This window comes from Mustela nivalis, assembly GCF_964662115.1.
Source record: "Mustela nivalis genome assembly, chromosome: 16".
NCBI classification, from domain to species: Eukaryota; Metazoa; Chordata; class Mammalia; order Carnivora; family Mustelidae; genus Mustela; species Mustela nivalis.
The window spans coordinates 62012210-62156388 of NC_139035.1; the positions used below are offsets into that span (position 1 = coordinate 62012210).

Below are 144179 nucleotides of genomic sequence, written 5' to 3' on the forward strand. Positions count from 1 at the left end.
TGAATGATTATGTTGAAAAGGAAATTTGAGCACAGGAAAAGGGGAAAGGTGGCTGGAGATGGGACCTTCCAAAGCCTTTCAAACGGAGATTGTTAAACCTTTATTCATCCAATTAACGAAGTACTTTTCTCAGTATCGACATCGTTTTGTGACTATGCTCTTCCCCAACAACCCTTGTTTCCATAGATTTCTACTTACCTGTTTCTTGCACTTACATGTCTGCATTTCTCTCCCCCAGCACCAGGATATCCATACTCTTTGGCTGACTATTACTTTCATCCTTTTCTTCCCACTGGATGTATACAGTTTTCTTTGTCCCTTTGTCCTGGGATGACAGGCTGGGAGAAAAATCACAAGATTTTTTCTTTATTTATCTGACAGAGATCACAAGTAGGCAGAGAGGCAGGCAGAGAGAGAGGAGGAAGCAGGCTCCCTGCTGAGCAGAGAGCCCGATGTGGGGCTCGATCCCAGGACCCTGGGATCATGACCTGAGCCGAAGGCAGCGGCTTAACCCACTGAGCCACCCAGGTGCCCCAAGACTCCCACACATTTTGTTGTCTGGTTACTTTCTCCCCCCCCCCCGCACCCCTCCCCGCCCCATCCCCATAGAAGGCAGAACCCTGAGAGAACTGGGTGCAGCAGACAGGCACACTTGGATATTAGAAAGAGAAGTAGGGGAAAGGCTGGAACGGCAAGCATGTCCATGTCTGGGTTCTGCAGAATACCCCTAATCTGGAAGATGTGAATGATGGGCAGAAAAGGCAATGTTGGTCAATTGAGAAACACTGGAATAAACACAATAAAGTGGGACTTTTTGCTTTTGCTCTGCAAAAGACTGTCTGATGGGATTTTGCATGATTCTCCCCCTTTTCATATTTTCCTCCTTTTTTAAAGATTTTATTTATTGATCTGACAAAGAGAGAGAGAGAGTGAGAGTGCAAAAGCAGGAGAAGCAGCAGAGGGAGAGGGAGAAGCAGGCTCTCTGCTGAGCAGGAGAGCCTGATCATGACCTGGGCCGAAGGCAGCTGCTTAACCAACTGAGCCACACCAGCGCCTACAAATTTGACTTTTTCAGTATGTTTGTAAACTCCATGAAAACAGAACAAATCTTCTGTTGCTTACTCTGGGATCTTATTCCGTGCTTCAACCTCACTGAGCAAATAACAACCTTCACAAGGAAAGAACTTGCTAATTCAAGGAATCCATTAGCTGGTATATTTAATAGTCCAGACAGAGGCTTGAGTTCATTGGATATGCATCTTGCTGTCTTAGGTAAATGTCATGAGGGAAAAAGAAACAAAGAAAAAAAATATAAATTGTATCACCAGACCATTTTCAGGGTCACATTTTGCTTCCTCTAGAACCTAAGGTGAGAGATGGCCTCTAACTAGTTCTGGGCATAGAGCTGTCCACACGGGGAGCTGCTGGAGTATTTGAAACATTTCAGGTCTGTTAAAACCAGAAACACCCCGAACCTTATGTTTATGCAAAACTCCTGTGCTAATAATGACTAAGCCCGAGGCAGAACTTGTCTATAATTTTTACAGCCAAATTCTTCTCCCTTTTATGGAGGGAGCTTTATAGATCACAAATTCAAATGCTCCGAGAACCTAAGAAACTGTCTATTCTTAGTCTCTCTACTGATTCTCTTGTGTTGCATTACTGACTCAACAGACCTTAGCTGACATTGGCACTCTTCTAACACTAATAATATTTCCTATTTTCTCAGGGCTTCACTGCCAAGAGTCAATGTAGTGAGGTGACCAGAAAAAGAGACCAAATCTTGAAAGCTCACCTTTTATCGACCACAGGAAGGCTTCCTGCAATCCCACCACAGCCGATATTAAGCTGGGTTGTTTTGGGTTTTTTTTTTAAGCAAAGAGGTGGTGAACCTGGATTCTCTTGGTAGCTAAGCAACTAACCAGATGTGAGACCTTGGATAAGTCTTTTAATCTTGAAGCTACCGTGATTCTGTTATAATGCTGTATCTCTACCTCAACCTCACCACCTTACGTTTGTTGTGAGAAACACATTGTGAGGCCATATTCATGAGGGGTTCAAGACCCACAGTAGAAGCTTAAAGGCCACAGCCCCAGTGTAGATGTCCTTCGCATATTTGTCTGGGTTTCTGTTTCCTTTGCAGTCATTTATGATAATTTCATGGCTGTTGTGGTTGCTTCCTCAAGATTAAATCTGTGGCTTATATCTCTAGTGTTGTCTAGTATATCTAGATCAGCCATGAGTTCTGCAACATAATAGACTAAGCCAGGTTTGCCTACACACTTTGGACTCAACTGGGAAAACCAATGGTCGTCCTTGGGGTCTGTGTCCCAGGCTAGCACAAATCTATTGGGTGGTTTTAAAGAAAATGCATGAGCTCCGTACTTCCAGCCTCAAGTCTGATCACTCTAGGAACTGCAGCCGTATTGTACCTACCAATGGGGATACTGCATATGGAGCCAGTGGTAGCTGAAAGAAGGCAGAGCAGGATAATTATAATTATAATTATAATTATATTTATGGTTATTTATATTATTTTTATATATTTAATATAATTATAATTATAATGAGGAAAATAATAGCTAACACTTATTAGTGTTAAGTGATACGAACTCATTTAACCTTCACAAAAAACTAGCACAGCCATTACCATCATACCCCATCTTATAGGAGAGGAAACTGAGACCCAGGAAGAGTGGGTGAATTTCTTAAGGAAAAACTGAAGGTTTGGTAGACAGTTGGTGGCATAGTTAATTTGATCTTCTAAAAGGAAGATTGTCCATGTGATGAAAAAAGTGAATGAAAAGAATGATGACAAACACATGGCGAGAGGCTTATTGCCGTAATGCAGGTGAGAAATGAAGACCTGCCCTAGAAGCTTCCAGAAGGAGGCACTGATCTTCCTTCCTTGCATTTCCATAGAAGAGACATTTTTCTCTATTCCACATAAAGCAGAGTATTGGAGTGGACGCTTCCCGTGTCGTTCCCATTCAGGGAACAAGGGTGGAGCACTTGGAATTTTGGAACCTCCTTCCCTATGTAGTGACTTCATTTTGAGGGATGAGTTTATTAAATTGAATACGAATATAAACCCATTTCTCATTCACCTTTGCTCTTGTATTCTCTGCCCTTGTTTTATAAAGGGCTTTCTCACTTCCTCCTGCAACCACGAGGAAGCTGACAAACAGGGACAGATGTTCTCCTAGGTGGCGAAGGTGAACTATTTCCCAGCTTCTTCCTTGCCCCTTCAGTGGGTAAATTAGACCCTAGTCTTCCCTGATGCCAATGTCCACATTTAGGGGAAAGTGTTGAGGTGGTCCCAGGTTGGCATAAAATTTTAGCCACAATCTCAAACACAGCTTTACCAAGAAACCCTGAGTTTTGTGTTTTACTGAACAGCCAACAATAAAGTTGGGTTCTCCCCCTCACCTCTTTATACTTGTTAGGATCCTAAGGGGGAGGAAAGGTTATTAACACCTAAGATTCTGGGAGAGTACCTGTGGGGATGGAATTAAAAGATTCATGTTCAACAAGCAGTGTTTTTCCAAAGAAATCTGCATTCTTATTATTTAAGGGAAACTCTGCTTCCCTGCTTGACCAGTGCCCATGACAAAGAACTCAGTTTGTTTCTCTGAGTCTCGAGTTCCTTGTCTGTGCAATAAGGATTAGGGGTAGGTTGTTCACTTTGAACAGAGGCAATGCTATTCATCATCACTCCCTTTGGATTAATCCTAGGACATCATAGAGCCATCAGCTCATCCTTTATGGCAATCAAAACTCCATCTGGGTCTCCAGGACCCTGTTGGAGTGTCAGAAGTCATTAAAGTAAAAGAGTAAAGATAAACCACAGGAGCCTTTGATTCCCTGGGTCTGGTAAGAAGTCCATTAAGCAAAAGAAAAAAAAAAAAAGAGGATGAGGTCCAGTAACTCTCTTTAACCATATTAAAGCCAATGCAGATCTGACTCTCTACACGTTTCAGGGACCTGCTACACTCACCCAGATCTAATAACGAAGATGGTTTTATCTCTGCTCCTACTAACACTGTCACTGTCTGTACTGAGGAAAATAATATGGGCAAGAAAAAAGTGAGTTCTGGAAAGCTGAGCACCAGGACTGTCCTGCCTCCTGGTCTGTGAGTTCCCCAATGTTAGATCCATTGTCTAATGTCTCTTTTCATTCTGCTTCTTCATCTTCATAAAATTATAGGATTTTAGAGAAGAAAAAGAGGCACAGCCCAAAGAGACTGTTGATATGCTCAAAGCCAGTTAAGTAATTTCAAGTAGGGACAGAATGTATTAATTGACTGAAGGAGCAGACATTCATTCATCTACCATGGGCCAGCGTTGTGTTAGGCTAGGCTCTGAGAGTGGGATTAAAGGATGAATAAATATTCATTGTTGCCTGCCTCCCAGGGGCAAGAGATATTGGTGGTGGTAGGAGAGAATATATAGTGACACCACTCGGGAAAGAGCGGCCATTTCTTCAAAAAGGAGATTCATAGAGTAAATGACATACCCTCTTTATTATATACAATGATCGACCTCTATCCAATCCAGTAGCAATATGCCACATAATTTCTGTAACAGCAGAGGTATATAGACGATTTCAAGATGTTCTGATAGAGTTAAATGCAATTTACTTGTATTTGTTTGCCTGACAGTCCATCTTAATAGTTACTGATTACATACAATGTCGATGTGTTATCAAAGTTTACCTGTTTCACACACAACATCATTAGGAAGACGTGGCTGAAGAACCACACCGTATCACAGGGCCGGGAACAGCCCTGAAGTTTCACCAATTTACTTGACTAAAACAAAGCTCAAGTTTTCTCATTTAAAATTTTCTTTAGGGCACCTGGGTGGCTCAGTGGGTTAAAGCCTCTACCTTCAGCTCAGGTCATGATCCCAGGGTCCTGGGATCGAGCCTTGCATCAGGCTCTCTGCTCAGCGGGGAGCCTGCTTCTTCCTCCTCTACTCTCTGCCTGCCTCTCTGCCTACTTGTGATCTCTCTCTGTCAAATAAACAAATTAATTAAAAAAAAGAATTATTCCTGTAAGATAACATGAGGGAAAAGAGAATTCTGGGCAAAAGTGCTTAGAAGTCAATGGGTAGATGGGTGAATAGAGAGCTTGGTACCTGAGGGATATGGGGTATGAAAAGAGGAAGACAGTTGGGGGGCAGGAAGCCAGACATCTATTAGGATCTAGACCCTTCCCAGCTTCACTGGAGGCTGGGATAATTCTTCCTTCAACATCCATGTCTTTGTCCTTGTTGAAGATGATCTCCTATAATGAAAGCCTTCTGATTGATTAAACATTCTGGATGATTCTGTGTTATGCTGAGTTCCATGATTCTTCATTCTTCGGTTTTGCTCTCATGGATTATTGTTTTTGGTGAATAGGTTTGGTTGTTTCCTTTCTGTTTGACACCAAGCATACAACGAGTCAACAATCAGAGTTGAAAACAAATTACCCTCAACATCTTTTCTGCATTCTTTAATTTTCTTTATTTTTCATGTGTTGTAAATGTTATTGTAACCACTACAGTTGGTTTTTTTTAAATTTATTTTTTATTTATTTTCAGCATAATAGTATTCATTATTTTTGCACCACACCCAGTGCTCCATGCAATTTGTGCCCTCTGTAATACCCACCACCTGGTACCCCAACCTCCCACACACCCGCCACTTCAAACCCCTCAGGTTGTTTTTCAGAGTCCATAGTCTCTCATGGTTCACCTCCCCTTCCAATTTACCCCAACTCCCTTCTCCTCTCTAACTCCCCATGTCCATGCTATTTGTTACGCTCCACAAATAAGTGAAATCATATGATAATTGACTCTCTCTGCTTGACTTATTTCACTCAGGTTTTTTTTTTTTTAATTCTGCTTAAAAATTTTTAAACATCACTTGTAAGTGCTATAGCTTACTTTTTTTCCCATGAGTCAGAGAAGCTGTTTTAAGATAAATTTCAAGCAGTCAGAAGCAATATGTTTGATAAACTCTGGTGTGTTGAATGCTTTGAAGATCATCCCTGAACAAGAGCAGCAGAATGAATTAGTAAGTTCGTAGTGAGGCTGCAGGAAGGTAGCAAGAGTTTACTCATGGGAGTAATTTCTGGGAATGAAACTCAGAACAGACAGGAGGATTCTGTGTTCAGTGTGTGGGTCTTGTTTTGTTAAAACTGTAAAACTATCATCATGGAGACCATGAACCTTATCTTCCTGATTCTGTAGACCATAGGCTGCTTCAGATAAGTGCTTTTGTCAAAATACACATTGACCTAGATGGTCTCACATTGGCAATAACTCTGAAAATGGAACAGAAGTATTGATAGCTCTCAGATTCCATGTAGTTAACAGTAGACCAGAACCTACATTAAATCCTTAAATTAGGTGATATATTCACTGTTCAACAAACTAAAGTAAATGTCTTTAACTCCTTTTTATATATTAGAGTTTAAGTATCTTCAGCAAAGTTATGCTGCTATTGAAAGAGCAAGGCTTTTGTCTGATTTAAAGCCCAGGTCCTTGACCATTGTAATACTCTACCTCTCACATTTGCTGATTGTCTGCCAAACCAATGTGGGTTGTGCGTGTGTGTGTGTGTGTGTGTGTGTAAATGTCTCCTCCTATGTATAAAGACACCCAAACAGATGTATCTCTGTTCTTTTGAGTATAGAACATTTGGTAACACACAGTAGAAATATTCCCATTCACAGTGACCGCAGCTAACTGTAGAGTCCTTTTCTCTCTCCTTCCCACAGGCCTTTACAGAGGCAAGTGTTTATTGCACAGCTTTGATGATGTCACTACTGCCCTCAGAAAGCTCCCTACAGGAAATGTGATCAAGACTGAACTCCTTGCCCTCTATCAGCTTTCCCTCTACTTAATTCTCCAGGCTTATGTCTCATTACATTTTGCCTCCAATCTGAAATTCTTCTCACAGTAGGGCTACCAGTATCCTACTAGTCTACATCCAATTTTCTGCCTGTTCACCTTTTGTCATGATGATGTCCCTTCCACCTGAAATGGCCTCACCTCTCTTAAGTCTTAAATATCTTTCAAGACTCAGATGAAACATTGAAGGTAGAACCTGCTTTTGCATTTTCTGATCATTGGGTATATGTGGTATGGGTACATTTCAAAGTTTGACTTCAAGTACAATACTCCTTTGTGTGTGTGTCTGTCTTATCTCACGTCTCCCTTTCACCTGTATTCCTTTCAAGCTTGGGAACAACATCTGGTTCATTTTGTAACCACCTTATGTCTTGCCTAATGCTCAACACATGCTCAGAAAATGGTCACGTCAAATCAAACATTCACTGATGTTATCCATTACTATAACTACCTCATTTTAACAGAGCACAGAATGTATTTATGCCATAATGTATCCAAAATGCAAATATTTTTTTCTGTTGTATTCAACCAATATGCTCTGTTGGCTCCGTTACCTGTCTGTCTTCATGGAGCTAACTCAGACGTTTAGTTCAAAACTTTTTTGAACTCATCTATAAATTCTAAGGACAGATTATTTTTCAAGAAGGATCTTTCTATGCAATGAAGAGACTCAATTTAATGTTCCATTTCCTTGATCCCAGAGTGGTTTGAGGTGTTTGGAATTAATAGCAATTCATTTAGTTTAATCTTGAGTATACAATACTTAATACAAGTACTGTATTATGTAGCTATTCATTTTGCTAATAATGATTAATCATTCCCCTGGGTGGTAAACCAAAATTCTCCATCAATTATAGCCACTGGCCAATCCCCTATCTCTGTGAAAATAACAGGTCCTTTACTATTTAAATATTTATAACTTATTTTTATACATGTGTGCCTGTTTGTGTCAATTTTTCTATTTAAATTGAACATGTAAAGAGTTGAATGGCCATGATAGAGCCCGGCCAGCCTGATCATTTCAGTCATTTTATTGTATTTTTTAAAAAAGATTTTATGCTGAATGAAAAAAAGTCAAGCAGAGAGAGTCAATTATCATATGGTTTCGCTTATTTGTGGAGCATAAGGAATAATATAGAGGACATGGCATGGGGACATGGAGAGGAGAAGGGAGTTGGGGGAAATTGGAGGGGGAGATGAACCAAGAGAGACTGTGGACTCTGAAAAGCAATCTGAGGGTTTTGGAGGAGCGGGGGTTGGGAGGTTGGGTGAGGCTGGTAGTGGGTATTATGGAGGGCACAAATTGCAAAGAGCACTGGGTGTGGTACATAAACAATGAATTCTGGAACACTGAAAAGAAATTTAAAAATAAATTTTAAAATATTTTATTTATTTATTTGAGAGAAAGAGTGAGAGAGAGAGAGGACGGTCAGGGGAGAGGGCAGAGGGAGAGGGAGAAGCAGACTCCCCTGCTGAGCATGGAGCCCAACACAGGATTTGATCCCAGGACCCTGAGATCATGACCTGAGCTGAAGGCAGAGACTTAACCAACTGAGCCACCAGGTGCCCCTTTCAGTCATTTTCATTTAGCAAATGAATTGGATCAACAACTTAATGATCTGATTCAAGCTTATGCTTGAATTATCCCTGAGTTGTAGATATGTGATCCTTATGTACCTGCAAGGCACAGTAAACCAGCAAAATTGTAGTCTGAAATGTGCGTTAAAGGAACAACTTTATTACAAAAAAACACCATTTAATCCTAAATGCTATAGGCAGGGGACACATTTGCAGAGAGAAAAGATGTAGTCCAGAAAAAAAAAAAGATCCTAAGCAATGGAAGAGAGTCTCCTGGGAATGTTTAGACCAGAAGATGATATATTTCCAAGTCAAGCCATGGAGGCATTCATTCTGCATTCATTCCACAAGTATTTACTGAAGGCCTGTTCTGTGCCAGACATTGTTTTAAGTACCAGGGATCCACTGATGAACAACAACAAAATTCCTGCCATTTTTACCCTTGAATTTGAGTCTGAGAAGAAAACAAACAAATTACACAATACAGTATCTGACATTATAAAAGAAAAGCAAAGTCAAGTCATATAGCATCTGCTATAAGGGGAGGAACAGATATTTTGAAGAGATTGGTCAGGGATCTTTTGAAAAGCAAGGAAGCAAGCCCTGAAGATATTTGGGAAGACAACAGCAAGTGCAAAGAATATGTGGGTATACTTGGTGAGCTTCAGGACCAAGAAGGGCATGGTGCCTATGGCCCAGGGAGCTAGAAGCCAAGTGGTAGGATATGCGACCAGACAGGTAGCCAAGAGAAAATCACGTTGAATCCTGGCACAGATGCCTTTTCTTTTCTTTCTTTCTTTCTTTCTTTTTTTTTTTTTTTTTTTAAATTGACGGTCAAACTTAGATACAGTGATATGTACAGATCTTAGGTAGAGAATTTGATAAATTTTGATAAATATATTCACCCATGTAACCACCATCTCAGATAAGATATAGAATATTTCCATTGCCAGGGTGCCTGGGTGGCTCAGTCAGCTGAGAGTCCAGCTCTTTATCTAGACTCAGATCATGATCTCAAGATCCTGGAATTGAGCTCCATATTGGGCTCTGAAATGGGAAAGAGCCTGTCTGAGGTTCTCTCTCTCCCTCTCTCTATCTGCCCTTCCCCCACTCTCTTTCTCTGTCAAAAAATAAAATAAATTATTTTTTTTTAAAAGGAATGTTTCCATTATCCTTAAAAGCTCCTTCCTACCCACTTCCAGTTAATCTCCACCCTGCCTCCCAAGGTACACAGTCTAAATTTTCACTACCATGGATTATTTTCACCCATTCTAGAACTTCATATGAGTGGAATCATGAGAGCACGTATTCTTTTGGTAAGGCTTTTCTTGCTCAAAATGTTTTTGAAATTCACCCATGTTATTGCATGTGTATTAGTCTGTTCTTTTTTTTTTTTTTTTTTACTTCTGATTAATTAGTATCCCAATGCATGAACATAACAACAATTATTTATCTTTTTTCATTGATATTCATTTGAATTATTTCCAGTTTCTGGCTATAACTGCGTAAAAGTCATTGTATTAACATATATTTTCATTTCTCATGGGTAAATTCTTAAAAGTAGAATTGGTAGGTCACAGGGTAAGTGTATTTTTTACTTTAAATGAAACGAAGCTGTTAAGCAGTTTTCTAAAGTAGTTGTACCATGCTTCATTCCCTTCTGCAACATATTCTACATGCTTGCCGACATCTGGTGCCGTCAGTTTGCTTTCTGAATTTCCGCCATTACAGTGAGTGCCTTGAATGATCTCATTGGGATTTAATGTGCATTTTCTGACATCTAATGATGTTAAATATTTTTCATATATTTATTGGCCTTTTTTTTTTTTTTTTAAAGAGAGATACTGAGCATGAGCAGAAGGCAGGAGCAGAGGAAGAGGGAGAGAGAATACTAAGCAGGCTCCACACCCAGCATGGAGGCTGATGTGGGGCTTGATCTCACCACCCTGTGATCATGACCTGAGCCAAAATCAAGTCTGATGCTTAACTGGCTGAGCCACCCAGGCATCCCATATTGGTCATTTTTATATCTTTCTTCATAGACAATCTTCCTAAGTGCTTTGCCAATTATATTTTGAGTAGGAGTGACATTTATTCTGCTTACGAGAAGGTATGGACTTTTAATCTTAATTTTATTGTTTTCTGACTGTGAAGTGAAGCCATCAGAAGATTTGAGCATGAACAACTCAGAACCCCACATGTGGTTATGCATAACCGTAGGGGCAGCTAGTCACACTTGTAGCCATCGTCAATTGTGTGTTTGTTATAATTCCCCATCAGATGTCACCAGGAAGAGATAGCGTTTTATTTTTGTTGTTTGTTTGTTTGTTTGTTTGTTTGTTTGTTTTTTTAAACTCACTCGTACCAGTTTGGAGAAGACAATACCAGAAATAGTTCAGACATATATTATTTTCTGCAGAAGACACAGGATGCTCACACTAAGTATTCTTAGTGAATGAAGGGACAGCAAGGCTGTGTGTCTGCTCGGAAGAGACAGGCGCCTCCAAGAACTGTACCTACTTTACATTTTGGACGAACTGACCAGACAGCAGCCTGTAGATTTTCCACAAAACAGTGGTGCATCTTAAACCAGTCCACTGTCTTCTCACCCCCCATTTTATAGCAAAACAAAGCAAAAAAAACCCAATGAAGCCTAGGAGGACAACTTAGTCATTCTAGGATGCACAGTTAGCAGGAAGGGTGGGTCTAGAATTCGGTCCCATAATCTTATTTTTAAAATTTTTTCTCTGCATTTCAACCTCTGAATTCCCCTTAAATTTGAACCCCACACCCGCTGGGCAGTAGCAACTACCTCAGTGGTGGAGGTATGTGGTTTCCTTTCCGGGCAGCAGCCAGGGCAGGTGCAAGTCCTGGCTCCTCCCCAAGTGCGTGTCAAGCACCAATTTTAACACGAAGAGAAAAATGTCCCATTTAGCCTTTGTTTGATTCTACCATTTGTTTCTGGCCAGGGCACAAGATAACAGCCCTAATAAGCATGAAGGCTCTGAGGGACTCCAGCGTGAGGGCGTGGATAAAAGAAATCAGCACCAAATAAGTTCAGTTTATTCTTCATCATACAAAACACATTCCTTCAGACTTAACTGTAGCCTTGCACATACCGCTGGACTAAAAATAGACCCAACCTTTATTCCCGGAACATTGTTTGCCTTACTATTGTTACATTCGCCAGGCAGAGTGGTTTTTCCCTAGAGATTATATTCAGGGATCAGGAGAACTGAGGTTCTCCCGGGGCTCCTCCTCCAAAGCACCCCTCCTCCCAGTCTCTCATAACTTGAACACAGGCTCTGTCTTTTCTCAGGACACAGACTTCATCAAGCCAACCATCACCCCCACATCTGTCTTCTGTCTTTTTTGTCTGTCCCGTGGGGGAAAATAACCACTCTATTTATTGCAATGATTTTGTGCAGCTCTAATGATGTAAATATGTGGAAAGACATTTTATGAATTTTCAAACACTGCAAATGCACAGGACGATTATGGTGGTCAGGGCCCCCAAGAGGTAAATTTCTTCAAAACTACTTGCGATGGTGTAATATGAGAGAGAGAGAGGTGTTGGGAAGCTTTCTCTAGATGATATCTTTATACTGTTTTCCTGTCCATCTGGTCAGTGGCAGCTCCCAGCATGCCTGGCATGTCTCTCACCCTCTTCGCCCTGCTCTTCTCGCCAGAAACTATTTTCTGACTGGATAGGCCAGTAAAACAGACACCAGTAAGTAACTTGTATGAAGTCCACGTAAAATGCAGAGTTGCCATCTTATCGATAATGGGAAAATTATTATAGATGGGGTTGAATTTCCTGTGATGTGTGAGTCTCCACGGATTTTCTTCCGGAGGACTCCTGAGGAACCGATCCTGCTCTGACTGTTCCACAGAGAAAACGCTGCAGAAATAACCAAATGATCAATCTCTCTTCCAACTGGTTCAAGTACTGTGCACTTCTTTTTATTTGACCCAGTGTAGCAGGAGCTCCTAAAGGTCAATGATAGGTCTTTTAAGTCTTTTATCTGTTACAGAGATAATTGATGGCAAGAGAAATTTAGTGACTGAGCAGTGTTACTGAACCAGCTGTCATCAGAGCCTGAAGCTTTGATTGCTGTTAAGGTAGTATAAGAAAGATGCAGATTGACATTCACTGACAGTCCGGATAAGCAGGATGTGGATCAAATCCATAGTGCCAAAACTTAGTGAGGCTAAATAATCCATGTGGAACTAACCGCACTGAAGCGCTGGCGTTCTAGAACTGAATTAACCCCTCAGAGACAATACAATAATAGCTCCTATCGACATTATTGACATTTATAACTTTTCTTCTGTTTTTGGCCTGAATAATAGGAGAATCAAGAAAAAGGAAACCCAGGTTTATTGCTTACCTATTCCCTTTCATGCTTCCCCAGGTTCCCAACAATCTTACGAGGCAGAAAGGGAAGTTTGATTATATTAACATGTAGTGGAAAGTGGTGCCCGTGATGACTTATTTCTGCCTTAGACCCTGGTCTTCTGACCCCTGGACAAAAGCTGTTTTCAGTTTTACCTCTAAAAACAAACATCTCATGTTTCAGTGCTTTTTATTCAGAAATTTGAAGGTCTTTATAAACAGGAATTCACTACCAGTGGTAAAAGGGCAAAGAGTTAGATGGGAATATCATGACCTTTATTTTATGGAGGAATGAGTTCAAGTACAAAGACATGTAAAGACTTGTTTCCAACCAGATGATGATTGGATGGGAAGCCCCGGTTTAGTGCACATCACTCATTCATCTATTTATTTGATAAATATGTGCTAATGGCCTGTGAGCCCCACATGGAGAAGAGGCTGGGGCTTTCGCAGTGAACAGAGAGATGGAAGCCCCTGCCCCCTTGGAGCCCAGATCTTTGTGGGAGGCTCAGAGGAGAAAGCAGAAAAGGACAGAAGTTCTGTGCCTGTGTTGAAATTTTAATTAGAATGACAGAGAAAGTCTCACTAAGGAAAGATCATATTTCAGTAACACTCGGAAGGAGGTTGTGGAGAAAAGCCACACAGATGGGGAGCGCATGCTAGGGAGAGGGAGCTGCCAGGCCAAACGCTGGCAGGTGCAAGAGGTTCTGTGGCGGAGACAGAGGGAGAGAGGACAGAAGAGCTGAAAGTGAGCTCACAAAGGTAACAATCACTGGTCCTGTGGATGACAGGAAGACAGGAAGTCCTGCGAGGGCTTAAAGGCTACTACCCCAGCGGTGCCTTCCTTGCAGAAGGACCGGAAGTCATCAGGATGTTTTGAGCAGAGAAGTGACCGTACCCTGACCTAGCTTTTAACACAGCATGATAACTCGGGTGGCTGCATTAACAACAGATAAAAAAGGGACACTGAAAGTGTGTAGAAATGGAGACTATTTAGCCTAAATCATTAACTCAAGTGAGAGAGGCTGGTGGTGCGGACCAGGCTACCAGCAGTAGATGCAGTGAGAGTGGTTTATTCCGGTTACGGCGTAGGACGGTGGCCCCTGCTCCCTTGTCACTCACATCACTGACATACATGCCCAATGTTTATAATGATGATTAAAAAAAAAAAATCTGTAGTGGACAAAGAAAGCAAAACAATTTTTGGCCTGGAAGGGCAGTCACGGGTAAGCAAGCAGTTCATTTAGTTTTCTCTCCCAGGAGAGTTAAGCACAGATAACAACAAAACCCTAATTGCTTGAAACCCTATTTTCAGCTGGATGTGTCAGCAATCATCTTGAAAAAGTCACATATCACGTAGAATGCAGAGCCATCCGCAATCATTTTTCTATTGTTGATTAGAAGACAGTAATTGTGCAGTTTAGCTGTTCTTTGTACACATGATTGGTATTTGCTTCTCAGGAAACTCACAAGTCACAGAACATTCTGTGGCCAACACATTGAGCATATTTACTAGGGTGCATGTGCAGTTCATAAACCACAAAAGATTTGCGAGACAGGCTTGCCCCTTAGAGGTCTTGGTCCAAGCCGCAAGTGTCCCTTCATGCAGCCCAGAGACACCTGTGTGCGCTTAGCTCTGTCTCTCCTCAAAGGTGAGGGCTGCAGCCCAGGGCGCTGTTCACCCAGGCTTTAGGTTTAATCATGCCGACCATATTCCTTGGTGATCCCACTCCTGGAGGAAATAGCTGCTTCCTGTGGTTTCTACCTCAGTGCTAATTTTTTAAATAAAATTCCCTTTATTTTGCCTTTAAATATACCCAGTAAACAATTTTGATACTTAATTAAGAGTTCTTCATATTATAGTCAGACTTTTAAAGTTACTTGTAATTTTTACCCTCTGGGACCTTGATTGAATCAGAAGGCGAAACCAAGATTATCCCTGGAAATGGTCTTTCAAAGATGGAATTTTGAAATTGATTTGGTTATATCCTTGGGCTTGAACTCAGGGCTGAGCTTCTGGCCATGGTAAGTGGGATGCTAGTAATTTGAGGAATGAATAAGTGGTATCCCACTTAATCAAATTACCTGTGATCGATTGCATTGTTGTGCCTACTGAAGTAAGTGTGTCAGGGTACCAAATGTCTCTACACTTCTGCAAATTCTTATATAAAGTTCCGTGTTCACAGTCCCCAATCTGGGGTTTGGGATAGGGACATCTTTGGGGGCATGTTCTTCAGACGGCCACAAGAACACAGCATCGAGTCCATGATTTTCCATGAAACTGGTCTTGTGAAAACTTCTGATAGACTAGGTTTGAAAGTCACTGGGTAGAATGAAAGAGCCGAACTCTTTAAGACTGCCAGAGATAGGAGGAGAGGAGGAAAGGCGCTCTTGCCGATCAAAGGAGCTTGATGAAACATGGTAACTAAATATAACACACACTCACAGAGCATTCTGGAACACATCAAGGATTCTGTTTGGGTCGGCAGTAAAATCCGGATGGAGTCTGTGCATTGGATAACAGTGTTGTATTTGCATTGATTTCTTGATCAGGCAGCTGGTATGGTGGTAAAGTAGAAAGTGTTTTCTTTTGAGTGGTCTCATGTTGAACTATTTTTACTGATGGGGGCATCATTTCGGGGAAAAGTTGTGTGTGCATGTGGGTATAGAGGAGGAGGATGCAGGGAAGGAAAATGTGGAAAAATAACAAAGAAACTGAGCGAAGAACATAGAATTCTTTCATTATTATGTAACATTTTGAAAGCTTGAAAACATTTCAAACTAAAAATACGTTAAGGTAGGGGTGCCTGGGTGTCTCAGTGATTACGTGCCGCCTGTGGTTCAGGTCATGATCCCAGGGACCTGGGACCAAGCCCGGCATCAGGCTCCCTGCTCAGTGGGAAGCCTGCTTCTCCCTCTCCCACTCACCCTGCTTGTGTACCCTCTCTTGCTGTCTCTCTCTCTCTCTGTCAAATAAATAAATAAAATCTTTAAACTGTGTGTATGTGTGTCTGTATAAAGGTAAAAAGTACAAATTATCAGTATCAGTAATAAAAAACAATATCACTACAGATCCCATAAACATCAAAAAGATAAAAAGGAGAATATCATGAGGATTTTACACAAATACGTTTGATAATGTTGATAAAATAATTTCCTCAAAGAGCCAATTTATTAAAACAGACAGATGAAGAAACAGATTTGAACAACCTCCTATCTACTTAAACATTGAATCTGTTATTTAAAATCTGCCTATAAGGAAAACTACAGAAAGGGGGAAAATATTTGCAAATCATCCATCTTTTAAGGGATTAATATCTGAAATATATAAAGAACTCATACAACTGAAGACCAAAAAATCTGATTTAAAAATGGGCAGAGGGGTGCCTAGATAGTTCAGTTGGTTAAGAGTCTGCCTTTGGCTCAGGTCATGATCCCAGGGTCCTGAGATCACTCCCCACTCAGCGGGGAGTCTGCTTCCCCTTCTCCCTCTGCACCCTCTCCTGCTCTCCCTCCCCTTCTCTCTCCCTCCCTTTCTCTCTCTCTCTCATGTGCACATGCTCATTCACAATCTCTCAAATAAATAAAATCTTTAAAAAAAAAATGGGCAGAGGCTCTGAATAGACATTTTTCCAAAGAAGACATCCAAATAGCCAACAGGTACATGGAAAGGTGCTTAACATCACTAATCAACAGGGAAATGCAAATCAAAACTACAATGAAATATCACCTCATGCTTGTCATAATGGCTGTTATAAAAAGGTCAAGAAACAATGAGTGTTGACAAGAATGTGAGCAAAAGCCTCGTACACTATTGGTGGGAATATAAATTGGTACAGTCATTACAGAAAACAGATTGGAGGTTCCTCAAAAAAATAAAAATAGTACTATACTATGACCCAGCAATTCTACTTCTAGGTATGTATCCAAAGGAAATGAAACCAATATCTTCCAGAGATATATTGCAGCATTATTCACAATAGGGAAAACATGGAAACAACCTAAGTATCCATTCAATGGATGAATGGGGAAAGAAGTTGTGATATATATATGAATATTATTCATCCTTGAGAAAAGGAAATCCTACGATTTTTAAAAAAGATTTTATTTATTTATTTGTCAGAGAGAAAGAAAGAGCACAAGTAGAGGAATGGCGGGTGGAGGAAGAAGCAGGAACTTAATCCCAGGACCCTGAGGTCATGACCTGAGCCCAAGGCAGACACTTAACAGACTAAGCCACGCAGGCACCCTGAATCCTACCATTTGTGACCAAATGGCTGTACCTTGAAGTTGATGGCATTATAGTAAGTGAAATGAGTCAGGTAGAGAAAGACAAATACTGTATGATCTCACTTATATGTGGAATCTAAGAAAAACAAACCCATAAGAAAGACTGATGGTTGCCAGAGGTGCAGCTGGGGGTAGGGAAATGGGTGTAGGTGATCAAAAGGTACAAACTTCCACTTAAAAGATAAGTAAGTTCTAGGAATATTATGTAAACATGATGACTATAGTTAACAGTACTGTACTGTATATTCGTAACTTGCTAAGAGGGTAGATCTTGAAAGTTTTCACTTCAGGAAAAGAAATTTGTAACTATGTGAGGTGACGGATCTTAATTAAACTTATTGCAGAAATCATTTTACAACATATACATATGTCAAATTATATTGTACATCTTAAACGAAAGCAATATTACATGTCGATTGTATCTCAATGTAACTGGAAAAAAAAAAGAAAACCTTAAACTGAATGATTTAATGAGTGAATTCTTCCTGATGTTTAAGGAAGAAATAACACAAATGTTGTACAACATTTTCCTGAGAATGGGAAAAAGGGAACATTTTACAATTCATTTTAAGAAGCCAGCATAACCTTGATTGCAAAGAACATCACACAAAAAAGGGAAATTATAGACTACTTTCTCTCTTTTCTCATGAACATAGATGCAAAAGTCTTTTGAAGAATTAGCAAATCAAATCCAGCAATATATAAAAATGGGTATTTATCATGAGCAGATTGAATTAATACAGATTTTCAAGGGTGGTTTAAGTCTTTAAAAATCAACCAATGTAACGCACATTGGCCAAAAAGAGAGAGAGGGAAATTTATCATTTCACTAGATGCAGAAAAAAACATTTCAGGAAAACGTGCCTACAAATCAATGAAAGATTGACAACCCAGTAGAACACTATATAGCATAAGTGAACAATTTACAAAACAGTATTTAAATAGTCAATATACATATATAAAAGCATTCAATTTCATTTGTCAGCCAAGAAATGCGAATTAAACCTTGACATAATACCACTACATGGGGGCACCTGGGTGGCTCAGTGGGTTAAGCCTCTGCCTTCGGCTCAGGTCACAATCCCAGAGTCCTGGGATCGAGCCCCACATCAGGCTCTCTGCTCAGCAGGGAGCCTGCTTCCTCCTCTCTCTCTGCCTGCCTCTCTGCCTACTTGTGATCTCTGTCTCTCAAACAAATAAATAAAATCTTTAAAAAAATTTTTAAAAAATACCACTACATGATCAACAGAAGAGCTGGAGTGATAAACACTTCCCGTTGGTGAGAACATAGACCAGCTGAGCTTAGCAAGTGCTGGTGGGCTGTAAACTGGTGCAGACATTCTGGAAAACTATCTTGGGTGTCTACTAGATACCAAGTATATACTCTATGTTCCAGCAGCTCCACTGGCAAGTATATGTAGCCAACAGAAATGGGTTCCTATGTTCATCAAAAGACTTGTTCACGGAAGTAGTATTCATAATTGCCCAGAATGGGGAAAGACACAAATGCTCATGCATCAGTGATGGAACAGAAGAGGAAATCATCATGTGGTTCCACAATCACAATCGTGGTTCTCAAGTTTTTTGTCTCAGGACCTCTTGCATTCTAAAAAAATGATTGTAGAACCCAAGGAAGCTTTATGTGGGTTATATTTATTAATACTTACCATAGTAGAAATTAAAACTGGGGAATTCTTTAAAATGGGAATGCACAAATACCATCATGTACCATGTAGCTTCTAGAAAACGCCACTGTACACTCATTAGAGAATGGGGGGGGGGGAACCAGATGAAATGCTTTTGACCTCGGGGACATCCTGAAAGTTCCCAGGACCCAAGAGTCCCTAGATCACAGTTTGAGAACCTCTACTTACACAACAATGGAATCAAACTACAGCATAAAAAAATACGGATTAGTTCCCCAAATTTACTGAAGAAGCCTATCGCAAGGGCACATACTGTTACGATCCCACTTATATAAAAAGTACTGCAGGAGGCAAAACCGAACTCCCCTATTAGGAGTCAAACTAGCGGCGTGTGACCGGAAAGGAGCCTGAGGGGTTCTAGGTGCTCTTAATGGTCCATTCCTTACTTGGGTTGCTGATTATACGTGTGTGCTCAGTTTGTGGAAACTTACAGATCTGTGCCTTTGTAATACACTTCTGTGTACATATTATACTTCAATAAAAGTAAAACAAAAGAACAAAAGTATTATAAAAACTTGATAGGCAGTTAATCTATTTACTTCCACTCCAAGCCATAAATTCTGTCCCCACAGAGTTTTTGAGCCTGAGAATTCCAGGCCCCCAGCAACAAGCTTGTGACTTCACCCCTCCCATCTGGCCTTCACACTAACATCTCAGTTTGAGGCAATTATAAACAATAGTTTGGGGTATGGAAGCTCCACCATAATCCACTTCTTGGTCCCCAGCTGTTTCCCAGATGCATCTTCACAATAAATTTCTTGTCCCTTTTGTAGGACAGAGAATTTAGGGAGTAGCCCAAGGCAAAGTTTGTCTCTTACTGCCACAGTCCCGTTCCTAAACCTCCCATCTCCCCATCTCCACTTCACTAATTTTACTGTGGCTGAATAAATGTTCTTAACCTTCTTTATGCCACAAACCCATTTGGAATTTTGGTGAGGCTTATAGACGCAGAATAATGTTTTTAAGTAAATAAAATAAAATGCACAGATTATAGGAAAACGTAGACTGAAACACAGTTGTGGAAGTCACTAAAAACACATTTCTGATATCATAGTTGTTTATTAATTTTTGAAAACTAATGTTGAAGGCAACCAACAGAATGAGAGAAGATATTTGCAAATGACGTATCAGATAAAGGGCTAGTATCCAAAATCTACAAAGAATTTATCAAACTCAACACCCAAAGAACAAATAATCCAATCAAGAAATGGACAGAAGACATGAACAGACATTCTGCAAACACATCCAAATGGCCAAGAGACACATGGAAAAGTGCTCAGCATCTCTCGGCATCAGGGAAATACAAATCAAAACCACAAAGAGATACCAACTCACACCAGTCAGAATGGCTAAAATTAATAAGTCAAGAAACGGCAGATGCTGGCGAGGATGTGGAGAAAGGGAAACCATCCTACACTGTTGGTGGGAATGCAAGCGGGTGCACCCACTCTGGAAAACAGCATGGAGTTTCCTCAAAAAGTTGAAAATAGAGCTACCCTATGACCCAGCAATCACACTACTAGGTATCTACCCCAAAGATACAAATGTAGTGATCTGAAGGGGCTCATGCACCCCAATATTTATAGCAGCAATGTCCACAATAGCCAAATTATGGAAAAAACCTAGATGTCCATCAACAGGTGAATGGATAAAGAAGATGTGGTGTATATATACGATGGAATACTATATAGCCATCAAAAAATGAAATCTTGCCATTTGCAATGACATGGATGGAACTAGAAGCTATTACGCTAAGCAAAATAAGTCCATCAAAGAAAGACAATTATCATATGATCTCACTGATATGAGGAATTTTGGAAAGAAGACAGAAGACCATAGAGGAAGGGAAGGGAAAATGAAACAAGATGAAGCCAGAGGGAGACAAACCATAAGAGACTCTGAATCTCAGGAAACAAACTGAGGGTTGCTGGAGTGGAGGGGGGTGGGAGGGAGAGGGTGGCTGGATAATGGACATTGGGGAAGATATGTCCTATGGTGAGCACTGTGAATTGTGGAAGACTGATGAAACACTGACCTGTACCCCCAAACAAATAATACATTATGTGTTAATTTAAAAATTGAAAAAAAGAAAACTAATGTTGAAAATATTCAAAATTAATTCAATATCTAGCTTTGGGGTCTTCTGAAATTTCAAAGCAGTTATGAATTTTAAATGATACATTGAGACATCTGAAATAACTATAACACGATATGAAAATACCCGTGTACTCTATTGTTGACAAATAGACTCCCACAGATCTGGCTGTGTGTTGGTTGGTTTGTTTAGTCTACATTTAAGATGAAAGGAAATGCTGAATTTCACTTATGGGCTAGTGAAAATAAAGAGATAATTTTGTTTTCCTATCCAAGTACACCCATACTCTGAATTTTGTTAGTAGGGCCATAAGGTGCCCAAGATAAATGGAGACCAGATTAGGAACTCATGGCTCAGATTCAGCTTTTCTGACCTTGCATGGCTCAAAATGATCAGAATCTTTGTCCACCGGGTCTGCAAACTATAGCTAAGCCTGGCTTCCCACGTTTTTTTTTAGAATGGCCACTTTTAGAGTATGCTTGTCTCTATCCTGTATAAGGCCACAACGAATGATCAACAAAAATTAACATTAGAAAGGGTGGGCTCCTCACTGACCCACATCCAACCTCCTACACCTAATTCTGCATTTGATTCTGTATGTTACCCATAGTAGCTTTCTGGGTACCAGTTTCCATATCTGTTTGTTTGCATTACAAATAACATAAGCCCTGATTCTAATTCTTCAAAATAATAAGATTTAAATAATCACATATTAGAAGTCTTAATGGTAGGATTCAGGTTCAGGGGTTTTTTGTTTTGTTTTGTCTTGTTTTTTGAGCATAGTTGACACACAGTATAACATTAGTTTCAGAGATACAACTTACTGATTTGACAAGTTTATACATTATGCTGTTTTACCACAAGTATAGCTCCCATCTGTCCCATTACATAACGATTATAATATCATTGACTATATTCCTTATGCTCTGCTTCTTATTCCCACGACTCACTCATTCCATAACTGGAGCCCTATATCTCCCTCTCCCCCCTTTTCCCTTTTGCCCAACAGCCCACAACCTCTCTGGTTTTGTTTGTTCTCTGTATTTATAGTCCTGATACTGCTTTTTATTTATTTACTTTTTAGATTCCACTTATGATTGGAGTCATATGAAATTTGTCTTTCTTATTCTGGCTTATTTCACTCAGCACAATACTCTCTAGGTCCATCCATGTTGTTGCAAATGGCACAACCTCAACTTTTTTATGACTGTGTAATATTCCATTGTGTATATATACCACATCTTCTTTATCTATTGATCTGTGGATGGACACTTAGTTTGCTTCCATGTCTTGGCTACTGTAAACAACGCTTCAATAAACATAGGGGTGCAAATATCTTTTTGAGTTAGCATATTCTCCAGGTAAATAATCAATAATGGAATTATTGTATTGTATAGTATTTTTATTTCTAATTTTTTGAGGAACCCCAACATTGTTTTCCAAAGTGGCTGTTCCAGTTTCCATTCCTACCAACAATACATGAGGGTTCTTTTTTCTCCATGTCCTCGCCAACACTTGCTGTTTCTTGTCTTCTTGATCTTAGCTATTTTAATGGAGTGAGGTGATACCTCATTGAGGATTGGATTTGCCTTTCCCTAACGATTAGTGATGTTGAACATCTTTTCATGTATCTGTTGGCCATCTGTATGTCTTCTCTGGAAAAAAAAAAAAAATGTCTGTTCAGGTCCTCTGCCCATTTTTAAATCAAATTTGTTGTCTTTTTCAGTTGAATGAGTTCTTTATATATTTTAGATATTAACCCTTTATCAGATATATCATTTGCAAATATTTTCTCCCATGCAATAGGTTGTCTTTTTGTTTTGTTGATGATTTCCTTTGTTATGTAAAGGCTTTTTATTTTTATTTCATGTAGTCCCAACAGGAGGTTGTTGTTGTTTGTTTGTGTGCTTGCATGTTTTCCCCTTGCCTTAGGAGACATCTAAAAAAATGTTGATATGGCTGATGTCAGAGAAATTATTGCCTGTGTTCTCTTCTAGGATTTTTATGGTTTCAGGTCTCATGTTTGAGTCCTTAATCCAATTTGAGTTGATTCATGTTCGAAATAGTCCAGTGTCATTCTTTTACATGATGTAGCTGTCCAGTTTTCCTAACACCACTTATTGAGAAGACTGTCTTTTCCCTCATTGTATATTCTTGCCTCCTTTTTCATAATAATTGTCCATATAAATGTGTGTTTATTTCTGGAGTCTCTATCCTGTTCTATTGATCTGTGTCTATCTTTGTGCCAGCGTCATACTCTTTTGATTATTATAGCTTTGGGGCATGCCTGGAAATCTGGAATTGTAATACTGCTAATTTTGTTTTTCTTTCTTAGAACCGCTTTGACTATTTGGGGTCTTCTGTGGTTCCACATGAATTTAGTATTATGTTTTCTAGTTTTGTGAAAAATGCTGTTGCTATTTTGATAGGGATTGTATTGAATCTACAGGTTGCTTTAGATAATATGAACATTTTGACAATATTAATTCTTCCAATCCAAAAGCATGAAATATCCTCCCATTTTTTTGTGCCGTCTTCAGTTTCTTTCATCAGTGTTCAATAGTTTTCAGAGTACTGGTATTTTACCTCCCTGGTTAAATTTATTCCTGGGTATTTTATTATTTTTGGTGCAATTGTAATGGTGTTGTTATTTTAATTTCTCTTTCTGTGACCTTACTGTTAGTGTATAGAAATGTTACTGATTTCCGGGTTTTTATTTTGTGTCTTGCTACTTTACTGAATTCATTTATCATTTCTTATAAATTTTTGGTGGAATCCTTACAATTTTCTATGTATAGAATGTCATCTGCAAATAGAGATAATTTAATTTCTTTACCAATATGAGTGCTGATTATTTCTTTTTCTTATCTGATTGCTATGGTTAGTACTTCCAGTACTATGTTGGATAAGAGTGGTGAGAGTGAACATGCTTTTCTCATTCCTGACCTTACAGGGATAGTTCTCAGTTGTTCACCACTGAGGATAATGTTATCTTGGGGTTTTTCATATATGAAAAAGTATGTAGAGGTATGTGCCCTCCAACCCCCATTTTGTTGAGAATTTTTATCATGAATAGATGTTGAATCTTGTGAAATGCTTTTTTCTGCTTCTGTTGAGATGATCATGATTTTTTACCCTTCATTGTGTAGATGTGTTTTGTCACATTGATTGATTTGCACATATTGAACCATCTTTGCCTCCCAGGAATAAATCCTACCTGATTGTGATGAACATCTTTTTAAGGTATTGTCATATGCAGTTTGCTAATATTTTGTTAAGGATTTTTGCCTCTATGTTCATCAAGGATATTGACCTGTAGTTTTCTTTTTTTGTGATGTCTTTGACTTTGGTTTCAAGGTAATGTTGGTCTCATAGAATGAATTTGGACGTTTCCCTCCTCTTCTATGTTTTGAATAGTTTGAGGAAAATAGGTATTAACTCTTCTTTAAATGTCTGTTAGAAATCTCTTGCAAATCCATCTGGTCCCAGACTTTCATTTTGTGGTAGGTTTTTTTGTTTTTGTTTTTGTTTTTTTAATTACAAATTCAATTTCATTACTTTGAATCGGTCTAGTCAGATTTTTCTATTTCTTTCTGGTTCCATTAAGATTGTATGTTTCTAGGGATTTATCCATTTCTTCTAGGTTTTTCAGTTTGTTAGCATATAATTTTTTCACAGTATTCTCTTACAATTCTTTGTATTATATTATATTTAACATGCATTATTGCATTTAAGCCACACAAGAGCCCTGTGAATTGGGAACTATTATTATCCTAACTCTATAGTTTTGGAGCTGGCAGGAGAGTCTGCATTCCTTAACTACTATTATATCTGGACTGCTATGACAGGAAAGAAGAGAAGAGAAGCAGCCAGCAGCAAGTCCTGAGGAATCCCTCTATCATGAGGTCAGATAGGGAAGGAAAGAGGAAGAGGAGGATATGAGGGAATACTATGGGGAGAAAAAAAATTTTTCCTTCACCTTCTTAGGACCCTGGCTGGGTCTGAGAATTTAACTGACAAAAACAAATTAAAAGGAGAAAAGCATGCATGTTTATTTCATAAACATTCTATGTGACACAGGGGCCTTCCCAAGGAAATGAAGGCCAAAAGAAACAGTATGACCTGAGTGTTTTGATACCAGGTTTGCTGAAGAGTGGGAAGCTAACCTGGCAAAACCCATTCCTTCTAATTCTTTTTGGGTTCCTCAGTCTTGGAGAGAAAGATGCTCCTTTCCTCCAGGTTCAAGGATGGCACCTCTCATGTGATGGTCTTATAAACTGCTTTAGGGGAACAGGCAGGGGGGATGTCAGAGAGACCTTCCTGCCTCTGATATTTTCTCCAATCTTTCACCATAAGATATTCAGTTAGTGTGTCCTGAATCCCACCAGGAAGGGAGGATATGAGTGGGAACAAGAAGAGAGGAGAGAGGAAGACCAGAAAGAAGACAAGGAAGAGAAGAGAAGAGAAGAGAAGAGAAGAGAAGAGAAGAGAAGAGAAGAGAAGAGAAGAGAAAGAAGAGAAGAGAAGAGCCTCAGTCTTATGAGGGGTGCTGATTCCATACACCTTGCACACAGGCCTGAGGTCAAGGAGAGAAGAGAGATGAAGATAAGCACACACTAAAAAAACATGTCTTGCTTGAGTCAGCTTACCATAGAAAGGCAGACCACACATAAGGTCCCCTGACCACTGGCCCTCATACTGATCCACACCTCAGAGCCTAGCCAGTCAAATTAAAATGTTCTCCTCTACTGAGAGATAACCTACAGGAAGGAAAAGGGAAAAGTTGGGCCTAAGTACAGAGAGAAGGAACCTTACTTTATGCTTTTTTTTTTAATTTTTTCACCATTTCCTCATATCAGGGAGATCATATGATAGTTGTCTTTCTCTGCTTGACTTATTTCGCTAAGCATGATACGCTCTAGTTCCATCCATGTTGTCGCAAATGGCAAGATTTCATTTCTTTTGATGGCTGCATAGTATTCCATTGTGTATATATACCAAATCTTCTTGATCCATTCATCTGTTGATGGACATCTAGTTTCTTTCCATAGTTTGGCTATTGTGGACATTGCTGCTATAAACATTCGGGTGCACGTGCCCCTTTGGATCACTACGTTTGTATCTTTAAGGTAAATACCCAATAGTGCAATTGCTGGGTCATAGGGCAGTTCTATTTTCAACATTTTGAGGAACCTCCATGCTGTTTTCCAGAGTGGCTGCACCAGCTTGCATTCCCACCAACAGTGTAGGAGGGTTCCCCTTTCTCCGCATCCTTGCCAGCATCTGTCATTTCCTGACTTGTTTATTTTAGCCATTCTGACTGGTGTGAGGTGATATCTCATTGTGGTTTTGATTTGTATTTCCCTGATGCCGAGTGATATGGAGCACTTTTTCATATGTCTGTTGGCCATCTGGATGTCTTCTTTGCAGAAATGTCTGTTCATGTCCTCTGCCCATTTCTTGATTGGATTATTTGTTCTTTGGGTGTTGAGTTTGCTAAGTTCTTTATAGATTCTGGACTTTATGCATTTTTAAAGGTTATTTACACTTCTTTTGGTCAGATGATGCAAACAGTATAATCCATCAATTGTTTAATTTTGAAAATTAGTCTAGGAAGAGTTTACAGTTCAAACGAATATAGGAGGTGAGATGGCACCTCTCTCTTTCTCTCGCTTTCTTTCTTTCTTTTTTTCAGATTTTATTTATTTATTTGACAAATAGAGATCACAAGCAGGCAGAGAGGCCAACAGAGTGGGGGAAGCAGGCTCCCTGCAGCGCAGAAAGACTGGTTCAGGGCTCGATCCCAGGACCCTGGGATCATGACCTGAGCCGAAGGCAGAGGCTTTAACCCACTGAGTCACCCAGGTGCCCCTCTTTTTTTCTTTTGAGATAGGGCATGTATGTGGGGGTGTGGAAGGGTGGAGGGAAAGGAAGAGAGAGAATCTTAACTAAGCTCCATGCCCAGCACAGAGCCTAAAACAGGGTTCCATCTCACGACCCTGAGATTAAGACCTGAACTAAAATCCAGAGTCAGCCACTTAACCGACTGAGCTATCCAGGTGATACCCATCCCCTTATGATTTTCTTAATAACATTTTCTTTTCTCTAGTTTACTTTTTTTGTAAGAGTACAGTGTATAATACATATAACACACCAAATATGTGTTAACTGATGATTTATGTTATCAGTAAGGCCTCCAGTCTACAGCAGGCTATTAGTACTTAGGTTTGGAGGGAATCAAAAGTTATACATGAATTTTTGACTGCATGGGGTGTCAATGTCCTAATCGCCACATAGTTCAAGGATCAACTGCATTTTCAATGATTTGTTTCCTAATGACACATCTATTTTTGTTCTGGCCCAGGAGTAGTAAAAGCCTCCTCTATCTCCTTCTGCATGGGTAACTGTCCTATTCCTCATTGTTTACCTGTACTTTGCCTACTCTTTTGTAGCTGGTCCTTTTATAAGTAAACCCTCTTCTAATTATCCTAATTTGAATGTGCCATCTGCTTTCCTACTGAGACACTAGTATTGTATGCTTACTATAGGCCAGGAAGCTCTTAGATGCTTTACAGAGGCAAACTTGTTTAATCCCCACTTAATCCAACAACTAGCTACATTTATTAACTACATGTCATAGATGAAGTAACTGACATCAGAGAGTTCAAATAACTTGCCTAAAGTCACACAACCAGTAAGTGACAGGTGCTTGGATTAAACCCAAGCAGCCTAGCTTCAGAGCCCCCGCCTTTAATCACCATACAATGTTTGAATGCTTCTTGAAACTGGACTTGGTTTTTTCCATATGAATAAATTGGAGGGAGCAGGTGTCAAGAGGTGGACAGTGTTTGCCCAAGAGGGGTCATACTTCAGTTTCATGAAGTCTCACCTGGGAGGAGAGGAAAGTAGAGGAGGAATTTCAAGGTTAGTGATGAAGCAGAGTGTCCATTAGACAGTAATCAGAAGAGGTCAAAAGACTGTTTTAATGGAGTTGCCCCATTAATTAATCTTGTAGAACAGGAGGGAGTGTCAGAAGAGGGAAGGACTGGATTTGAGATTTTGGAAGTACAGTTTCTAATTATGACAAAATCCTAAGTGAGTCCTTGGTGGAGTGAGACAAAGCTAATTAGAAATGATTTTTTAAAAAATCTTTATGTGTCAATGTTGATTGGCCCGCACCTGGATACTGAGATCACAGTGAAGGATGACAAGAATCAAGGTACAAAGGGCTAGAAGAAGATTGTGTCCCCACAGTCACAGTCTTTGGAGAATAAGGAGGAGAAATCAGGAGAGAGGAGTTAATTGTCTTATTTAGCTTCAAGCATGGGCTAAATAAATGAATTATATTTTTTTCGCATAACAAGAAGTTGGGATGTAGGCTCTCTAGGCTAATACCGAGAGGCTTCTTCTTTCTTTCCTCTAAACCATATTTAGTTCATGGCTCCTGCCCGCAGGCTTGCTGCCTTAGGATCGCTAAGATGTCATACCAACTTAGTGCTACATACGGCAGCAAGTCGTCATTAGAGTCAGGAAGAAGAAAGCCAGCTAGCTCAGTGGGCATCCTTTTCCTGTGAGTTCCTGCAAATTCCATCCACCCCCATTAGATAAAACCCTGTGACTTGGCTAATCTTAACTGCAAGGGGACTTTAATTTTAATTTTTTAAAAATCTGTGCATATTGCTGTTCCAAATAAATGCATGGGTCTTCTCATGGGTCTCCTGTATGTGCTATTTAAGGATCACCAATCTTAGAGGATAAGCACATCTTGTGAGGACCAGGAGGTCTGTGAAGTGATGATGTATAGCAAGGGAAAAACTAAATTACCTCCTAATCCTGAAATCCACAGGATGTGAAGGAACAAACAAACAAACAAAAAAACCTCTAATCTGAGGAGCAGTTCAATTTCGGTTAAGTACAGGAAGTGGTGAGAATGATAAGAGGGGAAGCTAAAGATAAAGAAAGTAAGTTAATTTAAGAAGTGTGACAGAAGGGCCAGCAATATGAATGTGAGCAAGGAAGGATGCAAGGAATAGGAGGTTAATAGTTGGTGAACAGGGGAGGCTTTACTTCTGGAGGTGCCTGAGGTCAATAAGGATGTGAACCATCACAATGTTGATCCCTAATAGGATCTAAAATGAGGAGATGTGGATTTTGTGGCTGTGTTCTGGGTGCTTATTTTGGTAGAGTACTGGTTCCCAGGACAGCTGTCCCCTCAGGTTACATGCAGACCTTTGGATGAGCTATGAGGACTTGCTGCTCAGGCTTCACAGGAGGTCAAGTGATGTACAGTAGCAGAAGGGTCACCTAGTACAGCTGTTTGTGTTGCACACTGCACAAGAGCACACAACCAAGAAAGGAGGCTGAGGGTGAAACTCAGTGAGGGCCACACTAATGAAGCCATGCAGTTAGGTATTTCTGCAACCTGGAATGGTCTCTCTTTTCTAATCCTCATGAAGGTGCTAGCCCTAGGCAATGCTGTAATATTTGGAGATATTGCCATTTTTTTAAATAACTCATTTTATATTTTCAGTTACAGGTACTTACTGATACAAGCAATCTAGCCCTTTGTACCTTGATCCTTCATGCTTTGGGGAAGCCAAAGACATACATGTTCCCCATTTAGCCTCAAGGCACTGACCCCCTGCTGCGGATTTAAGGCACAAATGGCTATAAATTCCCAGATTCCGAGTCCCAGCATGTTAGGAACAGAAGACAACTTGGAGGTCATCTATAGAAATCCCTTTTTCAGATGTGGGAGCCAAAACTAAAACAAAACAAAACAAAACAAAACAAAAATAAAAATTGAAAAACCACTTGGCGGAAGATGGAGATGAAAGATGGGAAGACTTATCCTTCATCCAAAAGATCCTGCTTATTTCATGGAAAGGGAACGTAGACCAAGACATTTTGACTCAGGAAGTTCAAGAAAGCCCTTTGTTTTTAAAATGTCCTCCAGTGCTAAGCTGGATAATATTTGCAGTGAGAACATGGACTTACAGAATGTTCTTCCAACAGAAATTATTTGTCTGGGGAGGATGCTGTTCTCCAGGGAAAGGACAGCCGTTTTAACAGCCACTACTGACCTTGAAGATAAATACTACATTAGAGTAATTATACCAGAAAAGGAGCTCTCACAGAATTATGTTGGTTGTCTGTGCGCTTTAGAGACAGAGTAGGACTCCTTGTTTTCAACATCTTCTAGAGGCAAAAAAAGAAAAGCATGGAGTCTGGACCCAACTTCATTTTCCTTCTGATTTAACATATGTAGTAAGAGACTCCTGGAATTTCCATGGGAATCATCTTGTTCTGTGGCTGAGTGGTGTTCAGATACAGTGAGGCCATCCCTAAGAGATAATTCCATCCATCAAAATATTTAATAATTTAACAAAACATGGGGTTTCCAGTTGCAATTCTTCCATGAACCAAATGGAAAGCATGAATGAGAACCTTTCCAAAGTACTATACCCTCACCTCCTCCGTCATTGAGAAGATTGGGGCTACCAAAGATTTAGTCATCTTCTGTTCCTTTCACCATATGCTTTCCTAGATTAATCATACTTTCATTTTCCTTCCACTCCAACTCAGATAGATCTACCTCCTTTCCAAACGTCAGCTGTCCACCCTATTCACCCCCATAGACATGCTCATATTGCATTCATCCTTTTGAAGATGATTCTTATCCTTAGTGCTGCTCAAGTTACATATCATTTCTCTACTTCCAATCACTCCCAAACCTCTTGAAAGAATAGGCTTTACTCCTTGCTTCAGCTTCATTGACTCCCATTCATGAGCAAATTTCTTAAAGCGGAGCTCTGCCCACACAACATCTCCAGAAACTGACTTCAGAATAGTCTCTCAATCAACTAGCAGGGATAAAGCCTGAAACAAAGGATACCCTACTTACTCCTGCCTCCTCCCAGCTCAGGCCAGAAATCCTAGTGTGTACCTTCCATAGGCATGATCCATATTTAAACTATGCATCCCCATCCCCTTCTCCATGTTCCATCAACACAAGACCTAGTTTAAAACCAGTGCATCCAGTATAGCCAGGCAGATGATGCAGAAACTGTCCATCCTAGAGCCTCTAAAACGCAGGATCTTCGGTTAAAAACTCCCGCAGGAAATAATTCCACAAAAGGACTAAATTCTACAACAAGACACTTAAAAAAAAAAAAAAAGGAATACAAAAATTTGTAAAGTGTGCTCCCACAGATCTTTGCTGAAAGAACTACTACAACAAGAAGGAAAATAAACTGACCGACTGGGAGACAAAAAGCCCAAAAGCAACACAAGAACAAAAACATGAGGATAAACCTCCAGTAACTATAAGGAATTAGAAGGAAAAAAACCACAAAAAGCAAAAAAGAAAAACAGTAACTTGGTATTTCTTTTTTTTTTTCTTTATCTAGAAAATAATATAATAACAGGAGAGAAGGAAGCATTATACTCAAGCTAAGTTTTTTTTTTTGGAGGGAGGAGAGAGATACTAAGTAATGTTTAGACGGTTAAAATGAATTTACATTTATATTAAAAATCTATGGGTGGAAATTAAAAGAACATACAACTATTAAATGTGCAAAGCATAATAGAAAGGAATAAATAAACTGTCTCAAACAGAAGGTTAGAAAAAAGGAAAGTGTTTACACAGGATTAAAGTTAGATTGCAAAAACCCATCCAAATATATTACTAATCACAGGAAATGGGGAAAAAAACACTATACTTACAAATAATTAAGGGACATAGATTATCAGATTTAAAACACATAGAAATATGCTATTTAATTTTTAAAGGTAGTAAAGACCCAGAAATGGTGAACATAGTTAAGTACTAACCTAAACAAACGTGATGTAGAAATGTTAATACCAAATAATATAGATTATAGAGCAAAAGAATGAAAGAGACAATGATAGATAGATATTATAAACAGATTTTTTAATAAAAAAGTAGAGTAATCATGGCCTTGTAGGCATTTAACAATATTGTTTCAAAATATACAAAGAAAATAATGTCTCAATTACTAGAAGAAATTGAAAAATCCATGTTAAATTGGGAAGTACTAAAAGATCTTCCAGCAACTGAGAAACAGACATAATGAGTAAGCATGGAGAAGGTGTGAATAAAATGCTTAATTATGATAGATAAAGATGTGTAGAAATTTGCATACACCCAACAAAAAGAACATACATTTTTCCAAGTGTATGAGGAGCATTTACCAAAAATTAACTAATATACAACAAATTTCAACAGAATTTAAAACCAAAGACCACGTTTTCTCAACTGCAATGCAGTTAAAATCCATAATAAAAAAATTTACTTTAGAAATTATACTTTTAGAAAGTAAAATATAAAAGCTAAGAGCCCATACTGTTGTTAGTAATCATAGGTTAAAAGGACATTATAATAAAAATTATGAAATACTTGGACTAAAAAATATGTCAACACATACAGTGCAGATGAAATAGCATTAAAAATAAGACTGTTTATGCCTTAAAGTAGAAGAAAAACTGAATATGCATTGGCCAAGTGTTTAAATTATAAACCAATATTAAAAAATTCACATGATAGAATAAACACTACAGTCTGTAGCAGCAATGTCCACAAGAGCCAAACTATGGAAACAGCACAGATGTCCATTAATAAAGAAGATGTGGGGTGTGTGTGTGTGTGTGTGTGTGTGTGTGTGTGTGTATGTATGTGTGTGTATGTATGAATGATGGAATATTAGTCACCCATCAAAAAGAATGAAGTCTTGCCTTTTGCAAAAACGTGGATGGAACTAGAGGGTGTTATGCTAAGCAAAATAAGTCAGTCACAGAAAGACAAATACCATATGATTCCACTCATATGTGGAATTTCGGAAACAAAACAGATGAATATAGGGGAAGGGAAGAAAAAGTAAGCTGAAAACACAGAGGGAGACAAACCATAAGAGACCCTGAACTCCAGGAAACAAACTAAGGGTGGCTGGAGGGGAGCGAGTGAGGGGATGGGGTAACTGGGTGATGGAGATTAAGGAGGGCATGTGATGTAATGTGCACTGGGTATTACATGCAACTGACAAAACACTGAATTCTACCATTGAAATTAATAATATACTATATGTTAACGGAATTGAATTTAAATTTAGAAAAAAGGAATAAACATTAAAATAATAGAAGATAGGAAATAATAAAGATACAAACACAAAGCAATAACGTAAGAAACAGAACAAAAGATAAGCTTACCACTAACAAAAATTAGTTGTTGGAAAAGGCTAACAGATAGAATAAACTTCTGAAAAGACTGATCAAGAGGAACAAAGCTTTATTTCATTTTATTTTATTTTTAAGATTTATTTATTTATTTTATAGAGAGGAGAGAAAGAGAGCATGTGAGCTGGGGGAGGGGCAGAAGGAAAGGGATGGAGAGTCTCAAGCAGAAGGCCCACTGAGTGCAGAGCCTAACCTGAGGTTCGAGCTCATAAACCTCAGATCATGACCTGAGCCAAAACCAAGAAGCAGGCACATAACCAACGGAGCCATCCAGGTGCCCTTGAGATGAACACATTTTTTTAGAAAGATTTTATTTGTTTATTGTCAGAGAGCAAGAGAGCACAAGTCGGGGGAAAGGGAGAAGAAGACACCTCACTGAGCAGGGAGTACGATGTGGGATTCAATCCCAGGGATGTGCGACTCCATCCCAGGATCCTGGCATCATGACCTGAACCAAACGCAGATACTTAACTGACTGAGCCACTCAGGTGGCTCAACTTCATCTTCATTTAAAAGATCAGAGTGTTCCCTCATTTAAAAAATGACATTAGGGATGCCTGGGTGGCTTGGTTGGCTAAGTGTCCAACTCTTGTTTCAACTCAGGTCATGATCCCAGAGTCATGAGATTGAGCCCCACTTTGGGCTCCTGGCAGAGTCTGCTGGAGATTCTTTCTCTCCCTCTCCTTCTGCCCCAACCGCCTCTCAGTCTCTATGAATGAATGAGTGAATGAATGAATGAATGAATGAAATATTTTTTTAAAAAATGATATTAAAGCACTTATTTCATGGTTTTATTGTGACAAATAAATATGGAAATGAATGAAAAGTGTTTTTAAAATCCCTGGAACATAGATGTTCTATAAGCGTCAAGGTAATCCAAAAGCAAAAAATTCTATTTTTAATTCTTTGAGAAATCTCCACATTGTTTTCCAAAGTGGCTGCACCAACTTGCATTCCTCCCTTTCTCCACATCCTCTCCAACATTTTGTCAATTCTTGCCTTGTTAATTTTGGCCATTCTAACTGGTGTAAGGTGGTATCTCAATGTGGTTTTGATTTGAATTTCCCTGATGGTTAATGATGATGAACATTTTTTCATGTGTCTGCTAGCCATTTGTGTGTCTTCCTTGGAGAAGTGTCTTCATTTCTTTAGCCCATTTTTTGGTGTGATTATCTGCTTTTTGGGTGTTGAGTTTGAGAAATCCTTTATAGATCTTAGATATCAGTCCTTTGTCTGTAGTGTCATTTGCAAATATCTTCTCCCATTCTGTGGGCTGCCTCTGTTTTGTTGACTGTTTCCTGTGCAATGAATCTTGGAACACTACATCAAAAACTAAGGATATATTGTATGGTGACTAACATACCACAATAAAAAAAAATAAAAATAAATAAAAGCAAAAAAATTCATGATTCCGAACAAAGAAGTAGGATGGAGATTATATTGCTATATACATAAGTAAAACATATATACATGATTACCATATAGTATTTGCAAACCCAGTGTAGGTGAAGGATTTTTTAAAAGTCTCGATGAAATCCACATACCAAAATCTGAATAAGGATTGTGTGTGTTGAAGATGGGAGAAGGATGGAACTAGGAACGGGCATTTAAAGGGATTTTAGTTCTATGTATTGCCTCTTTATTTTAAAAAAATGTAGAAGCAGATATAACAACTTGTTGACAGTATATACTTCTGCGTGACAGAAGTATAAATGGAACTAGCACATAATTTTAAAAAATTATCAGAAAGAAAGAAATCTAGTGCCATGTAAGGTGAAGACTCCACCTTACTTATTGCCTGTGCTCTCGGTGGGCCTTAAGGTAGACTCAGAAGCGTTAGGAGAGATTCAAAAGTGGGTGGATACCTGTTCACCGTCGACCACAGATGGTCCCAGATGTCCCCGGATGGGAGGTTCTCCCCACAATGCGCCATCATTGGCTATAAAAGGCATCTCAATACATGTGTTGTTAACCATGGTGAAGTAGACTGATGCATGATTTAATTAAGAAAATGTATTAGAAAGAAATCACAGCAGTCCTGTGAGGTAGGCAGGAAACCATTCCATTGGACAAAAACCTCAATAATCCCCACTACTGCCAGCTCCGTAGCTAATTCTTGCTTCTGTGCTATCGAACATCTTGGAGTCTACCCCCCGAGCTTCCTGCAAACACGTGGGCACCTGTCTGGGTTCTTCTCTGAGGTCTATCCGCAGCTTCTGGAGTGACCACTCCCAACCACGCCTTCCCACCTTCTATAAAGAGATGGAAACTACTCCAAACGTGATGGCCTGTGTTTCCTTTCTCTGTGCTATTATAGCTTTCTACACTTTTCATACATTTACCGTTATTTTGAGAGATGTTTGGGAGGGCAAGGAGAAAAAAAAATATTTCCATTTATTTTAGAAAGAACGTCAAGTTTATTTTACTTGAGCATGATGGTTAATTCCGTGCCCAGGTATTTGGTGAACCAGGATTCTGGGTGCATCTGTGAGGGTGGGTTTGGATGAGATTAACCTTTGAACCCACAGAGGCGTCAACCCCTTCCTCCCCAGGGTGTGTGTGGCTCATCCAATCCAGTAAAGGCTGGACAAGGACAAAAAGGCTGAGGAAGGGAGGACTCACTCTCTCTTCCTGCCCGAGTGTCTTCCCTGGGCCCCAGGTCCTCTCTTGCCCTCACACTTGGACTCAGAGTGGAACCAGCACCACAGTTCTGCTTCCCGGTAGCACCGCGTGCCATTGGCTCTCCTGGGCCCGCAACTTGCGGACCACAGATCTTGGGACTGCTAAGCTTCCACGACTGCATGAGCTGATTCTTTATAATAAATTTCTCTTTACATATGTGCAAGATACGAGCTATGTTTCTCTGCAGAACCCTGCCTCAGACAATGAGCAGACTCTTACATGCTCTTAGGCTATTCCATCCTTATGAAGGTTTTAAAAACAAAACAGATGCCGGATTCATATTTATTTCTATTGCATTTCGCATCTTTCACATGTTGGCTTGTAGCCACTTTTTAGTATGGCTGAGATAGTTTCGATTCTTTAATAGTCCATTCACGCATCATACAAACTTCTAGATTGGTCAGAAACCAGCTTTGATGCTTCGACCTTCAGCCCTGGCCAAGACATCACCCTCCATTGCCTTACATTAATTTTTTTTTTCACTTTATTCTCTCCTCAAGGATCCTTAAATATCAAACTGTAATTTAGGTTCTGGCCCAAGGAGTCTCCTCAGCTAGTTTTACTTTCCTAACTTGAGATCCAGTGGTCAACACCAGTGTTCATATTCTATGAACACTGAGTGTCCGTCACTCAGATGAGCTGGTTTGCTGGTGTTTACGCAGCTGGCGAACGGCAGAACTTGGACAATTGCACTTAGCTCAAGCACTGTTTGTGTCGACATGCTGCTTTTGTGCTCGGTGCTAGGATTGCAAAGGTGACTATGACAGGGTTCCTCGTAAATAAAATATATGGTAGAGAACTGTGGTCTTCAAACTGCTTTGATTATAAATCATAGTAAGAAATACAGTTAATCTAATGACCTTGTACACACACCAATATTGATAATGAAAGCACCTGCATATATGTCTATTATAATCTATTTAATTTAAAACATCAGATCATAATACACTGTATTGACTTTACAAGCCAGGGACGGGCCGCAATCAACAATTTAAAACAAATAATTTCAGACAATGGGGAACATTATGAGAATCATCTTTAGTTCTAAATTTAGAGCTTTCCTTACAGATGATGAGGTTGCTATTTATTTTTAGCTTGGACTCATGCCTACCCCTTAGGCATTCGCATTTACATATTAATTTATTAACCCGTTGGGTCCTGATAGGATGAACTGCAAATGAGGTCATTTTTGGTAGAAATAATCCTGGAGTGATATAAGACAGGGAAAGGTGGAAGAAGCAGGCAAGATAAACCTGGCCAAGGATGGGTGACGGGGGCAGGGTCCCAGGAATTATCTGACGTCATTATCAAAGTAGAGAATAATCCTAAAACCAATTGCTGAATTAAGGGAACTTGGGGGCATCTCGTGGATAGAATGCCGCGGGGTGTTTTGTCTCCTACATCTCTCATCTCGGGGTTTATTTCCTCCCCCAAATCTTCTCTGGTGACCCTTGAAAGCGCTCACATGTCTTGAGCCTGCCTCCATCACTCACTTGCACAGTATTAATAGGATGTTTGGGGGTCTTGGGAGCAGGCAGTACCTTTCCTTGAATTCCCAGCATCCTGCTGAGAGCCTGGTGGCGGGACTCAGCACACATCCCCCGGCCTTTTCTGAATCTCACCTCCAGCACTGTGACACCCAGTTGGGCTAACTGATCTGCGGGGCTTTGCCGTCCAAGCAGGTTATGGTTTTGACAGATCTGGGGCAGCCCAAGGCATGCTGCTCTGTAGCTGGCTTACGTTTACACGTTAAAACATGAATGACCCATGCAAGAGGGACCTGCCCTGCCGGGGCAGAATGAGCATCCTCCTGGAGCAGACGGAAACCTAAGGCTGCAGAGACAGGAGTCTGCCCTGCAGCTCCCACAGCTGGGGCTGCTGCTGCGTCCCAGCCTGCGATTTCCTCTAAGGTCTGGATTGGTCCAGGGAGCAGAGAGGGCTGGCAAAAAGCCTCTATATATTCCTCAGAGGGAGAAGCTGTTCCAGACACTTGGGAAGTTTTCAGAGTCTTGCTCTGCTGTTTAGAATTTGTGCTCAAAACTGAGGAGCTAAGCCACTTGCCAAAATGTGCAAAGGACTTGCAGCTTTGCCCCACTCATGCCTGGAAAGGTGAGAACCAAGTTATTTTGGCTTAAGAGATAGAGATGACCAGAATCTTTGCTGAGGGGCAGGGTGGGTGGATATCCAGAGGTGATGGAGAGCTGTGCTGTTTTTTCTGAAACAGGTGTGTGATTGTAGATGGGGCTTGTCTTCTCTCTGCCCACAGCACTGACACTTGTAGGACCTGAGCTGTGGGAGGCAGATCCAACAGGGGCTGTCTCGTGCACCATTTCGTATGCAGATCTCATTTCCTCCAGGGAGATACCGAAGCCATGGGTGCCTGGTCAGGGTCAACAAGTGCATGATTAAGAGAACGGATTCCAACATCATACTGCCTGCCTTTGAATCCTGACTCTACTACTTACTGTGTTGTGGGGTTAGGTGATGTATTTACTCTCTCTGCCTTTCAGTTTCCTTCTCTGTGAAACAGAGATGCCGGGAGCATCTACCTCAGGGGCTGGTTATTAGGACTGAATGAATTACTGGATCTTAAACTCCCAACACACAGTCTGGCACAGCCTAGAACTGTGTAAACGTAGGCCTGTATTACTTGATGCACGTGGATTGAGAGAGGGAGGCCGGTTTGCAGTGAGGAGGGGGGTTTCTCATTGTTCTTTGTGTCTTGATCCCATTAAATGGTAGTAGCTGGATTCCTGGAGAGAAGAAAGCCCTCTGGGACACAGAGGTTATTTACGGGCTAGTACTCTCCCTTTAAATACATGGGAAAACACCTTTGAGATTCTCTGGTTATCCGTTAAGCTGGACGATATTCTGGAAGGAATCCTAAGTATCCAGGCTAACAACCCAACAACCCTACCTGATGCAGGGAAGTGGGGATCTTATTTCCTAAGAATGGAGTTGATTGCACGTGGTTTGAGTTTTCACCATTTAAAGGAAATAAAGTGACCCTTGTGCAACCCAGCTCCATCCCTAAAGCCATTGGCAGTGTTTGCCTAAGAAGGTTGTGTTCAGTGGGCTGTTTGTGATCTCTCCTGCCTCCCAGAAGCTCAGATCTGACTCCTCTTACTGTTCTATACCTGATTCACGATCCGCCATAACACTGAATTGCTTTTTGTTAGCTTTCAGCGCACAGTGAAATCTTAACGCGCCACGATAAAACTAGTGTTCATGTGAAATTCTTTAGGGTGGCCAAGGAGCAAGCATTTTTTGCCTCGATTGCCTGAAGATTTTAGTTTACTGGCTTGTGGTAGAATCTTGCAATTTTGGTTTCTTATTAATTTTTTTCGTGTTCTATTTCCACTGCAAATAGAATCTTCATTCCAATTAAAATGCTGCCTGTTTTGGAGAAATGGGACTGTGGAACTGTGGAACTATCAGCGCACATTCATGGAAAAATCTGAGACTATCTATCCTGATTTTTCTAGAGAAAAATCTAGACTATCTTTTTATCCTATTCATTCAAGCATGGTGCTTGAACGAATGCATCCAAACTTACCAACCCTGGTCTCCTCTCTGTCTGTCATTTCCCAGCTTGCCAGTGGCCCTCTCTCCACGTATCTCTACACTACAGGAGGAACAGAGGTGGACCTCAGTGCTTACTTAGATAAAGATGTTTGAAGAGCCGTATAGCATAAATTAGGATAACGTATATGCTTACAAAATGAATCTGTCTATAATGGAAAGCTCTACCAAAGAGTTGCCTTGGACATAAAATTCAGTTTACAAAAGCCAGATTAACATGTTGTGATCGATTGTAGTGGAGAGAGGACTGGCAAAGGAGTAAGAAGCAGATTCAGTTTTGTCATTATCTAAATTTGGACCCATGAGCAGGCTCTTTCACTTCCCCAGGATTCTCTGTTCTCATTTAATCAATGAGAGTTGGACTGACTGTCTCTCACCTTCTTTCCCACACTGCCGTAGCTTAAATATGTTTAAGACACAGTTTAAATCAGGAGCTAGCAAGAGATGCAATTAAAGGGAAATTTATCCGAATGAATTTCTCCCTAAAAGTTTAGGAGCAGAAAAGAGTCAGTTAATGAAAACTCGTCCAGAACCCAGCCCTGTGCTGAAATCATGGCAGTGGCAGAAGCAACCTACTCTAGGATTCTAATGATGATTTACAAGAAAACAAAATTTACTCCATGTGCCAGGAGAGTCAGTCCTAGAAAACAGTCCTTGTTCGATGTGTAGAGAAGCATTAAGCCAGAGTCAACTTTGACATAATCATAGGAACTGTTCTTTCTTTCTTTAGATCTTAAGACTATTGCTTATGAAAACCCAAAGGGGTCCTCACACATTTTTATATATTCAGAGAGACCAGTAATCCAAACATACAAGCAACAAATGGCCACCACCCCAGACTTCTGCCTCGTGGCATATTGAAACCAGGGCTGTGTTGGTGGCAATGTGACAGTCCTTGGAAAAATTAAAAAGCTGAGTCCATTCAAGTTCATATTTTTCACCCACAGTCTTCAACTTTGAATGTTAGGCTTCTTCTGAAGATGCATTTTATTTCTGGGTTCTCTGAAATAAACTTCTCTGAACAAGTTTAAGTTTAAAGTAAACATGGCTCTACCAAAAAAGACAAAAAATTCCAAAATAAAAAGTGTTATTGTGACGATTTCTAAAAAAAGTCGTTAGTATATTATAAGGCAGTCAGGGTGATTAATATAATTGTTCTCTTTCAGTGCTGACAAGTCCTGTCACCAAGTTCACAGTCTCTGTTAACCTAAAAAGGAGAATAAGAGAGGAATGAAAACTTAGATACTGACAGAGAGTTCCCCCTGGGATAGTAATGAAGTGTCACAAGCCCTGTACCTCTGTCGGTGTCTGCTGTAGCTCTGATTTCTGTTGAAGGTTATAAAGCTGCTGGTGGTGAAATGTTTTCAGTTCACATGAGAGCATCTGGTCATCTCAAGTTCGTGGCAATGCTGGGAATTTCAGGAACTGTGGAAAGTTAATGAGGAAGGTGACATTCTGTTTTTTTTTTTTAATTTATTATTATTTTCACTAGACATTCCATTTTTTCCTCCTCTTCCAATTTATATATAGGTATACGTGGGGGTAATTTAGAGTAGAAAACCACTTAATAAGCAGGGCCACTGACCAACTAATTGTTTAAGGTCGTTAAGCCACATGGAAGCACCTTGCTGAGTGGGCCAGGTTCCTGGGTCTGCAGGGTTAAGTAAATACTGATTTTCCAAAGGTATGAACACATCCTTGGGCCAACTTCGGAGAAAAAAGGTGGCAATGAACTTGAACAAGTCACAGCTCAGTGAAAATAGGTGAAAGATGACCAAAGAAGCCTACAGAGAGAGTGGCAGTGACTCTAGCTAACTTTAGGATCGTGCTTTCTGGGAATAAGTATGAATTTAAAGCTTGCTGTAGTTCATAGAGAGTCTTCTGATATAATCACCTATATTCCAATGAAACTTTATTATGTTAACAAAGTAAAGGAACTATTTAGTAAAATTGAGGCGTGGTGAGTCACTCAGAAAGACTTGGATTCTTATTGATGAGACAATATTGATCATTTTTCTGGATTGCCTTTCAAAGGTCCATACTTGCCTTAGGCATAGAGACGAAAGACCCTGACCCTGCTCTCAAGGAACTTGCCGGAAGCCCTGTTGGGGAGACTGCTAGCAAGAAATGAGTCCATGATGTTGAGATCCACTGCGAAGGAGTGAAAGCATGGACTGTAGAAAAGCAGAAGAGTGGGGTGGGGGCCCAGAGAACTTTTGGTGGTCAGGAAAACTTTGCAAGAAATTACAATAAACGGTACTTAACCCAGGCTCATGAATGAAGCCTCAGGAAGGAGAGTTTACCCGGTCTATGGGAGAAGAGCCGGGAGGAAGAAGGCATTCCAAGGGGCCAACTCCCCCAGGAGCCTGTGCAGAGTCAAGGAAGGGAAAGGGCCGAGCCAGCGTGGCTGCTGTTAGCACCTCTTCATCCGCTCGGCATTATCTGTCTGAGGCAAGCAAGGAGGGAACTTTGAATTTCTCATCAGTTCACCTCCGTGCAGCACATCCTGTATCTTGTTTCCTTGGGACTTGTCAATTCCCTCCACTCCTGTCTGTGAAGATGGAAGGGATTTGCTCAGCGGAGAGATATTCTCCCCACCCCCCACCCCTTCACCTAAAGAATTTATTTACTAAATAGACAGTCCGTACTTGGCACCTAGTAGGCACTTAATAAATATTTTGTCAGAAGAATGCATAAATAAGCTTATAACGAGCGAAGAAGACAGGGCTGCTCCCAGTTTGGCTTCGTGTTTCTTCTGCTTGGAGAGGGTCAGGGAAGGACATCAGCAGGGCTATTAGAGGCTGTAATGGGGAGAGAGAGTCTGTTCCAAAACAGACTCCCCAGGGAGCAGAGTCCGGTTGGGAGGGGGAGGAAGGTGGAGAGGAGGCCTTAGGAAAATCTTGTTAAACAGGTGAGTCCTTTTGTTTCTGGTGGAAATGGGCCTGGAGCTCTTGGTGAAGCTCCTGGAACCATCACTTGGGCTCCGTCTCCTGCAGTTACTGTCCCAGCTTCTCCCGCTGATTTTATCCCCTGTTCTAAAGAGGGTCTCTTGCTCGTCTTCCGTTCAGTCTGGGCCATGTTGGAACACCAGATCTCAATTCACAATACTTGCGGATCCCAGAATCTTAAGCTTGGGAAGATCCTTGAAAGGTTATCTAATTTTTTCCTTCTTTAGCAAAGACAAGCCACTAATTGGAAACAGCTGATAACTAGGGACGGGGCTAATGTTTCTGCAGCTCATGGTTATGGCTTTTGTCTGTCCTGTTGGCCAGAAAGCAAAGGAACTAAACTTTAATTAGTTCAGTCCGGATCAATCCTTAGTAACAGGAACCAGACTATGGCTGGAAGCCAGAAGATAGCAGGTTCCTATCTCCTTCTTCCTTGAAAGCCCCCATTCAGGTCCCAGATAACATTGAGCCTGCACTCTATTTTCAAGGCTGAGTCACCCAGAGGAAAAAGACAATGAAAGCCTGTTTTCTACCACCTGAGGAAGTAACTCTTAAGATTACACGTTTTAGGAATACTTCAGAAAACCCAGGCAAGGTCACCGTCTATCCCCAGCCTTAACATCAGCAGGGAGGTGGAGCAGCAAGAACAGGGCGCTCATAACTCTTCCTCTATTGCTCCCTAGCTGTGTGAACTGGAGAAAATCACTAAACCTCTCTGAGCTTCATTTCCTCATTTGTAAATGAGGATATTTTTCTCGTTCCGGAGAGATGCTATACCCCCTATTAAAGAATTAATTTCCTTCCATTCTTCTTTCCCTCTTCATAGGTAGTCAGGAAATCATTTAAATCTCAAGTAGGTGCCAAGGTCTTTGATAAAACTTATTTATTTTCATCGTTCCTCATCATAACCTTGTCTTTTTAAATAATAAAGATGGATGTGTCAGATAGTACAGTATTTTTACGGTTTCAGCCATCATTCTTTCAGTAGGTATCTCTTCTAAAAATATACCAACTTTTTCCAAAACATTAATAGATGTTAATTTTTACTAAACATTAAGAGACATTAAAACCAAAATCATACTTAAAAATGAATAATTCTTTAGTATTAGTAAACATCTGGTGAGCATCCCAATATCCTCAATGGCCTTTTTGCAGTTGGATTGTTTGAACAGGATCAAACCAAGGTCATGCTTATTGTTATTACTGAATTTTATTATTATTAAATAGAAAAGCACTACCCATTGATCTAGCGCTTTTTTGTTATGTAAAAGCACTTCTTATAGATGTCCCTAAGGACACGTGGAGACTGCTTTTATCTGGTAGGGAGTCAGGAGCATCTTCATCTTACTGTGAAGTGATTTGACAGCAGGTGCGGCGAGGCAGGGTGCACTGTTCACACTCGGTGACCTGAGGGGCTTGTCTCCAGTTCCCTTTGTCCCACACTCTTCATATCCCTTCACTGCCAGGGGGCTTGTCTCCAGTTCCCTTTGTCCCACACTCTTCATATCCCTTCACTGCCAGGAACAGCCTCTCAAAGAGCCTGCCGGTCTTCTCTACTCTACTGAAGGTTGTGCACCATGCCAGGGGCTGGAAACCTGCTGGGGTGCAGATCCTTACTGTGCTACTTTACTTCTGGTGGTGGAGGGGAGCCCCTGCTGAGCTAGCTCACGGCCAGTCACCCTGCCCACCACATCCCGCCTCTCCCCCCTACCCCAGGACTGAAGCACAGCCCCAAATCTCCACTCCAGTACAGAGAACACATAAAACCCAAGCTCACACTTTGGGATTAGTTGAGAGACCCTTAAATCTCTCCTTAGTCAATAGGACTCCTGTCTTGTATTTCTCTTTTCCTTGCCATTATTTGCAGAACACAGAATTTTTACTTTTTTGTTTTTTTAAGAGAAGGAGAAAGCACACATGTGCATGGGGTCGGGGAGAAGCAAAGGGAGAGAGAGAGAATCTTAGGAACCCAACACAAGACTTGATCTCAGGATCCTGAGATCATGACCTGAGCCGAAATCAAGAGTCAGGTGCTTAACCGACTGAGCCACCCAGGTGCCCTGTAGAACACAGAATTTTTAGATGCAAGTGTAAAAGGCTATAACACATGGGAAGGGTCCTGGGTGGGGAGTGCAGGTGTCCTGAGCTATAACGTTGGCCTCTGCTAAGTAGCAGAGGGTGAGTCCTCCATCAGGTGCCTCTCCTGGCCTCATCAACCATACTTGTAATGGTGACGAGTCAGTTCTATGATCCTCTCCCCTGCTTCCAGCCTCACTACTTAATTGCCCTTAATTTGGATGTCATGCGTTTTGAGGAAAGATTGTACTTCTATTTGAATTTTGCATCTCATCCCAATCCCAGAGGAAGGCCAGGGAACTAACTTCTGGATGTAGCTTGAAAGCAGCAATCACTTAAAAATGGGCAATTTTCTTCCAGCCACTTTGGATCTCAAAGGACTAAATTAAGAACCCCATATTTCTTAAAAAAAAAAAAAAAACAAAAAATAGTTGTGATACATTCAGAATAAACTTTCAGTTTGTCAAAAATACATATGTATGGGCAGTGGAATGTGACTCCAATTTTGGTGAATTCCATGAAAGGAAAAGATGGTTTCAGTTTCTTATAAATTCGAGGGTAATTTAGGTTCAAAGATCATGGGTTCTAACAGCCTGTGATTTTTGTACTTTGTTTACAGTTAATCTCAAGAGCGTAAGCTCCTGGAGGGCAGGCAGGGCAATGGGAGGTAAGGACACAGACATGCCTGGCCTTGAGGATGGGGTTCCATTGACTGCTTTCACACTAGGTCACTTTTTTCTCCAGTGGGAAGAGTGGCCCACTCATGCCCTTCCCAGGGCTGCCCAGAATGAAACTCCCCCATTCGCCGTAGCAGTTTAAGAGTTTCCATCCTTGAGGCTGGAATGAGAAGGGTGAATCAGGATTTCTAGTCCTTTCTGTATTTAAACAGTCTTCATCTACCACCTGAATAGATCCTGGAGTTCCAGCAATTCTCCAAGCAGTGTGGGGACCGCACGGATCCATGCCTGGCCCTAGCACACCGTGATTATAGCTTCCATCTACATGAGGACGTGGAGCTTGCCTCTGCTGCAGGCCTTAGAAACTGTGTCTTTCCTTCTGAAGGTGTAGCTAACCTACTCACAGGATGCATGTGTCATCAACCCACTCATGTGCATGTTACCGGGTTGATTCACTCTGACCAGAGCGCTCCTGGAAAGTCCAGACAGGGCATTTCTTCGCAATGCCTTCTATTCCGTTGCCATGTGCAGATAACAATAACTTGGCCTGTCCCAGTTTCTCCTTCAAAGAGGAAATGTTCCAGGGCTGAAAGTGTTCACCCAGGCAATCTTTGAATACTTTGGGCAGTAGGTGTTCGGTCATCACAGTGGCTCCATGAAGAGCAAACGGGCTAAGGTCACGTGTCTATAGTTTACACATTCTGCCTTCTCCTACCTGACTGCTTCCCCGGACACTTCTCAAGCAACACCTAGCCCATCTGGAAAAATCTCACTCAGCTCCCCACAACTCTACATTCTAGAATAATGTTGGAACTACCCTCTTAACGTCAGAGGAGAATCAGCATGCAGTAAAGTAGTTGAAAAACGTAAAGTGCTCTGCTCTGTAAGTGCTTATTATCAGTAGTGAAGTGTGTGGAGCTGATTTGGTCAAGCTACTACTTTTTGACATTTTGTTGTGCAGAACATCTGTTTCTGGATGAGGCACTTGTCTGAGGGGATTCGGGAAATTTAGAAAGAATCAAGATGTTCCGCGGACAAGGTAGTTTCTTGTGTTTGGCAGCGTATTTGAAGTCCTAGTTTACAAGAGATACCTGAGTTCAAGGCCGCAGGACGGGATGACCTTCGGGACAAGGTCAACAGCGTGCGTTATTCTCAAGACTTTCTCGGAAGCCCCCATTGTCTAAGGTCTGGGGCTGGTGCTTTCAAAATGACAAGCTACCAGAATCTGTTCCTGAATCCCCAAATCTAAAAACACGTATGTCTCTTAAACCTGCGTGCACGTCCGTACTCACACACACACACACACACCCCGGATATTTTTATACCATGGAAAGAAAAGATCTGTTGAAATCAGAGATCCCTGTAAATAAACTGAAAGTGAAGCTGTTCACAGAGATGGATGCAGATCGACGGGGATTTTTTCCTTCTCTGACAAATCCGTCTCCTACCCTCGTGGTTAACATTCACCCTTTCTCCGTTAGCCGGCAACACCAAGGGAAAAACCATCTGTGAGTTGGGATGTTCTCAAAATTCTCAGCCGAAGTTTCAGAAGCCTTTTAGATTTTTTTTTTTTTTTTAATTGCCCTCTAGCTTTTATATTCCAGATTCCGTAAGAATAGCTTCACCTTTGTCTGCCTTCCTGGTCCACACAGCACCCGGAGGTTTGTAATCAGGCCCATGTGAGTGGCAGAGGCCGGCCTGCGGTGAGGGAAGGAACACGGAACTTTCATCGGCCTCTCATGGAGCACATTTTACTAAATGGATCCTGGCTTACAAGCAAGAAAAGGGCAAGAAGAACTAAGACAGCAAATGATTATGACAGTCTAGAAATGAGTGTCGCGCACAGGTTTGACCGCCCAGATGCATGCAGTAAAATCAAATGCCTAGAATGGATGAATTCTGCTCCTTGAGGGGAGATGTGATTTTTTTTTTTTCTTTTTCTCTCCTCTCTCACACCACCAACTCAGAATCACAGACTGAGAATAAGATCAGGGCCCCAGACAGATTCTTTCTTTCACAGGTGAGAAAACAGGTCCAGACCTGTTTGGGTGACTTGTCTAAGATCACCTCGCTGGTTAGAGTTGGAACTAATTCAAGGTCTACAGATTGACTTTCCACCTTTATTTTATTTTATCTGATGGACTTTAATTTATGAATTTGGGGTGTCTTCACTTTTAAAATACTTATTCTTCCATAGACACCATCTTTCAAAAGGTTTTGGTTACCAAACAAATTGTAGTCTTTAGGGAAAGAAAAATTACTATGTATAGAGCTGCCAATTAGAATAACTGAACAGCGTAAGACAGACTCATTACATAGCAGTTAAGAGCCCAGGGGCTGAAATGAGATTAAGTTTGACTCCTGCCATTGTAATTTATCAGATTATTTTGGGCAAATCCCCAAACTTCTCTGTAACTCGTTTTTCTCATTTGCAAGGTAGGGGTAATATTTATGCTTTCTTCATGGGATTGTTATGTGCACTAAATAAGGTTATGCACTAGATGTAGTGAGTAAACCAGTAACCTGATTTCTCTTAGTGCATGGTTTTTCTTAACCATCTTCAACTGGGGAAAACTTTGCAGCCAAATCTCAGAATGGGGCTAGAACAGGGAACTGTAAAGCCCCTGAAACCACATGAGACAAGCCCCCTCCCAGCTCCTTTTCCTCATCCGTGCCCGTTTCAATGCCTTGTCGATTGTTTCTCTGACATCCTGAGTAAATACTTCTCAGGGGCAGGCCGTGTCTCAAGGCTTTAACTAGATCGTTTATGCCGTTTAGAAGACATTGTTCTTCCCATCTATGTTCTGTGGCATGTTCCTAGCACCTCCCTGGTCCTCAGGTTTTTTTTTTTTCCCTTGTTGTGTGTTATATCTGATGGTCTCCTAAGAGCTGTGACTTGGATTTTCAAGACATACAGTTACACATGCATTTGTCTCCAATCCCTCCTGCTTTTAGGCTACAGGAGGGTGCTCAGCCCAGCGACTCCCACTTTTGCATCTTTCTGGTGGCACCTTGGGTGACCATCTGCTTGGTTTCTGGTCTTTGTTTCTATCCTGAGCCCAGATCTCTAACTTAGCAGCTCCCATCCTATCCCAGCAGCCACACAATTTAGGGTGCCCCCACTCTTTAGTTCTTGCTGTGTGAGGACCTCAGGGTGGATGGCATCACTCCCTGGGAGGAAAGTGAGGGAACGCTGTAGCATACTAGAGAGAAGTGTCCAGGATTATGACCCTGCATCACACTCACAGACTTTGAAAGCTTCTTTAGAATTTTTAGAAAATTGTCTTAGGAAAATGTGGACTTCTGTATTAAACGTTGGGAAGGATCTTTGGGGAGCTGGAAGAGATGCAGGAAGAAAACACCTATGTCAGGGTGCAGACTAATTCCCTGCCCTCTGTGGTCACACAATTTTCCAGCCAAAGCACCCATCCTCAAACATCTACATTTGATAAACACATCAAACACATCCTGAACACATCAAACATTTGGGCAGAGTTTCTCTGCTTTTCCCTTGAGGAGAAGCTAGCCCTCCATTCTCTGAGCTCTCACTCACAGAACTTTTTTCATCTTCCTTCTAATTCATACCACTTTTTCTCCTACTTTCCTCAGATTCAACTTGGGTTGGGTATTTGACAGTACCTGATTTAATTCTTATTTTAATCCTGCAAGGTAGATGTTATTAACATCCCTGTTTCACCAACGAAAAAGCATGGATAATTTTTTAAATATTTTATTTATTTATGTGTGCAAGCAGGGGATGGGGCAGAGGGAGAAGGAGAGACAGAGAATCCTAAGCTGACTCCTCACTGAGCACAGCCTGATGGGGGCTCGATCCGAGGACCCTGAGATCATGACCCAAGCCGAAATGAAGAGTTGGATGCTTAACCATTTGAGCCACCCAGGTGCCCCAGAAACACAGATAATTTAAATGTCTGGTCAGGAGGTTCACTTGGTGTACATGAGTTCCAGTGTGCTAGTTTCAAATCTAGGGGGTAGTCCACTGTACCATAGCTGTATCCCAATAAAACTATGCGGACGTACCTTCTTTGTAAAATGAAAGCTACTTGAGGTGGGAACAGTTTCTTCTTAATTTTGTAAAACACTTTCCTACATTCTGGTACAGTGTCTGAAAGATGGGGGGTCCTCTATTCAAGTCTGATAAGAGAATGAACCTGGAAATGAGCATATGAATCAGTAACTGGATAGTTCTTGAAAATAGAAATCTTGAGGATGATAAGGGGTTGTTACAATATTTTGGCGGAGGGAGAGAAGAAATGGTATGAAATCAAATCCGTTGCTTCAGACAAGAAATGGTCCTCTTTTTCCTCACACTGAGGTCATTATTTTGCTCAACAAACCCTTTTAATCATTTGGCAAAGAGAAACATTAATCCAGTATTTCTGATTATTTGAGATAATGAGTTTGGATCTGTTACATAAAGTCACAGTGAGAGGACAAATTGCATTCTGGGAGCCATAGTTTTTACTAAGTGATGGGGCACATGTTACTGTTGAGAAGGTCCTCGCACATTTTATTTTGCCTTTCTTTCCTTTCTTCCTTCTTCAATACTCTTTATTGCCTACTTTATGTCCTTCTTTTATAATATATAAAATAAGTTTAAATAAGGTAGGGGCCGTGTACTACTAGAAACTTTTAGTCTATGAATTCTTCTTTATAATTTCGAACAGAATGACATGGAGATGTTCAAAGGCTATGAGTCACACCAGTGTAAGAGAAGCCATCGTGGGAATGCCGCTGACCCCTCCACTTCGGGAACTCAAAATAAACCATAAATTTCTGTCTTCCTCAACTGGAGGATGATGTTCCCACTGTTCATTATCTGGCTTCCAAACTGAATTACCAAAAGTCCAGAAATCTTGCCAACAATATTTTGAATAAAACAGGGAATTGAAGGTCAAAGGGAAGAAATCTGCTTCTATCCTGTCTGCTTTGTCCCTCCATGGCCTCTTTCATCACCCCCAATAACCTACTCTTGAGTGATGAATGTGTCAGAGACAGGCCTTGAAAGCATGGGAAATATTTCCATTTCCACAGGAACCCATGGGTAGGGAGTAGCCAATGCCTGGGAAAAACAATACTCTTTTTTTTTTTTTTCATTTTTAAATAGCAGCACAAAAGTGGTGATACTAGAATGTAGCTCTGAGCCACGCCAGGAAGCAACAGGCATCTCCAGATTGGCTTTCTTTGTCTCTCCATAGGAATTTTTTCCAGCAATGTACCTTCTCTGTGCCCTCAGAATTAGTTGTGATATTCTGTGGTGGAGGCCTTCTGAAAGGAGCTGATCTTGCATGTTAATCAAACAGATCTCTGTTGAACATACTCTGTTCTGTTCCATTTCATTCCATTCCATTCCATTCCATTCACCCAATGAACATTTAATAACCAACATCCGTGGGCAAGATGCTGTGCCAGAAATAGTAGAGCAAATGTAATTAAAGGATAAGAAGAGCAGGTAACTCTTGCACAACTGGGTATTTACCCCAAAGATACAGATGTAGTGAAAAGAAGGGCCATATGCACCCCAGTGTTCATAGCAGCAATGTCCACAGTAGCCAAACTATGGAAGGACCCAAGATGCCCTTTAACGGACAAATGGGTAAAGAAGATGTGGTCCATATATACGATGAAAGGATGAATACCCAACATTTGCATCAACATGGATGGAACTGGAAGAGATTAGGCTGAATGAAATAAGTCAAACAGATAAAAATAATTATCCTATGGTTTCACTTATTTATGGGACATAAGGAATAACATGGAGGACATTGGGAGAAGGAAGGGAAAAAGGAAGGGGGGGAGGATCAGAGAGGGAGATGAACCAGGAGAGACTATGGACTCCAGGAATCAAACAGGATTTTAGGGTTGCCTGGGTGGCTCAGTTGGTTAAGTGTCTGCCTTCGGCTCAGGTCATGATCCCAAGGTTCTGGGATCAAGTCCCGCATCAGGCTTCTTGCTCTGTCCTGCTTCTCCCTCTGCCTGCCGCTCCCCCTGCTTGTGCGCTCTCTTTGACAGATAAATAAATTAAATATGAAAAAAAAAAGGGTTTTAGAGGGGAGGAGGGTGGGAGGATGGGTGAGCCCAGCAATGGGTATCAAGGAGGGCACGTACTGCACGGATCACTGGGTATTATACGCAAACACTGAATCATGGAAAACTGCATCAAAAATTAATGATGTGCTGTATGGTGACTAACATAACAAAATAAAAATTATTTTAAAAAATAAGAAGAGGGAGACAAACCATAAGTGACTCTTAATCTCACAAAACAAACTGAGGGTTGCTGGGGGGAGGGGAGTTGGGAAAGGGGGGGTGAGTTTATGGACATTGGGGAGGGTATGTGCTATGTTGAGTGCTGTGAAGTGTGTAAACCTGGCGATTCACAGACCTGTACCCCTGGGGATAAAAATATATTATATGTTTATAAAAAAATTTTTAAATAAAAGAAAAAAAATAAGAAGAGGTAACGCTTACAGAATATTTACTCTGCTTCAAGTGCTATTCTGAACATTTCGATGCATTAATTTATTTAGCCTCAGAACATATATATGAGGCAGAAGCTGTATTATCACCATTTTACATAGAAAAATGGAGGCTCAGAATTTAAGTAACTTGCCCAAAGTTACCCAGCTGGTAAGTAAGAGTTGGAATATAAGCTCAAGGAGTGCAGACCTGTGCCCTTAGGAGTTATAGCAACTTTAGCATACTGAGTTAATTTCAAGATGCTCTGGGAGACCAAGAAAATAAGATACGGTACTCACCTCCAAGAAGATTGCTATCTCACTGGGAAGTACAGACATCTGGAGCTCTTAGATCTACACTCACGGGGGCTGAGAGCCATTGTGTGAAAATGTGCTGTCCATGACTATGCAGGAAAAATGTGTTCTATCCCTTGCTCTGTAACTTCTTAGAAATCTTGGGATAAGATCTTGTGAGATCTTGTAAAAACCTTTTAATTTCTATGAACCTCAGTTTTTACTCTTTTAAAGTAAGAGAAGGGCAAATTAAAAGCCCTCTAAGATCCCCTGAGCATGACTCTATTTTGTGATTTTATACTAGAGAAGACAGAAAGCAGTCTAGGCTGGAGTAGTTACCAGGTTTTAGGAAAAGAGAGAAATTTGTTTGGGGCCCAGAGTATTAGAACAGCTTTAAATTGCCATACAGATGGTGGGAGAGGAAGATAATATGCTTGGGAGATAATGGAGAGACCAGCAGGAATAAGATAGACGCTTTCCTTCATCGGCACAGGATTTTTAGTAAATCATCATCATCATCCCTGCTATGGGGACATGGTAAATATGCCAGGCATTATTGTAGGTGCTTCATATATAGTAACTCTTCTTACCATCATGAGAACCTTGTGAAGTAGGTACCATTATTGTCTCCATCTTACTGATTAGAAAACTGAGGAGAAGTTTAAGCTTTTAAACCTTACCAAAACCTTTTAACATAAGGTCTAAAAACTTGCCAAAAGTCAAATATGTAGTAAGATAAATTTGGATGGTTTGGCTCTGTGCCCTTAACCACTATGCTAGTCTATCTCTTGCCTTTTAGATTTGGTATCAATTTGGTTATGGGTAAGAGCCCAATACTTGACTTTGTTGTCCCTCTAGTTGCTTTATGAACTTTCGCAGTTATGCAACCTGGGAGAGGATTTTGCCGCAGTTGGGAGGTGGACGTTTTCTTTGCCAAGTACGGGGAAGAGATTGAACACAACTCAAGTGTTATTTGTCCCTGTAATAATGGAACTGAGATCTGGAAAGTGTCGTATGAGATCATCCTGTCAGATCCAGGTGGTTCCCTACGACTTAAATTTTCCAAAACAGCTAGTTGCTTGTCTTTTCTTGATGACTTTTTTTTCAGCAATGGAAATTTTGCCACATATAGTTCACTATCCCCATGGTTTCATCACCACATGGTGACTGAGTTCTCCTGAACACTTACTGTTTTAATTTAAGCAATCTTGTGTTTGTGTGGGGGCTGCTTTTTCACACATACAGGTGACTAGTTTTGGATAGTTTAAAATGGATACATCATTATTTATGTTCTTTGCTTGAAACTTCACCATGCCTTGAAGCCACTCTTCAGCCCCTTGCTTGGGTCTGGAGATCGTTTTGGATGAAATCAGGAGCTCTGGTGCTGAGGGTCAGTTCTTTTAGACACTCCTCTCTCTCTCTCTCTCTCTCCCTCTGGGGTCCTATCACCTCCCTGGAGTCCTGCAAAGGTGTATGGTGGGTAAAGGTGGAGATTTGATGAGTTGTAGAACACTGAACTGTAGTCCTCTGACCTGTCTCAGGAAGGCTCTCTTGCCCCTCTCTCTCTTTTCCTGCTTCTTCCTTTACCACTCATTAAAAGTGGTCCTCTTTTTTGGGAACAAGCCAGCATATCTCCCCAGTGAGTTTAGGGTCTTGGAAAACAAAAGCCAGACATGGAACACTACCTTCCATTAACACCGGCTTTCGCCCTCCCTCAGAGGGCTCTCTCAGAGGTAAGAAAGCACAAAGCCCTAGTTACCTCAGGCATTGTTTCAGAATTGCAATTCAGGGAAAATAGATTTTTTTTTTTTTTGAAAGTAAGAGGAAAGCTCTATGAAGAAGAAAATGTGAATTAATGCTTCAGTAAATTAATATGGTATGCAGAGTATTGTTTCCATAAACATATTGTTACCTTTAAGAATTGCTGCAGATCACCTCCTTTCTGCCTATTTGCTGTGAGGAGTGACTGATGTAGGAAAGACATTAGGGTTCAAAGATGATTGCTGAGAAAGAATTCTTGAGATGTCCTTGGTGCAAAAAGGTGATATTATTGGAGCACAGAGACAAGACCTCTGGGCAGAAAGAACTGCACTGGGGTCATGAGGAGTGGACCATTACATACTTCCAAGTTAAGACGGTGTTAGGGGTAGTGAAGGCCTCCCAGGTATTTTGGAAGCAAGGTTTCCAAGATCCCGAGGAGGCTAGCTATTGTTAGGAAAAGGCCATTTGTTACTATTTAGTAAAAACTCAGTCATGAGACTCTCAGATGTGTGTCAGTGGGCCATTTTTTAGGTAATGATTGCCGACAGGTATCTTAGGAGGTAGAGATCTAGTTTCCAAAGGAATTTTCTTATGTTAAAGTAGATCCACGGGATCCTCGGATGAGGCCTACAATTGCCCTTTGCCCTTAGCATCAAGGCAGCTGTATTCCTAGAGAAATGTCACTCTGCCTGTTTCAAGGACTTGTCAAAGAGCTGTCGGTAGTAAGGAAATTTCATAATTTTTCTTCTGCCTTTGTTTCCTACATCATAATCTCTTGACCAGGCAGAGAGCATGCACCTGGATGTGGGGATTATGTCATTGAAATGAAAGGCCAGTGACCACATCACCTTCCACACTTGGATATGTCAGGGATCTGGGGAGACTAAGTGTTTCTCCCCCAGATGACTGAGGAAGAGGATGTGTCATCAAATAGGACTGGGCTCTCTCAACCTGCTTTTGACCAACAGGGAGCAAACAGGGTGCCACAAAGATAAGCCTTTCCACGCCACCTATAAGCAAGCCAAGCCCTCACTTCTGTTTTTGGTTACTGCTAAGACCCTCCTGGCTTTTTACACCTAGCTTTCCTCCCGTCTTCCCCAGAGTAGGTCCACCAGAAATTATTTCTGATTTTTCCTCATTCTCTCCCTTTGTTATCTTGGCCATTTCACCCACAAAGTCATGTTGAAGGCCTTGTCAACCGAGAAAAGAGGCAGAGCTACACTAAAACAAAAGCTTTTATTTGGGGTCTCAGAATTGCCACTCAGAAAATACAAGTTCGGGTAGGAAAGCAAACTGCATTGTTTCCATCCTATTCCCTCTCAACCAGGGAACAAAAGTCAGGGATTTTTAAAGACAAAAGGGAATGCTTGTACATGGTGTTTACAAAGAATTTCTATTGGTGTTGGTGGCAGGAAACAAATCTTGCTGAACATAATTGGTTGCTAAGGATAGCACTAGGCAAAAGCTCTTACTCTAGCAAGTCACAGGTGTTCAAGCTGAGTCCTTGGAATATGTGCAGTTTGGCCCAGTTGAAGGTTCATGATTGCATCCTATGAGAACATGTATAAGGCCCAATTCTTTAATGGACTCCTGGCTCCATTTTTAAATCTGTGGACATAAGTAACTCCTTTTCATTTCACCTTTCACAGCGAGAAGTTCTTTGATCCAAGAGAAAATGAGCTTAAAGTGATCAAATACTAATAACCCCAAGGTTAAAGGAAACTGCTACAAACTGTAATGCTAGGTGGTATAATATGAAGTTTCATAAGTAGGTAATGAAGACCATGGTGATGATGGTGATGATGATGGTGATGATGATGATTTTGGTAATGGTGGTGTTGATGATAGTAATGGTGTTGATGATGATAGTGGTGGTGATGGTGATGATGGTGATGATGGTGATGATGGTGATGGTGATGATGGTGATGGTGATGACGGTGATGATAGTGATGGTGATGGTGATGATGGTGGTGGTGATGATGGTGATGGTGATGATGGTGATGATGATGGTGATGATGGTGATGGTGATGGTAGTGATGGTGATGATGGTGATGATGATGGTGATGATGGTGATGATGGTGATGGTAGTGATGGTAATAACGATGGTGATGATGTTGACCACCACCACCATATACTGCAGGCCATTTATGTTCCAGGCACTGTGCTAATTTTTATGTACATTATCTCATGCACCCCTCATAGAAACTTTTTTGCCAAAGGCACTAATGTTATCCTTTTTTAACAGCTGATGGAACCAAGAGATATTATATAACTTGTATAAGGTCACACAGATAGTAAGTGGCTGTTGAAAACGAACCTGAATCAATTTATTCATATCCAGCTATCCAGTTCTTCTTGGTAGATAAATGTAGCTATTGATGGCTAGATATAGATGACGGTTGCTTCTTTCTCCACAATTATGCTACTGGCTTATGAAAGCAAGATCACTATACATATAGGGAAACCCAGTTGGGCCAAACTTATTTAGGCAAATAAGTGTCAAGAAGCTGGTGCACAATGTTTATACAACTTGTCCTCTAATCTCAGTAAAGTCAGTAAGGTCCTCATTCTTTGTGCTCTAGCCACAACTTGTAGGAAAGATTCAGTCAGACAATAATACCCTGAGGTAGGATTCTAATACCCTTGTAGGTAGTATCAGGCAACAAGGAATCTCAGAATCAAGGCTTGAATGTAGGACTCTTTTAGGAATCAAGCTACAGGTGCCATCTTGAAGGATGAAGAGATAATTCCATTTGTATAACCTTTCTGTAAAATAGCTGGGGGTTTCCACAACAGGCCACAAGTCCACATGACTAGAATGCCATTATTGTGACTGGAGAGAGCCCATTGTGTAAAGAACAAACCTCCATGTCAAAACTCATTTCTGGCATATTCTGCTAATTGGCAAAGCATCTGCCATTGATCCCAATCAGTAAGGATAGCCAAGACACCTATAGCAATCACCCTGGAACATTATCTCTCTAGAAAGCTTGCTGACCCCCAGTACAATGTGAATTCTTTATTAGGGCATGTGACTGAAGCTAATTCCTACATACATAAGGTCACGCTGTAGTGATTACAACGAGCTGACATTTTTTCATTTCATTGTTTTGGTTCCTTGTTTTGTGTTCAACTTATTCAACTACAATATAAACTCCATGAGAGGATCTCATTTTTTTTTTTTTTTGTTCCACTGGGGATTTCAAAACTTATAATAGAGTATGGTACATGACAAGTGTTTAATAATTTGTTGAATAAATAAGTGAGCAAAAGGAGAAGTCTGCTGAGGCCAGTTTTTTCTGTTTCTGCTATGATCCTATGAAATAAAGTCAGTTTATATAAATAAGTACCCTGGTTGACTCCCTAGTCTTCACTGAGGTTTGCCTTGAGGGACCTGCAGATACCAAGTTAATCAGGGGCCATCAAGGTAGGAGCTAGAATGTAAGCAAGGAGTGACTTTTTCTATAGTTCGTATTGAAGTAGGTTAATTCAGGAAAAGTGGATGCGAAACTGATACATTCTCGCTCTACCGTAATGACCCAGCACAGCTTTCTCCCTGCACTTGAAAACTGGTCTTGGCTTTAAAAGACCATGTTCGGAGAATCCTGGGGAGTTGAGAGTTTTCGTACTCTCCAGCCATGGGGACTGGTTGCCAACAAGTGTTTTAGAAAATGTTGTTTATCTTTTCTTGGTATTCATTACACTTCAGGAGCCAGGAAAGGGCATGTCCTTTTTAGTCTTGTGGTGTTTCTTCAGAAGGCAGCAGCCTGGGGCACAGAGGTCTGCTCTCAAGGTGAATTCTCCGCCGACGCGCACACCCATCCATGACCAGCAGGGGGCATCGGCGACACAGATTTAAGCAGAATTGACTTTAAACTGGATTGTCCTTGAGACCGGACTGGTTGGGACACCTCTTTGGGAAACGTAAAACCCCTGGTCTGTACTTCCCAGAGGTCCTCCGTCTTGTGTTTCCTCCTGACTTTTCCCGAGATACATCTGCAGTCTAGCCCGAAACTGCCTGTGATGACTGACAGTCTTCCAAGCCACAGGACTAGTCCAGCTTCTTGGCTCTTTCTGTTTCTTTTAAGTCCTGATCCATTATGGTCTCACAGTAGATTCTGATCAGACTGTCAGTGGTTGTCATTGCCTCCTCGCCCCTCTCATGGGAGTGTTGCCAGGTCTGGCGTGAGGGACGGAATGTGCATGCTCAGTTTGAGCCTTACCTGCCCCTCGACCTCTTGAACAGAGAACGATTGAATTCAGTTGACTCTGAGGTTGAATTTAGTTACTTGAGAGTCCCTGTCCCTCTCCCACCCAGCGATTCAAATTAAAAACAGCCCAGTTCTCAGGGACCTCTTCTGCGCCACACCCCAGTACATCACTTAACCCGCAAGGCAGTTTTAATCTTACGTAGAAATTCAACTCACTCGTTCGTTTTTTGATTCGTCGATGTACAGAGCAGGTCTTTTTTGAGCACCTGGTAAGTGTCAGGCCCTGAGAAATGTGCTGAGACTGGAATTGATATTGATGGAGACCTGTCACTCTAATGGGAGAGAGAGACAAGACCCAAATAGACAGAGATATGTGTGCAAATTGATAAGGGCCATGAAGGAAAAATACAGTCGGCTCTGTGAACATCGTAGGGACAACTGTGGGACCTATGCTACCATTGCACTGCCTGCACGTTTTCACAGCGACACACACTTGAGCTCATTGAACTTGGGGCCTTCAGTTGTTCTATTCCATCCAGTGTGGTCAGTGCCCAGAAAAATATCTAGCATATAGTTGGCATGTACATGAGGAGACTGAGGAGACATGGAATCATGATTCACCGTAACCCTTGAAACACCTAGCATAGGACTTTACATACACAGCTGGCTCTCCTATATTCTACTTGAACAGAACTGTTTTTAAAAATTAAGTTATATTTATTTCCATTTCGGTTGATTGCTTGTACTGTTTTTCATGCCTGTGCACCTTAAGGTAATAACTTGGACTCAATTCACCCATTAGAAGGAAAGACCTAGGTGGCCCAGAGCCTTTTGAAATTTGATTTTCTGGCCACTATACCCACAGAAGGCACAGATTTAAAACTGCAAACTGCAATTGCTCCAAGCCTTTCCAGTTTGAAACCACGAATGTGAGTCATCTACAAAGAGAATTATCTTCCTTCCAGCCTCTAATTAAACTTTCACCCAGGTATTTCAATTGATTTTATTTCAAAACAATGTTTTCTTTGTAAAACCAAAGGATGCCGAGATGGGGAGTAGATGAGAGGAGATGCGAATTGTTTCTTGTTCACCGGCGTTACTGTAACTCAGCCAGGAAACAGGCCGGGTTTATGGTCAAACAGAACCCAAGACCGAGTTGAAATCATCAACGTGTCAGAAAGTTTTCTCCTCCAGATGGGGTTGTTTTTGACATTAAATTCATGTCAGATACACGCAAGTTGATTTTTAAGGGAGGAAGATAAAATGATAGGTTTGAGTTTTCGTTTTGTTTGATTTTCCACTCGGTTTATTTTGTTCCCATATGTGTGCGGTGGGAGGGGCTGGGAGGAAGAGGCAGGAGGGATGTTTCCCCGCTTGTTCCAGGAACTCCTGAGGAGAAAAACAAATGTAGTAACACTGTTTATCCTTGCAAACAGAATAAAAGGTTTCAAGTGGTTTCAACTCTAGCATCTGACAACTCCTCATCCTGTAAACTTTTAGTGTTTTAGAAGAAGAGATGCCATCATATTATTTATTCTCTGTATTCCTGCAAACTCCTAATTAAACCAAATGGACTGCCTGCCTGCCTTACAGACTCTTTAATGTCTGATGTTTGAACATACAGGAAGTCAGGAGTTTGAAGCCATCCCAAGAAGTTTAAGCAAAGCCCGGAGCATCCTTTCTCCTTTATATACCCAGGGCAAGTATGAGGAAAAGAGTAAGCTGATGTACTGGTATGTTTGTCTACCCTAGGAAATGGAATATAATTTTCTATAGACAGTTTAAAAATGGCCATTGATTTCTAGATCATCCCAAGAAAAACTGATTTAATCAGTGATACCAACGAAACCGTACTAGGGTTTGGATTCCTTCTGGTTTTAAAAGGCTTTTTTGTGGGATGTCTTAGCAATTTAACCACCATTGATCGTGTTTTTATGGGAAAATACATCTTGAACGAGTTAACAAAAGAAAAACTTGACACAGATTGAGTTTGTAAGAGAGGATGACACCCGTTTACTCACAGACCATCTTTGAAGCCACCTTTCAGTCATTTTACCCCCTTCTTCTTGTTTTCCTACCACAATTGCCCTAGGCTGAGTGCTGTACAGAGGTTCTTCTGTCGCCCCTCTGTTCATCAGGGAGGGCAGGCAGAGCGAGCCCACGTCTTCTAACAAGACTTTCTGTTCTCTCTAATCACACATTACACTGAAGAAATATAGAAGAACCAGTCCTGTGTATCTTCAAACATTAGGCACATTCCTCTCTTTCTGCCTGGAAGGTCTGTCCTTTTCTTGTCCACCCAACCAACTGCTGCTCCCATTCTGCCTCCTCTGAGAAGCTCTCTGACCTGCCCTTGGGCACCAGAGCTCTGCTGCTCTCTGGACACCCTCTCCTTGAATCAGTGCTTGGGCTCTCTCACAAATTTGAGGCCACAAACAGCTATCAGGACCTTGAAGGCAAGGACCAAACATTGTGTTTGTGTGTTTACTGCCTACTGCTGACATAGTAAGCATGCTCCAGCAGTAATGGATAAATGAAATTTAATAAAAATACTCCACTCCTTCCTTCTAATTACCCCTTCATGTCCATCCTAGTCTTTGACCAGGGAATCATATACAAATATCTCTCTGCCTTTTACAAAAGCAAATAGTTCAAATGGAGCAAAAGGCATAAGGAGGGAAGGAAAAAAAAATTAAACAGAAGTTGAAAGGAAAAAAAAAGCCAAAACACCAAAACTTTAATAATCAACCAAACAAAAAACCAAGCATCTGGGACACATTCAAGACATAATCCTTATCTAAGCATCAGTGAGTGAACTACGGAGTCAAGGTCGAGGCTCAACACGGTCCCCGCATGCAGCCCTCCCCTTAAGGGCAGGAACTGAGGGCAGCTGGGACCAGAAGAAGAGTGTAATGGATGGTCTTCGAGAGCTGGGTGGGATAGTACGACTGGACGGCAAAGATGGACCCGGTGTTTCTGGCAGTCCTACTGGACGCCAGCCAGCAGAGGGCAGCCACAAATATTGCATGCCTTCCCCCCACCCCCTGTCCCTGCCCTAGGAATGTTTTCTTTCTATTCCAGATAAATATGAAATTGGTGGTTCTTGTTTCCAGAGCTAGAATATGGCAGGCGGTGGGAGTAGTAATTCTTAGTAACTTGTGGGAATCTTTTTGGATGTTTTAATCTGGTACTTGAAGCTAGGGAACGCGGGCTGAGCTCAGTTGGAAAAAGGATTATGCAGTTAGAACTAACTTTGAAGAAGCAGTATTATATGCCAAATGCTCTGCTAAGTGATTCACATGATTAGCATATTTAATCATCACGAAAAAGAGGATGTACTATTTTATCAGTCCCGTTTTCTAGGCAAAAAAAAAAAAAAAATCCAAAACATTAGTTAATTTAAGCAACCTGCTGAGCTTGGATGCAAAATGACACTTATTCTTATTCTCCTGTGTTATGTAAGCTCCCCCGCGGAACCTGCCCGGTTTCAAGCAAAGTGCCGGGCTTGGGTGAGCTTGATCTGCTGGGGTGTGGAATGGACGCAGAAGGAAATGGAAAGAGAAAGACGTTTAGACGTGATCAAATCAAGATCTTACTTTGGAATTTGTATTTATGATACCACAGAAAACTATGATACTGATTCAGTATTTATAGGTTTTTTGGTAAGGCATACAGTCCATTTACTTAACTTTTCCTCTCTTGGTATCCATGATTGTTAATCCCACACGTTGTATGTACTTAAATGGTCTCATCCCTGTCTCCATGGGAATGGATGGGGAAAGTCTATTTATAGCAGCAAAGTCCTATCGGGCCACAGGATGAATCCCATCATAACTCTTGAAGATTTGGGTTCAGATGAGCGTGGGCTTGGAGACACATGTGAGCAGACTTATGAAGAACAAATTCATGGTATTTTTAGTTAACTTTGGTGAATGCTTTTGAGTGTTGACGGTGTCACCATGCATTGTGATGCCCCAGAAGGTGAAGGTATTTAGGAATCGATGCCCACCTTCATGGGGCTCTCACACCCAGCTTGGAAAACACGCATGAATCAGCTATCATGGTGCAACGTGATAAATCCTGTCTTAAGACCTTGTTGTATAAAGTGCTAAAGAAACGATGAAAAAGCAGCTTTGGGGGTCTCTCCATCTACAACAGCTTGCCTTACAGGTTAATGTTCACAACTTGCTTGGTGCTCTTTTGAGTTCAGACTCACCATGAAATGATGGAAGACTTAGAAGGTTAGTTTTGAAACGAGGCATGAAAATGATTGTGTCCTTTGGTAGAGGAAGGCACAGAATTCTGACTCCATCTACTTACCAAAATGTTGAGGGTAGAAAGCAGTGATAAAATGCTTCTATCATCGGTCCTTTGGCAATGAATGCTCATCTCCCAAAGGCTTCCTGCAAAAAACATAGGCCAGTAGCCATTATGGAACAAGGGGCAAGCAGTTGGGGGAAAAAAAAAAATCAAATCCATCTAAATAAAGAACACTTTTAGGGAAGACATCTTCAGGCAGAATAATTTAATTTTATGGCTGGAGACAGCTGAAGAAAACATCTCAATTAGCTCTGTCACTTTATAGATGAGGGAACTGAGGCCTAGTGCTAATATATATATATATATATATATATATATATATATATATATATGATTTTTTTCAAATAGTCTACATCTAATTAATGGCAGATGTGGGACCAGAGCCCTCAGAAGACAGGTACGCAGGGGAGTGAGTAGCTCACCTGTGAACTCTGGAGTCAGATGGTGTGGGCTCCAGTCCCATCTCCACCACAGACTCGCTGGGTTATCTTAGGTAAGTTATTTAAACACTCTGACTTTCAATGTCTTCATCTGTAAAATGGGAATAATACTGTAGTATTCCTCATATATAAAGTGAAAGAATATATGCAAAACAGTAATTAAGATGAACTAATGCATATTAATATTAATACATAATAATTAATAATGCATATTAATCAGGGTCTTAAAAGGAGCTTGATAATTGTTAATTATTAGGATTCATGTGTCCCATTTCTACATTAGTATTCTTCCTGCCACAACAGTAAAAATGGGGCCTTGTTCATTTTTGTTCCTTTGACACAGAAAGAAATCTGAGTTTCAGATCTGTATGCTTGGACAGTGTTCCTATTCCTCCTTATATCTTTTTTTTCAGGGCCAAGGAGATTAAGATCAAGTTGGGAATTCTCCTCCAGAAGCCAGACTCAGCTGTTGACCTTGTCATTCCATACAATGAGAAGCCAGAAAAACCAGCCAAGACCCAGAAGTGAGTCATGAGCATGGATTCCGCTCCTTTTCCCCCAGACGATGGCTGTTTCTCAGATGTATAGCACCATCCCTCACCTGGAGAGCTCTCCACCCTCCGTTACTCATTGACGATCATAAGATCTCTCAGATACCTGGTCTGTAAATAAGCATTATTCTACTCTCCTGTGTCAGGACCATAACAAGCAATACCATCAGGTCACTTAACAATAAAGAGAAGGCCCTGCCTCGGGACCCTGTTTGAGAGAAAGCATACCTTATAAAATGGCAACAGCATTTAAATAACTCCCCAGCCACTCACCACACAGAGGCATGACAGAAAAAATACCTGATCACCCGCTGCCTGGGGTTCAGGTAACCGCTCCTGACCCGGTTCCTTAAGATCCCTGGATGCTTGAGGCGCCTGGGTGGCTCAGTTGTTAAGCATCTGCCTTTGGCTCAGGCTTAGGTCATGATCCCAGGGTCCTGGGATTGAGCCCCACATCAAGCTCCCTTCTAGACAGGAAGCCTGCTTCTCCCTCTCACACTACCCCTGCTTGTGTTCCTGCTCTGGCTATCTCTCTCTGACAAAATAAATAAATAAATAAATAAATAAATATCTTAAAAAAAAAAAAAAAAAAAAGATCACTGGAAGCTCATCTGCTGAGGAAGGACCCAAGGCTGCCTCCTGGGTGGGAAGCTAGAAATGGAAACATTTCCCTCAGGAAGATGCTAAGACTGAGGCAGGCAATTTAAGCCGAATAGCTTCTTCTCCAAATATGATTCCTTCAGAGGAACAGAAGACTGTTCCTTGACAGAGGAATTAATTCTTGCCTGGCCAATTCTATGTAATGCATATGAATCATTGTTAACCCCAATCCATAAATTAGTATTCCTGACTGGACTTCCATAGTCCTCTCTCCCTTCTCCCTCACCTTCCCACACGTACTTCCACCAATTTAGGCAAGGGGTGAGAGTAGGTAGAGTTAAGCTGTATGGCATGGGGTGCAGCTCCCCAATGGCATGGACTCCGCCATGACGTGGTAACTCTACCCTGAGCACGCACTTGGCTTCCCATCTTCCCCCCAGCCACGCAGCCAGTCCTCCCCACCCCATACCCTCCATTTTCCCCTTCAAACAGCTTCATGGGCCTGAAAATCAAGAAAGGAGAGCAGGAAGGAGGAAAGCCAAATGTGCTCGCATTCCTCCGTTCTGCTATCGGAAAGCTTCGAGGAGATGGCGGAAGGGTGGTAAAAGCACAGGAATCCCTTTTAATCTCCGTTTCTTTTTAAATTTGGCATCTGTATAAACTGGTCAATCTTCTCTTGGTCCAGATGACCTTCAACTTAATATAGCTGGATTGGTTGGGAGATAAAAAGACAGGTTCCTCTTTTTAAATCTTTTTCCATCAACCTAAGTGGATGGTTCCATTCCCCTCATCTTACTTCAAAGTGATCCCCAACCGGAAGTGAGGCATAATTGAGTTTGGTGCATTTAGAAAGGGGAAGCTAATTCAGTGGGGAGTGGCAGGCACCAGGCACTGGAGGGGCATAAGAACCACATTTTGCAACAGCAACAGATCAAAAAAATCTATTTTGAAGTAAACAATGGGGTGGTTATGGATCTGTAGGAATTCACTTTAAAAAGGATGGCTCTACCTTTCCTGCTTTGATTCTCTGCTTTAAGGTTCCACACAGACACTTGAACTATTTGGCTTAAAAGGGATTCAGTCAGAAGCAGTTTGGAAGGAAAGCTGGGGTTGATATTTATTGGATATTTTTTTTCTCTTATCTTCTATTTCTTTTTTCTTCCAGGAGTTTGAATTATTGGGGGTGGGGGGCCTGCCTGTCTCTACTGCACTTGTCAGTGACTACTACAAGGCTTTCCCACCTTCTTCTAAGCCCCTAAACCCGTTCCACCTCCTGGGTTTGGCAAGTATCCGAGCCTTTTAACTAACAGAAAAGACTGTTTTCTGCATGAGCTCAATCAATCTCTCTTCTCCCCCGCTTAAAACTTCTCTGTATTTTTGTACCCGTGTTCTTCTCTCAGAGAAGAAAATAAACCTTCTCCAGACTGAAGGTATTTTTAACCCTCTCATCTTTAAAAAAAAAAAAAAAGCATTCTCTGGGATGCCTGGGTGGCTCATTCAGTGAAATGTCCAACTCTTATTTTTGGCTCAGGTCATGATTTCAGGGTGGTGAGATCAAGCCCTGTGTCAGGCTCTGTGTCAGGCTCTATGCAAGGCCTGGAGCTTGCCTGAGATTCTCTCCCTCCCTCCCCCTCGACCCCTCTAGCCCCCCTCTCAAAAAAGGCATTTTCTGTTTTTTTTTAATGTTTTTATTTTTCTCATTAGAAAAAGAGAAATCTAAAAAAAAAAAAAAAAAAAAAAAACAGGAAAGAGTTGCCTAAATTCCTACCACCCGTAGCCAGTGTCTGTGTTCTTAATTGCTCTTCTCCCTCTGGGACCATGTTCCGTTCCGACAAAGAACTCTCTCAGCCCCCTCCTTCCTACTCCTTCTCCTTTCTCTTGTGTTCATCAGGTAGTTCTAGAAGCAGGATGTGTCCATCCAGAAGAAGCTGTAGGACAACCAAAGCATCTATTTGGGGTCTTAGAGATGGCAATCTAGGAGACACAAAGTCGACTGCAATCGAAGATGTGTTCCCAAGAGCCAGTGTGAAGTGCAGACTTATAAAGGCAAACCACAAGGTTATGTAACTTGCTTTGGAGGACTTGTGGCTGACCCTGGCTGACTTCTAACTATCTAATGCAAGACGGTCTGCTCAGCCAGCAGGTGTTACATGATCTCTGTCTCAGTCTGGAGCAGTAGGACGTGCTCCAGGAAGTGGTCCAGGTGCGACCAACAAGACGAGTTTGGAGAAGAGCCCTGCTTCCTCAACGTCCGCTTGACTCTATTCTTGACTCTGCTCTCAGCCACTCTTGCTTGGTTTTGAATCTCCTTTCACAAAAGCCACTGCTTCCAGGATCTTCTATTCACTCTTGCTTATCTGGTTTAAAACTTATCACCCAAAGGAACCCTCTCTACAGGTGTGCCTTTTCCCCTTTGCCAGATTTTGCTCAACAGTTGGCCTCCTGAAAACTCTCTTCCTTCACGTCTAACCCTGCCTTCTTTCTCTCTAAGGACTCCCACTTTTGCCCACCCTCTCTGTATGTAAGCATTCCCTAAGGCTATGCTCTAGGTCCTCATCATGAGTAATAAACAAATCAGTACACCACATAAACTTAGTTTGCAATAACTGTTATCATGGCTGGTCATAGAACCAATTGGGAAATGCCCAGGAGCTGATACAGATATTCCTATGGTTTATTTTATATTCTAGATGTTCCTTTTCCATCTGGCCTATGGCACTATTTTTTTTTCTTTTTAAAGATTTTACTTATTTGAGAGAGAGATAGAGAGAGAGAGAGAAAAGCAGGAGGAGGAGGGGGAGCAGGAGAGGGAGAAGCAGGCTTCCCACTGAGCAGGGAGCCTGACGGGGGCTCAATCCCAGGACCCTGGAATTATGATCTGAGCCAAAGGCAGGTATCTAACCAACTGAGCCACCCAGGCGCCCCTGCCCCTATTTTTTAAAAATTTAATTTATTTATTTGACAGAGACACAGAGAGAGAGAGAACACAAGCAGGGGGAGTTGGAGGGGGAGAAGCAGACTTCCCGCCAAGCAGGGAGCCAGACGCAGGGCTCGATCCCAGGACCCTGGGATCATGACCTGAGCCAAAGGCAGATGCTTAACTGATTGAGCCACCCAGGCGCCCCGCCACTAATTTTTAACCACATTCTGTTGGTGGCGTTTTACCACTTTATAACTCTAGGGTGACCTCCACATATTAGCAGGACCCCACCTTGTAGAGGAGAAGAGTTCCCAATTGTTCCCGCACCCTTGCTCTCACTGGGTGGACTGCTGTCTGAGCATCACTGCCAGGAATACATCTGGATGTACAATGTCTGGCCACAGAGACCACAAAAAGAAGCAGGTGTTTTTCATCTGCATCCCCATCCTCAGCGCCAGGTCACTGTTGGCCGTGGGGCACGGGCTTAACAAATCTCCATGAATGGACTTGAGCAGAGTCATGACCGTATTGCCCTGTGGGGAAGGAAGGGAGAGCAGAGCAGGCATTAAGGGCCGATAAATAACTAGGATTTCATTTCCCTTGTCAAGAAGAAGAGCACGTGAGAACATTACCAGAAGTGTTTAAATGGGTGCCAGGGGCCGTGTAGATTTAAAATAGAACAAGGAAAGGAAACCACTGGTGTTGCAAGAGGTTAAAAACTTCCCCATGGTTACAGCTTAGGAAGCGTCAGGAGTTGCCCGCAGTTGGAGTTAATGGGTTGCGGGGCTGCCATTTTCGAAATGAAACTTTCGGGTCATTTATGGCTTTCATCAACCAGACTAACTATGGGCCCAGGGAACCGTCGTGAATGTTTGCATTCCACGCATGCTTAGTGCATGATTAGTGCTGCAGGTGAGCCGTGGGCCAGGTGGAACAGGCGACATTCTCCATGACCGACAAGCTCTACCTTGAGGCAGTGAGTACGTTGTGGCCACGTAAGAGATTCAAAAGTGCACAGGTAAGAGTATAGTAAAGAGAGAGAAAACTTCCATCGAGATGGCCACTTCCTGGACCAGTTGGCATTTACACTGGGCATTATAAAACACACAGTTAATCATCTCTATAAATGTTTATTTTGCCTTTCATGCGAACTGGCTTCCTCCGCCTCCCCCCCCACACACAGACTCTGTGCCCACTCTCTGTGGTCACCAATGACATTGCAAACCAGGGCACTTATTGGCCATTTAGATCTGCATCTATCTTGTTTCCAAAGAAGTCAGACTTAATGAGGGCTGGCAAATTCTGAGAATCAGGACAGGATGAACCTCTGCTCCCTCCTAGGCTGGTGATCAGAACACTGGGCTTTATGCAGTGGGGCACGCGTCCTGCTCCACTGTGTCCTTGAATCAATTTGGACTAATTTAACCCCCAGGCGGGCTCAGCACATGTCCTTTTCAGGAATTTAATCTCGGCTGTGATGTACTGCTGCTGTTGATCATTAGTCTGGTTCTAACAAGACTGTTTGGGACAAATTGGGTCTGGTAGCACGCTTTAGTGGGGTGCACCTGCTTATGTCATTTCTTCTTCCTGTGCTCCTCTGTATTAACCAGAGGAAAAGAGGGGGAAGGAAGGTGATCTCATTTTATGAGAATATTTATAAAATCAGAAAACGATTCAGAGAATGAGCCTGGCCTTCCCCCTTTCTCTGCTTCTTTTGTCCAACTATTTACTGTCCTGCTATTTCTGTCAACAATCAATAAAACCGTGGCACATGTCTAGCAGAGCGTTGAACCCCCTGTAGTGAAGAAATTAAGATGTGTGAGTTCTAATGCTAAGAATGTAGGTATGAAATAATATACACATAGGAAGAGTTATAAAGACGAACCAAAAGGAGGTATGACCTCTAGAAAACAAGTCCTTTTCTGGTTAGAAATAAAATGAGACAGAAGAATTCTTGCAATCCTTTCCTCATGTCATTTCTCTTTCCTGTGCTCCTTTGTACTAACCAGAAGAAAATGGGGTGGGGAGGGAGGGTCGTTCACTTATTAAAAATAAATCTCTGAGGAATTGGTGTGGTGCTCTTAATCGATGACACCTGTGTTTGTAGCCAGGAAAACGGAAACCATGTGAGGTTTTGTTTTTTTTTCACCGTGTTTAATCTTCAAATAGTAAAAACGTAAAGCTTTATGGAAAGTCAAATAATTAAGACTCCAAATCTGTACATATTCTGCAATGAAGAACACAGAAGTGAAGGCTATATTCACAGCACTTTAGCCAAAAAAAGCTACTGCCATCTTGGACTCCTTACATAAATAAAGTGATGCAATATTTAAGCCAGGACAGCACAATAAAAAGTAGAACTAGCAATTGTCTCGTCAACCTCAGCTGCTAATCTGAATGCTTAAAACCCCAAGATTTTTTTTTTTTTTAAGACAAGCAGGAATGTTCCTGTACTGTCTGAAGAGTAGATTAAAACAAAAACAAAAACAAAAAACGAAGTGCTAAGGAAGTTCCAACTTAGGAAGAATACCTTCATTGGCCTTAATATTCCATTTTTTAAAAATTTATTATTTGACAGAGAGAGACACAGCAAGAGGAAACACAAGCAGGGGAAGTGGGAGAGGGAGAAGCAGACTCCCTGTTGAGCAGAGAGCCCAATGCAGGGCTTGATCCCAGGACCCTGGGATCATGACCTGAGCCAAAGTCAGATGCTTAATGATTGAGCTACTCACTCACCCGGCCCTAATATTCTAATGCCTGCCTTGTTAGTCTCTTTTGATTTGACAAGGAAGAACTCACATGACAATGCAGGAATTGGAGGAGGGGAGCCCCAGGAGGGCAGAGTCAGCCATTTTTCCCAGACAACAGCAGTCTGCCTTGACACAATCCTGCTGTGAGAGAAGAGCTGGAGGTTTTAACGAGATAACTGTGGGGTTTCTGCATAGATAAATGTTAAAATAAAAACAGCCTAAGGGGAATTATGTGTTGGCTATTACCTTCTCCTTTTGAGTCAGCATCTAAAGCATTTATGTACAACATTCTCATTCATGATGTATAACCAATTTTCTTCTCAGAGAAAATATTTTAAGAATTATTATCCTATCCTAACTGGGCAGGAAAAATGCATCCTGATTTTTAAAAATGTAGACATACGGTGATCACATTTCCACCATGAGGCAGCATCCCCACATTCCATCTTCCACCAGCTTTAACAATGGCAATTGGATACAGATGTGGAATCAAATGCCCTTTGCTGATTAAATCGGGCAGCTAAAGGGGAGCACTGGTGAGGCACAGAATGTGAGTTCAATCCCTATAATGGAGCCACTGGATTTAATTCAGTTACATTTGGGAAAAAGGGTCACAATTGGAGATACTGTCATGGAATATACAAGAATGCCAAGACACAGCTTCATGACAAATAGACTTTGCTTCTAAAAAGAGAGAGACCTAAACAGATTGCGCAAAAGGAGATGAAAATACACCTCTTAGGTTGCCGGGGTGGTTAAGTGTCTGCCTTTGGCTCAGGTCACAATCCCAGGAACCTTGGGATAGGGGTTCCTGCTCAGTTGGAAGCCTGCTTCTCTCACTCCCTTTGCCTTTCCCCTCCACTCATGCTCTTGCTCTCTTGCTCTCTCTCCCAAACAAATAAAAGTCTCAAACAAGGAAGGAAGGAAGGAAGGAAGGAAGGAAGGAAAAAAATACACAATATCCATGTGTGAAAGCAAACCCAGCCCACCAAACTTGATTTATTAGAAAGAAAATAACAAACTCCCTTGTCCTGAGGATGGGTCATTGGGTGTATCATTTCTGAGAAAAACAGGTCCAAGACATTGTCAGTGAATGGTTAATTCCCTTCTTCTCATGGCTGTTGCCTTTTTCTTTCCCGTAATTCTTGATTTAGACCTACCTTGGATGAGGCCCTGCAGTGGCGTGACTGCCTGGACAAGCTCCTGCAGAACAACTGTGAGTTGGAATTGTCTTTTATAAAAGCTCAGGGCAGGGACAGAGGCAAAATGTTGCCTTTGTACGGTCTGTGTCCTTCTTCTCCAATTCTGACATTTCTTCCATTTTTAAAGTGGTCTCACAAGGTAAGGATACCAAGGGAGTGTGGTTATCTAGCTCATAAGAAGAAGAAGGTATACTGCATTGGAAGAGAATGTGAAAATAAAATGTCCTGAGGACTCGGGATTGCATGTTGTTTTCCCATCATCCTGCTTACCCACGTGGCTTGGCACATGTGCTTCTTAATGTTTTCATCAGGAAAAGAGAGATACTGCCTTTTCCAGCTTAGTGTCATAATGACTTGACAAGGATTGGCTAGAGTAGTATGCAGACCACTGGATTAGGAAGCACGGGTTGGATAGTATGTCTCAATGAAACCTGCTATTAACTGTTTTTCTGGCCCAACGTGGGTTATTCTCTCCCCAGACCTTGTTTCCTCTTCTGGTGCTTGCTGGTTGGATGTTTATTCAAGACATGACCAAAGTGCTATTAAGAACCCATTTCCAAGCTAATACCAATACACCTGAGCACTACTTGTCTTTCCCCTAATGCAAATTCTTACCCATTCCCAAGGCCAACAGATTCATTTTCAAGTTTCCAATGTTTAAGCTGCTCCATAATACTTAGATGGCTGGTCTGCAGTCACACTGAAGTGTTCTCCCTCGGGAATTTCTGCATGCAGTCCCTTTGGTTGGAATACTTTGTATTCATATCTCTAGCTGTAGAAATTCTTCCTCTCCTATAAAAGCAAATCCAAACACAAAATGCCTAGTCTTATCCAGACTGATCTCCCTCTGAGCTTCCAGAGCTTCTGCCTGCACAACTTTTCTCCTGCTTAATACATGCTATGGTGTGCTTTTTCATAGGCATCTTCCTCCTATGATAAATTATAAACTCAGTGACAGCCAGGACTCAATCTTCTTTTTTTTTAAGGCTTTATTTATTTATTTAAGAGAGAGAGAGAGAGAGAAAGAGAGAGAGAGGGAGAGGGAGCACAAGCAGAAATGGAGGAGGGACAGAAGGAGAGGGAGAGGGAGACTTGGGCTCTCCGCTGAGCAAGGAGTCTTACACGGGACTTGATCCCAGGACCTTTAGATCCTGACCTGAGCCAATTACAGATGCCTAACCCCCTGAGCCACCCAGGCACCCCCAGGACTCAATCTTTTGATCTGAATAATCTCCCAATAAGAAGTACACAATATGGGGAGAGTAATTTGTTGAATAGTTAATTTTAAGAACCCATATTTCTACATCTTTACCCCAAGAATGGCATATGAAACTTTGTTATATGCTTTGCAAAAATATAGATTTTAAAAATATTTTTCATAGGAGCATCATGATCAATAGGCCCAGAGCAGAATTATATATGATTTTTTTTTAAATGTCTTGGTTTTGGTAGGGAAGCTTCTGTTTACCTGAGACAGAATCATTATCTTTGGAGGCAGAACAGCCAAACCTCAACTTCGTAACTTTCTTAATTTTATCCACTTATGATTCTCTTTTTATTGCTTGTGTTAAACGGAATACCCTGCCCCAACATATGTAAAGTGTTCAGTAAATGTTTATTGGCTTAATGTGTGGATGAATGAATTCAATTTGCTTCCCAGATCCAGAAATCCCATGTGATCCACCAAGAGAAAAATATATATGTCTATCAGTTGACTTATTTCTTGTCTTACTTAATGGTTTTGGGGCCAATTGCAATCTCACAGATGATACATTGATACATTATGAATCCCAAGTATCCTGGGTGCAGCTATTTCTTGCTGTAGTCAAGAAACCCTGAGAAGTAAGAGAACTATTCTCATGTTTGCAAAACCACTAAGGAGAAGGATATATATTTGTGTGCATATATACAATCCTTTTCAGGTCACTCTAATCCTTCAGGCCACACATTTATCTATTTCAGGCTTGTAGGAAACAGGGAGCTATTGATAGAAGAAAGACGGGGGTTGAAGTTAAGCCAGAGACAGTTAGTGTTAACACCTTAGCATTTGTTGAGGGACTGAAGTCTTTCAGGTTGCACATAGACAATGACCATGGTGTGACCTTGAGCCCTGAGATTCTCACAGTAATGTGTTCTACTTCTCAGTGTGGAAAATATGTATTCACATGTGTGTGCTTGTGTAACTATCTACATATAATATTCACATTTCACTTAATCATATATATTTAAAAGTTACATATGCATATATATGTGTGTTATACAGTATGGATCTCTGTATGTGTGTGTCTATATAATGTCCATATAATCTTTAATACAATGTCCATATAATCTTTTCTTTAATGTCGATATAATATAATGTCCATATAATCTTTTCTTTAAAGATTTATTTGTTTGTTTCAGAGATGGAGAGAGAGAGAAAGTCCATATAATCCCATATAATTTTAAGTTCCACATAATTATCCTCCTAAGTAATTAACATTTTTAAGACTTGGGCAATTGATTTCCCCAAGTGATAAGTGGAAAAGCATTTGATAGTCATTCAGGTCAAAAATCCTTCCTTTGAAAGGATATCTGTATATTCAAACTAGCTCAAGTGAAAAAGAGAGTTTCTGATATGAATAGAGAGATCTCATGGAAACACAAGAGAGGCACGTCCTCGGAAAGGGGACATCATTAGTAAAAAGACAACCTCTCCCTCTCCAAGTATAGTCCTCTGCTCTTACTATCTCTCTGTCTCTCTCTTCCTTCTTATTTTTCCATTTCCCCTTCTGCCCCTGATTCTCTCTCTGACTCCCCTTCTTGCTCTGTGTCTCCCTATTGACACATTGTCTTTGATCCCTGCTTCTCACTGTCTACCTGTCCCTACAGAAGGACTAATGGAATGATTGTCACACTCAAATAATTCCACCCTGGCACCATCAACCTTCAGAAGCAACATTTGACCTATTCTTCCAAAAACCAGCTATCATGCCTTGTGAATATTATTTAAGCCACATTTAAGCAACTCGGTTCTCATGAGATGTTTTTGTTTGACTCTACTAAAACTAATAGTCTATAGGGAGAAATCTCTAACATTAGCTGTGATTGATGCAAAATACGTAGCAAAGAAATACACATTTGAGAAATCCATGCATTTGAAATGTCAGTCTCTTCTCACATGTTTGATTGGATAAATGAAACCATTTAAACATGGCACCTCCATTGTTTATAAAGAACATTTGGCATTCTGTTCCACTAATATAGGATATTCACTCACAATTGATATAGTTCCCAAGTATTCCTTAAATCCACATTTTTCTGGAGTGGAAATGAAATCAATTGGTACCTAACCTCTTAAAAATAAGACAGTTAAGGTGCTACTCAATCTTTTCTTCTCCAACTAACAAGATTTCTCTTACTTTTCCTCATTTAAAAAATCATTTTTAATCCTCCAGTGTATTTGACTCTGTTTTGAAAGTATGTCAGTTTCTTACATGTTTTGTATTCAGTTCTGTAGTTGACGCTATCTGTTTTCATTAGGTCCATGGGACAAATAACCAGTGTGTTGTTCATTAAACACAAAAACAGATTGCACATGGGAGCTTAAATAAGACGGTGACATTAAATTTCTCCATGTGACTATCTTTAAGAGCAGAGGAGGAATGAAACACAATCTAATAGAAGAAAGATTTTATGTGAATTCTTTTTTTCCCAGGAGCTCCAAAAGGTCAGCATATTTCCTGAGATACCCTTGAGATCTGAGCTCCTCCATGGGGAATGGAATTGCCTGAATCTAGCCTTCTTTCCACACCCTTCCCCCTTCTCCCATCTTCACATTCACCTCTTGCTTCTCTCCCTTTGGTTTCCAATATTCTCCCTTCCCGTTTTCTGGCTCATCTATGCCCTTGGCTTACTGTCAGTGGCAAATTTCTTTAAAGCAATAATAATAATAATAATAATAATAATAATAATAATAATATAAGCAAGAGCTTCCTTGTATTATTCACCGTGTACCAGGCACTGTCCAAAGCACTTGCATATATTATTTATTCATTTTTTAAAATATTTTACATATTTATTTGACAGACATAGATCACAAATATGCAGAGAGGCAGGTAGAGAGAGAGGGGGAAGTATGCTTTCTGCCGAGCAGAGAGCCCAATGTGGGGCTCAATCCCAGGATCCTGAGATCATGACCTGAGCTGAAGGCAGAGGCTTAACCCACCCAGGTGCCCCTATATTGGTTTATTTAATGAGTATAAATAATTTTACTTAGGTACAATAACAATTTCTATTTTTCAGAAAAGCAAACGGAGGTTAGGTAACTTGCTTAGGAAACAAAACATTAGAGTGTTAGCAGAAAAATTACTTTTCTTCTAAGTTTGTGTTCTTCAGTTCTGTGATTTAGAAACAAATGCTTCCCTTAATGGTCTTTATTCAGTTCAGCACAAATCTATTCAATATTAAGCACAAGGGTGCCAGGTGGTTTGGTTGGTTAAGCATCCAACTTTTGATTTCAGTTCAGGTCATGATCTCAGGGTCATGAACCCCATGTTGGGCTCCATGCTGAGTGTGGAGCCTATTGGAGATTCTGTCTCTCTTGCTCCCTCTCCCCTTCTCGTGGCCCTCCTCAACCCATTCACACACACTCTCTCTCTCTCTCAAAAAAAAAAAAAAAATTAGGACAGGTTTAGACTAGGAAGTGGAATATGAAAGAGAAGCAAAAGTAAATGAAACTCAAACCTTGAACTTAAAGAATTGACAGCCTCTTGGAGAAGACTAGCATGTAAGCAACAGTCCCAACAAAAGAACAAAGTGAGCTTTTCCCTCATCATAATAAAAAATCTTCAAGAGCAAGTAGGAGGGTAGTATCCTCCCATATGAGGTAACATTTGAGTTGGGTTTTAGATGGTGATAAAGATGAATTTTAAATTGGGCATGAATAACAATGATGAAATCCAGTCCTTACTGAGCCAGCTATCATGCTACATGTTCAACACCATTTAAGAGCTTTACATGAACTACCAAATCCTTACAACCTTCTCAGGTGGGTTCCATGATTATACCTGTTCAACAGAAGAGGCAGCGGAGGCTCAGAAAGGGCAGGACACTTGCCCAAATTACCGTGGTTATGTGATGTGCCAAGATCCACCCCACGCAGCCTTGACTCCAGACCCCATGCTCTGAACCAATAAGCTATGCAATGGAACCTATCAGCTAGCCACACATTAAATTTCACCATCTTTCCTCTAGGAGAAGAGATTTATTCTAATCTCGTTTTCAGTATTTTTATTATACCAAACCGACATGGCTTTGTCTAACACTCCTTTTATTTTATTTTCATAGGAAAATATAGCTGGCTTCATGCTGTTCTTGCACAGGGCTGCTGCACTATTTTGCTTGGATGTCCAAAGGGACACCATTCATGAGGGCCGGCTCTGGGACTATAATGTGGGTCACAACCCAGATTACTCCCACAAGACCCGAGGTCAGGTGGGCTTCCTCTGCTGCCTCAGCAATAGATACCTGGAGAGGTGTGTTGACAAGTATCCCGAGGCTGTGTGCAGGCTCGCCAAGGAGCAGCGTGGGGTTTTGCAGGAATGCATGCTGGGGGATTGACTGGGGTGTGAGGTGTACTGGCAGTGGTGTGGCCCAGAGAAGATGTGTATTTACTTTGCAGAATAGAGACATTCCTCCTAGGGTCAGTTTGGCTCTGACCCAAGAGCACTTCCTCAGAGGTTATGGGAATTGAACAGAGAGTATTGGGGAATGGGCCAATAGAAACTCAGAGGCTAAGGAGGAGAAGCTATCTGGCGAGTGACTTGTGGGTCCTATTAAGGGGCCATTCAGAGAACTCTCAAAAGCCAGTTGAGAGAAAGAATAGCTTTAAGGATCTCCTAAACCAATAGAGCAGAAAGCCATTTTATGAATCTCCGTTCAGAGTGAGTGCATTGATAAAAAGCCTTGAAATAATACTGCAGAATTCAATGAGTGATAGAGCCAGTACCTAGGAAATGGACTTACTTCACTGGAAAGTTATTTTCCAAGCTGCCCCCCCCCCCCAGATGCCTGGTAAATGTTAACATTGTTCTGGAGTCCTGGCATGTGTTCTCAGGTCATAAATAACAATGCTTGGGATTTTATCTATACCTTTAGCTGTGGAATGGGTGATTCAGAATGCCTGATGGGTTGTGGGGCCATGGGCCGGATGAGAATAAATTGGCCACAGACTTATTCTGCGAAGTTATAGTTTCCTCAGTGGTCTTGCGTGGGTGCTCATAAGACTTCATTCCTGCTGTCATTTCCAGGCAGCAAAAAGTTCCTGGGAATCTTTCCATTTCAACAGAGACTATCCACCACCTTTTGTTTAAGAAACAATGAAAACTTTAACCATGACAGAGATCTAGGCCTTCTTTCAGCATATATATGTATATACAAATTTAACTAAGGATTTTACTGTATTTTTAGCAGCGTTTGTTGTAATTTAGTTATATATATAGTTATATATATAATTTAGTTATATATATAATTTATATATATAATTTGTTATATATATATATGCAGGGAGAGAGGGAAAACACACCTGATTTTATCCAGGCACACGTAATCGAACAGTTTTGTAGTAATTCTGCTAGGTAGGTTTCTAAGAGAAAATTGTTTATCATATATATCATTGCCCCCAGATGTATTTTTAGATGTTGATCAATTGAAAAAAACAAAAAAGTTGGATTTTTTTGTTGTTGTTGTTTTGTGTGTGTTTTTTTTTTTTTTTTTTAGGTAAAGTACAAAAAGAGGGCATTAAAATGCAAGTATTTTGTTTGGAGCCAAAAATTGCTGGCAACTCTAATCCAAGTTAATTAGCACCTACCATCCTGTTTCTTTAGAATTTAATGTGGTTGCAGGGGACTATGAGGGGCATGCAGATAAACCTATACTGAGGTAAATTAGAAAAAAAAAAAAAGAAGAAGAAGAGAAGACAGCCAGAAATGCTGGTTTAATCATTACACACGCTGTATGCAGGCCAGATGGAATCCATGCATCCAGTGAAGATGAATGAGTGGAAGCTGAGAGTCTGTAAGAAGCAGTACGGAGAGGTGGTCAAGGGAGAGGTCGGTTGACCGAAATGAGATCAAAGGAAATGAATTCAGTTCATGCACGTGTTCCCCAAAGAGAATGAATGGCGAGTAAGTCTCTCCTGATGGGGAGTGAGTTAGAGCGACACTGGACCCTGATATGTCCTTACGGAGGACGGTCGTCCTGCTTCTGCCCCGGGAGACAAAGTGATCAGGAGAGCTGGCCAGTGGTTGTGACATTCTTTGCAAAACTAGAGTTCTTCTCCTCTCCCTTCAGAAATCTAGTTTTCCTAGATACGGACATGGGTTGTCTCTACAGCTAGGCATTTGTTGGACTTTGGGTTTAAAAAATAGATATACGTAGGAGCTCCTGGGTGGCTCAGTCATTAAGTGTCTATCTTCTGTTCAGGTCATGATCCTGGGGTCCTGGAATCGAGTCCAGCATGGGGCTCCCTGTTCAGCAGGAAGCCTGTTTCTCCCTTTCCCTCTCACCCTGCTTGTGCTCCCTCTCTGTCAAATAAATAAATAAAACCATATATATATATATATATATACCTAGATTTAAAAACAAGGAAAATATTGAACCTACAGAGTGATCTTTCCTTCATTCCTCTCCAGTGCCTTCCTAGACCTTTACCTTGCCTTCTACTCATCTCTCACTGTGGAGGTTAAGAAAGAAAAAGTCATGCAAAGATCGGACCCAAGAACCCCTAATATACATACTTGTTTATGTATGTATGTATCACATGTATGTAAACATTTTAAAGTAAGCTGAAGTCTGCATGAACCACCGCACACTGAAAACACAATCACAGTAATTGTAATTATATTAAACTTAGTATGTTTTAAATACTGACCTATGACCGGTGGGCAGAGTGAACTGTTTGTCTCATGGCAACTTCACTGGGTCCTTTCCCACACATCCTCACATCTCAAGCTATTAAGGCCCCTTTCATGGGGCCTTCCCTAAAATCAAAACGATCTTAAGAGCCTTCTGTCACTCTGTGACTCTCTTTAATATGGCTTTTACTTAGTCGTGTCAATGTTTTATGTGTTTCTTCATTTTCTTTCTATTTTCCCAACATCCATAAGCTTCATTAGGTGGAGAACCATGATGACTTGACTTACCATGCTGACTTATCATAGTGCCCGGAACATATCTGCTCAAAATCATCTGTAGAAAAAAAAAAAAAAAAGATTATAAGTCATTTACGTGTGATAATCAACATCGGTGTTATGCTGCCAGACCAAGTTTCAAATGCATTTTTTTTCTTTGTGCTAATTGATAAGTATCTGGGTGGTATTGACGTTCATAGTATGCCTTGATGCTGTGCACGGGTAAGCCTTCATCACCAGATACAGACTGCCTGGATTTGAATCCCGGCACTGCCACTTACCAGCTGGTTAACTACGAGCAAGTCACTTGATTTCTCTTATCTCATTTGTGAAATAGGACATTAATAGCACCTGTCTTTTACATTTATGGGACTAAATGAGCTAACACTTGTTCTTATGTAAGTGATGGAAATACGTGATAAATGAGCCAAGTCTCTACAGCAGCATACAGTGTTCATAAACAAGCAGCAAATGTGTAATAAGTGTATAATATGTTTTTGGTAAATTTATAATACATGTATTATATATGTAGTATGTATGCATTTATCCATCCAACCAACCTTTCCCCTTGCTAGATGGACTTGCCAGCTTCAAAAGTTTCCTGAAGTCTGAATTCAGTGAGGAGAACCTTGAGTTCTGGCTTGCCTGTGAGGACTACAAGAAGATCAAGTCCCCTGCCAAGCTGGCTGAGAAGGCAAAGAAAATTTATGAAGAATTCATCCAAACTGAGGCTCCTAAAGAGGTAGGTCTTGATGGGTAGGTGGGTGAGTGCGGCCACTGTCCTCTGAGCTGGGCAGCAGAGAGGATGGAAACCATGCTCCTGGCACGTCATGAGCAGTCAGCAAATAGCTGTGAGGTGAATGGACGTGGACACCCCGATCCCAGGCCTCCCTCCATGTGTGACTTCAGACGGGTCCCTAATTAAAGTCCTCCCATCCTCAGTCTCCTTTGCTGGAAACATCTCACATACATGCATGTTTGTGTACCTAGAGCATGTTTAAAACGGAGCTGTCATGACTTTAAAAATTCTCCAAGTCTTGTATTTTGACTGAAAAATTTACCAGTTCATGTTGATGAGTCACAGATGGACCCATGTAACACACTCGCACAGGCAAGTAGCAACCTCGATTTCCTGTCTCTGAATATTCACCTCAGGCTTTTCACAGCAGGAACTGGTGGAGAAACACAGTGACAAGAACCAGAACTAAGATTTTGAAGAGAAACGGCCACACATAGTTCAATATGCAGATGATTTGTACATTGCAAATTGTCATTTGATCATATCTAAAAGTAAGGCAAGAATACGTTCCTGGCTCAGTGAACAGAGGCATGTTTATTGGAATGATTCATTAGAGGAAGCCTCTGAGTAGAAAAGTAACAGAAAAATAGCAGTTAATAACAGCCAGATACAATGTGTTGGGAGTTTTAAACACATCCCTTCTTTTTTTTTTTTTTAAGACTTATTTATTTATTTGAGAGACATACAGAGAGAGAGAGAGAGAGAGGCAGAGGGAGAGGGAGAGAGGACCTTAAGCAGACTCCCTACTGAGTGTGGAGCCTGACCTTGGGCTCCATCTCATGACCCTGACATCACGACCTGAGCCAAAACCAAGAGTTGGTTGATGAACGAACTGAGCCACCCAAGTCCCCCTTCTTTTAAACATTAAGATTGGGAAAGAGCTTTAAACTTCTCTGATGCTCAATCATTCTGAGTAGTATTGCCTACCTAGCTTAGTCTATACTCAGTGTAAGAGAAGGAAGAAGCATTGCTTTAGTGTGGCAGGAAGAATTACGGAGTGGGAACAGAGTGGTGCACATCACAGCCTGTCCTTCTGGAGTATTAGTGGGCATGCAACTTGACCCCATGGGGCTTGGGGTCTTCACGTGCAGAGGCAGGCCCCAGATGTCAGCTCTGAGGCTGCTCTGTATCATCTTGCCCCGTCCCTGCAGAAAGCATTCCAGCCCCTCTCACCATGGAAAATCTCACCACGCTCTCAACTCCTCCATCCTAGACCTTGGAGCACAGTTCATGCCCCATTCTGGCCTGGAACTCCCCAATCAGGCTTCTGTCTCTGACTCTGCCTCACCAACATCCTCTGAGTCCAGATGGTTTTTCTCAGCATCAAGGACCTCTAGCAGCCCAGGAGAGACTCAGAATGTTCACCAGTGTTCCAATTCAGAACCACAGGCTGGCTTGGATTCTGTGTCTTTCTCTTCTATAGCCAGATAGCTTAAGGGTTCTTAAAGTACATGAAATGATAAACTGATTTCTCTCAAATCATACAGGCACACACATGCAGGCTGTACACTGCACAAATCCAGGGGACCATTCGCAGGGACCTTAATATGAATGGTGTCCCCGGGACTTGTGTGATATGTTGACACCGCACTCAGGACATAGAAGCCACAATGCCTTCCAACCCTGCAGTCTACTGGTTAAAAGCCACATTGCTAAGCTTTTGAGTCCTCTCTCTACCACTGCCGACCTTGAGAAAATAGCTTAACATTCTGCTCCTCACTTGTAAGATGGAAATGTCAGTATCCGCCTCCGAGCTGTGAGGTTAAATGGGTTCACGGGCACAGAGCCTGTTAAAATAACGTTCCCAGCAAGGAGCCTGCACAGACGAAGCACTCAATAAACATTAGCTGCTATTCTTGCTGCTATTCTGTCAAAAGCATCGTTGCCTAGTTTGTTTCAGGAGAGACCAATCCTTGCTCCTCCAGAGCCATGCACAAGGTCCTGGGTCCTGGCCAGCATTCCTTTCTCCTCTTCGCTCTCTCCACCAGGCGTGAAACCTGGTGGAAAGCAAGGAAGGTTGAGGGATGAGGCATTAGGACACCTGGATTTGAATTCTGAGTCTTGGATGCAATTTACACGTCTTAGCTCGGTGACCTTGAGAAAGTCACTGAAGCCGTGTGTGTGTGTGTGTGTGCATATATATGTATGTGTCTGTGTGTGTGTGTATATGTATGTATGTATATATATATATATATATATATATATATATCCATTTGTAGGGTTCTCATGAGGATTCGATGCGGTGTGCACATACTAGCTGCCGGTGGAGGGTCTGACCCCCGGTGGTGCTAACACTGCTTGTGTCTCCATCTGATTCCTGCATGTAGGGGAGCGTCACTTGCCTTACCCCACTGCCTCTAAAACAGAAATGACGTTGCTCACTTTTTAGGACTCTCTGCCCCTCCTGTGTTTTACTGGTGACAAATTCCACTTCCCTCCCCACCTGTCATCAAATCCTGCAACCTGAGCGGACTCGTGACCCTGTTTCCTGGCCCACAGGTGAATATTGACCACTTCACAAAGGACATCACCATGAAGAACCTGGTGGAACCTTCCCTGAACAGCTTTGATGTGGCCCAGAAGAGAATCTATGCCCTGATGGAAAAGGATTCACTGCCTCGCTTTGTGCGCTCTGAGTTTTACCAGGAACTGATCAAGTAGTAATTCAGTCGGGCTGTGAGAATCACCCTGTGAGTTACTTCCCCCTTAATGCCCTGCGCTTCCCAGCAGCCTGCGCATCTTCCCACAGCAGCTTCATTCAAAGATACCCAAACAGGGAAAACCCCAGGGAACGCCGCTGACTCTTTCTGTGCACTTTGATGTTTATCTGTCCTTGGAATGCCTTCCTGTCTTGGGGACTTTTTCCTGTCTCCTTCTTAACTAAGTTCTACTCAGTGTGTTCTTGTCAAAGCTCATCAGAATTGCAGAAACATTCTGCTAAAGGCATGCAAATATAAGACAAGAATATGATATCATTGAATATAGATCCATTTGTTTTGGGTAACGAATTCTCCATCTAAACCGGTCTGAAAAGAATGTGGATGTAGAAAGACCAATTTCAATTGATCTCATTTGTTGTTTTAATGCTGACCCGGGGCAACCACTCCTGTATTTCTGATTTCCGTTAGTAAAAGGTGAAACGAATTTTATGAAGCAGCCATTATTTGATTTTTTTAAGCAAATACATTATGTAAAATATCAATTTTCCCTTTAGAGGGTCTTTGTGTTGGCTGGAGGTCACTAACAAGAGATATAACCATGAATGTTTCAAAAATCAATCTGAACACAATCCATATTGATTCTTTCCTTATATCTCTCTCATACTCCCCACCGCCCGGTTACCATATTCTTTATTAAATCAATGACCTGACAACAGAGTATTTAATAAATGTATATATATGCCTTCAGTATTTAGGAGCAATGTTTCGATTTTCAAATTATTTTAAATCCATGTGAGTATAAAATTCCAAAATTTTCAACTCCAATCATGTCAAATAAAACTGATGCTGTCCAGCACGATGTCCCTTACCTCAATATCAGGAGAGCTATCTATACACTAAGACGGAAAAATTCTGTCAAGCCTAAAATGGTTAATTACCCTATGATGCCATCTGTTTATTTAGAAAATGATGATTTTCCTCAAAATACCAAATTATCTTTATAATTTGACTACATATGAAGGCTTTCTAAGTAAGACAGAGTTTCAAAGAACCCTGCATTTTGTGAAATGATGTAACTTTTTTTTAGCATCCTATCTTGCCTCCCTACTCTGTTCCCTCCATTAGCAGATCGTATTTATCCTGAAAGTGCACAGTTATGCCCCAATGTACCTTGCACGCAGCTGACTGATAAGCCATGGTATTTTTTAGTAGTTTTTACCTTTTAATTATGTCTTTCATTATTGTTAAGGCTTGCTAGATCTTTTTCATTATCTTTAGTAGATTTGATTAAGCAGTGATTTACGTAATTTAGTAATAAAGAGAATCAAGCTAACCATGTACGAGGCTAACCAAGATGAGGATGTTGAGTTACTTTTGAAAGAAAGTAGCCGTGAAAGGTTGAATAAAGTTCTAAAATTTTGAAGGAGAAGATCACATTGTTCAGTCTTGTATTTCCTCCTTTCACGTTCTTTTCTTCTCCACACACTCATGATTTTCCATGTTTATGGCCCATTTATTCAATTGTTTCCTAAGAATACTGAAAGCGAAGCAACCATGTTACTGTAGTCTCCAGGTGAACTCTGGTTGTGTTGGCTGCCTCTTCTCTGTGTTTGATCTTTGGGAGGATAGCGTGCCCTTCTGAACACTTGCCATTTCACATTCTGAGAGTGGGTTGGAGTGAGTGGGTCCACTGCCAACAGTTGCCAGTGTGGTGAGAGTCCATTCATAGTTGGAAACATTGTTTACTTCAGAGATACTCATCACCAAGCGGTCAACAGCTAGTCCGGATCAACACTATGAGCATCAAGAAGTCCTCCCTGCATACATTTGTGTAGAAGTGACACACAACTCAGAGCAGAACTTCCTGGCACCACCTTGCTCTGCATCTATCTACACTGCCCAAATTGGCATCAAATCTCCAGCCCTTTATTTTCTTATGCAGCTAGAAACATTAAGAACCCAAGAATCTAGGTGAATTATTGTTCTTGGATGCCAAAGCATTTTTAAGCAGAATGTTCATTGAATTGAAAATTCAAAAACTTTTTATTCTCATGATTTCAAAGAGCCAAATGTTTGAAAATACCTAGAAAATGTACTAGATATTACAGAGCTCACCCAGCTGGTTGACCTTACACAGACCCAGATCAACTGTATTCACCAACTGACTACACACCCTATGTCAGTGGGTAGGACTTGTGAGTGTAGAGTAAGAAGGGCCTTCCCCTTTTCATAGGCTGAACTCAGGAGGCAAAGGACAGGAAAAGCACCACCACGAGGACAGACAGTGAAGGGAAAAAAAGCATGAATGCTTTCCAGTCAAATGATGGCATGTAATATATATATTGGTATATATGATTTTAAATTTATAGTTTACACACACATTAGAAACTATTCTAACACATGAAGTGATAAAATTGAAAGGAATACAAGTATGACAACCTAAAACAAGAAAGCAATCATATCAAAATTGCCCCCCCAAAATTCTTTCTAATCTTTTTAAGGTGCTGCTAAACTTAGGGAAAAGATTGGGGAGGGGTGGGGAGGAAAGAGTGTTACTGGAAGTTTCCGTGGTAACACAAAGAAAATAACATTCTTTTAGTTCTGGGAAATTAGAGAAACTGGGATGGTCTTTCCAGGAAGAAAAAGAAATGTGTAACATCTCTTTATCACTCCCTCTCCCTCCCCACTTCCCTCCCCACTTGAGTAAATTTCTGGGAAAGTCAGAAACCGTATGCAAAAGTCCTGCTGTGCTTGGTGCTCTCATTTTCCTCCCTCGTGGAAATGGAACTACAGTCGTAAGTGATCTGGGATGTAGAGAGGTAGCGGAGCCAAACTGTGGTCAATGGGAAGAGGAGTACACGCTTCTCACTCTTGAAGGAAACCCAAGAGGAGGCTGGGGAGTGGCCCACAAACCAAAGATTTTCTGCCTGGGTTTGATACAGTTTGGGGTTGACGTCAGTTTAGGGTCCAAAATGGACCGGAGTAAAGAGGTAGACTATTGATTCTAACAAAAATTAAGAGGCTGTGTTTATCTACTAAAACAGGGCTTGCTCACGTGAACAACACACACACACACTCACACACACACACACACCCCTTCTCCCAGACAGACCTTCTGAGATGGAGAACTGAGGCCTTTCAGTACCTTTGCTTTCACATCAGTAACATCAAATATATGGAAATGTTTTGCTCCCCATGCCCTGCAAACTCTCATTCTCTATTGTGTAAATTATACTATCAGTAGAGTTCAGTGTTTAGTGCATAATGAGAAAAACTTGGTGAAAGAAATTGTTTTTATTTATAAATCTGTGGATTTTCTTGATTGATGGGTTCTCTCTCTAGACTCCGTTTCAGCAGGATGGGGTTATTAGTTGTCTCCCAAAGAATAGTAACTGATCGGAAGTTTCAGTAAAAACTCGACCATCACCAAATCAATGGATGCCCTCAGAAGCATCCCCTGCCAGGGCTTTGTCAAATTATCTGTCCCATCACAGGTTTGATCATGAAAATTATTTAAAAGACCATCTGTATTTAGCAGTGCACTCTCCCTGTTTGCTGGGACTTAGCAACTTTGGGAGATAAAGGCTCAGGGGAAGAAAGGGAAGAGAGGACAGAAGGATAGTGGTGAAGAAGAGAGTGCCCACACCTAAGAAGTTAATCGATTTATTAGGAAACATGTAAGAACAGCTCCCTTTGACTGAATATCAAACCACATTTTGCTGTCATCACTGGGATTTGCAAACAAGGCATTCTTTGAGTCACAGTGCAGCTAGATGAGGAAATTCATTTTCAAATCCTAAAGAGTCTTGATTAGAAGGAAAAATAGACGTAGAGGATCGGCTTTCCCCCACTTGGGTCACCTGAGCGGGGGAACAGAGAGTGGAGAACTGAGTTTCCAACCGTCTAAACCCAAGAGCCAGGGAACTCTGTGTAGGTTCTGGACGTGAGGTCCTCATGCATCTCAGTATATCCTGACTGACTTGTCATTAGACCTCTCTGGTTTCCGGTCTCCATTCTATTGGATAAACATGTACCTGACACTTGGGAGGAGGCTCTTCAGGTAACAAATTTACAGCTGTTGCTTGGGTTCAAGACACTTTTCCCCAAATAGGGCACGTGGCAGTCCAGAGCAATTGATAGCCAAGGACAGTCCTCCCTCAGTATCAGTGAACCATTGTACAACTGAAAAGATCAGCTCTTCCAACTGAGGAGAAATTTGCAGCTTTGGAAACTCAGAGCAGAGAGTGAAGGGAAAAAAATGTCTTGGGAATATTATCCGCACCTCACAGTTTAATAATAGTTCTCTTATCTTATTTTTCTAGTAGAGAAACTACACATCAAGCTTATTCAAATCCAGTTTAAGAAGCCTCTTGCAAGTTACTTGTTTTCTCACTTGAGGTATTTTCCCTCCCCACCCTACTCCTATACCCCCCTTTCTCTCTTCCTCCTGCAAGAGGAAACCTTTAAAATAGCAGAGTCTAATCACAGTCACGTCATAATGGAGATATTAAAAGCATTTAACTTCCTGTCTAGGAAAATGTATAAGCGAAGGCATAGACAAAACAGCGGGAAATGCTGAGAAATTTTCCAATGGAAAGAAGTAATCTGGATCATTTTTTGCTAAAAGTTCTTTTTATGTTATATAGTATCAGGATTTGGGAAAACTAAATTTTTTTCCAAATATTGGAACCCACATCTTCAGGAGACACATACCAGAGACAGGAGTAGAAATGAAAGGTTGAAAATCCATCTGTCAGCATTTATCCTGTAAAGTTTTCATTTAGAAACAATTGTATTTATCTTCTGATTTTGTAGTCAATATGTTGTGTACTGTGTGACTCATACTTCTTGGTAAATAAAGCACCAAACATGTATCTGTAACCATGATCACGTATATTGTATTAAATATATATCTGTCTAACAACCTCTGAGTCCTTCTTCATTCCTGAACGTGCTTGTTATGAAACTATGCCCTAAGATAGGCTTCTTTGCTCACTGTGCTCCTTACACCACGTGAGCCCTCGATCATTTGGGATAATCTGTATCCCAATAAGCATCAATTATAATATCCCCCTACAGAAAAACTCAGGAAGGGAGATACAAAGTGCCCCAGACTCTCACACTCTGTTGACTACTTTCTCTTGGATTCAAATGGCAAATTACTGACCTCACTGTTGGCTGTTAGAACTAAGAACATTGTATCATTTGGATCCTGCAATAGTCAGTGGTATAGTCATTCCTTTCTCCCCTTGCACTGGTGAAAGAGCTGAAATCCTGGTGCTTTTTCAAGCAGCTCACGTCTATGACCTTAGATTTGATGCTCAGAAAGTTTAGGTGATGGGCTGAAATTATCCAATGAGGGCTGGGACTGGGGTTAGGGAAACTTTGTGCACAGAAAGGAGCCTAAGTGGGAGCAGATTTGCAGGGACAAACAATAATGAGAAACATGTGGGAGAGAGAGAAATTGAAAATAATGTCTATTCTGGTCTCTGACAGTTTATTAGATCCCATTCCAAGTCCCTATGAAACCTAACCATATTTCATGTAGATGCAGTGGTCCTAAATCATTTCATTGCCCCCTATTCACCTCTATTCTCCTCCATAGCTTGGATGAGGGGTGCCTAGTGGCTCAGTTGGTTGAGCATCCAACTCTTGATCTCAGCTCAGGTCTTGATATCAAGGTTGAGAGTTCAAGGTCCACGATGGGCTCCATGCCTACTAAAAAAAAAAACAAACAAACAAACAAACAAACAAAAAAACAAAAAACCAAAACCCAAAAAAAACCCTGTATATCTCTATCTTGGAAGAGTTTCTGAGAGTTTCCATTCAAGAAGTGCATGGAACGCGCTGGATCCTGGCCAAAGAAGTGGCGCTTGGAGACCTTGGAGGATTGGAGATTTATTTCACACTGACAGGCTCAGAGGAGAGTGATCTCTCAAGGTCTGAGCTCTGAGCATAAACAAAGGGGGTAGTTTATACACTTTTATTTCTGATCTGTGTCACTCTTGAAGCTGTGGCAGGTGGGGCTAGGAGAAAACCTGGAATGGCCCTAGGACCAGGACTGGGATTCCCCCACCAGATTGGCTGGCCACCTCAGAACATAGATTTTCCTTATCAGAAGTATTACTAGATAGAAGATCATTGGTACTTTTGTCTTCCCCATGGAGAATTGATGTTCCAAGATCACTACAAATTGGTGGCAGAACAGACTGCCCTCTCAGACTCCTGTTTGTTCCACTAGACCAAAGAAGCCACACGTGATTCCTCAAAGCATTAAGATTACTCCTTCTAACTTGAGTAAAACAGGCTACACCAACACCGCCCAATCGGGGGTCCAGGCTATCATCTGCCGATGATGTAAGCCAAGTTCTCCAAGCCATATGATCTCCAAGGCACAATTTGCTAATTTTGCATTTTCTAAATCAGCAGTATCTGGAAAAATTAATTTGCTCATAATACACTTTGAACATATCTTAACTTTTCAGATGGTTTCCCAGTGCCTCGGTGCATTTTTCATTTGAATTAGTCTCATCTGGAAAATTCCTGGTCCATTTTCCATGCTTTTCTACTTTTAGGTCAAATTCTACCCTCTCAGTGTTTTCACTTGTTAACGTGAACGAAAATTTTATTAGAAAGCAAAGCCTATGAGGAAGCAATCATTGTTCAGTCTTTGGCAGCAAAGGGTTCACAGCCAGACAGCCAGATTTCTTTCTATTTCCAAATGACTTTCAGTTGGAAGAAGACTGAGCTTGAGGCAAGCAGACCAGGATGGGCATGCCTTCCTACAGGGGAATTTGGAAGCCTTAGCTATGTCTTGAAGATCTGGTGCCTTGTAACCCCCACTGGAAGAAACTGTCTGGGACTGTGGCATGGAGATCCCTGCCTTGCACTGTCCTGCCAAATGCCCAAGACCTCTGTGCTTCCAAGCAGAGTTCTTGGGAAACAGAAGACTTAAGGAAGAATTGGAGCCCAGAGGCTTTAGTGAATAAGGGTAAATGGACCTTGGTGTTCCTTTATTTCTTTTAACTGAAAATTTATTTTGGCTGCTTTTTATTATTATTTTTTTTATATTTTGACTGTTTTTCATTTAGTAATTAAAGCCATAACTTTCATTTTTCTAAATATTTTATTTATCTGTGAGAGAGAGAGAGAGAGAGAGAGCGCACAAGCAGTGGGGGAGGGGTTAAGGGAGAGGGAGAAGCAGACTCCCCACTGAGCAGGGAGCTCAATGACAGGGTACTCAATCCCAGGACTCTGGGATCCTGACCTGAGCCAAAGGTAAAAGCTTAACCAACTGACCCACCCAGGTGCCCCTAAAGACATAACTTTTATGTCTTCTTGAGTTTCTCCAACAATTGTACTGACAATGAGCTGAGAAGTGATACAGGAAGAATCCAGATTCAGAATATGTCAGCTCTGGAACAGACATGACAAATGTCCTGCACGCAGGGTGAGAGTGCGGTCTTCCTCTGTCCATGAAAATTTTCTTCAGCAGAGATGCCAACAATTGGGGTCAACCCTTGAAAGCAGAGGGAGCACTCTCTTGTCCACCCAGCCGGGGGTGGGGAGTGAACCAGATTGCCCTGGGGCATCAGTCCAGCTGTCACACACAAAAAACCACCCTGCCATCCTAAGAAATTATTCTTCCCAATCTTCATTTTAAAGATGGGAAAACTGCGACCCATAGATGTGACATGGTTTGTCCAAAGCTACAACTCTGGATAAATAGCATGATTCACTGATGAACTGATTTCCAATCTGGGGTATTTTTCCTATGGAACAAAGGTCATGGTATGCCTCTCTTACAGTGTTCTCAAAGTTGATATCAAAGAATTGTAAGATGCCAGAGAAATAGTGGGGCTTTTCTGGCCCAGAAAAGCTGGGCTTCCCAAAAATATATGTCTCTCCTCTAACTCTATAAGAATTTCCTCAATCAAATGTCCTTTTGGGTTAACAAAGCACTCCTTTAAAAGTAAAATATCCTGTTAGAAAGTTACCAGTTACTCTTCGCTAATGTGAGTAAATCCAATAGGATGATACACATCCCCTATTTCTCAAAACCTTCCTGAAGACAGCCGGAGGGAAAGGATATTTTCATTAAGGGGAAGACAGTTTTGGTTGAGGAAGAGAGGTCTGTCTTTTATAATCTTATTTTCTGAAATCTGGTCATTCCTCTATGGTCTACATGGCCCAATTCCCTGAGGCACCAGGTAGTAAGATTTATGGACACAGAACGGTCTTAGACTATGATATTCTGGCAACTGTTATGCATTGTTTTACTCTTTACTGGGATTCGAAGAACTAGCAATGTTATCATGCTAAATTCTCAACTACTATTTGCTATTTACCCCATTTTGTTAAGCATTGTCTGCATTTAAGTATTCTCCCTCAAATGCAAATTCTCCTAAGAGGAATAACACAGAAAATCTTTAACAGCGTTAATGACCTGGAGAACACAGCTTATCTGATCATGTGATTCCTGCTCAAAATCTTCCAGTGGCTTTTCGTGCTCTTCAGCCTCCCAGAGGCTCCAGAAGGAAGAAAGTTGTAAAGACTAAATTGTCCCTTCACTATCCATTGATTAACACCTCAAATTTCTGTGTATTAATTCCAGTGGTCAAGTCTGAAAAGCAAAATACAATTTTTACTTTAAAAGGTTTCTTACTTTCTATTAGTTTCTCATTTCAAATATTTTAAAGTAACAGATAATAACATGACCACTACTCTTCCATGGATGCTCTCAAATATTACTCCTAATCTTAGAAGTTTGTTTTAATGCTAAGATTTTGACTGCCGTTATCCTAGAGAATAGCCTCCTAGATCTTTGGCCTAATACAGAAAAGTCTTAAACCAGCCAACTTTCAGTGATGTCTCGTGGAACTCCAAACGCACCGTCCTATCTCGTGCTCTGGGCCTCAGTGAGGCAGTTCCTTTTACTATTTTCCCTGTATCTCACTGAGCTAACACCCATGCATTCTTAAAGAATTAGAACATAGATACCATCTCCCCTGGGGAGACTTTCTTCATACCCATCAGATCCCACTTAACAAAAGTGGGAGACATTCCTCTATCATTCCTCTATGCTTTCTCTAAAGACGTGTCCCTACCAGTTGACTAAGGTAATTGTGTGGAACTCTTAGGGAGTACTCTTCTTTGAAGAGTGTTGGAAAAGCAAAAAGGTCTGGCATTTTAACTTTTGGAAAAGTCTGGACCTGAGAACTTCCAGACACCTCTTTCCTCCCAAGTTCCTAGGATAGGCCCAGGTTTAAGGAGGTTTAAATTCTTGTGGCTTGTAACGATGTCCTTAGGAGACAATATCCATGGAACTTCTTGGCTCTGTGGCTTTGCTCCTTTTCTGTACAGATAAGTCAGAAACTCCTATGAGGTCTTTATTCTTACACATCCCCAGCTTGCTAACCATCCAAAAATAGTGAAAAGAAATGAATTCTTCTTGATTATTTTACAGCAGGTAGCTCTTGCGACTTTTCATCCTAATACCATTTAATGTTAATATCATTTTTGCTTCATTTTAGCAGCTGGGAAGGTATTGGGATCTAATCTTATCCCTTTGAAACTGCACTTTACTCCTGTAAAATGGTTTAATGCATTTGGGTGTTGTACGTCTCTCATCTTGACAAAGTCTTCCCAGCCAAGTCCTTCCAGAATTACTAAGAATAGATAAAAGAAGAAGAAGAGGGTATATTTATAGCTGTGTGAGGCACCTTCTATTTTATTTATCAGCTGTCTATAAAGTGTCTGCAACATGAAGATAAAGGCGTTTGAAATCCCAATGAAAGCATTTATTCAGATCTTAGCTCCTCAATAGGCAACAGGGCTATAAGAGATTTCAAAGATACAGATGGCATATTTTGGTAAAAACTAAATCAATATCCTTTTGAACTGTAAGTACAGACTTCAGAAAATCATGTGTAGATAATATTAGGCTTTAGAGTTAGGGGGAAATGGCTTTTCTAGTTATAATCATCATTTCTCTCTAGTTGGCTCAGTATATGTGGCTTAGAGTCATAAAATTTGAGCTGTAGGCTAGGTTCTTCCTCTATTCCATCTTAAGCAGTAGAAGTAATTCCCCGAGACTCTGTTTGCTCATCTGCAAAAATGGGGCTACCTTGATTTTCTATCACAGAAATGTGATGCAGAATGAATGAAATCGTATGTAGGAAATGATTTTGCAAAATAAAATCTGTAAAATAAAATCTCAAAACCCCTTTTGGGTCATTTTGCCTCCTGTTATATCTTGCTGACATGAGTCATTAGGCTCATTAGAGAAAGTAGGCACTTCTTCAAGTATGACCAGGAAAGACAACAATATGTCCTTCATTCTATCCCACTGCCCCTTTCCCCAGCTAATTCTCAACTGTGATATGGAGAAAAGTTGGGGCCATTTTTTAATCTTTGTTGTCTTTATGTCCTGAGAATCTAGAATATTGTAAGGGCCGATTCAGCAAGACCAGCCCCACCCCGGTTGAACCACCATTTTGTTGTAAAACTTAAATTGAGCCCCCCACACCCACCACCCAGGGAAACTTACTTCAAAACAAGTCCCAGAAACCAGTCCCAGGTAACAAAGTCCAAGTACAAGGGTGGGTCAGATCAGGTGGAGGTAATCAATCAGAGGGGACGCATACTGTCTTCTAGCTACCAAGGAGTATGGGCCCCCGCCCTTTGGGAGCCTTTTGGCGCCAATCCTAACCAAGGTGTGATAGGCTGATTCAAGTGTCTACTAGGGTAAATTGTAACTCAATTGGTTGCCTAGCATCACTGTGAAGTTTCCTGTGTGTGTTACAGTCTCATTGGCCACCTGTGTGCAGCCAGGCCCAATCACATGGCCTTTGCTCTATAAAAGTTAGTCTGGAAAACAGGGAGGGGCCCTCCTTTCTGTAGGGGTGGCCCCGACTGGTCTGTTAGATGGTCGGTCTGATTCCTGATGCTTGGCGAGAAATAAAGCTTTGCTTGACCTTCGCTTTGTATCAGTCTCGCTTCTTTAATCACGGACCCATTATTGGGGTATCCAATTTGGGGGGGACCCAACAATATAATTTAACCATCTGGCAGAAATAAGATTGGTGAACTAGTCTACCAAATATCTACTTGCGTTATGTGGGTTTCTTCAGCACCATGGTCTTCTCGATTAACTAATAATAACGAATGTTTGTATAGTTTTTTTCTTACCTTATTTCACTTGATGGTCATCATAGCTCCATGAGGTGGTTAAAGTAGATAGGATTAAAATGTTCACTTCAGGAGCATCTGAGTGGCTCAGTAGGTTAAGCATCTGTCTTTGACTCAGGACATGATCTCAGGGTCCTGGGATTGAGCCCCACAATGGGTTCCCTGCTCAGCAGGGAATTGGCTTCTCCCTCTCCCTCTTTGGCTCTCCCTCTGCCACACTCTCTTGTTTGTGTGCTCTTTCTCTCAAATAAAGAAAGTCTAAAATAAAATAAAATGAAACAAAACAAAACATTCACTTCACATATGTTACGTCTGAGCCTCATGAAATCTAAAGGACATAACAAGGTCACACAGTTAACATCAGCAGAGCTGAGCTGAGACTCGGGCCTTCTGGCTCTGGTTCTGGAGCTCCCTTTTTTATAGGAGACTGCAGTATGCTGTTAACTCAGCACTGGGACATCTTTTCAGGGTTGGCAAAAGAGTGAATGACCATGAATAATGTCTATGTGCTCTTTATTGAAGATGCATGGGTGAGTGTCAGAAAAATGTGATCCTTCTTTTTAAATTCTTTTCTTCATTAACACTAATAAAGTCACAGTTCATCAAGTAGGTAAAAAGAGAAGGATTCAGGAGTGAATACATGAAGATTGTCCTTTAGTCTGTGGTCTGGCTTATTTACAAAGCCTCTGCCTGGTTCCTTTGTTTAAAAAGGTGTTTGATCTCAGATTACAGCCAGATGGGCCATCTGGTACCTTTCCCCAAACCTAGAATTCTTGACTGACATCTGAGGTTAGACTCTCGGGTCTACTCTGAAAGCCTGAGAGTGGTTCATTCTACTCATGGCTCCATTGCTTTAGTGTTTAGTGACTTCTCACATCTGCAAGTTTCTTTGAAACTTTCAAATCATTTTCACCCATGTGACTCACTAACTTCTCCCTTCCGATTTCTTTTCCCTCAGAGTCTTTGCAGCGACGACTCTGCCTCTGGTGTTGCACTACCCTATTTTGGGATTAGGTTATACCATTTATTCTTGGATTTATTCCTTCCTTTTTAAAAAATTCCTCTATTTCTCCCTCCTTTGACTCTTCTACTACTTCCTTCTGATTTTTATTATACAGCTTCCTTCTTACTCCAAATTTAATTTGCTCCCTTCTTGGTGGATAAACGCATGATTTTATGACATAGGAATTTTTAGTGCATTCTGTTCTTATGAGGAACTAACACTCCAAGAGAGTCAGTGATGAGCTCAAGGTCATGCAACTAGAAAGGAGCTGAGCAAGTATATAAGGTAGCTATGGATACTGAACTCTATGTTTTCCTTTCCCTCCTTAATTTTCTTTCTTCTGGTCTTAACTTCAATCCAGATAGTTTTACCCTGAAGAAGGCCTGGGTTTTCTCTTTTCCTTCTTCAAAGGCATGTAATTCCCATGCACAGAGTGCATTTTCCATGTCCTCTCCCACAGCATGTCCAGTCCGTGTTGATATTCCACACCTCTGTGAAAACCCACTGAATCCTACCCAAACCCAATTTTCCCTTAACAACCGCAGACCATCACCTAGGGGGTCCCTGAAGAATTCATACTTGTTTAAGCACAAGAAAATAAGAGACTATGCTGACAGCAACCAGAGGTTTCAGAGATTTTCTAAGACAGCTGCAATTCCAAATACCCTATTTTGTCTTTCCCAAAAGTACACTTGTCATATCATGCTTTCTGGTTTGGGGTTTAGAAAATATATGTACTCTGACTAAGCTATAATTCAGTCTTGACAGACCAACTTTTGTCTAACCCTAGTAATGTTAATAAACCAGCTGTAGAAGCATTCCTAAGACAAACAGCTGAATTTTCCAGATCCCAAAGGATCACTGGAACAAGTCACATAGTGCCTAAGACATTTTCTCTTAGAAAATGGTGGTCTAGTAGGACAAACACCAAGATCCTGACCCAACTCTGATGGACATTATTGCTTCTGAAGCTTTTGGATTCACTTCTGGTGAAGTCAGGGGCTCCCCACTCCTCTGCACATTGACACTTTGTTCTCACCTTAGTATAGCACCTGTCACCGCTGTTCAAGACACATACACTCACTGTGTTCTGTGCACCTGTGCTGGTTAGCAATGTGCACATGAACTAAACCACGTCCCTGTTCTCCAAAAAGTTTGGATCTAGTTGGGGTGGGGTGGGGTATATTGCATAAATAGGATTCCAAAAGAAGGTGATAAGTGGCACTCTATAGATCATGAATGTGGAATCCTGGAGGGAGCCCCAGCTCTGTATAGCACATAGTGGGGAAAGTCTGATCAGGTACTCAGACCACACTATCCTTTCTTTTCTACCTGGATGAGCTCACCAAGTAGGAGCTGCACTGCAGACCAGCTCACCTGTCCTCACTGCCAAGTGCTCCCCCTTCTTCTTCACTGCAGAACCTTGCCTCATTCTTACGCAATGGAGCCTTTAAGAATTAGCTGGAGGGTCATTTATTCATGAAGATGTTCTGACCATATTCCCTTTAAAGTAAGATTGATTCAGGGTGCCAGGGTGGCTCAGTGGGTTAAGCCTCTGCCTTCAGCTCAGGTCATGATCCCAGTGTCCTGGGATTGAGTCCCACATCAGGCTCTCTGCTCAGCAGGAAACTTGCTTCCCCTTCTCTCTCTGCCTGCCTCTCTGCCTACTTGTGATCTCTGTCTGTCAAATACATAAATAAAATCTTAAAAAAAAATAAAATAAAGTAAGATGGTTTCTTTTGCTTGGTACTTTCCAAAATAATAATAACATAAAAATAATAACATACTTATTTATTCTAGATGCTATACATTTTGCCACATAGATTCTGTCCACAGTAACTCCAAGAAATAAACACAGGGTACTTGTTACCACTTCTTTTTGGAAAATGAGAGAAGAGGCTTAGTTTCCTGCCCAGGGTTGCAAGGTATGTTGTATACATCTAGACTTGAGCCCGTGTCTTATTGTATTGTGTAACCCCAGGATGTAGGACAGGACTGCATGTGTGATAAATTATATTCTTAAAGGTATTTATGAGGGGTGCCTGGGTGACTCAGTGGGTTAAGCCTCTGCCTTCGGCTCAGGTCATGATCTCAGGGTCCTGGGATCAAGCCCCGCCTCAGATTCTTTGCTCATCAGGGAGCCTGCTTCCCCCTCTCTCTCTGCCTGCCTCTCTGCCTACTTGTGGTCTCTGTCTGTCAAATAAATAAATAAAATCTTTTAAAAAAGGTATTTATGAAATGAATGAATGAATGACAAAAGTAAAGCTTACTTGATCTTCACTGCAACTTTGTGAGGCAGGAAAAGCAGATGGAATGATCCCCATTTTACAAGGTCTCACAAGCAGAAAGGAAAGCACATACAAGTCACGATTCACAGACCAAGACATGTAGGCTTCCATGCCCCCTCCCCACAGCAGCACCTTCTCAGATGCCTTTTCCTGACCCTCCCACATGTCCTGAAGCAGAGTGGAGTTACACTTAGTCATGTCAAAGCTAAAAATCAAGCTGAGTTCCAGGATTTCATTATTTATGATCTCCTCCCTCTAGAACATTGAATTTTGTGTTCATTAATCACAAATATTCAGCAGCCACACACTGCTCGCAATTATGGGTTGTTAAGAAACAGGGCTGTTTCTTAACAACCCATAGAAAAGGATCTCCCTGGTGCAGACCAACTGGCATCTGATCAAAACAACTTTGGGGCCTCCCAGTTTGGACTACGAGGCCACAACTAAAGGAAGGCTTAGAAATACGTTTACTACATTTTATGCACTTTGAAAAGATAATAATCAGCAACTTGCTACTCCCGGACAACCGGCTCCAGGGTTTCTATCGTTGTTTACTAATTTTATGGCAAAAGTTCCCCTAACTCAAAGCAATTTCACCGGGTATGGGGAATCCTATTATACAAAAATTCCTATAGAGATTAAAAAGCTCCTGTAAGGGCGCCTGGGTGGCTCAGTCAGTTGAGTGTGTGCCTTGGGCTCAGGTCATGATCCCGGGGTCCTGGGACCAAGCCCTACATCAGGCTCCCTGCTTAGTAGGGAGTCTGCTTCTTCCATTCTCTCTGCTGCTCTAGCTCTCTCTCTTTCTGTGAAATAAAAAAATAAAAAAAAAAATCTTTTAAAAAAATAAATAAAATGCTCCTGTAATTCAGGAATATGGTTATACCAGTCACTTCCTGAAATTAACACCTCAAATGAGATTCGGTTAGGTTTTTTGTTTGCTTTTTTATTATAATGAGATAAGATATATGGTTCAGAACAGAGGTTTCTATCTTGTTGTTGTTGTATTGAGAATTAGATGTGGGTGTAAAGTGGAGGAGAGGAAAAGCAAGCTGCTCCCACGTGCTTGAGCAAAAATCCACAGATGCTTCTGATCCTGGGAGCGCGGGTGTCCTGCAGAAGCCAGGACCGGACTTAGCAAGTGGCGCCAGGCAGAAGGTGAATCTAGGATCCACGGAGCCAAGAGGGAGAACTGAAATAGAAGCATTTCTTTGGGATCTCAGAATTACAATTTGGGGAGCACAGATTTGGGTAGCAACCCAAACCCTGACCTCTAGGGGAAAAAAGCCAGGGTTTTTGCTTGCTTGTTTGTTTGTTTTGTTTAAGACAAAGGGGAATGCTTCTATATGTTGATTAGAAAGAATTTTGATTGGTGTTGTGTCAAGAAAACCAATCTTGGCAAAACATCATTGGTCTCTAGGTTTCCCCCTTTAAAAAAAAAAAAAAAAAAATCAGCTACTGGAGCAAGTTGTAGATGTCCTGACAGCATTCTTGGAATATTTGCCATTTAGCCCCAAAAGTTTATGGTTCCACCAGGCAAGGACACACATCTCCTTAAGTAATGGCCTCTCAGCTCCATGTTAAAATCCCTTGATATAAGTGACTCCATTTTGTTTCATTTGTCACAAGGGTTTAGCATAGCAATTGCAGGGCCAGCTGTTGCTTCAGCCAAAGAAAGCAGAAGGCAGACAAATGACTGTGCAGACGAGCTCCGCCTCCGTCTTTCCACATAGAATCTCTCCTGCAGCCCCCTCTAACCACAAGCACGCAAGGAAGGGAATTCTGCTAAATGTGGTTCACCTTGACCAAGGTGATCCATTGCAAAACCACTACTTTTCACCCCCTTGTCAGCTTGGCACCCATACACATTTCCTGAAACCACATTTACTTTCCATACAAAGATGATAAAATCATACTTCTGCGTAAAATTGCAGGACCATCCCTGAATGGTTACCCCTTCCCCAGAAGAGGATACAAAGTTCCTTTTTGTCTTTGAGTGATATTCATTCCTATCCTAGTGGATTCATGTATCCCCTCTAATATCCCATAACTTAAATACAGAGACACAAGTTAATTACCATTAGCACATTTTATGCTATATGATGAGACCGTGAGAGAGGAGGAGAAAATTTAGAAGTTACATTGCTCGGAATTCTGATGATTAGCAAATTGCCTTTCACCACTGCCCTTCATAGTTGTCCCAGATGGGGCTGCGGGGTGCCAGTGCTCACTTGTGGGTGTTAACTTCTATATGATGCAGAGCCATCTGTAAGCCAGGCTCAAGGTTTTTCTTCTTCAGTCCACTGGTCATGGGTAGAGTCCACTGGTCATAGTACATCCTCAGATCCAGCTGGGGATAAGAGATGTGGGGTGAGAGAGAGAAGATAATGTAGAAGAGGGACCTTTAGTGGGTACTTCCTTATGTTGCTATTTTGTGCCTTCAGTCTGCTGGAGCCTGATCTCATGTATCACTTCCATCTAAAGATGAAGAGCTGCTGTACACATCTGACTGTACGGGCTGATAGGTCAGATAACTCCCAGGTCATGATGGGAAGCTTGATTCCCATGGTCAAGCATTCAGCATTCCCTAAAGCCTAGTAGCAAACTCTAATGTAATTTACAGAAGATGGCATGACCACATCAAAACCCCAAAGGTCTTCTCTGTGGTTAACTCATAAGGACCCAAAAAAAGCTCTCAGCACTATCTCTACCTATCACTGAAATTTCAAGTACCATGAAATCTGCTAGGTTATATGGTCCAAGAGGAGCCCAAGATAGCTAAGATAGTCACATGGTTAGAGTTGGCATTTATAACTACATTCTTCCACTACCCACTCCACATCTCCACTACCTTCAACAAGCATTTCGGTTGCTTGTGGTTCTTAGCCAGATGGGATGACTCTGAACCTTCATTCCCCAAATTCACAGTAGCCTAGACCTATTACAGGGCCTTCTCTTATTTTAGGCCCCATTCAAAACTATTGATTTGGGGGTTTCTCAACAAAAGGATTTATGTAACATGCCCAAATAAAGTATACATTGCCTTGAAAATTCAAAGAAGCTAATTAGTATAACGCCTTTTTCTTTTTCTTTGAAATTTTACTTGTTTATTTGATAGACAGAGATCACAAGTAGGCAGAGAGGCAAGCAGAGAGAGAGAGAGGGAAGCAGGCTCCCTGCTGAGCAGAGAGCCCAATGCAGGACTTGATCCCAGGACCCTGAAATCATGACCTGAGCTGAAGGCAGAGGCCCAGCGCACTGAGCCACCCAGGTGCCTTTTTCTTAATAGTAGAAATTTTATAATTTTAGATTGTTCAGGTCTGAAGTAGGAAGTCAAGATTCATTATGTTCCCCATAAGGATATCCAATTTTTTAAGCAGAATTTGCTGAAAATTTTTTCTTTTTCCCACTGAAATTTCCCACTTTCTTTGATCTCTTCATAAAAAATTACTAACCATAGAGGCATGTATATATTTCTGGATTCTAATTTTACCAATTCTGTATGTCACTAGGCTAATAAACCATTCTATTTTGATTACCATAGTTTAAGAATAATTCTTGAATGCAGATAAAATAAACTAAGTCTTCTGAACTTGTTATTTTTGTTTTAATTTGGTTTGATTACTCCAGGGGTCTTGAATATCCATATAAACTTTAGAATCAATATGTCAATTTATATTTTATAAAAATTGTTGTGAATTTAATTGGGATTGTTTTGGATCCTTAGATCTAGCTGGAGAAAAATTACATCTTAATAATAATGAAGTTTCCAGTGATGAAAAAGATGTATGTTCCTTATAATTGATTTTCTTTAATTTCTCTCAGAAATATTTTGGGAGTGCCTGGGCAGCTCAGTCAGTAAAACATCTGCCTTCAACTCAGGTCATGATCCTGGGGTCCTGGATTAAGCCCCACATCAGGCTCCCTGCTCAGCAGGGAGTCTGCTTTTCCCTGACCCCCCCCTCTTGTGCTCTCTCTCTTACTCTCCCTCTCTCAAATAAATAAATAAAATCTTTTTAAAAAAGAAATATTTTGTAATTTTTTGTAATGAGAATTAGTAGGCTTTTAGTTAAATTTATTCTTAAGTATTTTTAAAATTTTTAATTTCTATAGTTTTATTTCTAGTACTTAGAAATATAATTTTTATATTCATCTTGCATCCTGTGACTTTGCATATTTACTTTAGTTTTATTTTATTTTTTTGTAGATTGTTCATGTGTGCACAATGACATTGTCACAAATAGAAATAGTTTAACATGTTCCTTTTTGAGTTATAGATTTCTTCTCTTTCCTTGATTTATTCTGCTGGTTAGGACCAATGGAAAAGTTTTGAATAGAAGTAGAGAGAACAGTCATCCTTCCCCTGTTCCCAGACTTAGTGTGATCTTAATTATAGGATTTTCACAGATGCACTTCATCAGATGAAGAATTTCCCTTCTATTCCTCATTTATAGGGTTTTTGCTATAAAGGGGTTTTTACTTCTGTCAATTTTTCTCTATATTAATTGTGATGGTCAGGGGTGTGTGTGTGTGTGTGTGTGTGTTTTCCTTTATTCTGTTAATATCATGAATTACATTAAGTTGGAAATCCTCAACCAATCTTAGATTTCTGGCAAAAGTTCTACCTCGTCCCAATGTATTACCCATTTAAAACATCACTGTTTTGGGGAAGCCTGGGTGGTTCAGTCAGTTGAGCATCGGACTCTTGGTTTCCATCCAAGTCATCCTCTCAAGGTCAAAAGATGGAAACTTACACGGCTCTGAGCTCAGCAAGGAGTCTGCTTGGGATTCTCTCTCTCCCTCTGCGCCTCCCCCACCATATGCTCACACTCTCTCTCTCTTTCAGATAAATAAAGGAATCTTTAAAAACGGTACATGTCACTATTTCTGAACTGCTACTATTTTATTAGGGATTTTGTAACTGTTGTCATGAGGATATTCTATAATTTTTTTTTCACAATATCCTTGAGTAGTTTGGGGATTAGGGTTATTCTGGTCTGCTAAGTCAGTTGGAAGGTCTATTGTCTTCTATCATCTAATGAGTTATCATGAGATTAGTATTATTTCTTCCCCAAATTCTTGATAGAGCTCAATAGTAAAATCATCTGGGGCTGACGTCTTTTTGACAGAAGGAAGACTATCTTTTCTTTTTGTCATTTGCTTTTTTTCTTTCCTTTTTCTTTTCCTTTATTTCCTTCCTTCTTGTTTGTTTCTGTAGTTGTTTTGTTGTTTTGATGGCTGATCTTATTTATTTGTTACTCTTAGAACATCTCCTTTTTGACTGGACTCAGACTCAGAGGTGGACGCCATCAGAGAGGACAGACTTTTCTCTTGGCAGTCCGTTCCTGGCATTTTCCTTGGCCCCTTCATTCTCTTGGTCAAAAGTCTAACAAACATACTTTGCAGCCTCTTCCTTATTTTTCTCACCATGCTATTTCTTCAGAGCAATACACCCACGTTTGTGTGGCATGGTGCACAGAGTATCAAGATGCTGAATCTGGGCTGCTTTGGTCCCAGGTTCCTTATCTTTTTTGTTTAGGAGTTTGCTCACAACATAACTTATCAGCCATTTGAAATTTATTCAAAATTTTGTTCTAGTCCAGCACATGATTTATGCGCTGAATATTCTCTGTTGGGCTTGAAAAGAATGGTTTTGGGGTTTTCTGTTCCACAAGTAGTAAGTGGGGTAGGTTGCTTGATAATGTTGGCCCTAATTTCCGTATTTTTTACAGATCTGTCTGCTTATTCTAATTAGTCAGTGAAGAATGGTAAAACCTCAAACACTATTTGTCTACTTTTTTCTGTCATCTTTTCCTTCATACATTTGAATCTTTATTATTAGGTGTACATACATTTAGGATAACTATGTCTTCTTGAACAAACATTAATTATTATGAAATGTTCCTTTTTTCTTCCAGGGATATTTTTTGTCTTGAAATATACTTTATGTTACATCCTCTCCAGCTTCCTTATAATTAGGGTTGGTATAATTAGGCTTGGTATTCTTTTTCTTCTGTTCACTTTTATATTTGCTCATATATTTATCATTTTTGGTGAATGAAGAACACCAAAAATTTATTTAGATGAGTTATTTGAATAATTTGCATTTGCATTTCTTTTAATGGATATTTGTTGGTAATAAGTCTGTCAGCTTTTGTCTTAAAATGTCTTTATTTTGCTTTTACTTTTGATGGATATTTTCTGTGGAAAAAGAACTTGAAATTGAAATGCTTTTTTGCCTTGTCTTTTGGTTTGAATTACCCCTTATAAGATGCCAGCAGTCAATCTTATCTTTGTTCTCCTTATGTAAATTGCCTCTTTTTTCTGTATATCATTAATTTATAGCTATTTTCCCATGATGTTTACTTATCACTGTGAACGTTACGTTTTTGATAGTCTGAATTATGTTGTCTTCTTTTTTTTTTTTTTTAAAGATTTTATTTATTTATTTGACAGAGAGAAATCACAAGTAGATGGAGAGGCAGGCAGAGAGAGAAAGAGAGGGAAGCAGGCTCCCCGCTGAGCAGGGAGCCCGATGTGGGACTCGATCTCAGGACTCTGAGATCATGACCTGAGCCGAAGGCAGTGGCTTAACCCACTGAGCCACCCAGGCGCCCAATGTTGTCTTCTTTTTAAGAGTGTTGAGATTTTCCTGGCAGGCAGCTCATTTGACGGCAGACAGACTTTCTTCTGCAGAGGCTTGTTTAAAGCTTTGGTAAGCCTTGACAAGTACTGTTCCTGTTGAGCTAGACGAGGAAAATTCTTCAGTCACGGTCCTTCTGGGGTCTCAGCCATGTAGCCCACATGTTCTGCTAGGATTGTTTGGGTGTTTAGAACTGCAGCAACCCTAGCATCGTGTGGGCTTCCCAGTAGGTGTGCAGATCACAGCTCCCCACTGGCTCTCTTCTGTCAGTCCTGCATTGTGTCTTCTTGTGTAGACAAGTCTGGACTAACCGTCCAATGAGACTCCTTTGCAGCTTCCTTGAGCTCCTTCTTTGTACAAGTATTTCTGGAGTACTCCGCCAGACCTGCAAATCTCAGCCTCTGTAGACATCCGAAACTCTATTTTCTCTCTCTTCCACATAGCAGAATCACTATTCTGCTTTGATTCTGCTTTACTCAATGGCAGTTTAGAAAATGCCCTTAAGCAGAAAGCTGAGGTAAGCGTGGAGCTCAAACTGTGTATCTCCATTCTACCCAGGATCACAGGGTCACTGTCTGTATCTGATCCCTGAAAATAGTTACTTTATACATTTTTGTCCAGTTTTATATTTGCTTGTGACAGCAAAGTAGGGCCAGTACCTGTTCTTCCAGAACAGTGTAAATGGGAAGTTCCCTTATTATGTTTTGTTTTTGTTTTTAAACCCTGGGTGGTTTCTTTTCTTAACTGTGCATATAATAAAGTTCACTCTCGTTGTGTTATTTTGTGAGTTTTGAGAAATCTGGCAAATGTCCTCCATCATACAGAGCCGTTTCATCACCCAGAAAACTCTCTGAGGAAGGCCCTTTGTGGTCCAATCTTTCACTCTCTTCCTCCACCCTGACAACCCCTGGTTCGTTTTCCATTGCTATTGCTTTGCTTTTTCCTGAACATCAAATTCATGAAATCAATCAAAAGTGAGACTTTTGAATCTCACTTCTTTCGCTTTGCAAAATGAATTAAAGATTTAGTTCTGTTGTTGCGTGAATCAGTCGTTTATTCCTTTTTATTACCAGGTGGTGTTTCATCGCACAGATGTGCCGCCACTAATTTATCTATTCACTTCTTGAAAGTCTTCTTGGTTGTTGACAGTTTCTGAGCAACGATGGGTAAAACTGCTATTTACATTCATGTACAGGACTTAAGTTTTCAATTCGTTTCTGTAAATACCCAGTAGTGGAATTGTTGGGTCGTATGTCCATGTCTATTTAACTTGTAAGAAAGAGTTTTCCAGAATGGCTGCTCCACTTCGCAATAAGTGTGAGTTCATGTTCTCCACATGCTTACCAGAATTTGGTGGTGTTGGTATTTGGTTTTGGTTTCGGTATTGACTTTTCAATTTAAGCCATTCTAACAGGTGTAAAGTGGTAATCAATGTTGTTTTAATGTGTGGTTTCTGCCGCTTTTCATATGCTCATTTGTTGTGAATATATTTTTAATAAAATTTTTTTGAGTGTTACTTCTCTTAATTTTGTTATTTCTTTTAATTTCCCTTAGTTCACTTTAAAATCTAAAATTAGATGGAGGGGGCAGTCGAAACAAAACGACCAAAATATGAAACAACTATCCTCTTTGACCTACATCCTCTTCCAGATACCTTTGAAAGGGTTTCTGTTCTCCACAAACTGACTTCTAGTCTCCTTCAAACCTGCTCCAATGAGGCTTTCATCCATACAGCTTCACTGAAACCATTCTTCCCAGTATCACCCCTTGACTCCCACCGGGCACAGCTATTGGTAAGCTTGGGGATATCATCCTCTTCAAAGTCAACAATATTTGACACCATTGGTCACTTTGCTCACTTGACTTTTAGTTTACATTCCTGTCTTTGTTTCCAACTGTCTTCTTAGTATCCTTCCTTGATGCTCCTGACTAAGGAGTACCCTCGGGCTCAGTTCTTAGACTCCTTCTCTTACCTCTGGGATTTTATCTATTCATGTGGCTTTAGATACAATCCACAGATGGACAGCGCCCATCAGTTTGATTTCCAACCTTGATCTCTTCAAGACACACCCATCCAAGTGAGTTCTTGTTATCTCCATTTAGATGATATAATAAGCACCTAAAACTTTAAATAAACTTTAGTTCTTTGGGAACATAAACATTGTATTTCGTTACCATGAACCTATCAAGCTGGCTGTCTATGGCTCCCAAGTGAAAGATTTTCTCCCCCTTCTATCCTTCAGCCTCTCAGTCCCCCTCTCTTGGGAGTGGTAAGTGTTGTCACTGAAGAAATATACTTCCACAGACAGATTACACATCTATAAACAAATCCATATATTTCCCCTTCCCCATTTATATGAATGCTCACTTGCTATTTTGTACACTTTTTGTACTTACATATACATCATCTTTAACAGTACACTGTGTCAACATGGATCCATATATCTCCTGCTCTCTTAATTACTAGAGCTTTAGACTGTATTTAATAAATTCTAAGATGCACATTTATCTGTTTTATTTTAATGTATATGATGATGGACCATGACTTATAATCACTGTTGGCCAGGTGGTGGTCATGATATAATTTACTTTTTCTGAGTTGATACAAATTTGGTCACAGACATTTTTATTGTAGTTGTTTATATTGAGTTGTGAGCATTATTACTAATACATGTGTACAATTGCCACTGAAATGTTTTGTTTAAGAAATATACACCATTATTTGTCATTGAGAGGAAAATTAATTGCATATGAATTCATACGCATCAGACTCTGAAAACAGAGCAGCTGGGCATAAAGTTGGTATTAACAAAGAAATATTCTTGGTTGGAGAAATGACTATAATTTCATATTTTTTAAAAAATATAATACCAAATTGTTGGTAGGAGGCTTGTTTATGAATTAAGATAGCCACAAGTATGCGATGCTGTTTTTCATGTATTTATTGAGATACATGCAAACGTTTTCTTATCACAAACAAAGCAATTCATCTGAAGGCAGGAAAAATGATCTAATTACAGAATAGATGAAAGAAACTCAAAAGCGATGAGTGGCTGGTATAACTAATTAATGCATTATGTAGCTTATAACTAAGTCATTGTTTCATAGTTTAGAATGGCTGTGTTTTTTCTTTCTTGATGGCACATAAATAATCGTGTTCCTTCCAACTATGTTATCTCAGATTTGATTAAATAAGGTAACCAGTTTTGATGCCTGATAGAGTAGGCTCCCATTCTTTGGTTTTTCCTTAGAACTGTATTGACTAAGAGTGTACCATATGCACTATGCAGTACTCCAGATCTCTAGGACGCATGTATCTTACATAACTAAGACCTCGTACCCTTTGACCAATACTCCCCGTTTCCTCCTCTCTCCAGACCACAGCGGCCACATTCTATTGTCTGATTCTATTAGTTTGTCTATTTTACGTTCCTCAAATCAGTAGTGTCATGCAATACTGGTGTTTCTATGTCTGGTCTATTTCACTTAGCCTAATGCCCTCAAGATCCGTCCATGTTGTTACAAATGGCGGGATTTCCTTCTTTTTCTGAGGTTGAATATTCCATGGTTTATATATACCACATTTTCTTTATCCATTTATCTGTCAATGGACATTTATGTTGCTTCAATGTCCTGGCCATTGTGGATAATGTTTCAAAGAACACAGGAATGAAGAGCATTTCTTCTTTGAGATACTGATTTCACTTCCTTCAGATATAGATCCATTAACCATATTTTATAATTATATGTAGTCTTCATAAAAATAAAATGTATTGAAATATGTTAGGATTCACTTTATAGCCTTGCACATAATAAATCTTTGCAGATTTTCCAAGATGGCTTTAAAAGAATGTATGTTCCTCCATTTCTGGATTTGATGTTCTAAGCCTGTAAGTGTTCACATGTCTAAATTGTGCTTTTCAAATCACCAAATTTTTACTTATTTGTTATTTGTATGATCAATCAAATAATTACTTGAAGAAGGGCCATTTATACATGATAGCATAACTTGTATCACACTAACTCTTCCTCTAAAAGCAACTATAAAATGTGGGAGAAATAAAAATATTTGTGAGATCATCAAAGAACTCCCAGAAGAGTCAGATATTGAAGGACACAATTCTAGAGTGAAGGAAAATATATTGAGGTAAGGCCCCTTCGTCCATTGCTCCCTTCTCCTGCCTCTTAGAATCTTCTGGTTCCTGGTAAGGCACGTACATTCTCAGGAGAGAGTGGTAGCCTAGGGTTTTTAGCAGTGTCACTGGGCTGAGGGATTAAAAATTAGAGGCAGCCAGAATATGAGGGGCCAAGATCATGGAGGAGAGAAAAGAACTTTGGAAAGATGAGCCTAAAATTCAGAATGCAATTTCTCCTGTGTCAGTTGTCAGTGGTGGCTTCCTGAGTTGCACATGCATGGAATGGAGGCTAAGAATCCAAGCTAAATGTACCTGCCAAAGCAGAGATTTGGGCAGTGTTGGGAATTTAAAATAAAGTGTCACATTTAGACTTTCTAACTTAAAATTATGATGTAATTGTCCAGTGATGTCTTCTCATCCTTTTACTGTTCTGTTCGTTACCATTAAAACTTGGATTCATTTGGATTTTATTCTGGCATAAGGTTCAAGATAGACTTTATTTTTTGCCATATGGCTCTCCATGTGTTCCCAAACCAATTATTTAGTAATCAACTTTCTGCTACTAATTGGAGATGCTGCTGTTCCATATATGAAATTGAGGTCTTAAAACAAATAAAACTAAAACCAGAGTCAGGCATATTTTCTCAAACTCACCTCTCCTCTCGTGCTCCCATTTTGATGGATACCACTACTTACTCTTGACTTACACCAAAACCTTAGACTCATCTTTTACTCCTTCTTTGTCTGTGTCTTGCATCCATTTCTTTTACAGTCCCATTGTGTCACCTTCAAAAATGTATATGGACAGGCACCTGGGTGACTCAGTGGGTTGGGCCTCTGCCTTCAGCTCAGGTCATGATCTCAGGGTCCTGGGATCAAGCCCTGCATTGGGTTCTCTGTTCGGCAGGGAGCCTGCTTCCTCCTCTCTCTGCCTGTCTCTCTGCCTGCTTGGGATCTCTTATCTGTCAAATAATAAAATCTTTAAAAAAAATGTATAGGGAATCTGGCCACCTTTCCTCACCTCTATCTTTACCATCTTGTTTTCAGGCCATTGGAGTCTTCTTGTGAGTTCCTAAATTAGACTCTCAGTGGCCCCTTGTTTTCTTTTTCACCCTGCTTTCTTCACTCATCCTGTTCTCTTCTCCATACTGATGTGATCCTGTAAAACATAAATACCTGGGATGACATCCAAGGTCATTATCATGACCTTACATGACCCAACATCCACTTTCCACACCCGTTCCCACCTCTCCTATTCATTCTTCACGAACTATCCCACTCTTCCTCAAATTGTTCACCGTCTTTTCTCCAGGCTTTTGTGCTTGTCATTCCTTGCTTTGTTTGTTTATTTGATTTTTCCTGCCAGATACTCACTTGGCTCACATCCTCGGGCCAATTCAAGTTTTTCCATCAGCTACCCCTTTCTCAGATACCCAATCTAAAAGATCCCCCTTGTCACTCTCTGCTCATTTACTCTGCTTTACTTTTCTTCACTACTTAGAAATTATGAGATTATCAGTCAAAGTATTATGATTATATGATTATCAGTCAAAGTATTTCATCTTTCTGAGCCTCAGTTCCAACTTCTACAAAGCAGAGATAATAACAGCTCAATTAACAGCAGTAATTAAAAGATATCATAATTGCCGAAGTACTTAACACTTCTGTAGGTACATATAGCAAATGCTTTGAGTCATTCCAGCTTATCTTATTATTTAGGAATTTTGATGGATTTAATCACCAACTAGTTATTTCTCTCCTAGCTTCAGGGTAGCATTTCTCTCTGCTGCGGGATTGTTTTCAAGACAAAGTAAAAAATTACTAGTCCTGCTGCTTCTCCTTGAATGACATCCCTCCGCCAATTTCTCCTCTGCCTTTATGACTCTTGGCTCAAATTACAGGTCGGTTCTCCCCCCCATCTCATCATTTATTAATTACTTTAGTGGGAATATACATAGCCTGAAGGGAGAAATTTTATCCTCTCCTTTTCACAATTTGTAGAGGATGAGGCTATGGGAAGTGGTTGGCCGACATTCACAGGAGGCAGCAGGTGGCAACAAGCCAGTGGGGCGAGAGAAAATAGAACCGTTCATTTTGTAGAAACATCTTATTGACTTCTAGACATTATCCAGGGTTGAAGCTGTGTCATTATGCTGGATTTGCATTACAAACACCACTGTATGGAATATTTTTAAATCTAGTCATTATTTCCTAAAACACTGTCATGTGCCCTATTATTAAACTTCCACATTTTGGATTTCAGCTCTTTTTTTAGAACTTCCCTTCTCTTTGGGCTCATTTTCATTTTCAAAAATTTGGGGCCTTTGATCATGCCTACCTTCAACCTATTCCCTTAAAAATCCAACTATGACCAGAGTTCCATTCTTGACAGCTTACACCCTGTGTAATATTTAAGAACAAATAAAATCTGTTGCTAAAAATAGTGTAGGTTTGAAAATGAAGGATTTTGTATTACTACAAAACTAATACTTTAAATCAGTGAAAAATTTAGATGCAAAGTAATGCTCCACAAATGCCTAGGTTCACTGTTCTCAAAGATGATTATAAACACAGTAATCTCTCTGTACCCGTTTCTTAAAAAAAAAAAAAAAAAAAAAAGGTAGGCATGTATTGTATGGAGCACTGGTGTGGGGCATAAACAATGAATCTTGGAACACTGAAAATATAAAATAAAATAAAATAAAAAAAAGATATGGTAATTTCTATCTGGCCTACTAACCTTCCAGAAAGAAGCCTGCATAAATGTGAGCCATGTTATTTATATTAGCAATCTTCTGGCTCCCTTCAGACTCTTGGTTTGATTTAGTTGAAATAAAGAGCAGAGCCAACAAAAACAACAAAACTTGGAAAAAAGAAAACCATATTTTGGTGGAAACTGTTTTCATTACATTTGCCAAAATATTTAACTATGAGATAAACCAGGACTCAATTTCTCTCTCTCTTTTCTTTTTTTAAAGATTTTATTTATTTATTTGACAGACAGAGATCACAAGTAGGCAGAGAGGCAGGCAGAAAGAGAGGAAAGCAGGCTCCCTGCTGAACAGAGAGCCTGATATGGGGCTCGATCCCAGGACCCTGGGATCATGACCTGAGCCGAAGGCAGGGGCTTTAACCCACTGAGCCACCCAGGCGCCCCAGGACTCACTTTCTCAATAGGCACATCAGTTCCCTCAAATCAATGTTTTATTTGAATAAAGATGAGTAAAAAACTGCTTATCACAAAGAAAACACGCAGATCTGTCCTTAATTTCCATCATAGCCTAAGGTCAAGCAGAGTGAACGAAGAATGTTACAATTTCCTAAAGCAAATACTACTTCTTACTGAAAATTTGATTCCTATCTAGAATTTTCTAAGACGCCAATGAGAATCTTTGCTTCTTATCATCACCAAAATGCTCGCTTATATTTATAGTTTCCTAGGGATTTTATGTTTTTTCTTAAAAGTTTCATATATTCTGCCTCTTTCAAAAAAGGCACGCAACAAAGAACATCAATAACTTCCCTCCCCTTTCTCCCTCGCTCCTTTCCTCCCTTCCTTCCTTCCGTCTTTCCTTCCTTCCTTCTATCCTTCCATCCACCAACAAACACTTTGCCGAGCAGTGGACTAAAAGATGAAGAAGTGCACTAGTATGAGACTTGGAGATGTCCTGAGGAGAAACTATGAAGGGTTTCAATAAAGATATGAAGGAAATGCTGTCAGAACAGAGAGGAAATTTAACCAACCCCTCCCTCGGGAATCCAAAGAAGCTTCACAGAGAAGGTGGCACTGAAGCGAGGCCTCAATTATTTAAAAACTAAAATGGAATAAACTTTGCCAGGTAAAAAGGAGGAGGGTCAATCCAGACAGAAGGAGCAGCCTGGGCCCCAAATGGCTTCACAGAAAGGTCCAGCAGGAGAGGGGACGCAAGGCCGACATCGGGGTCTGTTCTGTGTCAGAGGGGCAGTGCGGAGAAGGTGGCTGACTTTGGCGGCAAGGCTGCGAAACCCCTCTTCTCTCCTGCTGCACACCCTTGTCAAAGCTGTTCTCTTGGGAAGCGTCAGCCCACTTGCGGTGAGCCTAGGGGACATCCACTTCTTCTTTTAATCTTCTGCAAGGTTATTTCTTCTCCTTTGATTTCTCTTTACATGACCTCCCATTCGTTGAGTTATGAGAGTGGTCTGTTTTAAAGACAGTGGATTGATCGTCTATGAAGAGGAGTAGCTTTTTTATAGTTCTCTGGAGTGGAGAAAAATACAGATGAAGTTAAAAACAAAACAAAACAAAACAAATCTGCCAGCCTACCTAGGAAGTCCTGCTAGTTTGGCCTTATGCATAGAGATTAAACTAACTTATTTTGGAGAAGGAAGAAAAGGGAGCGCTCATGTGCCAGGTGAGGAGGTGTGCTGCATATCATATCTGATTCTCAATCCCAGTAAAGGAGGAAGGCTTTTTAGTGGCCTGGAAACCACAGCTGGGTGCCCTCCTACCCATGTCCCTCACTGCCACCTGTACATCTCTGCCCCTTTTGCACTCCCGTCACACTGGCCTTCTGGGCTGGTCCTTAAATGTACAAAGCACACTTTCCCTCTGCTCAGAACACTCTTACTTCAGGTGGTCATGTACTTTTCTCCCTCACACACTTCAGGGGTTTGCACAAAGAAGCCTCTGTGATCCCAGTAAATAGAACAAGACTACCTTCCCCTTCTTCAACATATTCGAACCCTTTCCCTGACTCATTTTTCTTCTGTAAGGGCTTATTCCCATTTGGCGTATCACATATTTTTATCTGCCAGATTTTTTATTGTCTTTGTCTTCTACTAGAGTTTATGCATGGTGAGAGCAGGCACTAGTCTATCTTGTGTCTAGAAATAAAGTGTCTAGAAGAGTTGACATTTAGTAAATTGTAATAAATATATTTTAAATAAAAGGAAAATCCATTTATATTGATATATTTATCCATTTATATTGATATTATTAGCAACAGCTTATAGATGAGTAAATTGAATTTCAGAAAAGTGAAATCATTTGTCTGATGTTCCATGACTCATAGGGTGCCTGGATTGGAATACACAGTGCCTCCCAATGCGATGATTTTTCCATTAGGCCGAACTTTATTCCCTAAAAAATTGCTTTCTGTGAGACTTATCTTCAGATATAGCTAACATACTAATGTGCACTACATTCACCATGGTTCTGAAATGTAGAAACCAAATTTACTGTAGCTTGTTTAGGCAAAAAAATGGGTTTATTACTTGTTCCAAAGAATGCACGGACTCATGGGCAGAACTGAAGAAACAGATTTGATCTGAGCTTCCAGAAATGAGTACTAAGTCTACACCAAAGAGCTGGCCTGCCAAGGAGGTACTGTTCCCTCTTCCATTTTCAAGGAACTTCATAATCAGGAAACTAGTTACCATGGCTTCTGGCTTCAGGGCAAGACCATATCTGCCATGAACAGGAAGCTGCTGAATCAGGAAAGTCACCACTAGGTTCTAGATCCAGAACCACAATTTGCCACCATCAAGCCAGCAACATGACTGCCCTATATCCTGGTTCTCTCTCTCTGTGTAACTCCGGTCCATATCAAAGATTCATACAAGACCATCCAATTAGTGGAGCTCAGATCACACTTAGCAATTTTGCTGCAAAGGAAATTGGAGAGTAGAGTTTTTTAGCTGTCCAAGCTAGCAGGACTGGAGTGTGAGTTATAAGGGGATCAGAACTATTGTTGACTGAGCTAGTCCACTATCCTATATTGGGCACAGTTAGAGCCAGACCTTCTTCACTCTTCACAGCAACTCTGTAAGGCAACTACCATTTTGTCTCCTAAATTGATAAGAACATGGCTTAGAAAAGGATTTGCCTAGAGTCACTGATGAGGTCATCTATTGAGAGATATTTGTGCCTTCTTTCTGGAGTTTATCAGTGTCCCCTTTCCATTTGTAGAGAACGCAGCAGCCATTGTTCTGTTCACGGCTGAACACTTTAGGGTTAGGGAGTCTAATGATGCTATTCTCCAAATGGAAAACCAGAGAACATACAAAAATGCAAATCTATGAATCTACTCCATAAATATCTTGCTGACTATTACGAGTGTTTTAAAAGAAGGAGGAGGTAGTTTGGGCTTTCCTCATGTAAAGGTAGTATCTTGGTACACTTTCTTAATAGTGATCTAGTACCCAGCTCTGCCGATATAAAATTTTAATTTTTATAAATTCTCTTGGGGGTGACTAGACTTTCATTAATATTTCACTTGGGCACATTGGTTAACATGTAATCAAATTAATAAGAAATGGACTTAAAACCAGATGAAAAAAGAATGTGTGTGACATGGGCTGGTAGATATTTACTTATGAATTTTTATCACTTCCCCCCAAAATCTGGCAACTAGGCTTCCATCATTGAAAAGAAGGAGAGATAGAAAGCTTAACAACATGGGGCCGCATCAGTTTGATGTGCCTAAAGAACCATGAATTAAACCTAAAAATGGGGCATATCTAAAAAGAAGTTGTGAAGGTGCTTTTGGCATCATGAAATTGAACAGAGTCAAGTACATAGAAAACCCATAAAGTTTTGATAGAGTTATATTGATAAACGTGCTGTCCACCTAGACAAAGAAGTGATTCATATCTAATACATAAAACAATCTCCATGTTCCCAATTAGCTACAGGCAGAAAGCAGATGAGAAAGCTGCTCAGGGCAAAGAGGGCAGATTTACTGATGCCTTCTGCAGAAACAGCCAAAGAGTGGGATGGAAAAGGAGGAACCCCCCAGAGGCTGACTCAAGAGCTACGGAAAACAGTGGACTAACATCTAATAAGAGAACTGTTCTACCCTTAGTGCAGAGAGACTTGGCAACATTTGGTCAGCACATTTTCAGTTTCTCCGGACCAGTGACTATTATGGGGTACTTCATTCTTTCTTTTTCCAAATAAGAGTATTCATTGCAATTTTTATGTCCATAGCCCATTGCATATTGAGAGCATGAAGGGCAGATTAATTGTCCAGTAAGTTTATAGATCTATAAAATAAGATAACTTCATCTGAACATGAAGGGCATCCAGGGATTCTGAACTTTGAGTTTGAGGCTGGGACTGAACAAGACTTTTGGCGATCTTAGACTGCCTTGAGTATATTTGGTGTGGAAGAGATATTAAAATGTGAATGAGAAGTGGAATGTGATCACTGAGATTACTTTACAGCAAATATTCACGCCTTCCCTTCTACGAAGAGGCAAAGTATACTTCCCAGAATGGCTTCCCAGCATGGCTTTCACTATGTAACTTTTTAACTAATATGATGTTTGTTGATGAGATGTGAGGACAGACTTGAAATATATTTGCACAATAGGTCTTGCTATCTTCCACTTCTGCCATCGCCTTGAGAAAAACAAGATGTGGGTTGCCTACTGGCCAAAAAAAAAAAAAATAGGGGGCAGGTATATGGAAAAGACGGAGGTATAACCTGCAATTTGAGGATAAGCCCAACTACGCCTGGTTTAGGTCAGAGAACCCTCAGTTGTTCCACAGATAACTGGAAGAGAAAAAGGAATTCTTATCTTAGGTAATTGAGTTTCAAGTTTTGGAGTGGTTTGTTATGCATCAAGGGCTAACTGATTAGAAATAAATGGAAATTTTTAATGTCTTGGGAGCTGTCTCCATGGGTCAAGGAAAATGAGTAATCAGAAAGGTTGCTTGAAGTACATATGTGAAATCTAAATAAAGAGAGTTTGGGAATTTTATATAATATTTCCACCTGCCAGAACACATTTCTGCCAGTGACAGTATTATCCACAGTGACCTCTGGCTTTAAACAATGGGAGTGAACTTTGGTAATTCGAGAAGATTCAAAAAGAATGTATCGAAAGTACTATATAGTTTACGGAATTGACAGAAGAGCCAAATAATCAAGCTTTGAAAAGTTCAGGATCTGGGAAGATCTCAACAGCAGGAATTCAGGGACATTTTTCTTCTTCAGATTCACATGACATTGCTCATTTCACCTGTCCAGTTGCAAGGAGGAGAGGAGGGGTCGTGCTCTTGTGACTGACTAGTAGTCCCACCAGGAACACATAGAATGGTGAAGGACAGTTGATCATCAATAGTCCTCTCACACCCAAGATTTTCCATCAGTCGATTACCCCAAATCTCAGTATTAGAATATTACATCATGTTCCAGCTTGCACCAAATTTGCATCTGATCAGGAGATGTCTGATCTTCTTTTAGAACCTATTGCTTAATCATAATGAATGATGACCTATGACTACATAAAGTCATTGTTCACTGAAGGTTGTTAGTGTCTAGGTTAGAAATAACACTTTGAGTTTTATACTTCAATTTCAAAATGTTTTTAACTGAGGTCACCCAGCACTGTGTTCATTCCTTATAGGTTTATCAATAGCCTCTTACCCCAGTATATCACCCAGTGCTTTTCATGGGTTTCACAGCCAATAAGTACTGTCTCAGGGCACCCCATTAAGCTCCAACTCATCTTCTGTGAGGTCAGCATAGATGGCCACTTTTGAAAATTTCCTTAAAATACTTCCCCTGCTTAAATTGTGACCAGTCTTTGGAAAATAGGGAGTATGTTATCTATTATTTGCTCTTGTTTTCTCAGGCTGCAAGTAAGGAGCTCTTTATACTTGGGGCAGTGGAGGGGAGAGAATATAGACGTCCACATTGAGCCTCTATAACACTGTCTTCACTTTAATTATTATTCTGTGGATATGAGCTTCAAGAACTTTCTGTCCCTATTTAAAGAATTGAAGGTGAAATTGAGAAATGTTGCTAACAAGAAAGGATGATAATTTGTTCATGGCTAAATGACCCGGGTAGCAGGCATTTTTCATAAGCATGACTCATTGGAGATTAAACAAGTTCTGCTTTTCTTCATTCCATCACTGGCCCCATCCTTTTCCAAATTAAAACCGATGAACTATAAGCCATAAAAGGGATTTATTAGAGCGTTGTTCCAATTTTAGCTTGTAAAGGCAATAAACTCCCTTTCTCTCCTCACTCTATTTTTCTGGCTCTCATTTCCTCTTGAATACTGATGGATGGAAAGGAAAGCTTCATCTTCATGTCTCAAGGTCTTAAAGAGAACAGTCCTGGATGACAGATACACCTAGATCTTCGTGGTAACAATATTGGCTTCATCATCGCCGTCTGCTGTTGGGAGGATGAAAATGAATTCAGCAGTATTTTGCCAAAAAGGACAATGTTCCTGAGTGAGTTTCTTCCCACCTTGGAGTCAGCAGACCTCATGGAGTAGAAGAACTGATTAAGGGACAACCTGTCACCTGAAAGAATCAATGTAACTGCCCAGTGTTGCCTAAAATTAATCTCAAACAGGCCATTTCCTGGCAGAAGCTAATCCAAGTAAAGAATGGCTAAACGCAAGAGAGACCAAGGTACATATGCTTTATTGGAACCACAGGAACAGCTTTCCTCCCAGTGATCTGTGAAAGAGAAATTCAGCTGACCAATTCATCTTTTCCAGTAAAGCTGGCTCTCGAACAACAACTCGTAATTGAACTGTGTCTAATGGTCGCTTAACTGATTGGGCAATCAACGTGTTCATTTGAGCACCAAGTGATTGCCAAGCACATTATGTTTCTGACTTAAATAGACCCTCCTCGCATATTCTTATTTTCTTACATTGGCTTCCTTATTCCCTGATTTGCCAGTTTTTTCTCTGAAAGTCTATTTTCACAAACCCATAAGGGATTAATTCAAGGGACGTGTCTGTCTGTTTTCCCTCCTCCCTTCTTTCTTCCCTTCCCTCTTATCTTAGTTCCTTCTTCCTTCTTTCATTTCTTCCTTCCTTCCTCCCTTCCTTCCTTCTTTTTCTCCTCTATTCCTTTTTTCTTTATCTCCCATGCTCTCTTTTGTTCTTTTTTTTTTTTTTACACTCAATTCCCTTTATTCGGCAAGCAAACATTACTGAACATCTACTCTGATCCACAGAGCTCCAAGGGTTTAAAGTGTCCTGTAGTGAGACCGATAAGTCCCAGATGAGTCCCAGTATTTGCATGAGAAACATCTTAATTAACACCACATTTTGAAGTCATCTATTTGTGAATAAATGACATATATAAAACATTTGCTGATCATTAGTCTCTATGCCTATGACTATTCTAGGGCTATGGTTATATAGAAGAACCTTCCATATGAGGTCTGCCTTCAAAAGCTTTCCTTTTTTTTTAGAGAAAATAAACAAGAATTTAGGAAAATACCGAAGAATGGCCTACGGCTGTATAGAACTAACTTTTATCGAAGCTGTGCATATTGGGAATAAAGAAGAGAGTCAGTGAGAACAGTTGGAGTCATTCCTTTTTTCGAGAAGGGCAAGACTTCACTTGGACTAGATAGGAATTTGAAATGGGAGGGTGACAGAATCTGTAACCAGGTTGAGAACAGGGAACAGAATGTCAAAGGGAACAGAATGTCAAAGATAACAAGAAGAGAATGAGTTGACTTCCAGTTATTATCTCCTCCTACCTCTGGGTCTTCCTGGATTTAAAATTTTAAAACAGTATAAGTAGCATTCACTAATCTTTATTCAGGCCAGAGACTCATTTCTATGTCCCTAATGTATATTCACAGCTTTCCTCATTGATATGTTGAGCATATTTAACTAGTGTTAACCTACTCACAGTCTACAGCCCTCTTTAGCTTACTTTTTGTCCTGATAGAACAATTACATAAGCACTTAATAAAGAAAAACCCCAACCCAACGTTTCCCTCTGCACTAATACTCTTTGCTGCAAACACAGTCTACTTTATGTCGGTTTCTTGAACGGTTTTTGCCTCACCCAACCCCCTCGTAAGCCCACAGGACCCTGTAAAAAGCCATGTTTGTATTCTCCCATGGTAGACCAGATATCCTGGACAAATCTGCCGTAAGAACAATACTGAGTGCTGGATAACATATGAAATCAGTCTTAAAAAATATGTTAGTGAGTTGGCATGAAAGTAAGGAATTCTCAAAAGCCAAGAAACACAGTAGAAGTGTGAATTCAGAGAGATATCAGGAAGTATTAAAGCTGACTTTCTTTTTGAGAATATTTCTAAACTCTAGAGACCTTGAGTTTCCCTTTAACTATAAAGTGGATTGCAGAATAAGTAGCTTGTTGTAGCTTCACTACATATTAAAATAATTTTTTCTTGTCCCTATTGAAATGAAATATAAGCACTATAAATTTTTTATATAAAAGAACTATATATTGGGGAATAATTTGGTATTTTATGTTATGTTATTTTGCTCTATCATTTCATTCTTAAGGTTAGATTAATTTTTAATGATATGAATGCAGTCACATCATTTCTGGCATTTGGTAAAACAAATCTGTCCTCACTGTTCTTGTTTTTCATACTTTTTCTTCGTGACTTTTTTGATATTATTCCTTCTATATGACAATCAGGAACATATTATGCAATTCCAAAAACAGCTTATTGGGATTATAATTGGGATTGCATTGCATGTATAGATTAATTTAGGTAAACTTCCTTTTCAAAATGGCATTGAGTCTCAGCTTCTTGCTTTATATGATTATTAAGATGTTTATGGTTTTATTTGTATACTTGTATTTTCTTCTTAAATGTGTTCTTACTAAATGCATTCTTAAATGTAGTAAATGGGATCTATTTTATTTCCATCTATAGGAATTCATTGGTAGAAGAAAGAAAGGCTATTAATATTTGAAATACAAAGCACTTAATAAAGAAAAACCAAATTTTATTAATTTTATTAATTTTATTAATTTTAATAATTAATTTTATTTTATTTTAATAATTTTATTATTTTTAATAATAAAAATTTTATTAATTTTAATAATATAATATTGCATCTTTGGGATTCTGGGTAGTCAGTTTTATCATGGATAAAAGATAAAAATGTATTTTTCTTCTAACACACTATATATAAAAATAAATTTTATAAGTTAAATGTAAATGCAAAAATATTAAAATAATAAAATTTTAAAGGAAAAATGAACAAACTGGCTTAAACAGATAATTGTACAATTCTGGAAGCAAAATAACAATAAACTGACCTGAAGAAATTATTCAGAATGCCAGAGGGAGAGTTGAGGCATAAGACATAAGATGTAATGATCAATATGTCTAAGGAATTCCTAAAGAATATAAGAGGGATAATGGGACAATCATCAATAATCAAACACATCATGTTTGAGCATTTTCCAAATTTTATCTATAGTTGAGCATGGCCAAGTAATTTCTTATAGGATGAATAAACCTATAACTAGGAAAAATTGAAGACAAATGGAAATATAAAGGCAGATAGGAAAAAAAGATATCTACAAAGGAAAAAGTTCGTACACTTAGAGCTGACTTTCCAATCACAGCATTGGACTCAAAGGTCATGGAATATTACCTTTCATGGGCTAGGGAGAAATAAACATCCAATTAAAATTATATTTCCAGTGAAATTTTCTTTGAAGAATGAGAATAAAATCTTTCTTCATTGAAAATTGTCAAAATCACAGTTTTGGACAAAAAGAATTTTTTTTTGTTAGAGTATAATTTTCACAGATTTTCACTAAAGGAAATTTGACAGCTTTATAACTAAGCAGAAGGAAAATAATCCTCAAAGAAAAGAATGGTGAATAAAAATCCTGGTATGCACTATGTCTTGATTGTTTAGGAAAACAATAATATTCAATTTTGGATATTTGAAAAAAATAAAGTCAAAATAATGGACAGCAATGTTATGTATGTTGAGATAGAGATTATCAAAGTCAAACTAAATCTAAGGTCTTTGAAATATCCAGTTAAGGAGTAAAATACAGATTAATGTTTGGCTTGGTCGTGTATGCATGTTAGAGTATACAGAATAACCTCTAAAATAATTCAGACAGAGAATTTATTTGTTTGTTTGTTTAAAAGATTTTGTTTATTAATTTGTCAGAGAAAGAGAGAGAGAGAGCACAAGTAGGGGAAGTGGCTGGCAGAGGGAGAAGCAGGCTCACTGCTGAGCAAGGAGCCCAGTGCTGGACTTGATCCCAGGACCCTGGGACCATGACCTGAACTGAAGGTAGACACTTAATCGATTGAGCTACCCAGGCGGAAAATTTAACTTATAAAATAATAAGTGGTAAATAATTAAAATGAGAAAAAACAAGCAGGGGAAAATGCCAAAAAAGTGGTAAATATGAATCCAAACAAATCAGTAGTAGAAATATGCATATTCTACTAAAATATTTAAAAGAAAAATATTATTAACTAGAAATATAATTTTTATTGGAATTATATCTTTAAACAAATCTGTAGTATATAGATAAGAAAAAAGTAAGTTAAGAGAGCATACATAAATGTAATTTTAATATTTTAACATTTTTGTATTATGTTAACATACAGAATTTATTTTTGTATATAGTGAGAGTAAAAAAATCAAAAAATGTTTTATTTTTATTTTTGTTTCTATAGTGATATGTACTTCATAGGTAGTTACGAATGTCAAATGAGCCAGTGTGGTTTATGTTTAATATGTTATGCTCGATCGTCACTATCCATGTAAAACCCTGAGCCGAGGGCGCTTTACCCTCATCTCTCAATGACTCTATGCAGGCTACTCTGTCTGCATAGCTTCTATGTCCAGGTCATACAGTGAGGTTTTTATAAAGTTTATTTTGCCAATGGGGAGTCTAATACAGAGAGTAATGAGAACTGACCTATTTGATGCACAATCTCAGATTCCTGGTTCTGAGCAGGGTTCCCTAGATTAATAGTTTCCAAGCTTATTATGTATCAAGATCATTTAACATAGATTTTTTTTTAAGATATCCATCCCCCAAACACCAAATCTTTAGAGATGGAGAGTGGAATCTGTCATTTATGTAAAGTTTCCCCAATTTCTGCTTCGGACATGAGTTTTCTTTTGTTCTAGATCAGGCTATCTATAACTGAGAAAAAGTTCACATAAAATCATCCCCTTTTACAGGGTCCTGTATGAGAGAGCCATTTTGAGGTGGTTATTTAAAAGCAGTACAATTTTAAGTCATTAAGACCTGAAGAGCTCTGGGTTCAAACTAACCTTACCTTAGTCCCGAGTTTGTTGTTTATTGGTGGTGAGATCTGGAGTGAATGAGTTGAGTACACTCAACTCTGAATAGCTTTATTAACAGGCAAAATGGAAATATTGAAAGAGCTGAATGGAGTTACAAATGCAAAGCACAAACCCCAGTGCCAGGTTAAACATCAGCCCTCAATAAGTGAGCACTATTATTATTACTTAAAAATATAGACTTGAACATTTACCTTTAATTACCATCCTACTTGCTTTAATTTTTCCTTTGTTTTTTTTTTTTTTCCAAGATTTATTTATCTGACAGAAAGAGAGAGAGAGAGATCACAAGCAGGCAGAGAGGCAGGGAGAGAAAGAGGGGGAAAACAGGCTCTCTGCTGAGCAGAGAGCCCCATGCAGGGCTCCATCTCAGGATGCGGAGATCATGGCCTGAGCCAAAGGCAGACGCCCAACCCACTGAGCCACCCAGGTGCCCCAATTTTCCTTTGTTTTATATGGGTTTCTCTATTTCAACTTAAGGTTATTCATTAGATTCAAATTTCCTATAGTATCTCATCCTGAAAAATAAATAGTATTGTGAGCTTACTTTCAGTGCTTATTTTTAGTGCTGAAGTCATACAGTCCTCAACTTCTCAATTATCGGTGTGCTGGAAAGCCAATCAGGGAAGAGCATGGAAGGCAGGTGTGGAGAATGTCCCACCTGCCATCTATAATTGTTCCATGGACTGAGTACAGACGTCATTGGGGATGTAGGAATTAAGGAGGCAGCTGAGCAGGCTATGTGGGCATGCCAGTAACAGTACTAGTCTAGATTTAGTTTGGTCTTAGAAGTCCTGATGATCACCCCAGGGACAAGAGTCTCTTGTGTAGGACAGGGGAGAAGGGTCTAAAGGAAACGCGGAGTGGAGTGTTACACAGTTGGAAGTGAGATGTTAGAATTTTACAAGAAATAGAAGACGTAAGTGAAACGAATCAATCAGAAAAAGACATTCTCATATGATCTCTCTGATAAGAGGAATTTGAGAGGCGGGGGGCAGATTTCATGGGGGGAAGGAGGGAGAAAAAATGAAACAAGATGGGACCAGGGAGAAAGAAAGACCATAAGACACTCTTAATCTCAGGAAACAAACTGAGGGTTGCTGGGGGTGGCGAGGGGAGGGATAGGGTGGCTGGGTGATGGACATTGGGGAGGGTATGTGCTACGGTGAGAGCCATGAAGTGTGTAAGCCTGATGTTTCACAGACCTGTACCCCTGAAGCAAATAATACATTATATGTAAATAAAAAAAGAAAAAAAGAAATAGAAGAGGCAAGCAGAAAAAGGAGCACACCAAGAAAAAAAGTGAGATTAGTAGAAGGAACTTTCAGAGAAACATTTTTTTAAGGGGAGAGTGATCAGTTAATGCACTTTTTCTGAGTGATCACCTAGTAGACAGAATTTTAGGCTTGTGTGTGAGAGAGTATAGCAAAGAGCATGGGTACTGGGACGACATTGCCCTGGGACCCACTCCTGGGTCCTCAGTGTATAAGCTGTGTGATCTTGGGCAAGGTACTCGCCTTTCTGTGCCTCAGTTTATCACCTCTAAAAGGAAAGTGATAAATTTTAGTGCCTCTTCTCCATAGGGTTATTACATGCTGTAAATAAGTTCATGCACATAGAGAGGTATATTAGCAGAGAGTAAACAATAAAAGTTAACTATTTTCTGCTGTGGGTATAAACAAAAAGATTATATGTGCTTAAAAGCATGTTAATTTTTGTTGTATGTAAATTCATATAAAATATATGTAAGTTTTCACTGTATGTATAGAAGAGATACAGAAACACTCTGTTCATACTCTATCAACTTCTTTTTTTTTTAATCCTCTTTTCTCTGTAAAGTGGCTTCAACCAGCTTCTTCTTATTCTGGTTATTTCACCCCCAACCCATAGCACAAGGCTGGGAGAAATATCCCCGCATTTTCCACAAGGAAAATGGCGAGATTACAGTAAAGCCTGAGAAGCTCATGTGCACACTCAGTGTATGGGAAATGTTCATGGCAGCAGCCTGACAGATCACTTTCTGATTTGCATCCAGGGCTATGTGAAACTAAAGGCAGTCACTCAGTCAACAAATAGTCACCTTCCATGTATTAGGCTCATTACTTAGTGCAGAGATTATAAAATCAAATGAGACATGGTCGGTAACCTTGAGGAATTGGCCGGGTAATTTGGGAGACACACTCATAAATCAGTAGTTACAGGACACTGTGCTAGTAGCACTGAAAACATGACAGAATATCAAGGGAAGCCTCAACATCAGATAAACAATAAAGTCCTGTCAAAGGCGGGGAGAAGGCTTCTCACTGTGGATAGGTCTTGAGCTGAGTTTAAAATGAGCAGTAGGAGGAGGCTGCATGAAGAAGAAGGATGGAAGACCAGCTGAAACAATCGTGAGAGGCGATTAACAACATGCCCCATCAGGAAGCACAAATCGTTACACCTGGATCAGCAGAGGGGTCATCAGAGATGAGTCCAGGGGGCTAGAGAGAGTTCAAAATCATAGTCTCAAAGCTCGCCTAGAGAGTTGAGAGCATTGAAGATTTTCTCTCCCTCTCCCTGAGAGGGAGAGGTCAAATGTGTCTCTCAGAGCTGACTGGTGGTTAGGAAGAGTGATTCAGAGGATATCACACTGGAGGTGGAGAGACCAGAAGGCAGTCAGCCTGGCCACATATGACGGTGGCCTGGAGGAAGGCCCTGCCTTGGTCACACCAATAGAAAGTCAGGAATAGGCTTTGAATGATCTTACCCAGAGGAATTCTGCAGAGCAGGGTAACTACTGGGTGTGAGAGAGAGAGTGAGGAAGAACCAGGGGTGATTCTGTAGTTTCTGGTTCAAAGGGTCCCATGTAAGGGAAGGTGTCTCCAAGATAGGAACGGGAAGAAGAGTTGATCTAGAACTTGCAAACTGCTCTAGCAGTTCTCCTTTCTAACAGCACAAAGTCTGGAATTATTAGCAGCATGGCAAGGGTAGCAGAAATTACCAAGTCCTACAGAGATGGGAAGAGAAATAGGGAGGCAGAGCATATAGTCGTGATGGTCAGAGAAGGAATGAGCAGGTCTTGTCTTTGACATGACAGAGCTAGGATTTATTTTCCATCACATGTGGTTGCCTGACAGAATATAGTTACTCAAAAGCCAGATGGATTGGTGGAAGCAACATTCAAAAGGAACATCCCGCCATTTGACCCTGAAGAGTGACTCTCAAGAGGTCACCCCCCCAATCCCGCTAATTCCCATGGTCTAACTCACTAGTAGCACTACTGTTGACTTGACCAGACTCACATTGGGGGCAATTCCCTTTAACCTAGACCCTGCGGTCATTGCTGGCTTCCCTCCCCGGGGGGAGCAGGAGCAATGTGACCAGGACCATGTGCCAAACGCCTGCTTCCCTCTGGAGTCCTGTCGGTGTATGACCTCTACAATGGCTGAAAGACTTGCAGTCCCTGTAAAGTGTCACCCCAAAGCAGTGATGCACTGGAACCAAGGGAAAGTTAACCTGTTCTTCTATCCTTTTCCATTCTTCCTTTAGGTTTATTTGTTTGTTTGTTTGTTTGGTGGGTTTTTTTGGCTGGGCTGGGGGTGGGGCATTGGTTAAAGACTTGCTCAGGATCTGGGAAATTTAGAGGGAGAAAACGGAAACTAAAAAGTCATCCTTAGAGAAGAAACTGAGCATTTATGCCCTGCTTCCCAAACTCTCTTTTCAGTAGTCCCAAAGAGGCCTTCCACATGCCCCAGCTCAGACAGGGCACAGAGACTGCCAGACAGCAGCAGGATGCTATGGGATGGGAGCCACCCAGATGCCAGCACAGGTGACTGTTTGGCAGTCTGTCCTTCCTCACAACATGTGTCTTATTTCTGTTTCTTCTACTCGATCTTTCATGGTACTTCCTTTCATGTTTTCTATCCCTTCTGGTCTTCCATTTCTTTTTCTTTTCATCTTTTTACCTCTTCTCAACATTCTACTTCCATTTCTTCCTGTTAGGATCCCCTCGTTTACTATGAGTCCTTCTTCCTTCTCCTCCCTCTTTTCCCCTTCTCCTTAACTAGAGTAATTAAACATGTTTGCTCTGGGGGCAGATTTCTGGGTTTGGCCCAAGCCCTGCCTTTTTTTTTTTTTTTTTTTTTAATGTATGATCTTGGGTAAATTTCTGAACTTGCCTGTGTCACATTTTCTCCACCCACAATGGAAAGCCACTTACTGCATCTCCCTCAGAGTTTAGGTCTGAGACTTAGATGAGATCATGGAAAGCCCTCAGCATAGACTTGTAATAATAAGCCTACCATAGATGTAAGATGCTACTATTAAGTTTTAGCTTTCCTTTGGAAACCCAGTTCTCTCTCCAGGTACTACTGACCTCCACTGATGCGCTTCAGAAATTCTGTAGTCCTTGGTCTCAGCTTGGTCATTATCACTTGGGATGCAAAATCTTAAAACATTGGATGTTATTCTTAGGTGAACACTTCCTCAATCACCTCACTCAATTCTGCCTCTATTCTGTACCACAAAAAGGTCAAAACCCAGTATTTTCCTTTCTCATGTCATATTTCTGTGTGACATCCAGAAAGCAATGCATATTAATACCACAGTTTTTAATGATGAACAATTTAGTGGCTATCACGCAGTTTAGTGGCCTAAGCAAACTCATGTATTGAATTTAGTAGCTGATTCAGTGAATGGAGCCCTTTTGTTTTTTCACTATGCTTTTCAGTCTTGGCAGTTACATGAGCCAATTTATCTGGCTGGCTTACTCAGCTGATTCTTTTTTTTTTTTTTTTTTTTCCACATGTTAGGCCTAGGCTGATGGATAGTGAATTTTCCCTGAGAATGACTCTTTTTGATTTTTCTTTCTACTTTCCTCCCTCTATCATCTCATTTCTAATTCTGAACATCTAAGCATTATTAACTTGGAGTGCTGGGACACAGCCTGGCACATCACAGGTCATGGAGTCTCTACAAAGTCAAGTTTTGTTTGCAAATTGTTATAATGTAAAGGAGTCCCCTCATCCATACCCTTGTGCCTGCCCTCACACAATAAACTGACAACCACATAGTTGAATGAAGAACATAATCTCTGCATTTCTCAGGTTAAGAAATGTTCTGCTGCAGTAACAAACAGTCTTGTAAACAGATGACTTAAATCAGCAATGGCTTATTCTTCACTCAGTTGATATTCTGAAGTGAGTCAAGGGGTCCTTCATCTCACTGCTACACAATCTGAAACATATAATCTCCATGGCTGCCATGGAAGGAGAAGAGAAAGATGGAAATGCTTTTGACTCTATTCCTGACCATATAGGTTTGAAAGTGATTTTTTAAACTTTTATTTTTTAATTTCTATTTATTTTTTAATTTCTATTTCTATTTCTATTATTTTTTTAATTTCCAGAATTCATTGTTTATGTACCACACCCAGTGCTCCATGCAATATGTGCCTTCCATAATACCAACCACCAGGCTTACCCAACCTCCCCACCTCTGCCCCTCCAAAACCCTCAGACTGTTTTTCAGAGTCCATTGTCTCTCATTGATCATCTCCCCCTCCAGTTTCCAACTCCCTTCTCCTCTCCATCTCCCCATGTCCTCTGTGTTATTTCTTATGCTCCACAAATAAGCAAAACCATATGATAAATAGACTCTCTCTGCTTGACTTATTTCACTCAGCATAATCTCTTCCAGTCCCGCCCATGTTGATACAAAAGTTGGGTATTAAAAAAAAAATTGTGTATTCATCCTTTCTGATGGAGGCATAATACTCTATAGTATATATGGATCATATATTCCTTATACATTTGTCCATTGAAGGGCATCTTGGTTCTTTCCACAGTTTGGCGACTGTGGTCATTGCTTCTATGAACATTGGGGTACAGATGGCCCTTCTTTTCACTACATCTGTATCTTTGGGGTAAATACCCAGTAGTGCAATTGCAGGGTCATAGGGAAGCTCTATTTTTAATTCCTTAAGGAATCTCCACACTGTTTTTTAAAGTGATTTTCTGCTCTCCATCTGTTTGTGTGTGGGTACTTGGTAAATGCTCAAGTCTCTGCCATCCTCTGAGAAGGGATGACTCAGTTCAAATCCCAGCTTTGCTTGATGCAGCTTGACCTTGACAAGGTCTTTCTTAACTTCTCTGTACCTCAGTTTCCTCACCTATAAAAATCAGGAGATGTTTTGCAGAGGCCATGCCCATGACTGGCATCTGTATCTCAGGGTTGGTATGAGAATTAAATTTATTTCTTATATGCAGTGCTTAGGATAATATCTGACATATAACAAGCAATAATAAGTGTTTTTCAAAACATGGTCCTTGATCACAGTCAGAAAGAGTTTGCACATATGTGTTATTTATTTCATGGCTGACCATCAAGAAGAAAGGATGGGCGGGGCGCCTGGGTGGCTCAGTGGGTTAAGCCGCTACCTTCGGCTCAGGTCATGATCTCAGGGTCCTGGGATCGAGTCCCGCATCGGGCTCTCTGCTCAGCAGGGAGTCTGCTCCCTCCTCTCTCTCTCTGCCTGCCTCTCTGCCTACTTGTAATCTCTCTGTCAAATAAATAAATAAAATCTTAAAAAAAAAAAAAAAGAAGAAGAGGAAGAAAGGATGGGCAAGGTGGAGATTGGAGACAAGCATACTGCTCAGAGTCGCTAATAGCAGTGACTTGAATTCCTCTGTCCATATTTGGAAGATGGTACTATATAAAAGCAGCAGCGATCACACATTCGCAGGTAGTCTGGCACACCCTCATGGGAGAGGGGAAGGACAGCCCTGTGTGTTCTGCGGGGGAGAGGGGGTTGTAAAACTTCCTTTTAAATATTTTTGATGAATTTGGATTGCTTTGTGTATTTTTCTCATCGAATGGTCCCTAATTTTCTTCAGGTCCCTGAAAGGATCTTTTCCACAAAATAGCTTGAAATCTGTGGTTCTTAATACCCTGTAAGCTGACTCTTGCAATGAGAAAGGTAGAATTCAGGAAATGGGTATCTCATGGCTTAACAGACCTTGTACCCATGACTATGAATGGGAATATTCTTTTTTTTTAATTTTTTAATTTTTTTATAAACATATAATGTATTATTAGCCCCAGGGGTACAGGTCTGTGAATCACCAGGTTTACACACTTCACAGCACTCACCATAGCACACACCCTCCCCAATGTCCATAACCTCACCACCCTCTCCCGACCCCCTCCCCTCAGCAACCCTCAGTTTGTTTTGTGAGATTAAGAGCCTCTTATGGTTTGTCTCCCTCCCAATCTCATCTTGTTTCATTTATTCTTTTCTTACTCCCCAAACCTCCCACTTTGCATCTCCACTTCCTCATATCAGGGAGATAATATGATAGTTGTCCTTCTCAGATTGACTTATTTCGCTAAGCATGATACCCTCTAGTTCCATCCACGTCATTGCAAATGGCAAGATTTCATTTCTTTTGATGGCTGCATAGTATTCCATTGTGTGTGTATACATACACACACACATATACATATATATACATACACATACATACACATATATATACATATCTATGAGTATATATGTGTGTATATATATATGTGTGTATATATGTGTGTATATATATATGTGTATGTATATATATACCACATCTTCTTTATCCATGAATGGGAATATTCTATACCCCTTTTCTAGGGGACAGAATCTGTAAGGGGCAGGGGAGAAGGATTTTAAGCAGTTTGGGCAGGAATCTGTCCCTCAGGTATCTATAGGTCCTGTCCACCTTCTGAGTCTCCTCTGTTTCTGCCTTCTCTATCGGACAGATACTTGGAAGTAAGAGAAGGACAACTCTGAAAGGCGAATTCTCTTCCAACCATTCTTAGTCTCAACTGAGGACCTACAAGTTCATCACCACGTCTACCGAGCAAAGTCTCTGGAGCCAAGTCTGCCTCGACTCTGTGATGAGAGACAGTCAGAGCAGTGGCAGGAACAGAAGAATATACGACATTTGTTTTCTTCTTCCTTCTCCAGATTCGGCATGGGAGATCGGAGACTGGACATGAGCCATATTCTGTCATTACCCTACACACTGCTGTTTCTCATCACACATTTTGTGGACCATTAATGTGTTTACAAGCAGAGAGTTTCATATGAAGCATTTATTTACCCTTATTATTAAGATGCATGTGTTTCACTGGAAGCATCAGCTTTGAGGCCTTTCAAGCACATGATAAAAGCAGGCATGCACAGGGAAGGAGTATTCTGCCCACAGATCATGAGCAGGTAAGCTCAGCATGTCAGAGAGTCATAAAATAAGGGGAAAATACAATTGAAAAACACACTGGAAAATTGTATTACATAAAATAATTTACTTCTCATTCGGAATAACCTTCCGGACCTCTTTGTAAGACAGCAGCTCATGAGCACAGGTACAATCTGAAAGTCGTGACAATTATAATAGGGCAAGGTCAATAGAGTTACAAGTTTCGATCCTGGAGTCAACTAGAGATGAAACTGTAGAACCAGGTATAATAAAAAGGACATTGAGGAAGAACTGGGAATATGGAGTAAGACTGCCAGAGAGACAAGAAGGGCACAACAGAGAAAACCTACATCTTTAATACAACGATATTTGTATAGATACACTCTGGTGTTTTCATTCTGCAACCCAGTCTGTTGGCTTAAAAGCCACAAGGTGCTCACGCATGTAATTTATGCTGAAGAAATCGGTGCAATTGGCATGCGTGAGTGTGTGTGTGTATGTGCGCACTTCAAAGGCTGTAGTTTTAGAAGAATGAGAAGAAAATTACTTCCTGGCCATTCATTAATAATTCAGGTGATATCCTGCACCTCCATTTATAAAACAATACAATAATAAAAACATTGTAGAAAACAACATCATAAATAACATAAATGAGAAATTTTCAAGTATTTCATGTGCCTTGAAAAGTTCCAAACAGTAGTTCTAACAATTGGTATCTTATTTTTCTGTTCTTTTTTTTTTTTTTTCTTCCTTCTTTCCTCTCTCATTTAGTCTCAGAGCCTGGAAAGAGATATGTGCAGCCCTGATGTCTGGTGTGGAATGAACAAGCTCCTACTTTCAAAAGAGAAACTTGTGAGGGCTTTTCAGTTTGTAAAAACACGTTTGTCCTTTATAAAATACAATCCTTCCCACCCTGCTGGTTCGTAAGGGGAGGTATATAGCCTGGAGCCATTATAGGGAAACAACCAACCAAACCCGCAGTGAGGTAAGGAGCCTCAACTGATGGCTGAAGTCCTCAGGAAAAAACAAAATGAGGAGAGCACCTTGATCAGGAGAAGAGAACAGAGGAGAGGATAAGACTATTAACTTTGAAGTTCGATGTCTTCACTCAGCCAGCATCTTACAACAGGTAGAGCTGGCGGGGCCCTACCTCCCTGTCTTCATTCAGCTTAAACATCTTCTCTCCTGACTCCTGTACCAGCCCGGCTGCTGATAACCACATACCAAGCACTCGGGCAGAGAAGGGGAGGCCAGCAGCTTCAGGACTGAAAAGTGCCAACAGTAATAACCAGCTCAAGACAGAACTGTGTCAGCCAGGCATAAGATTCTTTATGATATTGGCTCTTTAGAATACTGTTCAACGTCGAGGCTGTCAGTGGTTGAACTATGCATGGAGTCCCTCGAATGCGTCTCCAACAAGACCTGTGGAGTTTACAGAATCAACTTTCCACAGATTAGCCTTTTTGTCTTGGCCTGCACGGCAACTGGTTCTATTTTCCTGTTTGATTGCAGGATGAAAGACCAGGGATCAGTACATGCATGTAGGTATGTACACACACTCCAGTGATGAGCACCTAGGGTCTTTCCTATCTATTCTTGCAGAAATATATATGTATATATACATATAGACACGTATACATAGTATGTGTACCTATGTGTGTGTGTAAATAGATGTATACATATGTATACATATGTATACATATGTATACATCTATTTACACACACACATAGGTACACATAATAGATCAACCATATCTTAACATCTAGAGTTGCAGAAAGTGCCAACAGAATACATGTGCTTGTGGATGTCACATGAAATGTACCAACCAACCAACCTGAGGTCAGGCCACTGGGAGAAGAGACCTGCAACAGTCTTTGGAAAGCCGCCCCTCCAAAACCATTCTTTGGATACTTGCTCACGTGGCACCCTAAAGGAATTCTGGGAAAGCTGGACTGGAAGGAGGTCCTGCCCTGATGGAAACCAAACACCAAAACTCGATCTACTTCTTACACAGGAGAGACTCACACATGGCAGGCAGCATGAACACTAAGCTACAATGTGAATAAAGCCCTGGAGCTTAATACAGATCGATATTTGGCCTCAGGTTTTCCAGGCATAGAGTCTTAACATCTCAGGCCTCCAGCACCCTGTGAGAATCAGGCGCACTGGGGGACCAGGGAAGGACAGTCTGCAGAATTCTTGGCTCCTTTCTGCTTCTCTGACCCAGCGCTGGAAGAGTTGGCCAGGTCAAGATAGAATCGAGACTTGAGGAAGCGGCGGTATGAATCCTTTTCCATCAGGTTGAAAATCCTCTTCTGGGCCTCATCAAAGCAGGTTATCGTGGGCTCTAGCATGTTCCGGCTTGTCTCCTCCCTGGTGCAGGAATCCAGGTTTACCTGCAGGGCAAAGGCCAAGATGTATCAGATACACTGCCCCGTTGAGGATGGGAGGCCACGTGCTTGGTGGTGAGTAATCTGTGTGCACCCTCCCTACCCCAGAAATGAAAAGAACAGTTAGCTCAACCCTGGTTCATGCGAGAGAGTGTAAAAAGCTCATCTGCCTCTAGGTGGGCAAGGCAATATATTTGTTCTTTCTCACAAACGGAAAGATTTATCAAATAACTCATTAAGGGAGATCATCTAAGGCATCTGGATGGAAGAGCTTCTTAACTGATTGATTTGGGATTATAGAGATTATAATGACCTCCTCCATTATCAGATTTTTTTCCTTTAACTTAGGTGATCTGAAGATCCACACCACTGAAGACCACTTGCAGGAAATTTCACTAAGATCCAGAGAGTTCTCTGCCATGAAGACCTACCTCCTTGGTTGCCTGGACTGAGATGAATTCATTATAGATCTTTTTGGCCTTGGGACTTAGTTTAGAGGGCGATTTGATTTTCTTGTACTCTTCGCAGCTAATCCAGAAGTCGATGTTCTCCTCACTGTATTCAGACTTCAAGAAAGCTTTGAAAGCTGCCAGCCCACCTGTGATGGAAGAGAAAGATCCACCATAATCATCACACTAGCAGGCCTCTTGGGACAGTGTATTTCAGAGAAAGCCAAGGTGCTTGAGAGAATAAAGCATGGGGTCAAACAACCACTTTCTCTCCACTTTCTGGGGGCCATTGGGGGTCAGGTGGCCCTAATCTGTTTGACATCTATTGGAGCCCAGTTATAACTAGTGCTTCTTGCTCAAGGTTTGAAGTCTTAATGTTTCTGAAACACCCATGCAGCCACCAATTGCCAAAGTAAGTTTGAGAAAGAGAAACTAAAGCTGATTCCATAAAAAGTCTCCATATCTGGAACTTTTCCCGTCTACCTTTTCCCCATGTGGTGAGAGAGATGGTTTTCCACATGGTTCTCTGTCACAAAGCTCGAGGGCATGGTAAAATTTCAAGCAGACTGGTTCTCCTGAGTCTGGAAGTCAGAAGAAACCCAATTGTGTCTGCATTTCCTATTAGATCAAATATAGTATGAGATAATTTGTCTATCTAGAGAGCTTTTATCCTCATCCTAGTGGGGAAGAAAGCCGTCACACTTACATTCATGGCTGATCAGGTTTTCCAGTGATTCGGCCCATTTTTTGACTTCCTCTTGGCTCACCCTAGAGACATTAGAGAGAGAAAGAGTAACTTGAATGCCATGATACAAACTTAGGGCAAGAAATTTAAGTCCTGAAAACATGCAGATATTTTCTGTCCCATCCCTGTGATGAGACCTGTTGTTGATTAAGGCAGTCTTTCCATTAATGCATGGACATTTCACATGAAAGTGCTGTCTTCATGAAAATGGATGCCACCTTGATCCACATCTAGTTTAACTAAGAACACAACTTCCTTTTTTCCTCATAGAACATCCTGACATTAAATAGTTAATACTCATTGGGTCTCCACAGAGGCCTTTTCTCTTACCTCTGACAAACCACCACTTTGTCCTTCTTGCTGTGGGAAGAATTATGTTCACAGGAATCTGACTTCTGCAGCAGGAAACCTAGACGATGCTTCATATCTTTTGCACTGCGCAGAAGAAGAAAAAGAATAATGCTAATTAGGTTTTTTAAAAGATACCTTAGTGGCAGAGCTCAAAGAGTCCACTACTAGTAAAGGAGTAGGGGCAGTTTATTCGGGAAATGGGAGCTGAAGTCGGTGTGAACTGTCAGGAAAAGGAGATCTTACTGCTGTGTCTGCCTCTGACTCACTAGGAAACAACAGCCCAGCCTGCTCTGTCTGCAACAGAATTCAGACCCTCAGTCGGCTGCAGGAGCCTCTTCTGTAAACCGGTCATTTTGACCGATGGAACGCTTTGGTGTTTTTAACAGAAACACGGTGAAAACGTGACTGCTCTTTGGGTAATTTATGGGAAGGGGAGAGCAACAGTTAACTGCGGAACAAGGTGCCTTCCTGCTGCACGCCACCTTCTGGACAGTGGTTCCCGTTTCCACCTGCCTCCTTGCTAGCAGAGGGACCAACAGAGGCACACCATCACCTGGGAAAGGGCTGTTCGGTCCCAGCCTCACCTGAAGTGGTGCCAAGAGATTCACCTTATTTAGGGATATTTACGGAGAGAGAGAAGTGAAGGGGGTGGTAAATGCCACTGTTCTCTCCAACATCGGAGCAACTTCAAGCTTGCTGCTAGAGAAATCTCTCGCTGCTGCTGCTGCTGCTGCTTTTACTACTTTCCTGTAGAATATCTACACATTAAGAGCATTTACACTATAAAGGGCATCCAAGCCTTAAAAACAACAGAGAAGCAGGCAAGAGTCACCACTGCAGCTAGTGACTTTAATCAAAGCAGAGCTTTCAGCTTATTGCACTGTTTAACAGGTAGGCTGGGGGGCAGCGGAGCCCGTGACTTCCTCAGAAAGAAGGACCTTTTAATACGTTTTTAAGCTCAACTGTCTCTTTGTTAATGACTCTTTTGTTTGTATCTCTTTTATTATAAAAGCCAAGAAGTAGTTTTAAAAGAACAATGTCACTTTAGAAGAAATGAATGACTAGACTTTTCCTCCTGAGAAGGAGAAAAATAAAGTCACAAGGATAAAAAGACATTTTAGGACGGCTCCTGTTATATCGGTGGCCTGTCAATGCGCCTTTCTCCAGCAAGCTTGAACTCCATTATGTTCCTGGATCGCCCCTAATATGAATGGTATTTTCTCTTCCTCACAAGACTGATTCCCTCCCCCCACCCAGCTTCTCCGACTGGTCAGGGGATGCAAAACCCTCCTTGATGAGAGCAAGATATAATCATGAAGGCTCCAGTGATTCTAAGATACATATATATCATGATTCTGTCAAAATATAAGTCACTTCACATTTCCATGTGCTGGGTCAGGCCGAGATCTGAGTTATTGACCAATGCAAGTCATTGCATAAAGAGCTGGAAGTATGCTTTAGCAAGGATGTTACATTTGTCCTAATAACGCAATGCAACCATAAAATAAAAACCAGCAAGACTTCAGAGGTGAGTCAGGAAGCTAGATTTGATGTGCACTTGGCCATGTACTGCCTATGTGACCTTGAGCAGTTCATGCCCTTCTGCAGTGATGTTAGTGGGTTGAAGTGTTGGAATAGTTGATTGGAAGTTGACCAGTGAGGAGATGGAAGAGTCATTGACCTTGCTGCTATACAGGTTACCTCCCCAGCTTAGCTTCTCAGCTCCTTGGACAGACTAGTGCAACCTTTCATCTCTCTCCCTAAATACTTACCAGGGCATAACTCTTTCCTGACACTCCTGTATTTTGTGTGGTTGGTTTTACATAGGAGTTAACTGAAGCTTGGAGTAATTTGCTCCCTTCATCTCAGGATAGTAATGGAGCAGTCAGTGGAACTTACTCCATACATATTCCCAGCCAGACCCTCCTGCTTCATTTTAAAGCAGCCAAGAAAGTACATTTAATAAAGAATATTGTTTCACACTCCTGAATGACAGAATATTTGAAAGGTATACTTCTAAGAAGTGCACAGGAGACTTGCTTTCTGGGATATTTCTACGGTCAGATTTAAGGTAATTTTTATTTGCAGGGAAGCAAGGGTGTAGTACACATACAGACTGACTTTCTGCCTTTAACTGTAAGAATAAATAATATCATATGCACTAGTCTTGTCTTTTTCTTCAGCTGGCTAATATGTAAACAGTCTCCGAAAGCATTTATATATATATAATTTTTTTTAATTAAGCCAAAGGCATATGAGGAGCTATGGAGTAGTTTTACCTTTTTTTAAATCAAGAGACAATACATCAAAAAAGCAATATCTGCAGGATGAGATCGTCTATAGAACGCTTAACTGAATTGTTAGGATCAATACTTCTCAACCATCACTCGCATAAGGCATTTCAGGAACTGGGGGAAAGGGCAATAAGAAAGGGAGGGTCTAATATTGCAACTCATACTGTATTGCCACACTTGCCTATAAGGACATAAACAGTAGAAGATACTGCAGCACCACACAGAAAACACAGTGTCTGTGATGAGTCTAACCTCATATGGGCTATCTTCCCCTAAACCACCCCGTCGGAAAGCTCAGAGACACGATTCCACACACCCCAGGGATGCCATCACAGACCACTGCATTTGGTCCCAAAACTCGTATCAATTCTTCATTCGAACTAGCTCGGTGAGAAGATCAGAACAGCCCTCAAAACCGAAGTCATACAAAACAACACATAAGTGCCAGCATTCAGAGGGGCACACTTCTCCAGTGACAATTTTGAGCTGATCTTGGAGGAAAGCTAGCAAGTTGAGCTCCCCCACCCCCAGACCACACTGTTTCTAATTCCAAAGAACTAGGTCAGTAAGGAGTATAGGTAAGTAACTAAGAAAGTCAATCAGAAAGTTTAACGTGGTGAGTGGCTGAAAATAATCTTACCTCCTCAGGCAAGAAGCCGGCAGACCTGCAAGTCCTTTGCACATCTTGTTCGGTGTGGGATTCGCAAGCTGGGGAGGAAATGCGGCAAGAAGAGCTGTGGCTTGGGTTTTGAGCGCCCTTGGCCTTTCCCCGGGAGAAGATGCTGTCAGACTCCCGAGCCTGCAGGGGTCCCTTTTATAGCCCAGCGGCGGCCGCTCAGCCAATCAGACGGCAGCCCTGAAACCACCGCCCCGCAGCCGCCTGGCCAATCAGACGGCAGCTCTGAAACCGCCGCCCCGCAGCAGCCCCCCCCACCCGCACCGCCCCCCCGCCCCCCGCGCCCGGGCGGCGAGAGTTACGCGGGGAGGCACTGACGCATCACCCAGCAAAGTGAACAGCCGGAGACCAGCCTCTTGCGAAGCGGGCGAACAAAAAAGAAAAATGTGTTCCCTGTCTCTGCCGATGTCGGTCTGGGGCTTTGAATTTCTGGAAAAGGCGAGGGGGAGGGGAGAGAGTTTCAAACGTTAGGAAACATCGCTTTATTCGTTCTTCTTGTAAAAACAGTGTCCAGGCAGGTTGCTTCTTGGAAGGAAAGGCGCCCGCGGGAGTTCGTGGGCTCGTCTTGGGACTGAATCTCAAGGCGCTTCCTTTTTTGCATTAGAAATAGCCTATCCCACGTGGTCCAAGATCTCATCCTCACTATTTCCAGAGGAGATTTGGCAGGACGGCGGTTTCCAGGTCTCGATTTGCAGAAGTTGCCTTTTGGGTTGTCACATTCTGGCAGGGGCGCGGAGAGGCATGGCTAGAGAGCAGAAGGTTACATGCCTGGCGGCACAGAAAATTAGCCTGGGGACAGTGGATTAGCCACATCTGTAATCAGCCCGACTGTGGAATACTTTTCTGGAAATCTTACTGAGAGCAGGATTCAGCCCAGCACTAACCATATACATGTACATGCCTCCTGCCAAAAAGCTGCAACACAGTCCTGGAGAACCAGAGGAAGGAGTAAATGAACAAGTACAAAGACACTTTCTTATCCGCTAATGGACTTAGTATCTTATTATGTCTTATAGGACTCAGGTCTTCAAACTGGTACATGACAATATTGAAGAGAGACAGAGACAGACACAAAAAAAAAGGAGGAGGAGGTGGGGTAGGAGGAGGAGGTAGGAAGGGGAGGAGGAAGAGGAGAAAAAGAAGAAAATAGGCAATTGGCATCTGTATTACCAGGCTTCAGAGTGAACATAAGATGATTTGACCCTACAGGTGCTTCTGAGCACCTGGTTGGTATCTTTTGCACACAGCATGACAGACTGAATGCCTGGCAGAACCATGCAGGCGTTTCCTTCTTGTAGTCGTGGCTCCAGTGCCCACACCAGAGTGACAGAGGGGTCCCGCCCCTGCAGGAAAGCTATGCATGGAAGGAGGGAATGAATTGCCATGTCAGATGCAAACAGCTCTCCTTTTTTAAGTAGATAGGCTCCTGATCACCAGATATAGTGACTGTACTTTACATATGAGAAGCAGGGGCATCAAATGGTTTAGAGGGAAAAGACAAAAATAGATGGGTTCCAGGGAGATGCAAAGGTACCCTGGAATATAGAGAAGGAAGTGACAAAGAGCAATGTGTCTACCTTACAGATGACCCTAGACATCCCACACTGCCCACCCCATTACCCCAGTCCATTGCCCTCAGAGCAGGGAGGTGGCAGAGGAAAAAGAAAATGATGGCATGGCCATAATTTCTAGAAGATGTATTTAAATTATAGGAAAAATTCTCTGGCTTTCTCCAAGTTAGATAGGAAAAAAATTAGATTAACTACAGACAACTTTTCCTTAAGGTTTAACATGGAACAGATACATTGTGTGTGTGTGTGTGAGAGAGAGAGAGAGAGAAGTGGACAGTTGTCCTTGGTTGTGTTGGAGAAGGAAACACAGTGCAATGCAAAATGGCAGAGGCCATCAGACCAAGGAATCTAGGGAGATGTACTAGTCAGAATTGGCATTAAAGAATAGAGAATAACTAAAATCAAAAAACCAGGGCCTTCTTTATTTACGTAGGCACCCAAGACAGTGATCATTCAAGTAATTTGATTTTAGGAACATGAATAAAGACCTTGAACCTGGGTCAAAGAGAAGCGTGACTGGTCATAAGTTAAATACAAATAGTGCCCATAGATAAACTAGATGGGATTCAAGGTAATCTAGGCTAACTCCTTCATTTTACCAAAAAGGTAAATGAGAAGAAAAGTAATTTGCCAAGATCTCGGCTTTTTACTGATAGAACTGGTTTCCTGAAGCTAGGTGGTGTGGATGGATTTTCTACTGGCTATAGTATATATCAAATGAGATAAACTATGTAAACAGAGATATTTGTAAACTGTAAAGTGCTAGGCAAATATTGTTTATTGTTAGATTATATACAGCAGATAACAAAATGCAATATTAATTTCAGGTATTTCCATCAAGGAAATTCTGTCTGATTTTCTCTTGGTACCTGACAGCAAGGAACCACATTGCTCTGGTTCTCTATTAAATCCAGGTCTTTTCATCTGTCAAGGTATTTCATATTATTTCACTTCTTTAACTGTAATTTCTTAATTTCTTAAGAGTTTTAATATTTCAAAGGATGTTTGGGAAAGCTTTATATAAGTTAACTTATTTTACACTGTGGGACTGGATTATGTTTGAGGAGGCAAAGACGGGTACATCATGATACCTTGACAATTTTCCGCCCTCTTTCTCTGACATGCACAAAGCCTTTTGTTCTGTTATTCTGTGATTTGTCATTTCTGAATGATTCTCGTGAGGTGGAACAGCTCCATTCTCAAAAGACCTACTTTTTATTTATTCGTTGATTTAAGACCTGTCTTTTGAGCACCTACTCTGTGACAGGTTCTGTCTGAAGAACCACAAGCAGGCAAGTCCCCACCCAAGCGGAATTTCCACCCAGGTAGAAGGAGTCAGCAAATAAACATGTAATTCCAGATTTTAACCCATGCCATGAAGAAAATAAGCAAGTGATGTCACAGAAAGAAACCGACTGGCAAGGGGCTCACTTAGCCAACGTGCTCAGAAAGGCCACTTTGAAGAGGTGGGATCTGGAGTGAGAGCTTTCATGGTGAAAGAAGGCCTACCGTGGTCCCATTTTACAGATTAGACATGGAGGGTTTGAGTAACTTACCTGAGGTTTATATATCTACAAGGTGGTGGTGACAGGAGGTCAACTCAGACAGTCCAGGGTGTCTACTATTATCCTCTATGCTACCACGGCCATGAAGGATGAGAGTGTACCATTTAGAGACCACAGAGATGTTGCATGTGACCATGGCTCTGGGGCAGAGGGAGAGAGAAATGAAGCTAGATGGGCACTCTGAGACCCGAAGGGGGTTTCCGGTCACAATGAAGACCAGATTTCATCCTGTAGTTGGGGGGCGAGGTGAGGTATTCAAGTAGATCACAATAGTGCTCTAGAAGTAGAACTTGGGAAGCAGTGTTTGGGAGGGAGAGAGTGGCAGAAAGTTTGAAGTCTATCCCAGTAGTCCAGGTGAAAGAAGATAATGGTAAAAAACACTGCGGGCCAAGGATGGTGAGCATCAAAGGCGAGTTATATGTGGAAAAGCGCTCCTTAAACTGTGAATGCTTAGCGTCTGGAAGGCATTGTGGGCCCAAGCTCTGTAAACTGCTTCCTACTGAGGGACATCAAACCACACTGGATGTGAGCTGTGTGCGGTCCCCAGGTAAGTTTCTAATTTCCCCACCCTTAGCTCAGGGAGAACAAGAGAAAACATTGCTCAAGCTCTTCTGAGATCTGAAACAAGGAGAGAAGCTTCTGTGGCAGGCACAGGATTCTTCTCCTCAGTATTAAGAAGGGGACCCTGTGAGGGCAGGATAGAGACCAAGGCTCAGCCTTAGTCAACATTCATACCATCTCAGATCACAATTTCCTCTCAGCTGTTAGAACCATGCCCTGTCCCCCTTAATAGTTGACTACAATGGCTGGGATGTCAGTGAGAGTTCAAGTTATTGATTTAAGGCCAAAAAGCAAACATAACCAGCTGGAGAGTGCTGTACACCAGGGAGATGGACAGGCACTTCCCCGGTGTCTCCCTTTTGGGAAAGGTGTCTTAACTCTCTGCATCAAGCTTGGTGGTCACATGCAGGAAATCAGAGCCCTTCACCCTGACACTAAACTAAAACCAGGTGAGGTATGGCTTGATTTCCCTTGGATGGTGTCACACTTAATGAGCTGAGGGAAACATCTTTCTTTCCTAAGAAGTAAGGGAAGAACCAAAATATCCTTATCCCAAAGATTTCATCTTTCTTATGCAGAGCTTAGCCCAAGATAGAAACAGGAGTTTCATAAGACTTCATTTAAAATGTGTAAATGGAAAGAGATGACATGGTATCCTGGAATGTGCTTGAACTTCGCCGTCAAGCTGACTTGGATTCTAATAATAGCTCTTCCCCATGCTGGCTGGGTGGTCCTGCAAGCTAGGGTAAACGTTCTGAATTTCAGCTTCTTCTTGTGTCAAATGGGATAATACTATATGATCTGGTAGAGTTGCTCAGTAATATTTGTTGAATGAATATTGTTAGGATTATATGATACAATGTATGTAAAAGTTATCAGGAATACTTAGGAATTGTAACTATTATTATCAGAAATGTATTACACATTTTATATGAATTAGCATTGAAATCATCATTCATCTCTTAAAAAAAAAAAAAAAAAAGCATGGGCTTCCACTTGCCTTCATATGAAAATGTCAAATTCCTGACATGACCCTCCAGGACTTTGATGCTTGGACCACAACATACCTTTAATCCCTCCTTCCACTCTTTTCATCATATTCATCCCAGACTATTGAGGATTCCCCACACATGTGTGTGTCTTCCCTACTCCGTGCCCAGGCTGACGCTGTGCCATCCACCTGGAATACTGACACAACTCCCTACCTGTCGAACCCTCTTCCCCTGCCCTCCATCCTAACCCATTGCTACCTCTTTTGTCCTCTGCCAGCACTGTGCTTGCACCCAACCTCTATCTAAATTCTCTTTAAATCTGTGTTACCTTTGTTTGTAATGTTTATGCAAACCTTTATGTTCAATGTCTTCTGTGGGTCTGAAAATGTGCTCACTCCGGAGACATTAATCTAACAAACAAAGGGACACTCTTGGTTTCAGCTCAAGTCATAGTCTCATGGGTGGTGAGATTGAGCCCTGCAATGGGCTCTGTGCTCAGCATGGTGTCTGCCTCAGATTTTCTCTTCCCTCTGCCCCACCTCTACTCTCTTCTATCTCTCTCTCAAATAAATAAATAAATTTTTAAAAAATGTCTAGCAAATACATACAGATACCCTCTGTGTGCTCAGTGCCATGCTAGGCAGTACATACAAGACCAGACTCTGCACTTTACCATCCTACATTCTGGTGGGGAGGTGGAGAGCAAAAATCGAGTATATAGGCAAATAAATAAAGTAATTATGAATTGGGATAAATGTTGTCAAGGAGAAAAAGAAGACCTACACCAAAGGATGCCTTAAGAAATAACAGGGTAAGCAGTCCTACTTCATCTTAGATGAAGAAGCAAGAGTTCTCTAAGAAGGTAATATTTCAACTAGGACCTACAATATGGGAAGGGGCCTGTTATGCAAATAATGGTGGCATCCCAGGCAGAAGAAAGCAGATGTACAGGCCCTGAGGACAGAAAAAGTCTGATGCATAGAAAAATGACAGGGGTTAGGATGTAGGGAGTAGAAACAAGAACAGCAAGATAAGGTTAGGCTAGGATACATAGATAGGAATCTACGTAAGGGGCTTGAACTTTATTTCCCCTACAATGTGAGGAGGTGGCATGTGCATGTTATGACTCACATTTCCTGGATCTTTGACTGTTTTATGGTAAATAGAACCCGGACATCAAGAGGTTGTGTAGAAAACTGTAGAAATTGTCTAGAGAAGGAATGGGAGGGGTGTGCAACAGGCAGGAGGAGAAGACTCCATCCCAACACTGAAAAGCTTGCATTTTGGTGGTGGAGAAAGTCATTGAGCAATTAATTTTAGGAAAATATTAGACATTCACAAACAGGGACAATCATAGTTGCTTGGAGAGGAGAAGGGAAGAACATGAGGTGGTCATGGAGGTGGACTGAGTTACCTCACTACCTGAAAGGATAAGCATCATTATTCGTCCATTTCACACATGAGGGACCTGAGCACAAAGAAGCTAAGTAATGTGTTTCATGGTGTCACAGCTACGAAATCATTGAGCAAGATTGAAGCTTAAGCCACTTGTTTCCAGAGGCCATGCCCTTAACTCCTATGTGATACTGCCTCTCATACTGGTTGTGCTTCTCTGCCTGGCCATGAGCTACTAGAAGCCTCTCATCTCACGTGCTTGCTTGTTCCAATGACATTTTGCCTATATGCATTGTTTCTTTTCATCCAGGGAACCGGGGTGATGGGGTCAGCCTCTATCACACCAGTGAATTAAACTTCCCATGTCCACTTAAATTTAATGACTATTTATTTAAAATTATTTAATTAAGGTACAGCTGACATATAATATTAGTTGCAGGTGTGTAACATAGTGATTTGCAATTACATACATTGTGAAAGACTCAGTATGATAAGTGTAGTGCCCATCTGTCACCATACAGTGTTATTACCATATTATTGATTATATTCCCCAGATGTAATTTACACCTCCATGGCTTGCTTATTTCATAACTGGAAGTTTGTACTTCTCATTCCCCTTGGCTGTTTTGCCCTTCCTCCACCCAACCCTTTTCTCTGGCAACCACTGGTCTGATCTCTGTGTTTATGAGTCTGTTTGCTCATTGGTTTTGTTTTTCGGATTCTACAGATAAGTGAAATCATATGGTACTTGCCTTTCTCTCCCTGATTTAATGAATGCAATGACTTCAATCTTCACTCTTCAGTCACCCTGGTATAATTAACAAATCTAAGTGAAGGCAAGGTAAGAAAGAAGGAACAATTCTGGAAGTCTCGTGAATTCATGTAGTAGTTCCCAAGAGGATAAATTCCTCTGAGCATATGCCTTATTTCAAAAGTTTTTTTTAAAAATTTAGAATGTTTTCTGTATTTGTAATTAATCATTTGACTTGATAATTAAGGTGTAGAAAGTGATTATATCTGTTTCTAGAAAGGTCAAGTTTTAAGGAAACACTGCATCAAAATCCTAAAATGAGAACCCACCTGGGGTACCCCTCTCAAGTTTCATCCATTTCTGAGCTCAGTCTCCCCCCAGCTGAAGGTCCTCAGGGAAGCAGCTCTGTAATCTTGTAGGATTTCTGGCCGGGACGTATGTGTGAACAAGTAAACACACTTACTCATATCAAACCATGGAGACAGCTGCCCCTCATCTCGCAGGAAATAACAGTGATTGAAATAGTATCATTGCGCCAAGGTGTTGACC

The 144179-nt window shown here is 40.8% G+C and overlaps 2 protein-coding genes across 3 annotated transcripts; one reads left to right on the forward strand and one right to left on the reverse strand.

Annotated features, from left to right (window-relative positions):
* The first annotated feature begins 37880 nt into the window (after positions 1–37880).
* On the forward strand, positions 37881–87261 carry RGS5 (regulator of G protein signaling 5). Its single transcript, XM_082704160.1, has 5 exons — positions 37881–38008; positions 63101–63211; positions 70663–70724; positions 79454–79620; positions 82177–87261. Exons 1-5 carry the CDS (start codon positions 37965–37967, stop codon positions 82336–82338), a joined length of 546 nt encoding a protein of 181 aa, XP_082560286.1. The 5' UTR covers positions 37881–37964; the 3' UTR covers positions 82339–87261.
* A 43345-nt stretch (positions 87262–130606) lies between these two features.
* RGS4 (regulator of G protein signaling 4) lies at positions 130607–136900 on the reverse strand. Of its 2 annotated transcripts, XM_082703968.1 has the most exons (5): positions 136760–136900; positions 133805–133909; positions 133436–133497; positions 132712–132878; positions 130607–132286 (listed from the first exon to the last, which is right to left on the reverse strand). In XM_082703968.1, exons 1-5 carry the CDS (start codon positions 136801–136803, stop codon positions 132047–132049), a joined length of 618 nt encoding a protein of 205 aa, XP_082560094.1. In that variant the 5' UTR covers positions 136804–136900; the 3' UTR covers positions 130607–132046. The 2 variants fall into 2 exon arrangements, with proteins under 2 accessions (XP_082560094.1, XP_082560095.1); XM_082703969.1 differs by lacking the exon at positions 132712–132878 and having other exon boundaries at positions 132075–132286.
* Between the last annotated feature and the right edge of the window lie 7279 nt (positions 136901–144179).

Bases quoted from the DNA above. Each gene is read 5' to 3' on its own strand.
- RGS4 (XM_082703968.1), bottom strand. From the start codon at position 136,803: ATGTGCAAAGGACTTGCAGGTCTGCCGGCTTCTTGCCTGAGGAG. The intron at 133,498-133,804 runs GTAAGAGAAAAG...TAATGTCTCTAG, and splicing joins AAAGTGGTGGTTTGTCAGAG to GGTGAGCCAAGAGGAAGTCA. The intron at 132,287-132,711 runs GTAGGTCTTCAT...TTTGCCCTGCAG, and splicing joins CAGTCCAGGCAACCAAGGAG to GTAAACCTGGATTCCTGCAC.
- RGS5 (XM_082704160.1), top strand. From the start codon at position 37,965: ATGTGCAAAGGACTTGCAGCTTTGCCCCACTCATGCCTGGAAAG. The intron at 38,009-63,100 runs GTGAGAACCAAG...CTTTTTTTTCAG, and splicing joins CCCCACTCATGCCTGGAAAG to GGCCAAGGAGATTAAGATCA. The intron at 79,621-82,176 runs GTAGGTCTTGAT...CCTGGCCCACAG, and splicing joins AAACTGAGGCTCCTAAAGAG to GTGAATATTGACCACTTCAC.